Below are 144,179 nucleotides of genomic sequence, written 5' to 3'. Positions count from 1 at the left end.
TGAATTGAAGTCATTGCAAATGGACGAGGCTGTTTCTCGGCCTGAGAACCTTCTAGGGCCACGTAACTCGCCATGCACTATTGACTTAAGCTCAAGAACATGTATATAATGTTTCAGAGCTCTAGGTCTGACGGTTCTTTGATGGTGCGAACGCCGGTATCTATTTCAGGCTCTGTGTGTCTAGGATAATGGTGTTGTGAGCCATGACCAGCCTTTCAAAGCACTTCATGACTATAGGCATGAGTGCTACAGATAGGTCAAATCAAATTTTATTGTTCACATACACATGGTTAGCAGATGTTATTGCGAATGTAGCTTGATTGTGCTTCTAGTTCCGACAGTGCAGTAATATCTAACAAGTAATCTAACAATTTCACAACAACTACCTAATACACACAAATCTAAGTAAAGGAATGGAATAAGAATATATACATATAAATGTTTGGATTAAAGTGGCATTATTAAAGTGACTAGTGATCTATTTATTAAACTGGCCAGTGATTTTTGTCTGTATGTAGGCAGCAGCCTCTCTGTGTTAGTGATGGCTGATTAACCTGTTGAAACTCTAGGGGCGCAATTTCATTTTTGGATGAAAAACGTTCCCGTTTTAAACAAGATATTTTGTCACAAAAAGATGCTCGACTATGCATATAATTGCTACGATTCGAAAGAAAACACTCTGACGTGTCCAGAAATACAAAGATATTTTCTATGCGTGCCCTAGAACGTGAGCTTCAGGCAAAACCAAGATGAGACGGCATCCAGGAAATGAACAGGATTTTTGAGGCTCTGTTTTCCCTTGTCTCCTTATATGGCTGTGAATGCGAGAGGAATGAGAATGCCCTTTCTGTCGTTTCCCCAAGGTGTCTGCAGCATTGTGACGTATTTGTAGGCAGATCATTGGAAGATTGACCATAAGAGACCACATTTACCACGTGTCCGCCCGGTGTCCTGCGCCGAAATTGGTGCGCAAAAGTCACCTGCCACTATTTTTCCAAGGGATACAGAGAGTAAAGCAAGCTTCCACGAACTGCATGTCAATGAAGAGATATGTGAAAAAACACCTTGAGGACTGATTCCAAACAACGTTTGCCATGTTTTGGTCGATATTATGTAGTTAATCCGGGAAAAGTTTTACGTTGTAGGTGACTGAATTTTCGGTTCGTTTCGGTAGCCAGACGCAATGTGGAAAACGGAACGATTTCTCCTACACACAGACGCTTTCAGGAAACACTGCGCATTTGGTATGTAACTGAGAGTCTCCTCATTGAAAACATCAGAAGCTCTTCAAAGGTAAATGATTTTATTTATTTGGTTATCTGGTTTTTGTGAAAATGTTGCGTGCTACATGTTATTCAAAATGCATTGCTAGCTTTGCATACTCTTACACAAATTAGTCAATTTCTATGGTTCAAAAGCATATTTTGAAAATCTGAGATGACAGTGTTGTTAAGAAAAGGCTAAGCTTGACAGTAGGCGCATTATTTTCATTTTATTTGCGATTTTCAGAAATCGTTAACGTTACATTATGCTAATGAGCTTCAGGCTATAACTGTATACAGGTTTTTTTCATAGCCAAACGTGAACAAAACGGAGCGATTTGTCCTACACAAATAATATTTTTTTGAAAAACTGCACATTTGCTATGTAACTGAGAGTCTCCTCATTGAAAACATCCGAAGCTCTTCAAAGTTAAATGATTTTATTTATTTGGTTATCTGGTTTTTGTGAAAATGTTGCGTGCTAAATGCTACTCAAAATGCTAAGCTAGCTTAGCATACTCTTACACAAATTAGTGAATTGCTATGGTTCAAAAGCATATTTTGAAAATCTGAGATGACAGTGTTGTTAAGAAAAGGCTAAGCTTGAGAGTAGGCGCATTATTTTCATTTTATTTGCGATTTTCAGAAATCGTTAACGTTGCGTTATGCTAATGAGCCTGAGGCTTTAGTCACGATCCCGGATCCGGGATGGGGAGTTTCAAGAAGTTAACATTCTGATGGCCTTCAGATGGAAGTTATTTTTCAGTCTCTTGGTTCCAGCTTTGATGCACCTGTACTGACCTCACCTTCTGGATGGTAGCGGGGTGAACAGGCAGTGGCTTGGGTGGTTGTTGTCCTTGATGATCTTTATGGCCTTCCTGTGATAATGGGTGCTGTAGGTGTCCTCGAGAGCAGTTCAGCTCTGCGGTTGTGGGCAGTGCAGTTGCCGTACCAGGCAGTGATAGAGCCCGAGGTAGTCATTTACGCGGGTTACCTTGGTGTTCTTGGGCACAGGGACTATGGTGTTCTACTCGAAACATGTCAATTATACAGACTCGGTCAATCCGGTAATCTCGGTAATCCGTCTGGCCCTGCAGCCTTGTGAATGTTGACCTGTTTAAAGGTTTTACTCACATCGGCAATAGGAGAGCATGATCACTCAGTCGTCCGGAACAGCTGGTGCTCATGCATGCTTCAGTGTTGCTTGCATCGAAGCACAAATGGAAGTCATTTAGCTCATCTGGTAGGCTCGTATCACTGGACAGCTCGCGGCTGGGCTTCTCTTAGTAGTCCGTAATAGTTTGCAATCCCTGCCACGTCAGACGAGCATTGGAGACGGTGTAGTAGGATTCAATCTTAGTCCTGTATTGACGCTTTGCCTGTTTGATTGTTCATCAGAAGGCATAATGGGATTTCTTATTAGCATCCGCATCAGAGTCCCGCTCCTTGAAAGCCACAGCTCTACCATTTAGCTCATTGTGAATGTTTCCTGTAATCCATCACTTCTGGTTGGGGTATGTACATACTGTGACAACCCAGAGGCCAGCAGGGAGCTACAAAGGAAGGACCAGGACCTCGGTCAGCTCCAGAGTGCTAAAGAGGCCAAGGTGAGTCAGCACCAATAATACTCAGTCCAGGTGCTGCAACCAATTGTCACCTGGAATTGATTGCACCTGTTCCTCGTTACCACAAATGGGAATAAGTTGAAGTGCAGTCACTCAGGCGTTGGGGCAGACAGGTGGTATAATCCTAAATGACATAGGAAGAATCCCGGAACATATTCCAGTTTGTGCTAGCATAACAGTCCTGTAGCTTAGCATCTGCATCATCTGATCACTTCCGTATTGAGCGAGTCACTGGTATTTACTGTTTTCATTTTTCCTCGTATGTAGGAATCAGGAGGATAGACTTATGGTCAGATTTGCCAAATGGAGGGTAGCTGTTCTGTCTTGCTGATGCATGCAAAACCAAGCCAACCCAGTATATTATCTATGTCGTCGTTCAGCCAATGACTCTGTGAAAATAAGATATTTTAGATTTTAATGTCCTGTTGGTAGGATATTCTCAAATGGAGCTCATCGTTTTTTTCTCCAATAATTGCACATTGGCCAATAAGACAGATGGTAGTTACCCACTCGCCAACACAAAATAGCTAAATTGGTTAGGAGCCCATAAAATGGCAGCCATCTCCTCAGGTGCCATTCTCCTCCTTCCATGACTTGGTGCGACATTGTTAGCTACAGAAATTGCTTAATATTTTAAAATGACCACAATTGTTTTCTGGTTCATATACAAGTAGACCAGAGACAGCTGCTATTACATTGGTGTCTATGGTAGAACCACCCCTTAAGTCAGGGGATCCCAAACTTTTTGGGTCCACGACCCCATTATATCTGAAAAGATTATCTTTTAGATTTCAATCATTTTCATTTAGATTTTTAGGTTAACCACATTACAATGATTTTGAGATACAAAGACGATATAATAGTTTTTTTGTGTATGTATATTTTTTTCTCAGGGATTTTGGAAATTCTCCCATGACACCGTTTCCCACGACCTCTAATTTGGGGACTACTGCCTTAAGCATCTCCAATCCAAAATGTTATCTAGAATCGGCTTCCTATTTTGAAACAAAGCCTCCTTCACTCATGCTGCCAAACATACCCTAATAAAACTGACTATCCTACCGATCCTTGACTTCGGCGATGTAATTTACAAAATAGCCTCGAATACTCTACTCAGCAAATTGGATGTAGTCTATCACAGTGCCATCTGTTTTGTCACCAAAGCCCCATATACTTCCCACCACTGTGACCTGTATGCTTTAGTTGGCTGGCCCTCGCTACATATTCGTTGCCAAACCCACTGGCTCCAGGTCATCTATAAGTCTTTGCTAGGTAAACCCCGCCTTATCTCAGCACACCACAGTCACCATAGCAACACCCACCCATAGCACGTGTGTCACGCCCTGGTCTTAGTATTTTGTGTTTTCTTTATTTATTTGGTCAGGCCATGGTGTGACATGGGTTTTGGTATGTGGTGTGTTTTGTCTTGGGGTTTTTCATAAGTATTGGGATTGTGGCTTAGTGGGGTTTGCTAGCAAAGTCTATGGCTGTCTGAAGTGGTTCTCAATCAGAGGCAGATGTTTATCGTTGTCTCTAATTGGGAACCATATTTAGGCAGCCATATTCTTTGAGTGTGTGGTGGGTGATTGTCCTTGTTCCTGTCTCTGTGTTACTTTGCACAAGTATAGGCTGTTTCGGTTTTCTTGTTACGTTTCTTGTTTTGTAGTGTTTGTGTTTAGTTGTTTTATTAAACATTAATCTAAATAGCCACGCTGCATTTTGGTCCGACTCTCCTTCACATGAAGAAAACCGTTACAATGTGCTCCAGCAGGTATATTTAACTGGTCATCCCCAAAGTCAACACCTGCTTTGACCACCTTTCCTTTCACTTCTCTGCTGCCAATGACTGAAACAAATTGCAAAAATCACTGACGCTGGAGACTTATATCTCCCTGTCTAACTTTAAGCATCAGCTGTCAGAGCAGCTTACCGATCACTGTACCTGTACACAGCCCATCTTTAAATAGCACACCCAACTACCTCATCCCCATATTGTTATTAATTTTTTTTGCTCTTTTGCACCCCAGTATCTCCACTTACACATCATCATCTGCACATCTATCACTCCAGTGTTAATACTATATTGTAATTATTTCTTCCCTATGGCCTATTTATTGCCTTACCTCCCTTATCTTACTACAATTGCGCACACTGTACCAAGATTTTTCTATTGTGTTATTTATTGACTGTACGTTTGTTTATCCCATGTGTAACTCTGCATTGTTGTTTTTGTCGCACTGCTTTGCTTTATCTTGGCCAGGTCGCAGTTGTAAATAAGAACTTGTTCTCAACTTGCTTACCTGGTTAAATAAAGGTGAAATAAAAATTAAAATGTAAAAAAAAAAAATACTTGCAAGGCTGCCAACCCAGACGACATCCCTAATCGCGTCCTCAGAGCATGTGCAGACCAGGTGGCTGGAGTGTTTACAGACATATTTAATCTCTCCCTATCCCAATCTTACAGTCCACACTTGCGTCACGATGTCCACCATTGTTCCTGTACCCAAGAAAGCAAAGGTAACTGAACTAAATTACTATCACTCCGTAGCACTCACTTCTGTCATCATGAAGTGCTTTGAGAGGCTAGTTAGGGATCATATCTACCTTCCCTGACACCCTAGACCCACTCCAATTTTCTTACCGCGCAATAGATCCCCAGACGATGCAATAGCTATAGCTCGGCATTCAACACCATAGTAAACTCCAATCATTAAGCTCGGGCCCTAGGTTTGAACTCCGCCCTTTGCATCTGTGTCCTGGACTTCCTGACGGGCCTCCCCCAAGTGGTGAAGGTAGGAAACAACACCTCCACTTCACTGATCCTCAACACAGGAGCCCAACAAGGGTGCGTGCTCAGCTCCCCCTCCCCCCAAAACTCCCTGTTCACCCATGACTGCGTGACCACACACACATCCAACTCAATCATCAAAATTGCAGACGACACAACAGTAGTAGGCCTGATTACCCTCAATGACGAGACAGCCTACATGGAGGAGGTAAGTGTCCTGGCGGAGTGGTACCAGGAAAATAACCTCTCACTCAACGTCAACAAAACAAAGGAGCTGATTGTGGATTTCAAGAAACAGCAAAGGGAGCACTGACGATCTTTAATGATCCACCCACACAGACAGTGCGGCGAAGAAGGTGCAACAGCGCCTCTTCAACCTCAGGAGGCTGAAGAATTTGAATTTGGCACCTAAAACCCTCACAAACTTTTACAAATGCACAATTGAGAGCATTTTGTTAGGCTGTATCACCGCCTGGTACAGCATCTGCACAACCCGCAACTGCAGGGCTCTCCAGAGGGTGATGCGGTCTGCCCAACTCATCACCGGGGGCAAACTACCTACCCTCCAGGATACCTACACCACCCGATGTTACGGGAAGACCAAAAAGATAATCAAGAAAATCAACCACCTGAGCCACTGCCTGTTCACCCTGCTATCATCCAGGAGGTGAGGTCAGTACAGGTGTATCAAAGCTGGAACTGAGAGACTAAAAAACGGCTTCTATTTCAAGACTGTTAAATAGCCATCACTAGCTGGCTTCCACCCGGTTACTGAACCCTGCACTTTAGATGCTTCTGCCCTATACACATAGACTTTGAATCACTGGCCTCTTTAATAATGGAACACTAGTCACTTTAATAATATTTATTTACTTCTTTACTCATCTCATGTACAGTGGGGAGACCAAGTATTTGATACACCGCCGGTTTTGCAGGTTTTCCTACTTACAAAGCATGTAGAGGTCTGTGATTTTTTTTATCATAGGTACACTTCAACTGTGAGAGACGGAATCTAAAACAAAAATCCAGAAAATCACATTGTATGGTTTTTAAGTAATTCATTTGCATTTTATTGCATGACATAAGTATTTGATACATCAGAAAAGCAGAACTTAATTTTTGGTACAGAAACCTTTGTTTGCAATAAATACTGTATTCTATTCTACTGTATTTTAGTCAATGCCACTGCGACACTGCTCAATCTAATATTTATATATTTCTAAATCCCATAATTTTCCTTTTAGATTTATGTGTATTGTTGTGAATTGTTTGATACTACTGCACTGTTGGAATTAGGAACACAAGCATTTTGCTACGCATGCAATAACATCTTCTAAATTTGTGTATGTGACAAATAAAATTAGATTTTATTTGATTTAGGGGCACAGAGCCCTAAGACTTTGCACAAAGCGTGCATCGGCAATTCTATAGAATATCTCTATCTCACATATTATTTACGAAATATCCCGTAGCTCCACAATACAGATAACCCTGGGTGTGGACTCTGCGTAAGCACTCAGCCAGTGTCAATCTAGCCCTGCCCAGGTGCCTGGACTCTGAAGGAGGCGATTTGGCAGCCCTCTGTGACTCGGGTGACATCGGGTTCACTTGGACATGTAGACTTTGTGGTCTCCAGGATTCTTCGGAGGCGAGGTGGGAATCGAGGGCAAATGAGGGCGACAAGGCACAGATTCCCTCTCCCTCCTACGTTCTCGAAGCCGCCCATCAATCCGGATGTTCAATGCTATGAGTGAGTTCGGCTGCAAGCTCAACTTTGACCACCTCTGATTATCCATGAAAGAACATGTCAAACAATGCTTCCGGGTTCCAGGCACCAACGTGCGAAAATCCACCTCGTAGTCTGCCACACTATGGGTGTCACGCCCTGGCCATAGAGGCTTTTATTCTCTATTTTGGTTAGGCCAGGGTGTGACTTGGGTAGGCATTCTATGTTCCTTTTTCTATGTTTCTGTATTTTTTTAATTTTTGGCCGGGTATAGTTCTCAATCAGGGACAGCTGTCTATCGTTGTCTCTGATGGAGAACCATACTTAGGTAGCTCTTGCCCACATGGGTTTTGTTGGAATACCTAGGATAGGATAAGTAATCCTTCTCACCCCCCCCCCCTTAATGATTTAGATGTACTATTGTAAAGTGGCTGTTCCACTGGATGTCAGAAGGTGAATTCACCAATTTGTAAGTCGCTCTGGATAAGAGCATCTGCTAAATGACTTAAATGTAAATGTAATGTAAATGTGGGTAGTTGCTTTCTGTTTTGTGTTTTGCACCTGACGGAGCTGTTTCGGATGTTCTTTTTGTTACCTTGTATTTGGTGTTCAGTTCTATTTAATAAATGGCGAACACGTACCTTTGGTCCTCACCTTCTTCCACCAACGGCCATTACAATGGGAGTCTTGGCGTAGCTGGAGCATCTTACGAGCAGCCTCTCTCCCGGACAACGTAGAATCAAACAAACCTTCTGCCACAAACTCCTCCAGACTGATGCAGTCTGTGGACTCACACACCGCGGGAGCCCAGGCGCGTGCCCTCCCGGACATCAGCGTTATGATGTACGCTATCATTGATAGCGGGCTCAGGGTCAGGGCAGGCAAAATGGTCAAAACTGGGAAAACTAGAAAACAAGAGCTTTAGAAAAGACAGGAGCAAGGGGAAAACCTCTGGTAGGCTTAACAAACAAAACAAACTGGCAACAGACAAACAGAGAACACAGGTATAAATACACCGGGGATAATGAGGGGAGATGGGAGACATCTGGTGGGGGGGATGGAGACAAGCACAAAGACAGTTGAAATAGATTAGAGTGTGACAGATGTTTATGAATAGTCAACTTGAGTTTAGGGAAATGGAGATGTAGACCAGTGAAGGTAACAAAGGAAAGTAAATTGTAAATTGTAAATCGTTCTGTTCTATTTTTTACCAGTAGTATTGCTGTTTTTACACATTAGTCACTATGTGAGTCATGTGTCAAAATGGGGGAATTCCCAGGCTTTTGACGTTTTTGTATTGAAGTTTACACACATCTGTGTTGTTGTATGTGTCAAACTGCTTTGCTTTATCTTAGCCAGGTCACAGTTGTAAATGAGAACTTGTTCTCAACTAGCCTACCTGGTGAAATAAAATGAATAAATAAAACCTTGAGTGATATGTAGGGATGTATGAAGGTGTGTATTGTTTTTATGTTTGTTTTGTTTGATAAATCTCACCAGGTTGGGTCTGCTGGATGATCGAGATTACTCCCTGAGGATTAGCGGTCTAATTTCCTGATCCTATGACTCTGCGATGAGGTTGACAGTGTGATAAGGGGAGTGAATATAAGTTAATTTGAAACATTATTTAAACAGAATGTGTTTTTCTTTTTGACATTTGTATTAAGAATAATGGTCCTAAGTAATAATTTGTCATGTAGATTTCCTGAATCAGAGATGCACTGAACTGAATTGTTGTTCTGATCTGTCTCTTGAGGTTATGTTGGAGATTGTATCTAGATGCATGGAAGGGATAATTTGACAAAACGGTGTACATCATCCAGTTGAAGCTATCAACTGCCTTTTCTCTCCTAACTTTTCTCTTAGTCCACGTGGAGTGACCATGGAAAGAAATCTGTTCCAAAACTTCTCAAATTGCTGGTATACTGGTTGGCAAATGGACAAGACATAATAGGAGTTGTGGTAGGGCTTAATTGAGACATTGAAATTGAGACATTGTCATGGGCCATAACCTTTGAACTGTGAAATTATCTGAAGATGAAAAAGGAAGAAACACCAGAAGATTGAGTGCAGGAAAAGCGAGAGGGTTGGTCAACTGGGCCCGTAATTGATTTAGACTTGTCTGAAATTGTTATTTGGGGTATCAGGTTGATTGAGGAGGTCTACACACTGCAAAATGTATAGTAATTTAGACTAATGCATTGCAATACTGATCTGTAATTGTCAGAGTCCTGTGTATAGGTGGCAGGGAAGTCAGGCGCAGGAGAATCAAACTAAGTGTAATGAAGTTATTTAATACCAATAAACAAAACATACTCCAAACAATAAATGTAACAATAAACAAAGTGGGTACGAGGACCCGTTGCGCACCAATACAAAACAACACTGAATAACAAACAATCTATGACAAATACATGAGGGTTAAATACACAACAGGCAATGAATGGGATTGAAACCAGGTGTGTAGGAAGACAAGACAAAACCAATGAAAAATGGATCGATGATGGCTAGAAGACTGGTGACATCGACCGCCGGGCATCGCCCGAACAAGCTGAGCCTTCGACTCGTGACAGTACCCCCCCGACACGCGGCTCCAGCAGCGCATCGACACCGGACTCGGGGACAACCCGGAGGGGGAGGTGCAGGGCGATCCAGATGGAGACGGTGGAATTCTTGCAGCATGGGAGGATCTGATACGGAACCCAGCATCTCTCCTCCGGACATTACCCCTCCCAGTCCACGAGGTACTGAAGGCCCCTCGCCCGACGTCTCGAATCCAAGATGGATCGAACAGAGTACGCCGGGACTGCCTCGATGTCCTGAGGGGGCGAAGGAACATCCTGCACTTCAGCCTCCTGGAGCGGGCCAGCCACCACCGGCCTGAGGAGAGACACATGGAACAAGGGGTTAATACGGTACTTAGTGGGTAACTGCAACCTATAACATACCTCGATCACTCTCCTCGGGACTTTAAACGGCCCCACACACCGCGGACCCAGCTTCCGGCAGGGCAGGCGGAGGGGGAGGTTTCAGGTTGAGAGCCGGGGCCTCACTGGGGTGACAGGGTATCAGGTTGGCGCTGAACCAATTGTCCACCGCAGGAGCCTCGGTCTGACTCTGAGGCCAAGGAGCCAGAACCAGCTGATACCATTATACACATTGAAAGTGAGAAAGGTTAGTGGAGGAGTGGCGTAGCGAGTTCTGGGCCATCTCTACCCAGGGCGCGAACTTAGCCCACTCCTCCGGCTGATCCTGGCAATAAGACCGCAGAAACCTACCCACATCCTGGTTAACTCTCTCCACCTGCCCATTACTCTCGGTGTGAAAACCTGAGATAAGGCTGACCGAGACCCCCAGACATTCCATGAACGCCTTCCAGACCCTTGATGTGAACTGGGGACCACAATCATACACATTCCTCGGGCATCCCATAGTGCCGGAAAACGTGTGTAAAGTTTGTAAGGCCGTAGGGAGACCGGGCAAAGGGAGGAGGCGACAGAAAAACAATCCACAACGACCAGGATCATGGTGTTTCCCTGTGAAGGTGGAAGATCAGTTAAAAAATCCACCGACAGGTGCGACCACGGCTGTTGTGGAACGGGTAAGGGTTGTAACTGAGCTGAGCTTCTTTGAAAAGAAGGCACAGGGGCGTAGCTTCAGTGGTGTACCTGAGCGCTGAGAGTGCACTGCTCCTATCCCAGCTTCGGATGCGTCCACCTCCACTATGAATGCCAAAGAGGGATCCGGATGAGCCAACACTGGAACCGAGGTAAACAGAGCCTTCAGGTGCCTAAAAGCCCTGTCCGCCTCAGCCGACCACTGCAAGCGCACCGGGCCCCCCTTTAGCAGTGATGTAATGGGAGCAGAAACCTGACCAAAACCCCCGATAAACCTCCGGTAGTAGTTGGCAAACCCTAAGAATCGCTGCACCTCCTTTACCGTGGTGGGAGTCGGCCAATTACACACGGCTGCAATGCGGTCGCTCTCCATCTCCACTCCTGACGTGGAAATCCGATGCCCTAGGAAGGAGACGGATTGTTGGAAGAACAAGCATTTCTCAGCCTTGACATATAGATCATGCTCCAACAGGCGACCAAGCACTTTGCGCACCAGCGACACATGCTCGGCGTGTGTAGCAGAGTATATCAGGATATCATCGATATACACCACTACACCCTGCCCGTGCAGGTCTCTGAAAATCTTGTCTACAAATGATTGGAAGACTGATGGAGCATTCATCAACCCATATGGCATGACAAGGTACTCATAATGACCTGAGGTGGTGCTAAATTCCGTCTTCCACTCGTCTCCCTTCCGAATACGCACCAGATTGTACACACTCCTGAGATCCAGTTTAGTGAAGACGCACGCCCCGTGCATTGACTCAATCGCTGTAGTGATAAGAGGTAGCGTAGTGATTTTATTGAGACCTAGATAATCAATGCAAGGGGGCAAACCGCCATCCTTCTTCACAAAAAATGAAACTCAAGGAGACGGGTGAAATGGAGGGCTGAATGTACCCCTGACGCAGGGATTCGGAGACATATGTCTCCATAGCCACTGTCTCCGCTTGCGACAGGGGATACACGTGACTCCTGGGAAATGCAGCATCTACCAGGAGATCTATCGCACAATCCGCCCGTCGATGGGGTGGTAATTGAGTCGCCTTATTTTTACAGAATGCGAGAGCCTTATCGGCATATTTTGGGGGTACGCGCACGGTGGAGACCTAGTCTGGACTTTCCACCTTAGTAGCACCAACGGAAACCCCTAAACACCTTCCTGAGCACTCTCGCGACCAACCGTGAGAGCCCTCTGTGGCCAAGAAACAGTGGGGTTATGACAAGCTAACCAGGGTAGGCCAAGCACCACAGAATACGCAAAAGAATCAATAAGGAAAAGACTCATCTTTTCCCTGTGACCCCCCTGCATTACCATACACAAAGGAGCGGTGGCCTCCCTGATAAACCCTGACCCTAATGGTCGACTATCTAAGGCATGAACGGGGAAAGGCATATCCACAGGAACAATGGGGATCCCTAAACAATGAGCTAAACTTTTATTGATGAAATTCCCAGCAGCGCCTGAATCTACTAGCGCCTTATACTGGGAACACGGGGAATATTTAAAACAATAAAAATAATGTATTTTGTCTCTCTGTTTCATAACTTTCCTTCAATTTGCAAGAGGCTGAATGTACCTCTCAGGAGAAAACATCTGAGCGAAACAGTGCCCCTCTGTCTCTACGTGTAGGCCATCATCTGATGCTTTCTGGTCCAAATGAGTATGACATTGTTGCTGCCCGTAGCATTGAAGGCAAGGGAATCCAGCAAGCATCTGGCCTCCCTTGACAAAAAATGGATAAGAAATGATCCAATCAATGTTGAGCTAAACGGAGAGAGCTCAACTGTGGATGGTCCTAGTGCACCAAAAAAAAGTGTCAAGGGATGCCAGCTTAGATTTTGGCGTCACTCCTATCAAATCCCATTGAGAGTATACATCATTGACATAAAAACTTGAATTGTTGCATCTCGTTGTGTTGTTGTCCTCCGGTGGCTAGCTAGCCAGCTAGCTAAAACTGTCCCTCTCCTAAATTAGCCATGGATGGAGATAGTGATGGACTTGTGGTTTTACTTCATTCTCCGTACTGGCCAATGATTGTAACAGCGATTATGATCCAACCATTAATTAATACATTGTTGTGTCCCTGGCCTGAGAGGATAGAAGTTCAATATGTAGCTAGATGTAGAAGGCTAATGTTAACTAGCTAACGTTGCCCATGAATGGAAGTTAGGCAAGCGAGCAAGCATTTTAACCAGGTAGCCTAGGAAAACAAAAAATAAAAGGTGTACAGTATGACAGAATCATAGACCGTTTCGTCAACATGAAATAGAGGAGGATGGCATTGGTGCTTCTCTACAAGTAGTGTGAGTCAACATGTTATGCTACTTGCACGGACACGCATGCACACACACACGCACACAGAAATCAGAATCATGGACAACCACATCATATTTAGCTGACATTGATTGGACTAAATTTGTTTTTGGTATCTTTTAGTTGTCACTGTATTAGACGAAGCGGAGGTGATTTGATGATGTGGAAGTTTAAATAAATGGTGCTGGAATAGTGTAAGCAACTCCTGTTTTCTTTGCGACTTTTTAATGCACACAACGGTGGACTTAAAACAACCCCACGAAAACACAGAGGGCGCACAACAAAACAAATGTTATCAAACATGGGGACTTAAACTGTCCAGCAAAACCCCACGAAAATGGGAAACACGTTACCCACAGACGTGCTCACAAGTTACAACAAAAACAATCCCGCACAAAGAGCAGGCGGGCCAACCGTTAAATAAAGCCAGACTAATCAGCCTAAAACAGGTGAAACCAATAAACAGAAAGGGGAGAAAAGACCAGTGGCATCTAGTAGGCCTGTGACGACGACCGCAGAGTGCCACCCAAACAGGAAGGGGAGCCACCTTCGGTAGGAGTCGTGACACCATGCTGTAGGTCATGTAACTGTCTGTAACTGTGCATGCAATATGCTTTGTGGACTTTACTGGACAGAGGTTGCTATCTGGTTTTGTAATAAAACAAAGGTGTGGTTGAATCTATTCTGCCACTGTGTCTTATTATTGTCTCTGCCTTTAGGCCTATCACGGTCGCAAGGCATATGAATTAGCAGGTTACAGAACAAACAACGAAAGTATCACAACACAGGTTGTAATATGGCACTTATTGGTAGATGGGTAAAAATGTTAAAAGCAAACATTGAATATCCCTTTGAGCATGCTGAAGTTATTAATTACACTTTGGATGGTGTATCAATACACCCAGTCACTACAAAGATACCGGCGTCCTTGCCGGAGAGGAAGGAAACCCCTCGGGAGTTTCACCATGAGGCCAATGGTGACTTTAAAACAGTTACAGAGTGTAATGGTTGTGACATGATAAAATTGAGCATGGATCATCAACATTATAGTTACTTCACAACACTAACCTAAATGACAGAGTGAAAAGAAGGAAACTTGTACAGACTAAAAATATTCCAAAACATGCATCCTGTTCGCAATAAGGTGCTAAAGTAAAACTGCAAAAAAGGTGGCAAGAATTACATTTATGTACTGAATACAAAGCATTATGTTTGTGGCAAATCCAACAAAACCCATCCCTCTTCATATTTTCAAGCATGGTGGTGGCTGCTTGATGTTATGGCTATGCTTGTCATCTGCATGGACTAGTGAGTTTTTTAGGATACAAATAAACAGAATAGAGCTAAGCACAGGCAAAATCCAAGAGGAAAACCTGGTTCAGTCTGCTTTCCAACAGATACTGGGAGACAAATTCAACTTTCAGCAGGACAAAAAACAAAAACACAAGGCCAAATCTACACTGGAATTGCTTACCAAGATGACATTGAATGTTCCTGAGTGGCCTAATTACAGTTTTGGCTTAAATCGGCTTGAAAATCTATGGCAAGACTTGAACACTGCTGTTTAGCAATGACAGAGCTTGAAGAATTTTAAAAAGAATAATGTGCAAATATTGTACAATCCAGGTGGGCAAAGCTCTTAGAGACTTACCCAGAACGTCTCACAGCTGTAATCACTGTCAAAGGTGAATCTAACAAATCAAATCAAATTTTATTTGTCACATACACATGGTTAGCAGATGTTAATGCGAGTGTATTGAAATGCTTGTGCTTCTAGTTCCGACAATGCAGTAATAACAAACAAGTAATCTAACTAACAATTCCAAAACTACTGTCTTATACACAAGTGTAAGGGGATAAAGAATATGTACCTAAAGATATATGAATGAGTGATGGTACAGAGCAGCATAGGCAAGATACAGTAGATGGTATCGAGTACAGTATATACATATGAGATGAGTATGTAAACAAAGTGGCATAGTTAAAGTGGCTAGTGATACATGTATTACATAAGGATGCAGTAGATGATATAGAGTACAGTATATACGTATACATATGAGATGAATAATGTAGGGTATGTAAACATTATATTAGGTAGCATTGTTTAAAGTGGCTAGTGATATATTTAACATGTATTTAACATGTATTGCCTCGGGTGGGAATACTTATTTAAATTAGATATTTCTGTATTTCATTTTCAATAAATGTGCAAAAACATGTTATCACGTCGTCACTATGGGGTATTGTGTGTGGGTGAGAATCATTATCGATTTTTTTTAATCCATTTTGAATTCAGGCTGGAACACAACACAATGTGGAATAAGTCAAAGGCTATGAATACTTTCTGAAGGCACTGTGTAAATAGTATGGTCTGCAGCTTATCATGAGGTATTCTAACTCAAGCGACCAAAAACTTGAGGCTTCCTTAACATTAGAGATCACGCAGCAGCTGTTAAAAAAGAGACCCTGCTGTTCAGTCTTGACAATGCATAGAAAAACCAGCGAGATGTTTATTCATGTTCTTATTCAGCCACGACTATGAAACATAGGATATTACAGTTTTTCAGGTCCTATTGATAGGATAGTCTTGAATGGAGCTCATCCAGTTTGTTCTCCAGTGGCTGCACATTCACCAACAGAACATTGGGCAATGGTGGTCTCTCTTTCCCACCATTTCCAGGGATTAGGGCCTGGTCCGGAGTAAGCAGAATGTCCAGAGCTGCTGACTCATTGAAGTAGAAATGTTCATCCAAATTGAGGTCAGTGATCACTGTTCTGGTGTCCAGAAGCTGTTTTCGGTCATAGGATATGATGACAGACATAAAAAAAGAATAATCATATCCTGTAGGTATAGCCAAGGTTGCAAGCCTTGCGTCACCACTCAGAATACTATAAGATGCATGTGTCTAGGTATAGCATTAAGCAATTATTAAGAGGCTGTTAGGTTCTAATTCTCAGAGTAAAAAACTCAACGGACATTATAAAAGCTTAACCAAGTTTAATTCTTCCCAGAGGATCAATACAGCTGCATTAGACAATGACATTTCACACAAGCCCTGACATTTAACCCTTCCTCCCGAGTCTCCTCCTGCACATCTGAACAGCCAATGCATCTCTGTTGTTAGACAGAACCTTAGTGATATCTGTTCTTCCTCACTTTATCTGACCTGACCTCTACCCCAAAGTGCTCACTCCTCCCCAACTCACGGCTGTCATGGTGCCTGGGACCAGACTGTGTCTCTTCTCCTCCCAGAGTATCCCTGTGAAAGGGACAATGAACTTGCCAGGCCTGGTGGCTGGACAAGGTAGCCCTTGAAACGTGGATTGTTTTGAATGGGAACATTCTGAACCATCACCCTCTGCCCAAGGGCCTTAATGTGATGGGACTGTTTATTCGAGACCTGAACTGGGGGAACAGTGGTGTTTACCCGTCCCAATGGGGACTTATGAGTCTTGAGGCGGGGGCTCTTGTGTGACCTGACACAGGACTCCTGAGGAGACTGATCTCCAGGGATGCACAACATCCTGAAATATTTAAGCAATAAGGCCTGCCGTGCCTGCATACTAGAGTAAAAATCAATGTTTTGTTATATTCGTGGTACATGGTCTGTTCCCAAGAAAGCTAAGGTAACTGAGCTAAACGACTATTGCCATGTAGCATTCACTTCCATCTTCATGAAGTGCTTTAAGAGACTAGTCAAAGATCATATCACTCCCACCCTACCTGACTGTCATGTCTTGTTATGTCTGTTCCTGTCCTTTCTCTTCACTCTGTCTCTCTCTGCTGGTCTTTTTAGGTTACCTTCTCTGTCTCTCATTCTTCAGCTGTTCTACATCTCCCCTAACTAGCTCATTCACTCTTTCACACCTGTTCTCTCTTCCCCCTCTGATTAGGTCTCTATTTCTCTCTCTGTTCCTGCTACTTTCAGTGTCTGATTCTTGTTTGTGTTTTTGATGCCAGAAGCAAGCTGTCGTCTCGTTTGCTTCCACCTTGTCCTATCCTGTCGGAGTCTGCCTGGCAGGTGCATCCTGCACTATACTACGTTCTTTTTGTTCCATTGTCAACGTTGGAAGAGGATTTATGCCATTCCTGTTTTTCATTAAAGAACTCTGTTTTCTGTTAAAACCGCTTTTGGGTCTTCACTCAAGTACATAACAGAAGAATCAGACCAAGAATGGACCCAGCGGCTCCGGACCCTTTTCACTCCGCCGTCGAGATCCAGGGAGCGATGCTAGGCAGACACGAGGAGGAATTGTCTGCTGCTCGACATGCCGTTGAGACCCTGGCCGTCCAAGTCTCCGACCTCACAAGACAGGTTCACCAACTCCACCTCGATCCACCGCCCACTTCCAGGGTTTCCGAGTCTCCGGAGCCCAGGATCAACAACCCGCCCTGTTACTCTGGGGAGCCCACTGAGTGCCGCTCATTCCTCACTCAGTGTGATGTGGTGTTCTCTCTCCAGCCCAACACTTACTCCAGGAGCGCAGCCCGCATCGCCTACGTCATTTCTCTCCTTACCGGACGGGCGCGTGAGTGGGGCACGGCAATCTGGGCGGCGAGGGCTGAGTGTATTAACCAGTTTCAGGACTTTAAGGAGGAGATGATACGGGTTTTTGACCGTTCTGTTTTTGGGGAGGAGGCTTCCAGGGCCCTGTCTTCCCTATGTCAGGGGAATCGATCCATAACGGATTATTCTATTGAGTTTCGCACTCTCGCTGCCTCTAGTGACTGGAACGAGCCGGCTTTGCTCGCTCGTTTTCTGGAGGGTCTCCTCGTCGAGGTTAAGGATGAGATCCTCTCCCGGGAGGTTCCTTCCAGTCTGGACTCCTTAATAGCCCTCGCTATTCGCATAGAGCGACGGTTTGATCTTCGTCGCCGAGCTCGTGGAAAGGAGCTCGCGTTCTCCGTTGCTCCCCTCTCCACATCACTGCCACCTGCCGCATCACTGCCACCCTCCTCCGCCGGCTCGGATGCTGAGCCTATGCAGCTGGGGGGTATCCGCATCTCGGCCAAGGAGAAGGAACGGAGAATCACCAATCGCCTCTGTCTCTACTGCGGCTCCGCTGGTCATTTTGTCACCTCATGTCCAGTAAAAGCCAGAGCTCATCAGTAAGGGGAGGGCTACTGGTGAGCGCAACTACTCAGGCCTCTCCTTCTGGATCACGCACTACCTTTCCGGTCCATCTCCGCTGGCCCGGTTCATCTGCTTCCTGCAGTGCCTTGATAGACTCTGGGGCGGAGGGCTGTTTTATGGACGAGACCTGGGCTCGGGAACATGACATTCCTCTCAGACAGTTAGGGGAGCCCACGGCCTTGTTCGCTTTAGATGGTAGTTCTCTCCCCAAGATTCAGCGTGAGACGCTGCCTTTAACCCTCACTGTCTCTGGTAATCATAGCGAAACCATTTCTTTTTTAATTTTTCGTTCACCTTTTACACCTGTTGTTTTGGGTCATCCCTGGCTAGTGCGCCATAACCCTTCTATTAATTGGTCTAGTAATACTATCCTATCCTGGAATGTTTCTTGTCATGTGACCTGTTTAATGTCTGCTATCCCTCCTGTTTCCTCTGTCTCTTCTTCACAGGAGGAGCCTGGCGATTTGACAGGGGTGCCGGAGGAGTATCACGATCTGCGCACGGTGTTCAGTCGTTCCAAGGCCACTTCTCTCCCTCCACACCGGTCGTATGACTGTATTATTGATCTCCTTCCGGGAACTACTCCCCGGGGTAGATTATACTCTCTGTCGGCTCCCGAACGTAAGGCTCTCGAGGATTATTTGTCGGTTTCGCTCGACGCCGGTACCATAGTCTCCTCCTCCTCTCCCGCCGGAGCGGGGTTTTTTTTTGTTCAGAAGAAGGACGGGTCCCTGCGCCCATGCGTGGATTATCGAGGGCTGAATGACATAACAGTTAAGAATCGTTATCCGCTTCCTCTTATGTCTTCAGCCTTCGAGATCCTGCAGGGAGCCAGGTTTTTCACCAAATTGGACCTTCGTAACGCCTACCATCTCGTGCGCATCAGGGAGGGGGACGAGTGGAAGACGGCGTTTAACACTCCGTTAGGGCACTTTGAATACCGGGTTCTTCCTTTCGGCCTCGTTAACGCTCCAGCTGTCTTTCAGGCACTAGTTAACGACGTCCTGAGAGACATGCTGAACATTTTTGTTTTCGTTTACATGGACGATATCCTGATTTTTTCACCGTCTCTCTCGATTCATGTTCAGCACGTGCGACGCGTCCTCCAGCGCCTTTTGGAGAACTGTCTTTATGTGAAGGCTGAGAAGTGCACTTTTCATGCCGCCTCTGTCCCTTTTCTCGGTTCCGTTATTTCCGCTGAGGGCATTAAGATGGATCCCGCTAAGGTCCAGGCTGTCATTGATTGGCCCGTTCCTAAGTCACGCGTCGAGCTGCAGCGCTTTCTGGGCTTCGCTAATTTCTATCGTCGTTTCATCCGTAATTTCGGTCAGGTGGCAGCTCCCCTCACAGCCCTTACTTCTGTTAAGACGTGCTTTAAGTGGTCCGTTTCCGCCCAGGGAGCTTTTGACCTTCTTAAGAATCGTTTTACATCCGCACCTATTCTTGTTACACCTGACATCTCTAGTCAGTTTGTTGTTGAGGTTGACGCGTCAGAGGTGGGCGTGGGAGCCATTCTTTCTCAGCGCTCTCTCTCTGATGGCAAGGTCCATCCTTGCGCGTTTTTCTCTCATCGCTTATCGCCGTCAGAACGTAACTATGATGTTGGTAATCGCGAACTGCTCGCCATCTGCTTAGCCCTAGGCGAATGGCGACAGTGGTTGGAGGGGGCGACCGTTCCTTTTGTCGTTTGGACTGACCATAGGAACCTTGAGTACATCCGTTCAGCCAAACGACTTAATGCGCGTCAGGCTCGTTGGGCTCTGTTTTTCGCTCGTTTCGAGTTTGTTATTTCTTATCGTCCGGGCTCAAAAACACCAAGCCTGATGCTTTATCTCGTCTCTTCAGTTCTTCTGAGGTCTCCACCGACCCCGAGGGATTCTCCCTGAAGGGCGTGTTGTCGGGTTGACTGTCTGGGGAATTGAGAGGCAGGTAAAGCAAGCACTCGCTCACACTCCGTCGCCGCGAGCTTGTCCTAGGAACCTTCTGTTCGTTCCCGTTCCTACTCGTCCGGCCGTTCTTCAGTGGGCCCACTCTGCCAAGTTAGCCGGCCACCCCGGCGTTCGGGTACGCTCGCTTCCATTTGCCAGCGTTTCTGGTGGCCCACTCGGGAACGTGACGCGCGTCGATTTGTCGCCGCTTGTTCGGTCTGCGCGCAGACTAAATCTGGGAACTCTCCTCCTGCCGGCCGTCTCAGACCGCTTCCCATTCCCTCTCGACCGTGGTCTCACATCGCTTTAGATTTCATCACCGGACTGCCTTCATCAGCGGGGAAGACAGTTATTCTTACGGTTGTCGATAGATTCTCTAAGGCGGCTCATTTCATTCCTCTCGCTAAGCTCCCTTCTGCTAAGGAGACGGCTCAGATCATTATCGAGAATGTTTTCCGAATTCATGGCCTTCCGTCTGACGTCGTTTCCGACAGAGGCCCGCAGTTCACGTCTCAATTTTGGAGGGAGTTTTGCCGTTTGATTGGGGCTTCCGTCAGTCTCTCGTCCGGCTTTCATCCCCAGTCTAACGGTCAAGCCGAACGGGCCAATCAGACTGTTGGTCGCATTTTACGCAGTCTTTCTTTTCGTAACCCTGCGTCTTGGTCAGAACAGCTCCCCTGGGCAGAGTACGCCCACAACTCGCTTCCCTCGTCTGCTACCGGTCTATCTCCTTTTCAGAGTAGCCTCGGGTACCAGCCTCCGCTGTTCTCATCTCAGCTCGCCGAGTCCTGCGTCCCCTCCGCTCAGGCTTTTGTCCAGCGTTGCGAGCGCACCTGGAAGGGGGTCAGGTCGGCACTTTGCCGTAATAGGGCGCAGACTGTGAGGGCCGCTAATAAGCGTAGGACCAAGAGTCCTAGATATTGTTGCGGTCAGAGAGTATGGCTCTCCACTCAGAACCTTCCCCTTAAGACAGCTTCTCGCAAGTTGGCCCCGCGGTTCATTGGTCCGTTCCGTATTTCCCAGGTCATTAATCCTGTCGCAGTGCGACTTCTTCTCCCGCTATCTTCGTCGCGTTCACCCGGTCTTCCATGTCTCCTGTGTTAAGCCCGTTCTTCGCGCCCCCGCTCGTCCCTCCCCCCATCCTTGTCGAGGGCGCACCCATCTACAGGGTTCGTAAGATTTTGGACATGCGCCCTCGGGGCCGTGGTCATCAGTACCTAGTGGATTGGGAGGGGTACGGTCCTGAGGAGAGGAGTTGGGTTCCCTCTCGGGACGTGCTGGACCGTTCGCTGATCGATGATTTCCTCCGTTGCCGCCAGGTTTCCTCCTCGAGTGCGCCAGGAGGCGCTCGGTGAGTGGGGGGGGGGTACTGTCATGTCTTGTTATGTCTGTTCCTGTCCTTTCTCTTCACTCTGTCTCTCTCTGCTGGTCTTTTTAGGTTACCTTCTCTGTCTCTCATCCTTCAGCTGTTCTACATTTCCCCTAACTAGCTCATTCACTCTTTCACACCTGTTCTCTCTTCCCCCTCTGATTAGGTCTCTATTTCTCTCTCTGTTCCTGCTACTTTCAGTGTCTGATTCTTGTTTGTGTTTTTGATGCCAGAAGCAAGCTGTCGTCTCGTTTGCTTCCACCTTGTCCTATCCTGTCGGAGTCTGCCTGGCAGGTGCATCCTGCACTATACTACGTTCTTTTTGTTCCATTGTCAACGTTGGAAGAGGATTTATGCCATTCCTGTTTTTCATTAAAGAACTCTGTTTTCTGTTAAAACCGCTTTTGGGTCTTCACTCAAGTACATAACACTGACACCCTAGATCCACTTCAATTTGCTTACCGCCCCAATATGTCCACAGACGATGCAATCACAATCACTCTGCACACGGCCCTAATCCATCTGGCCAAGAGGAATACCTATGTAATAATGCTGTTCATCGACTACAGCTCAGCATTTTACACCATAGTACCCTCCAAACTCGTCATTAAGCTCAAGACCGTAGGTCTCGACCCCGTCCTGTGCAACTGGGTCCTGGCATTCCTGACGGGCCACCCCTAGGTGGTGAGGGTAGGAAACCCGTTGATCCTCAACACTCCACCCCACAAGGGTGCTTTCTCAGCCCTCTCCTGTACTCCCTGTTCACCCATGGCTGTGTGGCCATGCACACCTCCAACTCAATCATCAAGTTTACAGACGACTCTACTGTGGTAGGCTTGATTACCAACAACGACGAGACGGCCTACAGGGAGGAGATAAGGGCCCTTGGAGAGTGGTGTCAGGAAAATAACCTCACACTCAATGTCAACAAAACAAAGGAGCTGATCGTGGACTTCAGGAAACAGCAGAGGGAGCAGCCCCCTATCCACATCGACAGGACAGTAGTGAAGAAGGTGGAAAGTTCTAAGTTCCTCGGCGTACACATCACGGACAAACTGAAATGGTCCACCCACACAGACAGCGTGGTGAAGAAGGCGCAGCAGTGCCTTTAGTTACATCACAACACTCCCTCACCACACTCCCTATCTTGCTCTTGGTCCTCATCTTTGTAAGTCACCTTGACTTTGCACCTGAGTGTTTTATCAGTTTCTTTATGAAAATATTTAGCGAACTTCATGACAGTACCAAAAGCAAGGTGCTATAGCAGCACACAAGTAGCCTACAAATGCATGCTGGGCCGGGCATGCCCAGAGCTAATTAAGTGAAATTGGAGCGGGCTAGAAGGCCGATGCTTCAGCCTTTGCGAAACTCTCTCCAGACTCCAGTCAAATTGGGCATGCTCCACTCCTCGCTCCACTCTTGCTCCGCTCACATACTCTGGTAGCTGTAGCTAGTTGGCTAGCTAGCTGTAAGCAAGGGATAAGAACTTTGCCACTGAGCATGGCAACGGAACATAAAGAACTAACAACTGGGTCATGTTTGTAAATATCAAACTAATCTAATGAACGACTGGGTCGCGTCTCTAGCAATCAATAGATGAGTAAGTATTAATTTGCTTATAAAAAGTATGAAAATATCAACAAAAAATAAGATTCGATCTTGTCTCATCGCTGCAACTCCCCAACGGGCCTGGGAGAGGTGAATGTGGATTCATGTGTCCTCCGAAACATGAGCTTAAACGCACTCCTTAACACCCGCCAGCTTAACGGGAAGCCAGCCGCAACAATGTTTTGGAGGAATCGTTCAGAAAGTGCAATGGGACAATGAAATCCGGGTCTGTACTAACCGCTACGCCACTAAAAAGGCCCCCAAAATAAGTTTTAATACCGGTAAATGTGTGCTTCAATATTTTTGGGGGGCAACTGTGGTATAAGCGGGATAAAGGCTTCCGTTCTGTACATTAATGTATATCAGAACGTCTAATGTACAGAACGTCTAATGTACAGAACGTTGGCATTTATCCCTTACATATCTTTGTTAGAAAGAATAGTATATTTCCCTTGATGGAGTGATGCTGATTGTAAAAATGGGATAAACATACCCGTTCTCCCCTACACCCACAAAGCGCTGATTGGCCTGTTAGGCATGATTGAATAAGGCCTCAACCAATGACCCGCAAAAGAGGTGAGATTTCGAACCGAATGGACTGAAAGAGAATTACACTTCGTGAAAGAAAGAAAGTTGTCAGTGATCCTTTATTTATAAGGGATTTGACAATGCAGTGCATAGGGACAGGGTACAGTACATAGCAAAAGTGGTAAAGACCCTATTGGGGCAAAATACACTTCCAAATCTTTGGTCTAAAATGTTTCACTGGCCTCAGTACTATACATCCAGAATAACATTATTTATATATTTAATATGATATATAGTACTGTACATCCATAGTTAAGTTATTTATATATTTAATATAATATATATAAATTAATTATTTACCATGTAATTCCACACTCCAGAATTCAGATGAAACTTTTGATCTATTTCAGCATCCGTTTACTAACCAAACCTGAAGAAGAGAAGAACCAGGACTGTGGAAGCAGAGGCAGAGAAATACTTGGGATTGTAAGGATTTGCTGCAGAACAGCTGCAGGGGGTGTTGAGTGGTAGTGTTCTGACACAGGAGGTTGGTGCCACCTTAATTGGGGAAGACAGGCTCGTGTTAATGACTGGAGCACAATAGGTGGGATGGTATCAAATACTTCAAACACATGCTTTCCATGTGATTGATGCCATTCCATTTGCACCTTTCCAGCTATTATTATGAGCTGCCCTCCCTTCAGCAGCCTCCATTGGTTCTGGAATAGGACTAGATAGGGTTAAATAGTGGAATGGGTTGGTGTTTTTTTTAGAGAGAGAGAGGGCGAATAGTTGGCAGGGCAATTTTCCTTTTTCCCAATTTTGTATTACCTTATTAAGAATTTATAAGGTAAGGGTAGCCTAGTGGTTAGAGCGTTGGACTAGTAACCAAGGTTGCGAGTTCAAACCCCCGAGCTGACAAGGTACAAATCTGTCGTTCTGCCCCTGAACAGGCAGTTAACCCACTGTTCCCAGGCTGTCATTGAAAATAAGAATGTGTTCTTAACTGACTTGCCTGGTTAAATAAAGGTAAAATTAAACAAATAAATTAAAATGTCGATAGGCTGTGAGTGGCCTCACACACCAGCACAGTAGGTGGCAGTGTATGCATCTAAAAGTTGGAGGCGATCTGCCAGCCAATTCGCTAAGAAGAAGAAAAAGGAGGAAAGGAGGAGAAGAACCAGGAAGCTTTAAGAAAATGTGAGGTGCCACGACTATTTAACAGGTATTTACAGTATGACATACTAGTTAACGCTTAGAAATTCTTCAGTGACGTGAGATTTAGTAAGCTACATTAAGTGTAAGAACTGGATCTGGCAGTAATGTGACCAAAATCCAAACAAACATGGTTCGTTTGCGGTAGCTTATAAACCTGTACATTGCACCTGGTATAAAAAAAAGTTTGCGTTTTGGTAGTCGTCAGTTTGTTCCATTATACCTTTGCATCCTGATGCACAGGAAAGTAAGAGGGCTTTCGCACCATTTGGTTTCGAGCGTCTTTTACGATCTCTGGCACATATTCGCCCTTATTTCGGTTCGTTTGGACGGGTGTGAACTCTATCAGCACACGGGAGCGCACTAACAACGCACAGTGGTTCGCTCAAAAAAAGGGTGCTCGGTCCGATTCCAATCATGACGTGGTGCCAGTCTGGACCAAAAATAGGAAAATAAACCGAGGCACGCATTATTATTGGTTGTTTGACTGCGAACATTCGATGATACTCACGCAGTAGCTTACCATAACTTGATATGTCTGAAACATTATGTGAGTAGTTAGCGCATTTTTGAGAGCATGCTGATTAAGGCCTGAGTCTAAACCAGGGATAAAGACTACTGAATATACCCTATTCACGGCGCTGTTAGAGCGAGATGCTATTGCGTTGTTTTCTCCTGCATGTTGTTGGAAGACGAAAGTGATATGAAGTTTGAGAGAAGTTATGCTTCTTGATAATCAATAATGGATTAAACATGAGCATTTTTCTCCAATAAACACATTACTTGCATGAACACATGGCTTTGTTTGGCATTGGGCAATCGGAAACCAACCAGACGCCTCACAAGTCCTCAACTGGCAGCTTTTTATTTATTTAACCAGGGAGGCTAGTTGAGAACAAGTTCTCATTTACAACTGCGACCTGGCCAAGATAAAGCAGAGCAGTGTGAACAGACAACAACACAAGAGTTACACATGGAATAAACAAGTCAATAACACAGTAGAAAAAAATAGTCTATATACATTGTGTGCAAAAGGCATGAGGAGGTAGGTGAATAATTACAATTCAGCAGATTAACACTGGAGTGATAAATGATCAGATGGTCATGTGCAGTTAGAGATACTGGTGTGCAAAAGAGCAGAAAAGTAAATGAATAAAAACAGTATGGGGATGAGGTAGGTAAATTGGGTGGGCTATTTACCGATGGACTATGTACAGCTGCAGCGATCGATCGGTTATCTGCTCAGATAGCAGATGTTTAAATTTGGTGAGGGAGATAAAAGTCTCCAACTTCAGTGAATTTTTTTATTTTTTATTTTATTTATTTTTTTGCAATTCGTTCCAGTCACAGGCAGCAGAGAACTGGAAGGAAAGGCGGTCAAATGAGGTTTTGGCTTTAGGGATGATCAGTGAGATACACCTGCTGGAGCACGTGCTACGGGTGGGTGTTGCCATCGTCACCAGTGAATTGAGATAAGGCGGAGCTTTACCTAGCATGGACTTGTAGATGACCTGGAGCCAGTGGGTCTGGCGCCTAATATGTAGCGAGGGCCAGCCGACGAGAGCATACAGGTCGCAGTGGTGGGTGGTATAAGGTGCTTTAGTAACAGAACGGATGGCACTGTGATAAACTGCATCTAGTTTGCTGAGTAGAGTATTGAAAGCTATTTTGTAGATGACATCGCCAAAGTCGAGGATCGGTTGGATAGTCAGTTTTACTAGGGTAAGTTTGGCGATGTAAGTGAAGGAGGCTTTGTTGCAGAATATAAAGCCGACTCTAGATTTGATTTTAGATTGGAGATGTTTGATTTGAGTCTGGAAGGAGAGTTTACAGTCTAGCCAGACACCTAGGTACTTATAGATGTCCACATATTCTAGGTCGGAACCATCCAGGGTGGTGATGCTAGTCGGGCGTGCGGGTGCAGGCAGCGAACGGTTGAAAAGCATGCATTTGGCTTTACTAGCGTTTAAGAGCAGTTGGAGGCCACTGAAGGAGTGTTGTATGGCGTTGAAGCTCTTTTGGAGGTTAGATAGCACAGTGTCCAAGGAAGGGCCAGAAGTATACAGAATGGTGTCGTCTGCGTAGAGGTGGATCAGGGAATCGCCCGCAGCAAGAGCAACATCATTGATTTATACAGAGAAAAGAGTCGGCCTGAGAATTTAACCCTGTGGTACCCCCATAGAGACTGCCAGAGGACCGGACAACATGCCCTCCGATTTGGCACACTGAACTCTGTCTGCAAAGTAATTGGTGAACCAGGCAAGGCAGTCATTAGAAAAAACCGAGGCTACTGAGTCTGCCGATAAGAATATGGTGATTGACAGAGTCGAAAGCCTTGGCCAGGTCGATGAAGACGGCTGCACAATACTGTCTTTTATCGATGGCGGTTATGATATCGTTCAGTACATTGAGCGTGGCTGAGGTGCACCCGTGACATTAAATAGTACCAGCAAAACACCAGTCTCACGGTCAACAGTGAGGAGGTGACTCCAAGAGGCTGGCCTTAGCAAATATCATCTTCAATTTTGCCGCATTATACATAGGCCTAATCCTTATTTTAATTTCTCTTGTCAAATACAGTAGAATGGACAAGGTGATCAACTGCTTCAGTAAGAGACCTGATGCCGTGGCCAGGCTGATATGCTTCCCATGGGCAGGTGGAGGCTCCATACACTATGCACGCTGGGGGAAAATCCTCACCTCCATTGAAGGTAATGATGATGATGATGATGATGATAATAATACATTGGATTTACATAGCCATTTTCAAAGACCCAAAGGCGCTTTACATAAGGTACTATTATTTTTAGAGCCCGACCGATAAATCGGTTGACCAATATTATCGGCCAATTATCTTATCTTTCTTCTCTTTTATCTTTCTCAGAAATATGTGTCTGACTTTATTCTGCATATAAACCTGCAATATTATATACATAGAATTAACGAATACAGTATGTCTTATTTGCTGTCACTTTTTAGAATTTTTCAATGGTTGCCTAAAGATGGCATTCTACGAGATGCTCATTGAACAACATTCAGCCCTAAGTCAAGAGAGAGTAGGCATGGTGGTTTGACGGTGAGTAGCTTGCCACATCTAGTGATGGCATATTTGAATAAGTAAATAATCAAAGTACACTTCACCAAGCAAACAGCCCTGTCCTCACCCCATTCTCACTTAGTTAACGTTAGCTGGCTAGCTAGACAGCTATGTAGTTAGGCTCTATCTAGCCGGCAAGATAATTTTGGGCATGTAGTGTGTGTGGACACCTGCTTGTCGAACATCTCATTCCAAAATCATGGGCATTAATATGGAGTTGGGCCCACCTTTGCTGTATGACAGACTCCACTCTTCTGGGAAGTCTTTAGACTAGATGTTGGAACATTGCTGCGGAGACTTGCTTCCATTCAGCCACAAGCATTAGTGAGGTCGGGGGCTGATGTTGGGCAATTAGGCCTGGCTCGCAGTCGGCGGTCCAATTAATTCCAAAGGTGTTTGATTGGACTCAGGTCAGTGCTCTGTGCAAGTCAGTCAAGTTCTTCCACACTGATCTCAACAAACCATTTCTGTATGGACTTGCTTTGTGCACTGTCAGCATTGTCATGCTGAAAAAGGAAAGGGCCTTCCCTAAACTGTTGCCACAAAGTTGGAAGCACAAAATCGTCTAGAATGTCATTGTATGCTGTAGTGTTAAGATTTTAGTTCACTGGAACTAAGGGCCCAAGCCCGAACCATAAAAACACATCCCCAGACCATTATTCCTCCTCCACCAAACTTTACAGTTGGCACTATGCATTGGGGCAGATGGCGTCCTCCTAGCATCTACCAAACTCAGATTTTTCCGTCAGACTGCCAGATGGTGAAGTGTGATTTATCGCTCCAGAGAATGCATTTCCACTGCTCCAGAGTCCAATGGCAGCGAACTTTAAACTACCCCAGCCAACGCTTGGCATTGCGCATGGTGATCTTAGGCTTGTGCAGCTGCTCGGCTGTGGAAACCCATTTAATGAAGCTGCCGACAAACAGTTATTGTGCTGGCGTTGCTTCCAGAAGGAGTTTGGAACTTGGTAGTGAGTGTTGTACCTGAGGACAGACTATTTTTACGCGCTTCAGCACTTGACATACTGTTCTGTGAGCTTGGGTGGCCTACCACTTTGCGGCTGAGCCGTTGTTGCTCCTAGACGTTTCCACTTCACAACAGCACAGTTGATTGGGGCAACTCTAGCAGGGCGGAAATTTGACGAATGACTTGTTGTGTTGGAAAGGTTGCATCCTATGATGGTGCCACGTTGAATGTCACTGTGCTCATTCTACTGCCAATGTTTGTTTATGGAGATGGCTGTGTGGGCATGGCATATGTATGTGTGTGTGTATATGTGTGTGTGTGTTAACCTAGCTAGCAATCTCTGTGGTACTTATGTGCGGACACCGGACTGACGCCAAAGTGAACACTCCTTGATACAAAAATAGCACTTACTGTGTGGGCTTATTTAGTTTTCCACAAACTGCAAAAAGCAAGATAGTTGGCGCCAATCTATCATTCGAGTCATGTGCTTGCATTCATGATGAGATAGATGGCTGAATTAGGTGTATGACTAAAACCATTGCGGCAAGGATTTTCTTGCGTTAACGTTTTCAGTTATCAGCGTATGCCATTTGCAGTTGAAATATACACTGAGTGTACAAAACATTGACACCTGCTCTTTCCATGACATGAACAGGTGAAAGCTATGATCCTTTTTTAAATTAACCAGGCAAGTCAGTTAAGAACACATTCTTATTTTCAATGACGGCCTGGGAACAGTGGGTTAACTGCCTGGTCAGGGGCAGAACGACAGATTTGTAACTTGTCAGCTCGGGGGTTTGAACTCACAACCTTCCGGTTACTAGTCCAACGCTCTAACCACTAGGCTACCCTGCCGCCCCAGGGTTTGATGGGGCTTATTGATGTCACTTGTTGAATCCTCTTCAATCAGTGTAGATAAAGGGGGAGAGACCGTTTTTAAAGATGGATTTTTAAACCTTGAGACAATAGCGACATGGATTGTGTGTGTTCCATTCAGAGGGTGAATCGGCTCGACAAAAGATTGAAGTGCCTTTGAACGGGTTATGGTAGTAGGTGCCAGGCGCACCGGTTTGAGTGTGTCATGAACCGCAACGTAGCTGGGTTTTTCACTCAACAGTTTCCTCTGTGTATCAAGAATGGTCCAACACCCAAAGGACTGCTAGCCAACTTGACACAACTGTAGGAAGCATTGGAGTCAACATGGGCCAGCATCCCTGTGGAACGGTTTTGGCACCTTGTAGAGTTCATGCCCTGTCAAATTGAGGCTATTCTGTCAGCGAAAAGGGGTGCTACTCAATATTAGGAAGGTGTTCCTAATGTTTTGTACACTCAGTGTATAGTCAATACATGTTGTATTGAATATCAGTGTAATTTACATTATGGTTTCTGTAAGAAAACATTGGCGTAATGAACAGCTAGCATGTGCACTAAGATCTCAATGCAAGGTTTCCATAAAGTGTTTGTTTACATGACCTTTGACTATTGACAAAAGGAACACCTATGTGAGAATGCTGTTCATTGACTACAGCTCAGATTTCAACACCATAGTGCCCAGGATCACTAAGCTAAGGACTCTGGGCCTAAACACACTCCCTCTGCAACTGGGCTGTTGTGGAGCAGGTCGAGAGTTTCAAGTTCCTTGGTGTCCACATCACAAACTAACTATCATGGTCCAAACATACCAAAACAGTCGTAAAGAGGGCACAACAAAACCTTTCTCCCCTCGGGAGACTGAAAAGATTTGGCATGGGTCACCAGATCCTCAAAAGTTTCTACAGCTGCACCATCGAGAGCATCTTGACCGGTTGCATCACCACCTGGTATGGCAACTGCTCAGCAGCTGACCTTAAGGCACTACAGAGGGCTCAACTAACCTGTTCCCCCGCACACTGACTTGATACCAGTGCCTTCTGTATATAGCCTCGTTAATCTTATAGTGCGAACCGCACTGTACATCACTGGGGCCAAGCTTCCTGCCATCCAGGACCTATACAATAGGCTGTGTCAGAGGAAAGCCCATAAAATTGTCAGACTCCAGTCACCCAAGTCATAGACTGTTTTCTCTGCTACCACACGGCAAGTGGTACTGGAGCGCCAAGTCTAGGACCAAAAGGCTCCTCAACAGCTTCTACCCCCAAGCCATAAGACTGCTGAACAATTGATAAAATCACCACCGGACAATTTACATTGCCCCCTCCCCCTCCCTTTTGTACACTGCTGCTACTCGCTGTTTATTATCGATGCATAGTCACTTCACCCCTACCTACATGTAGAAATGACCTCAACTAACCTGTTCCCCCGCACACTGACTTGATACCAGTGCCCTCTGTATATAGCCTCGTTATTCTTATTGTGTGACTTTTTATTTTAGTCTACTTAGTAAATGTTTTTTTTAACCCTTCTTGAACTGCACTGTTGGTTAAGGGCTTGTAAGTATCTCACCGTAAAGTCTTCACTTGTTGTATTTGGCGCATGTGACAAATAAAGTTTGATTTGAAAGCACGACATTGAATCTACTCAAAACAAATGCTGACACCTAGTGGTGACATGAACTGCGTGGTACAGCATTTCACTGAATAGGTTGTGAATGTGTGAACAGTGAATGTGTGAAGTTTCACATTTATGGAGACAGTGTGATTCATTCATCCCTTGTTTAATAGTTTGCTTGTGGTGCTTCAGCAACAAAACAATTCTGCATTTTTATCCCCTGCTATAGATGGACAAAGTTCAACCTAAGAAGGTAAACGGAAACAAGTGTTTTGTATTTATAGAGGATTTAGTAGCTTTTTGATGTAAACCACATTTTAATATTTAGTTAAGAAATTATCCTTTAGAGTATCTGTTAATCCTTTGGAGCACAGTTTGTAGTTAAAAATAAAATAAAAATCATTCCACCTCTAAAAAAAAAACTAAAAAAACAATATCGATAATCAGTCACTTTTTCCTCCCTAAAATCAATATCGGACCCAAGAAACCCATATCGGTCAGGCTCTAATTTATATTATAAAAATAGGATTGGTCAATTGAATTTGTCATGATTCATGAGAAGTAGGTTTAGTGAAGGGAAAGGAGACCCAATGTTTCTATCTCCCACTTTGTTCTTTGCTAGTGTATGCTGTTAAACTTCCTGGCCGGGAGGCTCGAGCCAAAGAGCCCTTCTTTCAAAGCATGGAGCAGATTGTAGATGAGGTCATCAATGTGCTACTGCCGGTGCTCAAGGAGAAACCGTTTGCCCTCTTTGGCCACAGGTACAAGTAGAAACATGTCATCAGTGCCACTTAGGTATGAATCTCGTCACCCAGAACCAAATCAGGTTGTCACGAGTACAGTTTTTGATGGCACACTTAATTACTGAGGGAACTGTTTGATCTATAGTCATCATGGTCCTTATCTGAAGCTACATTTTATTGATCCAAAGTTGTCAGAATTGTGATGACCTTTTATCGCTATTCTGCACTGTCACAGCTTTGGCGCCATGACCAGCTTTGCTATAGCAGATACTTTGAAAAGAGTCCACAAGCTGGAACCAATTCACATCTTCCTGTCTGGTGCCTCTGCACCCTACGTGAGTACTATAATAGCAATCATGTAAAAACCGAACAGCATTTATACAATATAACTTTACTACGACATTTGTATGACATGTAACCATATGGGCATTTCTCATACCTTTTGAAAGACATCCTTTTAGTTTTTCCTTGCTTTCTAGTCTGAGATGCGTATCCAAGCCCCAAAGAGAAGTGATTTATCAGACGAGGAGTTTCTCCAGTGGATGACCAGGATTGGTGGGACTCCCCCCGAGTTACTGGCCAATCCTGAGGTTGTAAAGCTCTTCCTACCTGCGCTGAAAGCCGACCTCCACGTGGTGGAGAACTACAGGTGGTCGTCTCTAGCTTTGTCACAATTCTCTCTTTCCTCCCATAGTGTGCACTTTCACTAATTTGAAAGGAAATTGCTGGTATAAGAAATATGGTGGAAATTTCCCCACACTTCAGAAGATAGGAGATATTATTGGGACGCACATTCTATTAGCACCTCAGGCCTGTAAATGTTAATTAGCAACACATTTATTACCCCTTATACCATGGCATTGTTGAATACTCAATTCTGATTGTCTAGAAGGGCATTCTAGAGCGTGCATTATTTCCCTATAATGCCCTGTATAATGCAATGGCTATGGAGTTAAAGACTATCTGAACACGCCGATTGGCACGTGTTTTTCTGTTTCTCATTAGAAAAACAAGATTTCAGTCTGAGGTGTGTTTCCTGACCAGTTCCGCGGTTGGTTAATGTTTTTCCCCCAAATTACCCATTGTGGCACACGGATGTTCCAAACTCCATTTTAGATGAGACTGACTTTATAACAAAAATAACTGTTTTTGACTTTAATCGATGCTACACAGCTTGTTTTCAAAGGGATTCTTTGCCCTTTAAAGGCAGTCGCTCTTTAATTCTGACATGGACTATGTTTGAGCTGCTTTTGTATAAATATGTAATCAAGATTGTTCTTGTGTTCCAGGTGTGACAGGCCAGAGAGTCCTCTCCTCTCATGCCCAGTCACATGCTTCGATGGAAAGCAGGACATGCCTCATGACTTACAAGGTCAGCGCTCTGATGTCTCGTGCATGTCTGCTTTCCATGTGATGTCTAGCGATTCTCTCCATAAGTTACACTGCTGTAACACCCTGTGATTAACACCAAAGAAAATGCCATTAATAGTCCTAAGTGATGAGCACAGTTCAGCTGTAGGTTCCTGGCTGTTTGTGTAAGGTCTTCAGAGAACTCTTGAAGTTGCTTTAGAACTTTAGTTGCTGAAACCGAATTGTGATCTGTTTCCATCACAACTGTAAATGTGGTATGTGCCTTTCCCTTTTCTCATTTAACAGCATGGAATGAAATATCATCTGGAGATTTTACAGTGCAAATGCTACCTGGAGCTCACTTTTATTTAAAAGATGCAGCCAATGAGAAGATCATATTGGACTACATCGCAAAGTATCTGGAGATGGCGGAAATGGACTACTTGTAGCTATGACGGGCACAGTGGCAGTACAGGAAATGTATCATGTTATGTTTTCATTGTAGTAACACAACCAGTTTTACTTAGTCCAATAAGCATTTCAACAGTAGTATCTATGCCTTTGAGCAATAATGCAAATGATGGAAGTAGGGTTTGTTGACCATGTGAATCTAGCCAATGCGTCTAGGATTTTACGAGTGATGTAAGATGTATTACAGCCTAAAATGGAATCCAGAGAGATTGCCTGACTAGTCCTCAAATCAAATAAATCAAATTTTATTGGTCACGTACACATGATTAGCAGATGTTATTGCAAGTGTAGCAAAATGCTTGTGCTTCTTGTTCCGACAATGCAGCAATATCTAACAATTACACAACAAATACCTAATACACAAATGTAAGGAATGGAATAACAATATATAAATATATGGATGGGCAATGATAGTGGCATAGCCTAAGATGCAATAGATAGTATAAAATACAGTATATATGTATGAGATGAGTAATGCAAGATATGTAAACATTATTAAAGTGACTAGTGTTCCATTATTCAAGTGGCCAATGATTTCAAGTCTGCATGTAGGCAGCAGCCTCTAATGTAGTAGTGATGGCTGTTTTAACAGTCTAATGTCCTTGAGCTAGAAGTTGTTTTTCAGTCTCTTGGTCCCAGCTTTAATGCACCTGTACTGACCTTGCCTTCTGGATGATAGCAAGGTGAACAGGCAGTGGCTCAGGTGGTTGTTGTCCTTGATGATATTTTTGGCCTTCCTGTGACATCGGGTGTTGTAGGTGTCCTGAAGGGCAGGTAGTTTGCCCCCGGACGCGTTGTGCAGACCACACCACCCTCTGGAGAGCCCTGCGGCTGTGGGCGGTGCAGTTGCTGTACCAGGCGGTGATATAGCCCGACAGGATGCTCTCAATTGTGCATCTGTTAAAGTCTGTGAGGGTTTTGGGTGACAAGCCAAATTTCTTCAGCCTCCTGAGGTTGAAGAAGGGCTGTTGCGCCACCTTCACCACACTGTCTGTGTGAGTTTGTCAGTGATTTGTATGCCGAGGAACATAACTTTCCACCTTCTCCACTGCTGTTCCTTGATGTGGCTGGGGGGTGCTCCATCTGCTGTTTCCTGAAGTCCACAATCATCTCCTTTGTTTTGTTGATGTTGAGTGAGAGGTTATTTTCCTGACAGCACACACCCGTGTGGGCCCCCAGTGTTGAGGATCAGTGAAGTGGAGATATTGTTTCCTACTGTCACCACCTGGGGGCGGCCCGTCAGGAAGTCCAGGACCCAATTGCACAGGGTGGGGTTAAGACCCAGGGCCTCAAGCTTAATGATAAGTGATAAGCTTGGAGGGTACTATGGTGTTGAATGCTGAGCTATAGTCAATATAGTCTTCTGTATACCAATGTTTGCCTCCCAAATTGCACCTTATTCCCTTTTATAGTGTACTGCTTTTGACCAGCGCTATGTAGAGAACAGGGTGCCATTTGGGACAGTCTGTTACCATTACTGTACCAATGACATTCTACTGAGCCTGATGTCCATGAGGATGGAGAATATCTGTGCCAGTTTTGGCACTATCTGTGCATCTTGTCACTTTGTGTTCTGATCAAAAGTGTTAGCATGCTAACTTCCTGTAGACTTCTAGTCTTTGTGCTAAGCTAGTTAGCATTTTCACACACAATGTCCTCTAACTTCCATACTGGATGCAGATACATAAAAATGGCATTAATGAATTCATCAGACTGTGGGAGGCACACACAGTACTAGGCGCACAGTAGAGCCATGACTACATGGAACTCTAGTCCACATCAAGTAACTGATGCAAGCAGTAAAATGTGATTTCAAAAACAGACAACAAAAAAAACACCTTATGGAACGGCAACACAAACATAGGCACAGACACACGATACATACACATGGATTTAGTACTGTAGATATGTGGTATGGGCCTGAGGGCACACGGTGTGTTGTGAATGTATTGTTTTAATGTTTTAAACTGTAAAAACTGCCTTACTTTTGCTGGACACCAGGAAGGCAGCAGCTAATGGGGATCCATAATAAATACAAACCAACTATGGAAGTGTATTGTAGCTCATTCGGAGGTAGCCTCGACTGGGATTATAACCTCGACCGGGGGTCAAACGTCTTGACGAACTTGCAAAAAACGGATGGTTAGGCTAGTGAATGGGAATCTCAACACAATAAATGATGCAGTGGTGGGATTCTAACTTCGACCGGGGGTCAAATGTCTCGACGAACTTGCAAAAAACAGATGGTTAGGCTAGTGAATGGGAATCTCAACACAATAAATGATGCAGTGGTGAACTTACCATTAGACAGAAGAGGAAATTGCCACAGGCCTCACATCAAGTCCTGCCTCTCCCATCTCCTCATTGGTTTATATAAGCAGATACCCACGTGCCATCTCCATTGGTTTTACCCACGTGGGTGATTGAAAGATAAACTGAACTGATGTCGGTCAACCTTTTTGTGTGTGGATTAATGTACACGCACTATGTTGACTGTGCTTTTAAACAGCTTGGAAAATTCCAGGAAATTATGTCATGGCTTTAGAAGCTTCTGCTATTTTATGTCAATTGGAGGTGTACCTGTGGATGTATTTCAAGGCCTACCTTCAAACTCAGTGCCTCTTTGCTTGATATCATGAGTAAATCAAAAGAAATCATCCCAGACCTCAGGAAAGAAAATTGTAGGCCACAAGTCTGGTTCATCCTTGGGAAGGAGGCCTACAAACCTGACTCAGTTACACAAGCTCTGTCAGGAGGAATGGGCCAAAATTCACCCAACTTATTGTGGGGAGCTTGTGGAAGGCCACCTGAAACGTTTGACCCAAGTTAATCAATTTAAAGGCAATGCTACCAAATACTAATTGAGTGTATGTAAACTTCTGACCCACTGGGAATGTGATGAAATAAAAGCTGAAATAAATAATTCTCAACTATTATTCTGACGTTTCACATTCTTAAAATAAAGTGGTGATCCTAACTGACCTAAGACAGCGAATTTTTACTAGGAATAAATGTCAGAAATTGTGAAAAACTTTGAGTTTGAATGTATTTGGCTAAGGTGTATGTAAACTTCCGACTTCAAATACATATACTGTATGTAAAGAGTTTACAATGTTTAGTGAATATTGAGACCTATTAACAGTTGAGTTTACATGTTTTTCATACAAATATACTGAACAAAAATATAAATGCAGCAATTTCAAACATTTTACTGAGTTACATATAAGGAATCAGTCAATTGAAGTAAATTCATTAGGTCCTAATCTGGATTTCATATGACTGGGCAGGGGCGCAGCCATAGGTGGGCCAGGGAGGGTGTAGTCCCACCCACTGGGGAGCCAAGCCCAGCCAATCAGAATACGTTTTTCCTGACGAAAGGGCTTTATTACAGACAGAAATACTCCTCAGTTTCATCAGCTGTCCAGGTGGCTGGTCTCAGACGATCCCGCAGATGAAGAAGCCAGATGTGGAGGTCCTGGGCTGGTGTAGTTACACGTGGTCTGCGGTTGCGAGGCTGGTTGGACGTACCTGCCAAATTCTTTAAAACATTGTTGAAGGCAGCTTATGGTAGAGAAATTAACATTTCAATTCTCTGGCAACAGATCTGGTGGACATTCCTGCTGTCATCATGCCAATTGCACACTCCTTCAAATCTTGAGACTGGAATTGTGTGACAAAAATGCACATTTTAGAGTGGCCTTTTATTGTCCCTGGCACAAGGTGCACCTGTGTAATGATCACGCTGTTTAATCAGATTCTTGATATGCCACACCTGCCAGGTGGATTTAAAAAAAAATATTTTACCTTTATTTAACTAGGCAAGTCAGTTAACAAATTCTGATTTTCAATGACAGCCTAGCAACAGTGGGTTAACTGCCTTGTTCAGGGGCAGAACAATGGATTTTTACCTTGTCAGCTCGGGATTTGATTTTGCAACCTTTCGGCTGCTAGTCCAACGCTCTAACCACTAGGCTACCTGCCGCCCCAGGTGAATTATCTTGGCAAAGGAGAAATGCTCATTAACAAGGGTGTAAACACATTTTTGCACCAAATATGAGAGAAATAAGCTTTTTATGCATATGGAACATTTCTGGGATATTTTATTTCAGCTCATGAAACATGGGACTGACACTTTACATGTTTATTTTGTTTCACTGTACATACGTTCATATTTTTATTATCAAAATAATAAACACATATAAACCTTTTAAATAACTATCCTCTAGTTTCTAAATTTTAATTTGTGTTATGATAATGATTTACAACCGGGTTCCACTTGCTTTTGGGTTGATAGGTATGCTCAGTCCTAAATACAGACATCATCCAGACACGTGATTGTAAAACTCTGTGTTGTAAAGGAAAGAATGTTTGTGTTCCTGGCAATATGAGCTTTCAGGAATGGGGTCACATTTATTTTAAAGGTGCTACACAGGATTTAAAAAACAACAACATTTTTGCAGTGATAGTGGAATGATAGTGTTTCACAGTATTACCCACTGTTAGGTTCTAATTTTGGGAGTAAATAACTCTAGAGAAGCTTAACCAAGTTTAATTCTTCCCAAAGGGTCGATACAGCTGTAATTCAGACAAATGACATTTCACACAAGCACTGATATTTAACCCTTTCTCCTAGATTGAGTCTCTTACCGCCACAAATGAACAACCAATGCATCTCTGTTGCTAGACAGAGCCTTAGTGATATATGTTCTTCCTCACTTCATCTGACCTAACCTCTACCCAATAGTGCTTACTCCTCCCCAACTCAAGGCTGTGCCCCTCTCAAAAAAATGTAGAACTAGGAATAGATATTGTCCTTGGTTCACTCCAGACCTGTCTGACCTTGACCAGCACAAAAACATCCTGTGGCGTTCTGCATTCGCATCGAATAGCCCCCGTGATATGCAACTTTTCAGGGAAGTTAGGAACAAATATACACAGGCAGTTAGAAAAGCTAAGGCAAGCTTTTTCAAACAGAATTTTGCATCCTGTAGTACTAACTCAAAGTTCTGGGACACTGTAAAGTCCATGGAGAATAAGAGCACCTCCTCCCAGCTGCCCATTGCTCTGAGGCTAGGAAACACTGTCACCACCGATAAATTTCAATAAGCATTTCTCTACGGCTGGCCATGCTTTTCACATGGCTACCCCCCTCTATGGGTGTGCCACAGGGTTCAATTCTCGGGCCGACTCTCTTTTCTATATACATCAATGATGTTGCTCTTGTTGCTGGTGATTCTCTGATCCACCTCTACGCAGACGACACCATTCTGTATACTTCTGGCCCCTCCTTGGACACTGTGGTAACTAACCTCCAGACGAGCTTCAATGCCATACAACTCTCCTTCCGTGGCTTCCAACTGCTCTTAAACGCAAGTAAACTTAGAATACTTGGACAACTACAAATACCTGGGTGTCTGGTTAGACTGTAAACTCTCCTTCCAGACTCACATTAAGCATCTCCAATCCAAAATTAAATCTAGAATCGGCTTCCTATATCGCAACAAAGCATCCTTCACTCATGCTGCCAAACATACCCTCGTAAAACTGACCATCCTACCGATCCTCGACTTCGGTGATGTCATCTATAAAATAGCCTCCAACACTCTACTCAACAAACTGGATGCAGTCTATCACAGTGCCATCCGTTTTGTCACCAAAGCCCCATACACTACCCACCATTGCGACCTGTACGCTCTCGTTGGTTGGCCCTCTCTTCATACCTGTCGCCAAACCCGCTGGCTACAGGTTATCTACAAGTCTCTGCTAGGTAAAGCCCGCCTTATCTCAGCTCACTGGTCACCATAGCAGCACCCACTCGTAGCACGTGCTCCAGTAGGTATATCTCACTGGTCACGCCCAAAGCCAATTCCTCCTTTGGTCGTCTTTCCTTCCAGTTCTCTACTGCCCATGACTGGAACAAAATACAAAAATCTCTGAAGCTGGAGACTCACATCTCCCTCACTAGCTTTAAGCACCAGCTGTCAGAGCAGCTTACAGATCACTGTACTTGTACATAGCCCATCTGTAAACAGCCCATCTATCTACCTACCTCATCCCCATACTGGTATTTATTTATTTATTTATTTTGTTTCTTTGCACCCCAGTATCTCTACCTGCACATTCATCTTCTGCCGATCTACCATTCCAGTGTTTAATTGCTATATTGTAATTGGCCTATTTATTTCCTTAACTTACCTCATTTGCACTCACTGTATATAGACTTTTTGTTTTCTTTTGTTCTACTGTATTATTGACTGTATGTTTTGTTTATTCCATGTGTAGCTCTGTCTTGTTGTATGTGTCGAATTGCTACGCTTTATCTTGGCCAGGTCGCAGTTGTAAATGAGAACTTGTTCTCAACTAGCCTACCTGGTTAAATAAAGGTGAAATAAATAAATAAAAGGCTGTCATGGTTATTGATACCAGACTGTGTGTCTTCTCCTCCCAGAGGATCCCTCCCATAAGATCCCTGAGGGTTAACAGTAACATATCCTGACATAATGTAAATGTTATACATTACCCTCTCTCATTCAGTGACATTGTTAGGTTATAAGATCTCCACCCATCTCCCCTACACATTCTAAAGCCTTCTGACTCCTACAGATAACCAGTAACTTCTGATGTAAAAACCGGTCTCGTTCACTGTTAGACACTATCCTTCTGAGTAACCATATTCTATGTTCAACCCAGAATCTAACACCGCCAATCGCAACACTGGTGGGTAAGTAATACACTGATCACGCCGGTATCTGTTTTCAAAATGGGAAAGCTGTTTTGATTTCGTGGCTGTGGAAATTGGGTCAATCGGCCAATGTAGAAAACGCTTTGTAATTTCCTGGTTGCTATAACATTCTACACTCAATTTCAGTTTGTGAGAAAGCACTGAATAGTGTAGGGAATCATTGTACCATCAAATCGCTCTGAAATACATTTTCAATTACAGCTGTTCTGTCAGGATTTGGCCAGGGTTGTTCCGGGTTTTGGTCACTAGATGCCCCCATTGTGCTTTTTGACCTTATGTTTTTTCCCTTGTTCCCCATTATTATTTGCACCTGTGCCTCGTTTCCCCTGATTGTATTTAAACCCTTAGTTTCCCTCAGTTCTGTGCTCTGTGTTTGTATGTTAGCACCCAGCCCTAGTGTTCTGTGTTTTCTTGTCGATTCCGGTGGATGCTCTTGTGGAATTCTGTTTTTGTTTTTGAGTATCTCTTGAGGCTTTTTGTGCTATTCCTACCACCTTTTGGATTTGCCATTTTTTTGTATTGAAGGACTTCTCTTTTTTACTTTATTAAATACACCGTCTTAAGTACTGCTGTGTCTGCCTCATCTTCTGGGTTCTGCTGACTATTCGTGGCTCAGTTGGTTAAGTGACTGTTTCTCACTCCGGAGACCCAGGTTCGTAACCGGGTCCTGACATGTTCTAAGCTCGTGGACCATAACCGAAAGTAAAAGGTTCGAGAGCAAGTCTCCAGCATGTTATGGGGAAATAGGATGCCAGGAGGGGGAGACTATGAATGCAACCTTGTGCTGTTACAATTCACATAACTTCCACATAAGGGAGAAATTCAGAAAAATTCTATGTAGCACCTTTTTAAAATGTCATATCTTTGTTGTAAGCGTTTTGGCACCAAACTGTTGGCAGTTGCAAAACAAAGTCAATAGTTGGATGAGTTGTAGAGTTAATTGCCAATGTCATTGTTGACTCGATTATTTAGACTTTTCTCTTGAACCATATGGTATATCCACTAGAACCTCGTAGATCATATAGACTCGGCTCGAAAGATTAAGAAACAAATGTTTTATTTGAATACAAGTTATTCAAGTAAAATTGACTTTTCTAAAGATCAACTGTAAAAATACTGGTATATGTCGCACGTCACTACTTCACAAGAGCGCCATTTGAATGCAAACTTCTTTTTTTTATCAAAATGTGTTTTTTGGCAGAAATGCCTTCTGGTACATGTGCCTTAAAAAAACGTGTATGCCATCTGTAAATACGAATACAATGGTTAAATTATGAACATAGTTGGTTTAGCTATGGAAAAAGTCAGCAACCTTCCCACTAGCTATGATTGGCTGAGATAATGAGTGGGCTGGACATAACAAGAGATGAGCTCGGATCGGTCTGACATGTAGCACGCTTCTGTCTATAACCATGAAATGGTCAGTATGTGTAGGTAATCATTTTTAATGCAGCTTTTTTGAAAGATATCATGTAGTAGAACTGAATAAGTGTTGCTCTCCACTTTCTGGAGGACCGCGTTTTGAAATCAGTGGAATTAGAGTATGATACTAAGGAGATGGAGAAAAATCTGCCGTTTTGATTGCAAATATGCAGACTGAGTCGAAAAGAACACACAGAAGTCTCCAAATTACATCTTCAAACCATGGCATCCATGACAGAGCGGGAGAAACGTCCAACCTGGCCGCCCCCAGGTGGTGAGGGTAGGTAACATCTCCACCCCGCTGATCCTCAACACTGGGGCCCCACAAGGGTGCGTTCTGAGCCCTCTCCTGTACTCCCTGTTCACCCACGACTGCGTGGCCACGCACGCCTCCAACTCAATCATCAAGTTTGCGGACGACACAACAGTGGTCGACTTGATTACCAACAACGACGAGACGGCCTACAGGGAGGAGGTGAGGGCCCTCGGAGTGTGGTGTCAGGAAAATAACCTCACACTCAACGTCAACAAAACTAAGGAGATGATTGTGGACTTCAGGAAACAGCAGAGGGAACACCCCCCTATCCACATCGATGGAACAGTAGTGAAGAGGGTAGCAAGTTTTAAGTTCCTCGGCGTACACATCACAGACAAACTGAATTGGTCCACCCACACAGACAGCATCGTGAAGAAGGTGCAGCAGCGCCTCTTCAACCTCAGGAGGCTGAAGAAATTCAGCTTGTCACCAAAAGCACTCACAAACATCTACAGATGCACAATCAAGAGCATCCTGTCGGGCTGTATCACCGCCTGGTACGGCAACTGCTCCGCCCACAACCCTAAGGCTCTCCAGAGGGTAGTGAGGTCTGCACAACGCATCACCGGAGGCAAACTACCTGTCCTCCAGGACACCTACACCACCCGATGTCACAGGAAGGCCATAAAGATCATCAAGGACAACAACCACCCGAGTCACTGCCTGTTCACCCCGCTATCATCCAGAAGGTGAGGTCAGTACAGGTGCATCAAAGCTGGGACCGAGAGACTGAAAAACAGCTTCTATCTCAAGGCCATCAGACTGTTAAACAGCCACCACTAACATAGAGTGGCTGCTGCTAACACACTGACTCAACTCCAGCCACTTTAATAATGGGAATTGATGTAAAATATATCACTAGCCACTTTAAACAATGCTACTTAATATAATGTTTACATACCCTACATTATTCATCTCATATGTATACGTATATACGGGTGTGAATGATGCTGAATGGGTGTAGACAGAAAAGTAGGTACCAGGTCCAGTAGGTACCAAAACATTCAAGGGAAATTTTCTCAAAAGTGAGGTTACAATTAATTTGTAACAAAATTCATTAAAAAACCTACAATGTGATTTTCTGGAGAAAAAAAATCTCATTTTCTCTGTTATAGTTGAAGTGTACCTATGATAAATTACAGGCCTCTCATCTTTTTAAATGGGAGAACTTGCACAATTGGTGGCTGACTAAATACTTTTTTGCCCCACTGTATATTGCCCCAACCTGGGCTTGAACCAGGGACCATCTGCAAACAGACAGCATTCACCCACAAAGCATCATTACCCATCGGTCCACAAAAGCCACAGAAAACAATGTTAAGGTCTCAAAGTGAGTGATCAACAATTGAAATGCCTCACAAATTGCCTTGCCAGCAGTTCACACCAAGTAGTAGGCTACTGGGAGGCAGGCAGCACTTAAAGTAGATGGCCCTAGCTAGCAAAAAGACAGTACTAGACAACGTATAGAAAAATTATACTTTTCACTCCTGGAGGAATCAGGCGTCCTCCAGCTATAGAAAGAAGCACCATTGTGGTATGACACCATCGTAAGTGAATGAGTTTTGCAGCCTTCACCATCTGTGAATATGTCTCTCCTGATAAATATTCTGCTTCGATTATGTGATGGTGTGTGAAGGCCTGTATATGCCTGCTTGTTGTCTACATTTGTTGGCCAGAAAAGAGGATGGCCCGGAAGGGTAAGCCTAATTACACACACCGGAATCTAATTATTGTGGGCGGTGGCTGTTTTAATCTGGCTTTGGCCAGATTTTTTTTGTTGGTCGAGAGCAGCAAGAGCTGACATGCAGGGCCCTCCAATCCTGGGATGAACATCGAACCCAACTGGACAGGAACCTACCGGACGGACGTTACTTTTGTTGGATATGCAGGTAAACAGCTTAGCTGTCCGGTTGCAGAGAGGGACCAGAAGCGCTTTGGCGCATTCTGTTTCTTTCCCTGAATAAAAGTCCTGGGTCGTTTCCCAGGAGAAAGGTACATTATTGTCAACGCTTGTGTTACTTCACACTCGTCAGTTAATGCAAAGTTAAACAGGCTGATACAAGTCTCTCAAAAATAGACAAAAAAACAAAGCAATTAAGACTATTGATAAAATTGCAATATCTAAAATATAAACATAGGTTCTTTGAGGGGTGAGGTTGTCACAAAAAGGACAGGGAATACATGCATAAACGTGCTTGTTTGGTGTCATGGTGAGTGTGGTTTAACTTTTACTGTCAGGCAACATGGGATCTAAGCCATGGGAGTCAAAGCTTGGGTTGTTTAGGGGATTGGTTTTGTCAGGTAAACCGAGTCAGTATTGACCATAGATTTGGACTGCGAGGTCACATGTCCAATCATTCTTATTTGGTGTTGGTCTCATGATTATCTCCCTGTGTTATGACGAAGTTGCATACAGTACTGTCCCTATTCCTTTGAAAAACCTAACCTACAACCAAACACAGTAAGAAATTGTGTATATAGCAGGAAGGAATGGGTGATGAGGTGCAGCGATGCCAGGGCGTTGGAGGTTGCTAGTGCTAGGGTTCGTTCCTGTTCCTTGTCAATCATTGGCTCATTGGTGAAATTAGCATTATGACTATCTTTAATTAAATCATTCAAAAACCTTTTAATGCAATTGCAGACAAAAGTTGACAATCAGGAACATAGCACGCATGTTTCTGATTAAGTTCTGCATCAAAGAAAAGGTCCCAAGTTATTTTATCCAGTCCAGCCCTCGTGATGTCACTGCCTACATCATTATCTTTTACTCATGAGACCAAAACCATGCCCACACAGCTATAAAAACAAGGCTTTTAGTGTGTCATCTAAAAGCGTAGCAGTAAATGTTGATTTATAGTGGAATAGTCTTGACTAGTCTTATCTCCTACACTCCCATGCAGAGTTCTGTCTGTCACACCTCTGCATTATAAAGAGGGGTCTCTTTATAAGAGGCAGAGAGAAAGAGAGAGAGAAATAGAAAACAACTGTGGAACAATATTAAAACCTCATGTATATATATTGTTAATCTACTCTAGGACCCTATAAATGTAAAGAGGGAGGGGTCTTATAAACCCTCTCCTTAAGCATAATCAATTATTCTAATACATCAATCATTTGGTACAGCCTCAATCATGACCCCTAGATGAACTTCTAACTCTAGGTGTCCAGGGCAGTCTCAGCTGAGCCCTCTGAGAAGGGACCACGGCGCTGCTGTCCACCTCGATTTCAGCCAATCTGCCATTGGTTTCAGCCAATGGCGGAATCTGCTGCATTGGTGGCATGGGGTCCATCTCTGCATTGAAGGCTGGGTTCAGGATTCCAGCTAGACCAGGAAAGAGATTTCAATGAATTGAAAGATCTCTAAGAGGTGAGCTTATTGTTGTTTAGTGACTGAAGTGTTTGGGTCTGACTGACATGTTTAACTTGGTTTACTTCAGTAACTTTGAGTTGATGTTAAGACTTACCACCTCTACAGGCTCTCATGGGGAATGAACCGTCAGCAGCCTCGCAACAAGAGGTACTGTCTCCCTCAGAAAACTCAAAATCTGAAGGCAGAGAGTAACAGCCAACCAGAAAACACTTAAGTTATGTTTAATTATGCAGAGGTATCTAAACCTGAATGGCAGAAAGCAAATGTAATCAGCCTCGTTCACCCCCCCCCCCCCCCCACTGGTAGGTCTTGGATTGTGGTGGCATTTGCGTCCCTCGCCTTTGCAACCATAGAAGTTTAAAATAATGAATATATAGTTACATCATACACTTTTGTTTATATTGAACTGTTCATCAATAATAAAACACAGTATTTTACAGTATGTTAGAAGTACTTAGGGTAAGCAAATTGGCTGGACCCAGTACAGTTGTAGTGACATGTTTTGGGGATTTAGAGATCTATCTTGAATGCTAAGTAAACAAAATTATTGAATACATTGAATAGGTCAATAAAAACAAAGGCTATTAAAATATATAGATTTTTTTTTTTACAAATATGATACTGTATGTGTCAGTAAGTTTTGTCAGTGTTACCGCCTTGGAAATGACTCCAAATACATAGAAGGACCATGAGCATTCCCTCCAGTTAAACTTAGGAGAGGTTTATATTGAAAAGAAAAGTACTAGCTAATCATACTCATTTAGTATGTTAGAAAATTGAGAATTGCATTGATAATTTGGTGTCTAAATTTAACCGGTGTGAAATGGTTAGCTAGATAACAGTGCACGCTAGAGGCATTTCAATTGTTGACCACTCGCTTTGAAACCTTCAAATAGCTGTTTCCCTTTTTTCTGCAAGGGCCATGGCTTTTGTGGAGCGATAGGTAACGATGCTTTGTGGGGGACTGCTGTCTATGTTTGCAGATGATCCCAGGTTCAAGCCCAGGTTGGGGCAAATAAGAGGGACGGTAGCAATACTATTATATTGGTGCCGTGACCCAGGTGAGTTTAACTGGTGTGTGCTAGTAGCATTTAAATCTGTGACTGTTGTCGATGTGTGCAAAGAGTCCCTGGTTCGAGGCAGGGAGAAGGAAGGAAGCAATACTTCTACATAAATATAAAGTGTCATTGGTGTTACCCAATTGAAAATAAGGAAAATTACATTATGAGCAAAATTATTAATCATTGCGCTTTAGTAAATCATGGCCTCCATTAAAGAAAACCCTCAATGAACAAAAATCTGTCATTGGTGTTACAACTCTCTGGTGGCACAATGTTATCATAATGTTAGTAAATAAAGTCATTAAGCTGCCATATTACAGTGCCTTCAGAAAGTATTCACACACCTTGACTTTTTCCATGTTTTGTTACACACAATAACTCATGTCAAAGTGGAATTATGTTTTTCAATTTTTTTTACAAATTAATTTTAAATGAAAAGCTTGAATGTCTTGAGTCAATAAGTATTCAACCCCGTTGTTATGGCAAGCTTAAATAAGTTCAGGAGTAAAACATTTGCTTAACAAGTCCCATATGTTGCATGTACTCACTCTGTGAGCAATAATAGTGTTTAACCTGATTTTTGAATGACTACCTCATCTCTGTACCCTACACTTACAATTATCTTTAAGTTACATCACTTGAACACTGAATTTCAAATAGGTACAACCACAAAGAGCAGGGAGATATTCCAATGCCTCGCGAAGAAGGACACCTATTGGTAGATGGGTAAAAATAAAGCCTGAATGTCACTTTGAGCATGGTGAAGTTATTAATTACACTTTGGATTGTGCATCAATACACCCAGTCACTACAAAGATACAGGCGTCCTTCCTAACTCAGTTGGCTTAGAGGAAGGAAACCACTCAGGGATTTCACCATGAGGCCAATTGTGACTTTAAAACAGTTAGAGTCTAATGGCTGTGATGGATCAACAAAGGAGGAAGACTGTACGGAATAAAATGAATCCAAAACATGCATAATGTTTGCAACAAGACACTAAAGTAATACTGCAAAAAAATATGGCAAAGCAATGAACTTATTGTCCTGAATACAAAGTGTTTTTATTTCTTTATTATATTAACAAAAAATATTCAATTTTATTTGAAAAGGCAAGCCAGACAAAATTAAAGAGGCCTATTTATATAATGAATATGAATTTGGAGGGGAAGAAATTATTAAATATTAAAGCATGACACTTCTCACCAAAAGCTTCAAGAAATATTTTTCTTACTAAATACACTAAAGTAAAAAAAAAAAAAAAAAAGGTTATATACATGGGGTACGGTACCGAGTCAACGTGCGGAGGTACAGGTTAGTCGAGGTAATCTCTACATGTAGGTAGGGGTAAAGTGACCATGCATAGATAATAAACAGCGAGTAACAGTAGTGTAAAAATAAGATTGGGTGGGGGGGTGTCAATGTAAATAGTCTGAGTGGCCATTTGATTAATTGTTCAGTAGTCTTATGGCTTGGGGGTAGAAGCTGTTAAGGAGCCTTTTGGACCTACAGTAATGGCCAAAAGTTTTGAGAATGTCACAAATATTAATTTTCACAAGGTCTGCTGCCTCAGTTTGTATGATGACAATTTGCATATACTCCAGAATGTTATGAAGAGTGATCAGATGAATTGCAATTAATTGCAAAGTCCCTCTTTGCCATGAAAATGAACTGAATTCCCAAAAACATTCCCACTGCATTTCAGCCCTGTCACAAAAGGACTAGCTGACATGTCAGTGAATCTCTCGGTAACACAGGTGTGAGTGTTGACGAGGACAAGGCTGGAGATGACTCTGGCATGCTGATTGAGTTTGAATAACAGACTGGAAACTTCAAAAGGAGGGTGGTGGTCGGAATCATTGTTCTTCCTCTGTCAACTGTGGCTCGGGGAACAAAACATCAATATTTTGGGTCCATGGCCAAGAAACTCCCCAGACCTTAATCACATTGAGAACTTGTGGTCAATCCACAAGAGGGGGGTGGACAAATAAAACCCCACAAATTCTGACAAACTCCAAGCATTGATTATGGAAGAATGGGCTGCCATCAGTCAGGATGTGGCCCAGAAGTTAATTGACAGCATGCCAGGGCAGACTGCAGAGGTCTTGAAAAAGACGGGTCAACACTACAAATATTGACTCTGCATCAACTTCATGTAACTGTCAATAAAAGCCTTTGACACTTTTGAAATGCTTGTAATTATACTTCAGTATTCCATAGTAACATCTGACAAAAATATCTAAAGATACTGAAGCAACAGACTTTGTGAAAATTAATATTTGTATCATTCTCAAAACTTTTGGCCACGACTATAGACTTACCGCTTGCCGTGTGGTAGTAGAGAGAACAGTCTATGACTTGGGTGACTGGAGTCTTTGACAATTTTTGGGGCGTTCCTCTGACACCGCCAAATACATACAGTTGAAGTCGAAAGTTTACATACACTAGTTTGGATGTCATTTAAAACTAGTTTTTCAACCACTCCACAAATTTCTTGTTAACCAACTATCGTTTTTGCAAGTCGGTTAGGACATCTACTTTGTGCATGACACAAGGAATTTTTCCAACAATTGTTTACAGACAGATTATTTCATTTATACTTTACTGTGTCACAATTCCAGTGGGTCAATATTACATACACTAAGTTGACTGTGCCTTTAAACAGCTTGGAAAATTCCAGAAAATGATGTCATGGCGGTAGAAGCTTCTGATAGGCTAATTGACATCATTTGAGTCAATTAGAGGTGTACCTGTGGATATTTTTCAAGGCCTACCTTCAAACGCCGTGCCTCTTTGCTTGACATCATGGGAAAATCTAAAGAAATCAGCCAAGACCTCAGAAAAGGAATTGGAGACCTTCACAAGACTGATTCATCCTAGGGAGCAATTTCCAAATGCCTGAAGGTACCATGTTCATCTGTACAAACAAAAGTATGCAAGTATAAACACCATGGGACCACATAGCCGTCATTCCACTCAGGATGGAGACACTTTCTGTCTCCTAGAAATGAACGCACTTTGGTGCGACAAGTGCAAATCAATCCCAGAACAACAGCAAAGGACCTTGTGAAGATGCTGGAGGAAACAGGTACAAAAGTATCTATATCCACAGTAAAATATCGACATAACCTGACAGGCCGCTCAGCAAGGAAGAAGCCACTGCTCCAAAACCGCCATAAAAACGGTTTGCAACTGCACAAAAATCGTACTTTTGGATAAATGTCCTCTGGTCTGATGAAACAAAAATAGAACTGTTTGGCCATAATGACCATCGTTATGTTTGGAGTCTGGCAGCACCATGTTGTGGGGGTGCTTTGCTGCACTTCACAAAATAGATGACATCATGAGTTAGGACAATTATGTGGATATATTGAAGCAACATCTCAAGACATCAGTCAGGAAGTTAAAGTCAAGGTATTGGTGTGGCCATCACAAAGCGCTGACCTCCATTCTATAGAAAATTTGTAGGAAGCTTGTGGAAGGCTCCCCGAAACATTTGACCCAAGTTAAACAATTTTAAATGCAATTATACCAAATACTAATTGAGTGTATGTAAACTTCTGACCCACTGGGAATGTGATGAAAGATAACAAATCTGAAATAAATCACTCTCTACTATTATTCTGACATTTCACATTCTTAAAATAAAGTGGTGATCCTAACTGACCTAAGACGGGGAATATTTACTAAGATTAAATGTCAGGAATTGTTTAAAACTGAGTTTAAATGTACTTGACTAAGGTGTATGTAAACATCCGACTTCAACTGTATGTCCTGTATGGCAGGAAGCTTGGCCCCAGTGATGTACTGGGCCTTACGCACTACCCTCTCTAGCGCCTTACGGTCAGATACCAAGCAGTTGCCATACCAGGCGGTGATGCAACCATTCAGGTTTCTGTCGACCGGTGCAGCTACAGTGCCTTGCGAAAGTATTCGGCCCCCTTGAACTTTGCGACCTTTTGCCACATTTCAGGCTTCAAACATAAAGATATAAAACTGTATTTTTTTGTGAAGAATCAACAACAAGTGGGACACAATCATGAAGTGGAACAACATTTATTGGATATTTCAAACTTTTTTAACAATCAAAAACTGAAAAATTGGGCGTGAAAAATTATTCAGCCCCCTTAAGTTAATACTTTGTAGCGCCACCTTTTGCTGCGATTACAGCTGTAAGTTGCTTGGGGTATGTCTCTATCAGTTTTGCACATTGAGAGACTGACATTTTTTCCCATTCCTCCTTGCAAAACAGCTCAAGCTCAGTGAGGTTGGATGGAGAGCATTTGTGAACAGCAGTTTTCAGTTCTTTCCACAGATTCTCGATTGGATTCAGGTCTGGACTTTGACTTGGCCATTCTAACACCTGGATTTGTTTATTTTTGAACCATTCCATTGTAGATTTTGCTTTATGTTTTGGATTATTGTCTTGTTGGAAGACAAATCTCCGTCCCAGTCTCAGGTCTTTTGCAGACTCCGTCAGGTTTTCTTCCAGAATGGTCCTGTATTTGACTCCATCCATCTTCCCATCAATTTTAACCATCTTCCCTGTCCCTGCTGAAGAAAAGCAGGCCCAAACCATGATGCTGCCACCACCATGTTTGTCAGTGGGGATGGTGTGGTCAGGGTGATGAGCTGTGTTGCTTTTACGCCAAACATAACGTTTTGCATTGTTGCCAAAAAGTTCAATTTTGGTTTCATCTGACCAGAGCACCTTCTTCCACATGTTTAGTGTGTCTCCCAGGTGGCTTGTGGCAAACTTTAAACTACACTTTTTATGGATATCTTTAACCTCTTGAAACTCTAGGGGCGCAATTTCATTTTTGGATGAAAAACCTTCCCGTTTTAAACAAGATATTTTGTCACAAAAAGATGCTCGACTATGCATATAATTGATTTCTTTGGAAAGAAAACACTCTGAATTTTCCATAACTGCAAAGATATTCTCTGTGGGTGCCCTAGAACGGGAGCTACAGGCAAAACCAAGATGAAACGGCAACCGGGAAACCAACAAGATTTTTGAGGCTCCGTTTTCCATTGTCTCCTTATATGGCTGTGAATATGCGAGAGGAATGAGCCTGCCCTTTCTGTCGTTTCCCCAAGGTGTCTGCAGCATTGTGACGTATTTGTAGGCATATAATTGGAAGATTGACCATAAGAGACTACATTTTCCAGGTGTCCGCCCGGTGTCCTCCGTCGAAATTGGTGCGTCTTTTTCAGCTGCTGGTATTTTTCCATGCGATTCTGAGGGGAACGCAGGCTTCCACGAACTGCATATCAATGAAGAGATATGTGAAAAAACACCTTGAGGATTGATTCCAAACAACGTTTGCCATGTTTCAGTCGATATTATGGAGTTAATTCGGAAAAGGTTTGACGTTTTGGTGACTGAATTTTCGGTTTGTTTCGGTAGCCAAATGTGATGTACAAAACGGAGTGATTTCTCCTACACAAAGATTCTTTCAGGAAAAACTGAACATTTGCTATGTAACTGAGAGTCTCCTCATTGAAAACATTCGAAGCTCTTCAAAGGTAAATGATTTTATTTATTTGGTTATCTGGTTTTTGTGAAAATGTTGCGTGCTAAATGCTACTCAAAATGCTAAGCTAGCTTAGCATACTCTTACACAAATTAGTGATTTGCTATGGTTCAAAAGCATATTTTGAAAATCTGAGATGACAGTGTTAATAAGAAAAGGCTAAGCTTGAGAGCAGGCGCATTATTTTCATTTTATTTGCGATTTTCAGAAATCGTTAACGTTGCGTTATGCTAATGAGCCTGAGGCTTTATTCACGATCCCGGATCCGGGATGGGGAGTATCAAGAGGTTTTAAGAAATGGCTTTCTTCTTGCCACTCTTCCATAAAGGCCAGATTTGTGCAATATACGACTGATTGTTGTCCTATGGACAGAGTCTCCCACCTCAGCTGTAGATCTCTGCCGCTCATCCAGAGTGATCATGGGCCTCTTGGCTGCATCTCTGATCAGTCTTCTCCTTGTATGAGCTGAAAGTTTAGAGGGACGGCCAGGTCTTGGTAGATTTGCAGTGGTCTGATACTCCTTCCATTTCAATATTATCGCTTGCACAGTGCTCCTTGGGATGTTTAAAGCTTGGGAAATCTTTTTGTATCCAAATCCGGCTTTAAACTTCTTCACAACAGTATCTCGGACCTGCCTGGTGTGTTCCTTGTTCTTCATGATGCTCTCTGCGCTTTTAACGGACCTCTGAGACTATCAAAGTGCAGGTGCATTTATACGGAGACTTGATTACACACAGGTGGATTGTATTTATCATCATTAGTCATTTAGGTCAACATTGGATCATTCAGAGATCCTCACTGAACTTCTGGAGAGAGTTTGCTGCACTGAAAGTAAAGGGGCTGAATAATTTTGCACGCCCAATTTGTCAGTTTTTGATTTGTTAAAAAAGTTTGAAATATCCAATAAATGTCGTTCTACTTCATGATTGTGTCCCACTTGTTGTTGATTCTTCACAAAAAAATACAGTTTTATATCTTTATGTTTGAAGCCTGAAATGTGGCAAAATGTCGCAAAGTTCAAGGGGGCCGAATACTTTCGCAAGGCACTGTATATAAACTTGTTGAGGATCTGAGGACCAATGCCAACTCTTTTCAGTCTCCTGAGGGGGAAAAGGTGTTGTCGTGCCGTCTTCACGACTGTCTTGGTGTGTTTGGACCATGATAGTTTGTTGGTTATTTGGACACCAAGGAACTTGAAGTTCTCAACCTGATCCACTACAGCCCTGTTGATGTGAATGGGAGCGTGTTCAGCCCTCCTTTTCCTCTAGTCCACGATCAGCTTCTTTGTCTTGCTCACGTTGATGGATAAATTGTTGTCCTGGCATTGCCTGGCCACGCAGTTGTGGGTGAACAGGGAGTACAGGAGGGCACCCCTGACGGGCCCCAGTGTTGAGGATCAGTGAGTCAGATGTGTTGTTGTCAGGAAGTCCAGGATCCAGTTACAGAGGAGGGTGATTTGTCCCAGGGTCCTTAGCTTAGTGAGTACTATGGTGTTGAATGCTGAGCTATCGTCAATGAACATAGGTGATCCTTTTGTCCAGGTGGGAAAGGGCAGTGTGGAGTGCGATCGAAATTGCGTCATCTGTGGATCTGTTGGGGCGGTATGTGAATTGGAGCGGGTCTAGTGTTTCCGGGATGGTGGTGTTGTGAGCCATGACCAGCCTTTCAAAGCACTTCATGGCTACCGATGTGAGTGCTATCATTTTGGCCGGTCACCGTCGCTTTCTTGGGCACAGGGACTATAGTGGTCTGCTTGAAATATGTAGATATTACAGACTCGGTCAGGGAGAGGTTGAAAATGTCAGGGAAGACACTTGCCAGTAATAAAACAAAATGTGGAACAAGTTAAGGGCTATGGATACTTTCTGAGGGCACTGTAGTTGATTTTGAATAGGTACCCCAAGAAAATCTAGGAAAACACACCACCATAATTCAAGAACACCCCTTCCCCCAAGCCTCTTATATAATGCAAAAGAGAAGTGAAAAGAAAAAAGCAGAGAAGTACCTTCATCCCCATCAGCATGGCTTTTACTGTTTTCCGTGGATTTTCCATGTGGCATCTAAAAATGAAATGCACAACATACTGTACATATTATCACATTGCCTCCAAGAGGTTAAGAAGACAAGGGGGAAGGAGAATAAGTGTGGTCATCCCTGACCTTTTGTGGCTGGTCTTTCTTTAGATGATTGGTTATCTTCTTGGGTGGAGTGACACCTATTTTGGCTGACTTGAAGGACTCTAGACGGCTCCTCATGGTTCTCTGGAAGATCTCTTGCACCTCATTCTTGTCCTTGTTGACTTCGAGGTGCTTCCGACTGCACCTGTGTCTGTGCTTTTAGGTAAAGGAATGAGAGGAACAGGGTAAAAAACAGATAGGCTTTTTAGCGCCCCTGAGAATTCTTTTGTGGGGAGGTCTAATTGTCTTCGACTAAGCAATACCTGTTTCTTGCCTCTGTACAAGTGCTGCTGCAGTAGATGGTGTGCATTAAAGTCCTCTGACTCCCTCATCTTCAGGTCCTGCTCATGCATGTCCAGGCAGACAGAGGGCATTCTGTCCCATCTAGAAGGGAAGAAACATAAATGTTCACTGTTGGTAATTTGCTGGCCACTGGAGAGCAGTCTCTGAAAACCTATTTGAGCACGGTTTCCCAAAAGCATCTTAAGGCTAAGTTCATCGTTAGAACCCTCGTAGGAGCATCATTAGATCTCTGAGCTGTTTGTGGTTAAGAGTATTGGGCCAGTAACTGAAAGGTCACTGTTTCGAAAACCCAAGCCAACTGGGTGAAAAATCGGTCGATGTGCCCTTGAGCAAGGTACTTAACCCTAATTGCTACGTCGCTCTGGATAAGAGCATCTGCTAAATGACCAAAAAAATGTAAATGCTTGTTATTTACTGACTGCCTCAGACCACTCGTGGAACAATTTAGTGCGCTGTTAAATGTGCTTTTTCCATACCACGCCACTTTATACACAGAAGATCTCCGCTATTGAATCAAGACGTTTATCTGTCTCTCTGTGACGGCAATAACTTCACAACGAAGTTGACTACAAATACAAAGTTGCCAATGTTGTTGCAATTGTTACAAACAAGTGAAGGATGAAAAGACTCTTCAAATGAAACCGAGATGAATGCATTAAAAGATAAATAGCCTACAGTATAGGCTACATAGGCCTATGTAATTCAATTTTGAAATAAATTGTTCATTCAACTGAGTTCTATTTTTTTGTTGCTAAAATAGGTTTATAATTTTAGCCTCAATATATTCCATGCACAATTATGTGCCAAGTCTTAATTTAGTGCATTATATTAGTGTAAGCATTAGAATAAGCCACCTCAATAATTGCAGCCATAGATGATATCTTTCTAGGAGCTGATCCCGTCATCAATATTGTGGAATAATTATAATGTTAAGGTATGATTTGACTGGTTAAAGCTGATCCGAGCGCAGCACTGCCTTTCCTTCGATCCTTTCAGTATTGACACATGCCTCAATGACACAATTTAACAAACGTTTTCTCTGCGTGGTGTTTTGGTTCATGTATGTTATATCATCGGCCGTTGTAGGAAAGACGCTTCTTTAAAACACTTTAAAACACTCATAAGCCTAAGTTCCATTGCTAATGGGAAACCGGGCCCTGACCTACATATTGTCAAAAACTTTGTAGTGTCAGGCCCAATTCCAAATCAACACCTAAACCCTAAGCATTTGTGGAAATCTGTATTGATTTGACAGGTATAAGCACAGGTAGGTAAGCAATATTCAGATAGGTAAGCAATGTTGTAATTCCTCCACCTTGCCCTCTGATAGGCTTGGTGTAAGTTGTAGACAGTGGCAGGCACCTAGTGGCTGGTGTAAGACGAGGTGAGATTTGAGAATAAGTTAGCGAGACAGAACTCTTGACTAGCGAGCTTGTGGTTCTGCCACGACTGACAAGGGAGGGTGCACACTCCTTGTCCATACAGTGATGATAAAAATCTAACCAAATTGGTAAATGTGTCCATTAGAGGTCGAGGTTTGAAAGCAACTTGGCATCGAAGAAAGCACTGGCAACATCTGTGGGATCTCGCATTTTGCAAAATCCGGTTTAAAGAAGCATGTGATCAAACAAAACTGTAGACGTCATTGATCACCTGGTAACGTTACTTTGAAACTATCTGTGACTATACCACCGATGCTGTTAAATGAGCAACTTAGTAAAAAAAATATATGTACATTTACAAAATACGGTGGCTCCATTGCATGACTTAGGATGTTATTAACCTCTTGAAACTCTAGGGGCGCAATTTCATTTTTGGATGAAAAACGTTCCCGTTTTAAACAAGATATTTTGTCACAAAAAGATGATGCTCGACTATGCATATAATTGATAGCTTTGGAAAGAAAACACTCTGAATTTTCCAGAACTGCAAAGATATTCTCTGAGGGTGCCCTAGAACGGGAGCTACAGGCAAAACCAAGATGAAACGGCAACCTGGAAACCAGCAGGATTTTTGAGGCTCCATTTTCCATTGTCTCCTTATATGGCTGTGAATGCGAGAGGAATGAGCCTGCCCTTTCTGTCGTTTCCCCAAGGTGTCTGCAGCATTGTGACGTATTTGTAGGCATATCATTGGAAGATTGACCATAAGAGACTACATTTTCCAGGTGTCCGCCCGGTGTCCTCTGTCGAAATTGGTGCGTCTTTTTCAGCTGCGATTCTGAGGGGAAAGCAGGCTTCCACGAACTGCATATCAATGAAGAGATATGTGAAAAAACACCTTGAGGATTGATTCCAAACAACGTTTGCCATATTTCGGTCGATATTATGGAGTTAATTCGGAAAAGGTTTGACGTTTTGGTGACTGAATTTTCGGTTCGTTTCAGTAGCCAAATGTGATGTACAAAACGGAGCGATTTCTCCTACACAATGATTCTTTCAGGAAAAACTGAACATTTGCTATGTAACTGAGAGTCTCATTGAAAACATCCGAAGCTCTTCAAAGGTAAATGATTTTATTTATTTGGTTATCTGGTTTTTGTGAAAATGTTGCGTGCTAAATGCTACTTAAAATGCTAAGCTAGCTTAGCATACTCTTACACAAATTAGTGATTTGCTATGGTTCAAAAGCATATTTTGAAAATCTGAGATGACAGTGTTGTTAAGAAAAGGCTAAGCTTGAGAGCAGGCGCATTATTTTCATTTTATTTGCGATTTTCAGAAATCGTTAACGTTGCGTTATGCTAATGAGCCTGAGGCTTTATTCACGATCCGGGATGGGGAGTATCTCAATGTAGCCAGTGTTTCAAAGAATATGTATAAAAATATATATAAATACAGGGATTTTATCCTGTGTCTCCACAAGATGAGAAACTCACCACTGCTCTCCAGGCTGACCCACCTGTCAGGTAAGATGTAGGGGAGAATATCTAGACTGTCTATAACAACCCATGTCGTGTCCAGCAGAGGTACATTTTTGGGAAGTCACAGAGGGATGCACTGAGGGATCAAGTAAAGCTTTGTACGTTGAAAATGTCACATGACCTTATCAACTTTGCTTTGGGTTTGAATTAAACTTTTAAGTCACTTTTAAATATAAAAAAAATGTTGGCTCAATCATTTGATAATTACCTATAACAACTACTAAGAGCTGTTTAATTTACAATCAATGTTTGAGAAATAAAAAACTTAAGATTCAATACTATTGTGCTACGATTTCAAGATAGATTCCTCTGCCATGTGGTTCTACACCCTGAGTTCTTTCCACCTACTAAGCAGGTAAAATAATATCTAGATTAAAACAGAGGTTCCAGCAGAGGTCGGTGCGCTCAGTTACTCGTTCAACACCTGTCGGATGGTAATGTGACATCTGAGGTGTCAAACGTCTTCACGTGGTATTGTTACTTTGATACAAGCATTGGCACGTTGTGTCAAATCAGTAGTGATTTGAAAATTGCATTGGAGTGTCAGAGCTCAATCCTCCCATCACTACCCGTGGGCTTTTGTTGTGGCAGTTCATCTTACGTTTGGTAAGCTACATTTTTGTTTCTTGTTCTGTAAATGTTTTACTGCTTGCTAAAGTAAAATACAGCCATGTAAAACAATAGTTTGTGTTGCAGTGTCGTCTTCTATGCTGTTTTTGGGAGAAGTCGTTTGGAAGCCGGGTTGTTAGTGTAGAGGACATTCGAATTAACACATCCACTCCAGACATAAACCAAAATGAGAATACACAAGGACCTCTATTCAGTGGCCAGAGAACAAAGGAAGAGGGGGACCACCCACAGCAATCTCCCAGCAGGAGTCGTCCTCTTTTGCTCATCTCACACCTGTAGTCTACATCAAAGCCTCTCCTATCAGCAACAAGCGTGGCAGGTTTGAACCAAAGTGCCAGAGAGCAAATCAGCTGGGACCCGATTATTAAAAATGACTGTGGATAAGTCCTGGACTTCTGAAATACTTTGTTTTGGAGAGTTCTCTGAAGACCATTAGTTCCAGACAGTATATACACATTCATCTTAAAATAGCTAGGTGGGACACAGGCCTCTGTCCAATAATCCCTGCCTTGATTCATTCTGAAATATCAAGAATAACGGTTTGAATTTAGTCCCTATAATCCCCATTACCTGTTTGTGACTGATTCTGTAGCCTGTATTAGTACATCATTTTGCCCTTACAATCTCCATGATTCATTCCTCCTGTATATCCATTACTTCACCTTGGTTATTACTAAATAAGTCTTCTTTGTTTTTGTATGATATTTACTGTCTCCAAGAATGCATTGCCTTGTCATTTTGAGACCTGAATCACCTTCAAATTATTAAGTTAACTGTAGATTTAATTGTAACTATTTTATAGTTTCTTGCTGTATGATACCATTTAATAATTTCATGGTAACAAGTGTACACACTCCCTTACATTACTGTATGAGCTGAGAGACAGATATACATACAGTGCATTCTGAAAGTATTCAGAACACTTTTTCCACATTTTGTTACGTTACAGCCTTATTCTTAAATCATTTTTCCCCCTCATCAATCTACACAAAATACCTCATAATGATAATGATGCTGCCACCAATGATGCTACCACCACCATGCTTCACTGTAGGGATGGTGCCAGGTTTCTTCCAGATGTGATGCTTGGCATTCAAGCCAAAGAGTTCAATCTTGGCTTCATCAGACCAGAGAATCTTGTTTCTCATTTGAGTCCTTTGGGTTCCTTTTGGCAAACTCCAAATGGGCTGTCATGTGCCTTTTACTGAGGAGTGGCTTCTATTTGGCCACTACCATAAAGGTCTGATTGGTGGAGTGCTTCAGAGATTGTTGTCCTTTCGCAAGGTTCTCCCATCTCCAAAGGGGAACTCTGGAGCTCTGTCGCGTTCTTGGTCACCTCCCTGACCAAAGGCCTTCTCCCCCGATTGTCCAGTTTGGCCGGGTGGTCTGCCCTAGGAAGAGTGTTTGTGGTTCTAAATGTCTTTTGATTTAAGAATGATGCGGCGTCTCCAGACTGTCACATCTGTCACATGTGCTCAGTGTGAACCTGCTTTCATCTGTGAAGAGGGCGCCAGTGGCGAATTTGCCAATCTTGGTGTTCTCTGGCAAATGCCAAACGTCCTGCACGGTGTTGGGCTGTAAGCACAACCCCAACCTGTGGACGTCGGGCACTCATACCACCCTCATGGAGTCTGTTTCTGACCGTTTGAGCAGACACATACACATTTGTGCCCTGCTGGAGGTAATTTTGCAGGGCTCTGGCAGTGCTCCTCCTGCTCCTCCTTGCACAAAGGCGGAGGTAGCGGTCCTGCCCGCTGGGTTGTTGCCCTCCTACGGCCTCCACCATGTCTCCTGATGTACTGGCCTAGGTAGCGCCTCTATGCTCTGGACACTACGCTGACAGACAGTATTTTATCAATGATGACTAATTATGTATACATTTCCCATTCCCAATTGTATATAATATAGTCAGGAGTCTAGTAACAATGACGGTCTGTTCCTTTGTACAAATGAATGAACTGTCTAGAATGCTGATTTACAATGACTGACCTTGGCTTTAGGCGAGGAGGGAAGGCTCGAGAACTATAGAGATAGAACATTTAGAAAACGCTGACGTCATTTTCAGTTTATAACCTGTGGAAAAATGTGTATGTACCAGTACTCTCTTGAATTAAACGCTATTACCTGACTTTTAAGACTGGTCTCGATCTATTTCATGCAAAAATGATAAACTTACATCTTATTATGAAATAGATAGAGTGTGAATTTGGTTTTGGCTACAAAACATATAGGAATTTAGAATTCCTCTAACAATTGGTCCTTCGATCCCGGATCTAAATACCCCTCCCTGTTATCTGGAGGTAGTACTCCGAAAAGCGTGCACGGACGGGTTTTTACCCGTTTACTAAAAAAAAGACCTGGCCTCCGAATTGAGGTTAAATTACCGGCCTGCGTATTACCACAGATTCCAGGAAAGGTGACTAGATTCAAGCGAACAGTGCTTTTCCCCGGCAGCAGGTATAGTAGCCTTTATTCTCGAATTTGGGAGGGATTATTTAGGATATTTATTAAAATGTTATAAAGGAGTTGAATTTGATCAATAATAGGTGCTTGAATATTCTGAACAAATAAAATGGGTTTCTACCTTGGGTTTTAACCAAAATCGATAGAAAGGAAACAGGTCTGAAATTGACCTGTGGTAAGGTGCGCTACCATAAATAAACTAGAGCTTAATAAATCCTGGTTTTGCAAGCCAGAAGGTTATTAAGGAGAGATATAGTACGCATTGGAGAATTAGGATGCTTGTTCGTACAAATAGGATAGCCATTAATTCAAAAAACATACCTAAATAAAGTTTGAACCTGAGTAGTCTATCTGTATATGGGAAGTAGTCTGACTATCAAGAAGTAGCAGATAAGATATATATATATATAACTGGTGAGGATAAATTAGGCTTGGTGAGAAGGCAGGGTAATTCTAGGTGAACAGAATAATTGAACCTGTACAATGCTGAAATAAATTAACATCAAAGGATGAGGTTAACTTAGTCTAGAGTAGTGAGATATGAGACATTAACGTTGAAAGTCCCAAAAATAATATCCTATGGGTGAAATGTGATGCCCGATCAAAAGTCTTCTATGGACGCGGTTCACAGGAAGGAAAATACATACTGATTATTTTTAAAGGGACACACACATAGTCAGACAGAAAAGGACTAAAAGTAACTAAGTAACGGTAAATTGCAAATTCGTAGAACCACACGCACATAGAATTTTAAATTAAATATAGTAAGGCATAGATAAGTGATTAAATACCATAGCTACTAGTAACGGTAAGGATTAAGAATGGGTGGAAATGCCTCAAAAGAAGCCCCGGAACTAACGGGAGACGAGCGTTATATGGAACAGAAAGACAAGAGAAACATTGATTTCGGTCTAAGATGGAGAAATAAATACGATTCTGATGGCCGTCTAAATGTAGAAAAGCTGGAATCCCTTATAAAACAGATACATAAGGAATTTGGAAATAATGTGAAAAAGCAGAATAAACAGGGGTTATACACCGCTGGATTTTGGCTTTCGGAAGCAAAAAAGAGAATTGGACGCGCAGGAAAAAAGGTTAAATCTGACAAGACTCAAGAGGCGCTGCCCTCCGCTCCCGCAAATGAAAAAGTTAACCAATTGGGTGGGCGTGAGGGTAACAAACTATATCTTCCTCGATTATACCAACAATACAGAGATAATCCAGTCGATGAAATAGTGGTTATAAGAATACGGCCGCAGCTACCTGTGAAATTACCACCCAAGTATGTGGATCCCGCTGAGGCCGAGGGAGGTATAATGAAGTTAGAGAAGGGAATAAAGTCGAGAAAAATGGATAAGGTGAGTCAAAAGAAAAATACAAGATGTTTTAATTGTAACGAAATTGGACATTTCGCCCGGGAGTGTAACACTCCCTGCAAACGTCGTCAACAAGGTTGTAATTTAACTGTGGGGAAAGTCAGAGGTGACAATCGGGTAAAAAAAAGGAAGAGTCAGATACAAAGGGAGCGAGATGAATGAGAATCCTAATTGAGGGAAAACTTTGGGCGTTTAAATTGGGGCTATTTTCTGTTGTCTAGATGCCGGAGTAACAAATACAGATAACTGTAAAATGGGTATATTTGCGGAGAGTCTCAGTCAATTCCATAGTGTTGGTAGTATAGTGGTGAGTGCAGCAGTCTTACCAACGGCAATCCACGGTTCGGTTCCCAGCCGAGGCGGTTAACTAATACTGATATTAGAGTGAAATTCACCTATTTGCATGTTTTGCCAGAAAAATACGGTCGCCAGTGTTTGTCTAAATATAACTGAACGTTTATTATGTGTTTTAGATTGAATAAAATAAAATAAAAATTAAAAGAAGGCATTAAAAATAATGGCGAGACAATTGAGGTAATATGCTATTTTGCCCAAAATGATCTGGGGGAATAATGTATTGAGATGGGAGTCGTATTTAAATAAATGTATCATAGAAGAGAAAGTCACCTAAAGTTAAATGTAGGGAATAACGGAGAGATACAATACAATTTCATGCTATCCGGACGTTATAGCTATTTATGAATCGACTGACATATGATAAATTTAGCACAAAACATGGTACGTTCAGATGTTAGGGTATAGTAAGTTGAGAAGCTGGGTTGGTTTTACTTTGATGATGAGAATTTAAAACTGAACGCAATCTGCATAGGGAATATATATTTAACAGAGGCAGGCAGATTGGGGTGTCGTTTCACGTTGAACAACATCGTTCCTCAAATTTAAACAGAGAAAAGGGGTTGTGGCATTTAGAGGGAAAATGCGTGCATTATAGCTTAGAGTTACTTTTCAAAAGCGGCCAGAAGTTCCAAATACATTTCTTTTAAAAAGGAGAAGTATCGTAAAGATAGTCTGAAAAGATGCGACAGCTTGCAACGGAAGTGCTAGGCACTCAATGGGCTATATGGTGCAACACTTTGGGCTATAAAATAGGTAAGAATAGTTTAATCGTGAAAAGTTTTGATTGTTTTCCTAAGTATTGATTTTTGGTTAGGCAACGCCAGTGAATTTGAACAAAAAGTAACGTATTCTAAACATGATCTGTTTTCCGTTTTCATTGCGGGGAAAAAATAAAATGTCTTATCTTAAAGGGACCGTGCACGTCAATCACAGTGGTTTGAGTGTATGGCAGTGTATAAAATATTTTGGGACAACAATTTGAAGATAGACTGAATGAGTTACATGAAACATCGAGAGATTTAAAACAAGTAAATAACGTATTGGGAATAGAGTCGTAATTAAAATACTAAGTCAAAGACGAGACGGTTACTTAGATCAAAATGAATTCTAAATAAAAACGAAGAGACAATTATGATTTATGCCCATCAATGTTTTTATAAAATTAGCGAATTTAGAGATATTGGTTGGGGTGGTAAATTATAATTCAGGATTTGAACAGATGTGATAAATTAGGTTTGGTTTATCGAACAACGATTATTTACAATTCATTGAAAGTCGTTACGGATTGAGCCAAGGTTGAGCGCTTGTTGATGACATCACTCGCGAGGCACTTTTGTTGCCACGGACTGGGGGTAACGGAGAAAATTGTTTGTGTCTTTTAGAAGGAAAATGCGTGCATTATTACTTTGAGTAACTTTTCAGAAGTTGATAAAAATTACAAAATACATTTTTAACAGTAATTTGAAAGTCGCCAGGATAGTCAGGAAAGATGCTAAAAACTATCAGCTGATACGCTCGGTAGGCATCATAAGATTTGTGGTGTTTGTTTGGATTGAACTAGGCTATGGGAGAGAGAGAGACTGGATGTATGAATCGTAAAACATCGTGGTAATGGATTCCGATGGTTGTGATTCCAGGTTTGATTGTTTATGTAACACCAGTGAATTTGAGCACTTTCCATTGTGTGGAACCATGTTAGGGTATTTCAAGTTTGAAAAGCAACCTCTATAGAAAAACATAACTGCATATGTTTCGGGAAGTAAGCTAGGTTGAATTTGGTTATTCGAGCTTTTCCCCTGATACGTAGACATGCGTAACAGCGGCAAGTTGGGGTTTGTTTTTGCTTTTCTTGAGGAACACGCAGATGATGTTTTGTTTTATCGAGATGTAAACGTGAGTCTCTGAGTAATTTTGTCATCTGAAGCATTATAGTAGTTAGTTTTTGTATAGTTTGTTTTTTGCTGATAAAAGTGGTTTGTTTAATTGGTTACTGATGATTGTTTATTCTAGGAGTTGATTTAACTTAATTAAGCATTTGTTCTCGTGTGTTTAAGTAGGATTCTTTATACCGGGACGGATGGAAGTTATCTAAAATATGTGAGTTGAAGGAGCCAAGGGAAAACGCGTTTACATTTTTATTATATATCTGGGATTAGGATTTCTTACACTGAGAAATGTACAACATTTGCGGCAGAGGGGAAAAAGTAATACAATAATGTTATCGGGTTAATTGTATCTAAGGGTAGCATGTTCATTTAAGTAAACATATACATTGATGTTGTTTAAAATTTATGATTAAGGATTTGAGTTAAAGTGGAATTATCATTAAATTTAGTTTATAGTTCACTTTTGAGTTTCTGAATCGAACCAGCATAGTGAATGCTAGTTAGGCGTGTTGTGTTCGTCTGGGAAAATTGATGTTTAGGTGTCTCAATTTTAGATGTTTCCTGGGATTATAATCTTGGGGAGAATGAGGCCATAAACGACCAAATTGGAAAAGGCCTGCAAGTTTTGATTAATCATTAAGGTTTGCAAATAAATACACATAAAACATTTTTTAGGACTATTTGTTTTAGTGCAAAGGTATTTTAAAGAGGCACGCTCACATATGGAACTTTATGAGTTTTTAGTTTATGAGTTTTAATTATACAAGTGAATTTTTTGATTTTATGACCTATTGATCTTATCGTGACTATCTTTTTAGGTCTGATCAGCCTCAGGAGAGAGTCATTTGTATAATGAATATGGTCATATTGAATTACTAGTTTTAAGGTAAATTCATTATAATGGAGTTTTCGTTGGGGGGTTAGAATTATTGTTTGAACCGCAAATGAGAAAGTGGTTCAGGATTCTGTTTTACAACATTAGCTGTGAAGTTTTTGAATGGGCTATTAATGATTTGGTATTGTAACAGAGAAAAAAAAACATATTTATCATTGAGAATAAATCGGGGAAGATAGATTAAGCCAATAGGGCAGGGAATTACATAAAATAAAATAAAATAAGTTACAGTTCTTAGGGGTGATAAATTACTGTAGATAAGGTATTCCACACTTTGCAACACATTAAATTCATGTTATTGTCAGATAGAATACTGTGGGTCCCTGAAGGAAAGGGCTTGTTAGTGTAGGAAGGATTTTGATATGGTTAGCATTTATTAGACTTTGTTTGATTATTAGAAGTTTTTAAATAGTATTAAATTTAACAGGAATATAGGACATCTGTGATGATTTAGAATTCCTCACAATCAAATGCAGACCGCATTATCTACCAAGAGAATTCTCTTCGATTATAATCACAGCCGTATATATTCCCCCCCAAGCAGACACATCGATGGCTCTGAACTAACTTTATTTGACTCTTTGCAAACTGGAATCCATGCATCCTGAGGCTGCATTCATTGTAGCTGGGGATTTTAACAAGGCTAATCTGAAAACAAGACTCCCTAAAATGTATCAGCATATCGATTGCGCCACCAGGGCTGGCAAAACCTTGGATCACTGTTATTCTAATTTCCGCGACGCATATAAGGCCCTGCCCCGCCCCCCTTTCGGAAAAGCTGACCACGACTCCATTTTGCTGATCCCTGCCTACAGACAGAAACTGAAACAAGAAGCTCCCATGCTGAGGTCTGTCCAACGCTGGTCCGACCAAGCTGATTCCACACTCCAGACTGCTTCCATCACGTGGACTGGGACATGTTTCGTATTGCGTCAGGCAACAACATTGACGAATACGCTGATTCGGTGTGCGAGTTCATTAGAACGTGCGTTGAAGATGTTGTTCCCATAGCAACGATTAAAACATTCCCTAACCAGAAACCGTGGATTGATGGCAGCATTTGCGTGAAACTGAAAGCGCGAACCACTGCTTTTAATCAGGGCAAGGTGTCTGGTAATATGACTGAATACAAACAGTGCAGCTATTCCCTCCGTAAGGCTATCAAACAAGCTAAGCGTCAGTATAGAGACAAAGTAGAATCTCAATTCAACGGCTCAGACACAAGAGGTATGTGGCAGGGTCTACAGTCAATCACGGACTATAAGAATAAATCCAGCTCAGTCACGGACCAGGATGTCTTGCTCCCAGGCAGACTAAATAACTTTTTTGCCCGCTTTGAGGACAATACAGTGCCACTGACACGGCCTGCAACGGAAACATGCGGTCTCTCCTTCACTGCAGCCGAGGTGAGTAAAACATTTAAACGTGTTAACCCTCACAAGGCTGCAGGCCCAGACGGCATCCCCAGCCGCGCCCTCAGAGCATGCGCAGACCAGCTGGCTGGTGTGTTTACGGACATATTCAATCAATCCCTCTACCAGTCTGCTGTTCCCACATGCTTCAAGAGGGCCACCATTGTTCCTGTTCCCAAGAAAGCTAAGGTAACTGAGCTAAACGACTACCACCCCATAGCACTCACTTCCGTCATCATGAAGTGCTTTGAGAGACTAGTCAAGGACCATGTCACCTCCACCCTACCTGACACCCTAGACCCACTCCAATTTGCTTACCGCCCAAATAGGTCCACAGACGACGCAATCTCAACCACACTGCACACTGCCCTAACCCATCTGGACAAGAGGAATACCTATGTGAGAATGCTGTTCATCGACTACAACTTGGCATTTAACACCATAGTACCCTCCAAGCTCGTCATCAAGCTCGAGACCCTGGGTCTCGACCCCGCCCTGTGCAACTGGGTACTGGACTTACTGACGGGCCGCCCCCAGGTGGTGAGGGTAGGCAACAACATCTCCACCCCGCTGATCCTCAACACTGGGGCCCCACAAGGGTGCGTTCTGAGCCCTCTCCTGTACTCCCTGTTCACCCACGACTGCGCAGCAACGCACGCCTCCAACTCAATCATCAAGTTTGCGGACAACACAACAGTGGTAGGCTTGATTACCAACAACGACGAGACGGCCTACAGGGAGGAGGTGAGGGCCCTCGGAGTGTGGTGTCAGGACAATAACCTCACACTCAACGTCAACAAAACTAAGGAGATGATTGTGGACTTCAGGAAACAGCAGAGGGAACACCCCCCTATCCACATCGATGGAACAGTAGTGGAGAGGGTGGTAAGTTTTAAGTTCCTCGGCATACACATCACAGACAAACTGAATTGGTCCACTCACACAGACAGCATCGTGAAGAAGGCGCAGCAGCGCCTCTTCAACCTCAGGAGGCTGAAAAATTTGGCTTGTCACCAAAAGCACTTACAAACTTCTACAGATGCACAATCGAGAGCATCCTGGTGGGCTGTATCACCGCCTGGTACGGCAACTGCTCCGCCCACAACCGTAAGGCTCTCCAGAGGGTAGTGAGGTCTGCACAACGTATCACCGGGGGCAAACTACCTGCCCTCCAGGACACCTACACCACCCGATGTTACAGGAAGGCCACAAAGATCATCAAGGAAAACACCCACCCGAGCCACTGCCTGTTCACCCCGCTATCATCCAGAAGGCGAGGTCAGTACAGGTGCATCAAAGCTGGGACCGAGAGACTGAAAAACAGCTTCTATCTCAAGGCCATCAGACTGTTAAACAGCAACCACTAACTTTGAGTGGCTGCTGCCAACACACTGACTCAACTCCAGCCACTTCAATAATGGGAATTGATGGGAAAGGATGTAAAATATATCACTAGCCACTTTAAACAATGCTACCTTATATAATGTTTACATACCCTACATTATTCATCTCATATGTATACGTATATACTGTACTCTATCATCTACTGCATCCTTATGTAATACATGTATCACTAGCCACTTTAACTATGCCACTTTGTTTACATACTCATCTCATATGTATATACTGTACTCGATACCATCTACTGTATCTTGCCTATGCTGCTCTGCACCATCACTCATTCATATCTTTATGTACATATTCTTTATCCCCTTACACTGTGTATAAGAAATTAGTTTTGGAATTGTTAGTTAGATTACTTGTTGGTTATTACTGCATTGTCGGAACTGGAAGCACAAGCATTTCGCTACACTCGCATTAACATCTGCTAACCATGTGTATGTGACAAATAAAATTTGATTTGATTTGATTTAGGATCATTGTTAGGATTAAGATAGAGTGATTAAGGAAATGTAAGGACTTTAGAGAAAAGCCACTCATAGACATGTTTTTTCTAAAACCAATGATTTTAGATAACGTCAAACAGTTAGAAGCTTAGTGGTATTTGAGAGAAATGGGTTACGGTTTAAATTGGTAAATATATATATTTATGAAAATATATAAGTAGCACAGATAGTTCTTAAAGTAGATAAGAAACGTGACAGAGTATTGTTACAGGATTGACATGAATGGACGCCCAAGGGAGAATTGGACATGTGGAAAATTAAAAGGGGCTCCTACATGATGTTGTCAGACATTAGTATAATTTACTAATCTTACCTAAGTCATTGTTTAAGAGTAGGCAAGGTTGTTACCTGGGCAGAGCCAGGTAACAAAGTGGGGATGGGTAAATTGTGTTCTAGGATAGGATGTGACCTACGGGATAATTAACTAATAAAAATAAAAATAAATATTATCTAATAGTCAGAACAAATGAGAAACTGTTTGTTAACCAAACCTGTATGTCCAAGATTTTATGCACTACAGGTGAACTACAGGTGAAGTCACTCAATCCAGTCCCAGAGGCTTGTTGGGGGGACCATACCAAGGACTCCTGGTGACAGCTAGCTGAAAGAGCTACCCGGATTCATATCGCACGGCGGGAGGGTAAGACACAATGACACTTTCGAACAATAAACAGTGTTCGAGAGGAGAATTGGAATTAACAGAATTCCGGGGGCCATCTCTCGAATTGAAAAACCCTCCCTGTCTTTTCATCCCTGTTGTTGTTCATAGATGTGAAGATGTGTCTGGCTCTTGCTAAGTGATGTGTTCTCGGGGAGAGGGTGGGGCTTCACATGGAAGCTGTTCGTCTGAGCTGTTTTATCGTGGGTGACATATTCCTGATACAGCACGTCCTACTTGAGTATGCGGAGAGTGGTAATTTGACCCGTGGTTTAGACAATGAGGATTTTGTTCCAAAATAAGCATAAGAAATGCCTAGATCTGGGTAGACAGGAAGTTAGAGTAGAGGTTGGGAAGGATCTCTCAATGGAGTTTTATGTAGACCAAAATGGAGTCTCTAACTACATGACAGTCTAGGACTCTGAGCCATTATGGCATATATCGGTGCAGGTTCCCATATTGATCGTGGACACAGGTCATAGCTCATTTGGAGAGAGAGGGCTATATGAATCCACTCACCCAGTATGGAAGAAGGTAGAGTAGAGTGAAGATGAGAGTTTTTGATTGTAATCAGGAGAGAGGGATGTATTGCATAAAGATACGCTTAACCCTTTAAATAGAAATGAAGGAGGATCTAGGGTTGTGGTATGGATATGACCAGGTCTTGGTCGACACCCTAGTACGGTTCTGGGTAGAGGAGTTTAGGCCGGTATGGTAAAGCTGTTCACGAAAGCAGTAGTGCCAGATAATGACAGTTGTATTGATTTGCACTATTTAAATCCCCAGGTTCCTGGGGAAATTATGTCAGGGCGAGGTTTTACCAACAGATTGGACAGGATTATGCTCCATTGTAATGCCTTTCACACTCATTCAACACCAAGACATGAAGTATAGCCAAATGGGAGAAAAGAGCTATTCCATCCGGGGCTCTTATTGACTAAGTATACATTGATAACATTGGGGTTCCAAGGGGGGGTGCCAGATGAGTCAAAGCAAGAAATCAGATCCTAGCAGGATTAGAGTTAAGCATTTCCGGGGGTCTACTCTCAATAAGAACGTGGACTGGATTAATTGTATTTATGATAATCAACAGCGCTTTAACAAGTATACCAGAGATGCTATTAAAGGTTTTGCAGAACAGACTGAAGCAACCAGCTGGATGGCTTGGCAGAATAGAATTGCATTAGATATGTTAATGGCTGAAAAGGGAGAAGTATGCGTGATTATCAGGACCATGTTTGTGCTTACATCCCAAATAACACAGCTCCGGATGAATCAGTGCCCGAAGCCTCAGCTGGTTTGACCACCCTGGCTCACGGGTTGGCAGAAAACTCTGGGGTGGATACTTCTCTGACTGATTGGGTTTGATAGTACGTTTGGAAAATGGAAAAATGTTATGATCACTGTGTTATGGGCTACATTCACCTGTGTGACTGTTTTAGTTTTAGGGGGCTATTGTCTAATTCCCTGTGTATGAGGCCTTATTTCCAGGACTCTGGAGAAATCTATGACAATAGATGGTGCGGTGTGGGCCGATTCCAGGTTCTGACCCGTGGAGGACTGAATGCATAACTACAGAACAAGTGGACGATTCTGGATCTTTTATTTGTGGGGAATTTATATTTGATGAGACCATTTTTGATGTTTAGGGAGGCTAGGTTGTATCCCATCTCAATATTAGACTGTTTTTTAATGAAGATTGTAACAAAAATCCTGATAAGAAGAGTTATGATTCGGATGTAGGCATGAGAAACAGTTATGGCGAAAGCAAGTGTTGGGTTATGTTTAGGTGATGTTTTGATGACAAGAAATATCTCTAATAAAAATAGAAATGGGCTTTTCAATATTACAATATAACTACAATGTGTGTTTGAATGTATAATATTTAATCAAAGGGTGGATATGTTAAGGGAATTTTTATCAATGATGACTAATTATGTATACATTTCCCATTCCCAATTGTATATAATATAGTCAGGAGTCTAGTAACAATGACGGTCTGTTCCTTTGTACAAATGAATGAACTATCTCCAGACTGTCTAGAATGCTGATTTACAATGACTGACCTTGGCTTTAGGCGAGGAGAGAAGGCTCGAGAACTATAGGGCCTCTCTACCCGTGTCATGAAGAGATAGAACATTTAGAAAACGCTGACGTCATTTTCAGTTTATAACCTGTGGAAAAATGTGTATGTACCAGTACTCTCTTGAATTAAACGCTGTTACCTGACTTTTAAGACTGGTCTCGATCTATTTCATGCAAAAATGATAAACTTACAACTTATTATGAAATTGAGTGTGAATTTGGTTTTGGCTACAAAACATATAGGAATTTAGAATTCCTCTAACACAGACACAGCAAACCTTCTTGCCACAGCTCGCATTGATGTGCAATCTTGGATGAGCTGCACTACCCGAGCTTCTTTTGTGGGCTGTAGACTCCGTCTCATGCTACCGCTAGAGTGAAAGCATCACCAGCATTCAAAAGTGACCAAAACATCAGCCAGGAAGCATAGGAACTGAGAAGTGGTCTGTGGTTATCACCTGCAGAACCACTCCTTTATTGGGGGTGTCTTGCTAATTGCCTATAAATTCCACCTGTTGTCTATTCCATTTGCTGTTGCTGTTGTGTTACTTCCTAAGTGGACAGTTTGATTTCACAGAAGTGTGATTGACTTGGAGTTACTTTAAGTGTTCCCTTTATTTTTTTGAGCAGTGTATATATATATTTTTGTTGTTGTTGTTGTTTAAGTGTTCCCTTTATTTTTTTGAGCACTGTATATATATTTTTTTATTTTTTATTGGATGAGCAATGTTGGAGTTGCATTGACTAAAATACAGTATATACACATATGAAATGAGTAAAGCCGTATGTAAACATTATTAATGTGACCAGTGATTCCATGTCTATGTACAGTGCCTTGCGAAAGTATTCGGCCCCCTTGAACTTTGCGACCTTTTGCCACATTTCAGGCTTCAAACATAAAGATATAAAACTGTATTTTTTTGTGAAGATTCAACATTAAGTGGGACGCAATCATGAAGTGGAACGACATTTATTGGATATTTCAAACATTTTTAACAAATCAAAAACTGAAAAATTGGGCGTGCAAAATTATTCAGCCCCATTAAGTTAATACTTTGTAGCGCCACCTTTTGCTGCGATTACAGCTGTAAGTCGCTTGGGGTATGTCTCTATCAGTTTTGCACATCGAGAGACTGAATATTTTTCCCATTCCTCCTTGCAAAATAGCTCGACCTCAGTGAGGTTGGATGGAGAGCATTTGTGAACAGCAGTTTTCAGTTCTTTCCACAGATTCTCGATTGGATTCAGATCTGGACTTTGACTTGGCCATTCTAACACCTGGATATGTTTATTTTTGAACCATTCCATTGTAGATTTTGCTTTATGTTTTGGATCATTGTCTTGTTGGAAGACAAATCTCCGTCCCAGTCTCAGGTCTTTTGCAGACTCCATCATGTTTTCTTCCAGAATGGTCCTGTATTTGGCCCCATCCATCTTCCCATCAATTTTAACCATCTTCCCTGTCTCTGCTGAAGAAAAGCAGGCCCAAACCATGATGCTGCCACCACCATGTTTGACAGTGGGGATGGTGTGTTCATTGTGATGAGCTGTGTTGCTTTTACGCCAAACATAACGTTTTGCATTGTTGCCAAAAAGTTCAATTTTGGTTTCATCTGACCAGAGCACCTTCTTCCACATGTTTGGTGTGTCTCCCAGGTGGCCTGTGGCAAAATTTAAACAACACTTTTTATGTATATCTTTAAGAAATTGCTTTCTTCTTGCCACTTCCATAAAGGCCAGATTTGTGCAATATACGACTGATTGTTGTCCTATGGACAGAGTCTCCCACCTCAGCTGTAGATCTCTGCAGTTCATCCAGAGTGATCATGGGCCTCTTGGCTGCATCTCTGATCAGTCTTCTCCTTGTATGAGCTGAAAGTTTAGAGGGACGGCCAGGTCTTGGTAGATTTGCAGTGGTCTGATACTCCTTCCATTTCAATATTATCGCTTGCACAGTGCTCCTTGGGATGTTTAAAGCTTGGGAAATCTTTTTGTATCCAAATCCAGCTTTAAACTTCTTCACAACAGTATCTCGGACCTGCCTGGTGTGTTCCTTGTTCTTCATGATGCTCTCTGCGCTTTTAACGGACCTCTGAGACTATCACAGTGCAGGTGGATTTATACGGAGACTTGATTACACACAAGTGGATTGTATTTATCATCATTAGTCATTTAGGTCAACATTGGATCATTCAGAGATCCTCACTGAACTTCTGGAGAGAGTTTGCTGCACTGAAAGTAAAGGGGCTGAATAATTTTGCACGCCCAATTTTTCAGTTTTTGATTTGTTAAAAAAGTTTGAAATATCCAATAAATGTCGTTCCACTTCATAATTGTGTCCCACTTGTTGTTGATTCTTCACAAAAAAATACAGTTTTATATCTTTATGTTTGAAGCCTGAAATGTGGCAAAATGTCTCAAAGTTCAAGGGGGCCGAATACTTTCGCAAGGCACTGTATAGGTCAGCAGCTTCTAAGGTGAAAGGTTGAGTAACCGGGTGGTAGATGGCTTGGGATGTCTATTTAACACTCTGATGGCCTTGAGATAGAAGCTGTTTTTCAGTCTCTCTGTCCCAGCTTTGATTGCACCTGTAGTGACCTTGCCTTCTGGATGATAGCAGGGTGAACAGGCTGTGGCTCGGGTGGTTGATGTCCTTAATTATCTTTTTGGCCTTCCTGTGTCATCGGGTGCTGGAGGGACCTAATCACTCTCTGGAGAGCCCTGCGGTTGCGGGCTGGGCAGTTGCTGTATCAGGCGGGGACACAGCCTGAAAGGATAATCTCAATTGCAATTGTGCATCTGTAAAGGTTTGTGATGGTCTTAGGGGCCAAATTTTCGCTATTTAAGCTTTCTTCACCACACTGTCTGTGTGGGTGGACCATTTCAGATAATCAGTGATGCGTACACCAAGGAACTTGAAGCTTTCGACCTTCATTGCGGTCCCGTCAATGTGGATAGGGGCGTGCTCCCTCTGCTTTTTCCTGAAGTCCACTGTCAGCTCCTTTGTTTTGTTGACGTTGAGGGTGATGTAATTTTTGTGGCACCACTCCGCCAGGGCCCTCACCTCCTCCCTGTAGGCTGTCCCGCCATTGTTGGTAATCCAGCCTACTATGGTTGTGTCGTCTGCAAACTTGATGATTGAGTTGGAGACGTGTGTGGCCACGCAGTCATGGGTGAACAGGGAGTACAGGAGGGGGATGAGCACGCACCCTTGTGGGGCCCCTGTGTTGAGGATCAGTGAAGTGGAGGTGGTTCGCGCTTTTAGTTTAGCGGGAATTCTGCCATCTATCCACGGTTTCTGGTTTCGGTAGATTTTAATAGTCACATTGGGAACAACATCGCCTATACACTTCCTGATGAGCTCAGTCACCGTGTCCGTGTATACATCAATGTCAATCTCCGAGGCTACCCGGAACATATCCTAGTTTGCGTGATCAAAACAATCTTGAAGCATGGATTCCGATTGGTTTCTAAAAACCTGTTTTTGCTTTGTCATAATTGGGTATTGTGTGTAGATTGATGAGGGGGGGGGGGGATTATTTGATCAATTTTAGTGTAAGGCTGTAATGCAACAAAATGTGGAAAAAGTTGAGGGGTCTTAATACTTTCCTCATGCACTGTAAATTCTACAGTAATGTTTGCAAAAATACTATAATCTGCAAAACAATGCAGTAATTACTATAGTATATTCTACAGTATTTATTTGCATTTACCTTGCCCATATCCCTCTCCATATCCCAATTTGTGCCACTCCTAAGTGAGAAACCAACATGCCAAGTATAGACCATATATTGTGTCCCTACAGGTTATGAAAAGAGCAGTTCAATCCAGTAGTTTTCCTCAAGGAGAAAGCCCCCACTGCTATGTAAAATGTAATAATAAAAAAAAACACTATAGTAAATACTGCAGTAATGTCCGCAAAAACACAACAGTGAATTATGTAGTATAATACAGTCTGCAAAAACATTACTCATTGCTATAGTAATTTTTTTTTTTTTTTACTCAGGTATTTATACTATAGTAAACTTTAAATACTACAGTCATGTACGCAACACTACAGGAAAAACTACAGTAAAGTCAGCAAAAACACTACAGTGAATACCATAGTATACTGTAGTCTTTTTTCATGTGGGTGTGGAGCACATCCTAAAAGATTCAATCAAGGATCCACTAGGCTCATATAGAATCTCCTCGGGTTGGTAACTAGTTTTCCATAAAACTGTCCTACAAAATCATTTCCATCCTAATATAGGGATTTTACTACACTGACGACTCGCAACTGCAAGGGTGTGTTTGCTCTCTTCACCAAGCAGACTGGCTCCCAGACTGTTAGACACATCAGGCACTTTTCACCTGTTCGGCTAGCTATAACTATAGACACCATTGGGCGCCTTGCGTAGGGTGTTTGTTTCCCACCCCAGCTATCCGGCTTGGCCTCCCTGTCCCGCCGTTCGCTACATTGGTGCCAAATATGGGATGTTGAAAATGGGACCATTGGAACACACCATGCGTGTGTTTTCCTAAGGTGATGCCGCTGTGACAGATCATACGCTCAGTTCTGTATTGCACTCTTGCTAGACTAATACAGACGTCTACTTTCCGTATTGAAACAATACGACAAGGGAAACCACGCTCCAGCAGGTTGCTCTGAGGAGGGATTGACGTAAACGTGCAAAATGGGTAAGTAAGCTGCACGCAATGTCAGTTTCACCATTCGTGCCTATACTTTGCCCCAGGGCTGTCCAAGGTTACTTCAACCTAAACCTGTTTTTGTTGGCCATGTCAGATGTCCTTCCGTTCAATGAGGTTTCTAAGTGAGAACTGCCAGCACAATCTGAGATACCGAAAACATTTCCCCCTTCCCATGTTAGTGATGCATGCAGAAGTCTGTGTCCCAAATGGCACCCTATTCCCTATAGTGCATTAGTTTTGATCTGAGCCCTATGGAATAGTTTGCCATTGAGATGCGGACTGTCAGGCAATGTTGCTTACAAGATGGAGGAGACTGGAACATGATCCGATCCCATATTTTCTGTCATGAGGTAAGGCATCATCTCTGAGAAGTTGGCACCAAACTTCTTATAGAAATCCACATCAATCTTGGTTTCTTTCCGAATGAACGCCAATGAGCCTCTGCGTTCACCCTATGATGATGGGATAAAAATACTTCATCAAATCAAAGTTTATTGGTCACGTACACAGATTAGCAGATGGTAGCTGTGAAATGGCTTGTGTTACTAGCTCTTAACAGTTTTAGTAACTCAAACATTTTTCTGCACCTGCTGTAACATCTGCCATAAAAAATAAACAAAAGGAGTATATTTTTTGTAATGTTAATGTAAATCAGTGATCCCGCTGGTTAATCTATTGTGTAACGGCGTAATTACAGTAGTATTAAGTTGTCAGGGCTTTCTCCAACCTTGTAAGTCACTCTTACCTCTTTCACATAGCTCATGGCATCCTTGAGGTTGAGTCTGTGGAAGATGTTGAATATGTGGTCACAAGACTTCCTGGCAGAGGGCGTCATCAAGAGCCAGTACAACCACCTCTCCTCAAAGTTATTCCACCTTAGAAGGATACGAGAAGAGAGTAAAAACAAAACAATTTAGTGTTAAATTTAATCTTTGAAGGTATGGTATGTAATAAATACATTTAAATAATAGTCATAATATGATAATAACGTATTGAAATTGATAATATGATGTTACTGTCCACATACTTGTCCCTCATGTAGTTATGTCCTATTTGTCCAGAAATATCCTCTATGGCGACAAGAATGTGGTCAAAGGTCTGAAAAAATAAAAAGGAATGGTGATCCATGGATTTATTTTGTCAAGGTTATATTTAGGTTGACCATTTTCCACACTGTTAGATGAGCTGGTTGATGTTTTACAAAAGAGGGGTTTAGCAACACTCAGCCCTTGATAAACACCCAATCTTCCATACCCCCACCGTACTTAAGTAGTTTTTGTTGGGTATCTATACTTTACTTTACTATTTATATTTTTTGACAACTTTTACTTTTACTCCGCTACATTCCTAAAGAAAATAATGTACTTTTTACTCTTTACATTTTCCCTGACACACAAAAGTACTCGTTGCATTTAGAATGCTCAAGCAGGACAGAATTATGGCACCTATCAATATAACACGTTGTCATCCCTACTGCCTCTGATCTGGTGGACTCACAAAACACAACTACTGTGTTGGTAAATTATCTATCTAAATGATCAGGTGTTACCCATTTGTGACAGACCCATATTATCCACTTCTGAAGCAGTGTGTGCAAAAAGTGACGTTTTCTGTCAGCACTTCTTCATATGAAACAACATTTTCAACAATGAACATTGTGAATCAAAAACAAAGAAACAGACTGACCAATGCACACCTAGATTGCCTCACAAGGATAGCAGCAGACTATACATTTTGAATGAATTTAGTCAAAAAGGAACATTTTCGCTCGAGTTAAGCCTTAATATGGGTCTTATACATGTGATGAAGCCTATTTGATGTGTGTATGTATAAACAATGGTTCTTCCTTTAAAAGTTGTGCCATACTTGCGTGCTGCCGCAAAATTCTTATTTACAGTTTAAGTCGGATGTTTACATTTAAACTCAGTTTTTCACAATTCTTGACAAGTAACCTGTCTTAGGTCAGTTAGGATCACCACTTTATTTTAAGAATGTGAAATGTCAGAATAATAGTTGAGAGTGATTTATTTCAGCTTTTATTCCTTTCATCACATTCCCAGTGGGTCAGACGTTTACACACACTCAATTAGTATTTGGTAGCATTGCCTTTAAATCATTTAACTTGGGTCAAATGTTTCGGGTAGCCTTCCACAAGATTCCCACAATAAGTTTGGTGAATTTTGTCCCATTCCTCCTGACAGAGCTGGTGTAACTGAGTCAGGATTATAGGCCTCCTTGCTCGCACATGCTTTTTCAGTTCTGCCCACATTTTCTGTGGGATTGAGGTCAGAACTTTGTGATGGCCACTCCAATACCTTGACTTTGTTGTCCTTAAGCCATTTTGTCACAACTTTGGAAGAATGCTTGGGGTCATTATCCATTTGGAAGACCCATTTGTGACCAAGCTTTAACTTCCTGACTGATGTCTTGAGATGTTGCTTCAATATATCCACATTATATATTATAATATTCCCACATAATATTCCAACTATTTTGTGAAGTGCACCAGTCCCTCCTACAGCACAGCACCCCCACAACATGATGCTGCCACCCCCGTGCTTCACATTTGGGATGGTGTTCTTCGGCTTGTAAGCCTCCAAACATTTCCTCCAAACATAATTATGGCCAAACAGTTCTGTTTTTGTTTCATCAGACCAGAGGACATTTCTCCAAAAAGGATCTTTGTCCCCATGTGCAGTTGCAAACTGTAGTCTGGCTTTTTTATGGTGGTTTTGGAGCAGTGGCTTCTTCCTTGCTGAGCGGCCTTTCAGGTTATGTCAATATAGGACTCGTTTTACTGTGGATATAGATACTTTTGCACCTGTTTCCTCCAGCATCTTCACAAGGTCCTTTACTGTTGTTCTGGGGTTTATTTGCACTTTTCGGCAAACGTATGTTCATCTCTAGGAGACAGAACTCATCTCCTTCCTGAGCGGTATGACAGCTGCGTGGTTCCATGGTGTTTATACTTGCGTACTATTGTTTGTACAGATGAATGTGGTACCTTCAGGCATTTGGAAATTGCTCCCAAGGATGAACCAGACTTGTGGAGGTCTAAACAAAATTTCTGAGGTCTTGGCTGATTTCTTTAGATTTTCCCATGATGTCAAGCAAGGAGGCACTGAGTTTGAAGGTAGGCCTTAAAATACATCCACAGGTACACCTCCAATTGACTCAAATGTTGCCAATTAGGCAATCAGAAGCTTCTAAAGCCATGACATAATTTTCTGGAATTTTCCAAGCTGTTTAAAGGCACAGTCAACATAAGTGTATGTAAACTTCTGACCCACTGGAACTGTGATACAGTGAAATAATCTGTCTGTTAACAATTGTTGAAAAATGACTTGTGTCATGCACAAAGTAGATGTCCTAACCGACTTGCCAAAACTATAGTTTGTTTACAATAATTTGTGGAGTGGTTGAAAAACTAGTTTTAATGACTTCAGGTGTAAGTGTCAGCTATTGTTGCCATTAATAGTAGTTAGTTTGCCCACAAGAGGGCATCTTTGAGAAGCTAATTATTGAAGTGACATGGAGCTGTAGGCCTAAGAGTCAAAGGGAGCTTTGCCTCCCGAGTGGCGCAGTGGTCTAAGGCACTGCATAGCAGTTGCTAGCTGTGCCACTAGAGATTCTGGTTCGAGTCCAGGCTCTGTCGCAGCCGGCCACAACCGGGAGACCCACGTCGTCCGGGTTAGGGGAAGGCTTGGCCGGCAGGGATGTCCTTGTCCCATCGTGCTCTAGCGACTCCTGTGGCGGGCCGGGAGCATGCGGGCCGTTAACACGGTCACCGGTTGTTTCTTCTCCAATGTGTTTCTTCCTACACATTGGTGTGGCTGGCTTCCGGGTTAAGCGGGCATTGTGTCAAGAAGCGGTGCGGCTTGGTTGGGTCTTGTTTCGGAGGACACATTGCTCTCGACCTTCACCTCTCCCGAGTCCATACAGGAGTTGGAGCGATGAGATAAGACTAACTACCAATTGGGGAGAAAAATGGGGTAAAAAGTAAAAAATATATATAAATAAAAAGGAGCCTTGAATAGAACAGACTATACGGGATAGATTTTTAGAAATTAAGCTTAATTCATTTGATTAATATTATGGTTTTTCTATTCCAAGAATAGGCCTAAGGGTTTCCTTCAGGAAAACATATTTCTATTCCATGAAAAAAAATGCATTTCTTACTGTAACCGATGTACTGTAGGCCTAAAGGTTTCTGTTAGGAACATATGGCACTGTACAACATGTTTCTATTCCAAGAGAATTACAATGTGATTTGTTAGTGTAGCTGTTTTAGCGTAACTTACTTATTGGCATAAAGGCCTACTTAAATATCCAGTACATCAATCAATCGCTCATGAATTTGTGCATGTCATCACACAGTATACACGTCTTCCATGTCATTAAATACAGTCAAGCATTTTAGTTATAAAACTAAATAATAAAGTGAGCCTTGATTCATTTTACCATCACGGCTAAAGCAATTTAATTAAGGGTTTCAGTTTGGAAAATATGATGCTGTACAACGTGACCGGTCAGGAGTAGGCCTAAGCTACTAAGTGACTGCAAGTGAAGAGCAAAATAATCCTAACAGTTCCAAATAAAAATCTGATTGATTTATCAAGACCAGTCCCCATGCTCTGTCATTCAGTGATATTTATTCCCTATTGTCCTGCTGATAATTGAAATAAACATCTACATTTTGAAAGAGTATTTTTATCATTATTTTATTAACAAAAGTATAAATACTGTATAGTATATATGCTTGATCCGACATTTTGCTGTTGCATGAGGTTTGGGGTTAGGAATGTTAAACAGAGTACTTAATACATTGTAAATTGGGGAGATTTTTTTTCTCACGCCTACAGTAGAGGAGCTATTAGAATATCCTTTTATAAAGGTTGAAGAGTCTATTGTTCTGCTAATAGCCCATCCTGGAAACGTTGTTTGCAGAATTCACAGCCTGCTACGCTTGTGAAAAACAAAATGTCTCCAGGTGTCAATCACTACTGTAAATAAAATAAAAACAGAATATCTAAGGGGCTTTATATAATTAGGGTTAATAATAATAATTGTTGGATAACAGATAACTCTCGGAACTCATTAAGAGGCGGCTTCTATCTTCAATATAATCATTAATTCAGAAGGTTAAACCCATAGGTTTTAGGCCTGCAGTAGGTTATAAGAAACGGAACATTGCATGTCAATTCATTAACCATGTGCCATGGAATCACTACATTGAACATTTCTTTAACTATTTTGCAATCTATATGGCACAGTTGTCAATATTTTGGTCCTTAAATAAACTGATATAATATATTTATCACATTTTTTAAAAACAATTTTGGTCTTTAATGCAGGGTCGACAGTAAAATTCCTTACTTTTTCCCCCTTTCACTTGATAAAGGTTCCGATTGATACTTTTTTTTGATCAATTAGTATATTTGAGTTTATCCACAATATTTGTTGTATTATTTGTTCTGTCTTTTCTGGTGGTTTAAACTGAAATTGCAATCAATCAATATTTTGGAGATGATTTTGTTTTCAAATAACCGAAAGTGAGCTGTTGTAATCTGAATAAAGGGGAAAAGGCCATTCTTGAACATGGGGTGAGACATTCTTACTTATTTGTAAATAAAGCCAGTTTGATATTTAGAATTATTTATTTCTGTTTTTAGTGGGAGAGAAACCAAAAGCTCACCATGCCTATTTTATCGAAAATTGTCAGTCCACATGTTAAGTATAAATCCCCCATTGTATTTTCCCAAGATCTCTCTTAACTCCAGGACCAACGACAGTTTGTTGTTGTTACATGATGCAGGACTCTAGTGCCAGAGAAGAGAGACTCTCAGACTGAAAACACGTCCATTAATTTACAAAAAGATAGTCAATTTGTGCCACAGTTTAGACTATCGATAGATCAGACTTTAACTCCCCCTTGTGATAGTGTTGTGCAATAACAGAATGCCACCATCTACCACTAACAGTCGTGACATAAGCTCGTGATTTTTAAAGGAAGAACCACTGTATTTGTGATGTGCTGTGTTGTGCTGTATTTGTCAATTGCATGTGCTCTATTGCTCTGAATTTGCTATCAATTGATAATTGATAATATTGGTTGAAAAAGTACAACAAATGAAAGATCTGTGCTGCCCTCTGAATGATTGTCTCAACCCAAAGTGGCCCCCTTACAAAAAATAGTGAGTAACACTGCTCTAGCGCCATCATAAAATACCAAATGCCAAAAATACCAAAGGTGATTAAGGGGTCTCATGGGGAAAGTATGGGGGAGAAGTTCCCCTAGTTCAGATAGCTGATAGGCCACTAGTTTTGGGGGTTGAGGGTGTCTGAGAAGCTGAATGGGACACAATAACATCTCCTTTGAGTTATTTGACAGCCAGATGCATTTGTTTTGGGCAACCCTTCTAACCCTCTTTTGGTCTGTATTTTGAGGACATTAAATATCTGGTTCACTGGTTCAACTTCAGCTACAGTCTCCTTGTTCTTCTAGTTTGTCAGCTAGCTAAGGAGTGGGTCCGCTATCGCCACTATATAGACAATTTTGACTTTGTGACTGTTTTATCTAGGGAAAAACATACCCGTGGGCTGTGGGTTGTGCCAGCTGAGACGGTAGAGAAAGTGAGACAACCCACTCCCATTTCACATTCCCTCATTTTTCCTAATTTGGAGAAGTGGCTTGGAAGACGGTAGTGAGTGTATGAGCTGGGAGACAGGTATAGCTCATTCATTTGAAAGGTATTCACTTTTAACATTAATGTGAATCAAGTCTATTTAATAATGCTGTTTATTTAACCTTTTACTGCAGGGGGCTAAATCAGGGTCACAAAGTGTTTCTAAAACAAATTACTTTGAAACCAAAGTATACACTTCATACACATGGTTATGGGCTTAAAAAAAGTTGAAATGTTTTCAATTTTGAGTTTACATCCCAATATTAAACTTGATAATATACATCACAAAAGACTGCAATATTACAAAAATGTTTATTCATGAAATTATGAAAAATATTAAATCACATTCCACCCATGAGGCGACTAGGTCATTTGACTGCAGGAAAGGGCTACTAAAATATAAAATGTTTGATACTGCTATTGAGTAAATGAGCCAGGGTTATAATTATGTTTTTATTTTTGGAACGGGCGCTATTCATACTGTTGAGTTAGTTTGTGTCCCGGTAGATTTGAGATTTCTCTGTGTAGTCTGCCATGACAAATGATCTGGTATCCATGCAAATGATTTGGGGTTGCCTTAGTGGGCAGATTAGTATAATTTTCTTTGTCATATAAATGTTTGTTTGTATGTTGTGTCACCACTTCCCTAGAGACCTTCTAGGCTGGCTGTTCTTAAGAGGGAGCTATTTAATTCAAAAGCAGTTTGCATTCACATGCCAATTACCAGCAGTGTGTTATTATACTAGAAGAATATTATACCATGTGTCCTCTCTCACAAAGAGTTTTTTCATCACGACTGTACTAGCTCACAAAGAGTATTTCATCACGAATGTGCTTTAAAGTCTGCATGAATCTTGCTCTGCAACTAATTTATTTGTCTGTTCTCTTCTTAATATACCTTGTCGTTCATTTGACAGACCTGTGATTGACTTGTCCCGAGGACCTCCCCTTGTGTATAAAAAGGTGGTGTAGTACAGTTTACAAAAAGTAAACACTTTACTTTGGGTATTTATTAGAGAGATGTAAGGTTTGTTGTCTGATTCTTTTGGGTTGATGAACAACAATGACTTCTGACTAAATAGTTACCCTATTCTGTATTTTTTCAGCTAGTGTGCGTTCTGTCACTGCTGCTCTCTTCACTTTTAGCCAGTTGACCAGTGGTTTCATGGTTATTCCCTGCAACAAATAAGAAAATATAGTAAACCGGCGACAAATTGGAATATACCAGTCTGTTCAAGTGAAGACATATTACACTGAAAGAAAACAACAAATAGTGAAATATTTATGGACTGAAGTTTGACATTTAAATGAGCTATTTTACCTGCAGCATGACAGTGAAGTACACCACTAGGAGGGTGGTGCTGATCATCATGTTCTTCTCCTTGTACTTTTTCTCATCCAGCGAGACCACAAGGCCATAGGCTACTGCCCCTCGTAGGCCACCATAGCCCATCACTACCTGATCAATAAACTCCAAGGGAACCAGTCGGTATTGGTTGAGAATCCAGGTGAGAAAAAAGACCCCTGTGATATAAACACACAGAGAAAGGCAGTGTTTCTGTTACATGTGTGATAGGTGAGGATTGTCTGTTAATTGAATGATTAGAATATTCCGCCCTGAAACATATAATTGTATGGAATTGATTAGAATGTATAAAATCATAATCAATAAATGTGTAGTCCTAGTCCGAATTAGGGTAAAACAATATGCCTTTATGGTATTTTAAACACAGACTGTCTAAGCTTGATGCCGACCTGACTAGAGATTTGGGAGAGAACGGGGAGTACGTCTCAAGGACAAAGTCACTATCTCTGTCGGCTGGGAAGAGACACAGAGTGTGTGCGTAGCAGGACATGTGTGTGCGTATGTTTGTGTATGTGTGTGCGTATGTTTATGTATGTGTGGGTGTGAGAAGTCAGTATGAAATGAATTGATTTGTATTCTTGACTTCAGAACGTTCCGTGAATAAACCTTTTTGACCATTTAGCTGGGCCTCCATCTGTTTCATTCGACCAGGATCTTACAAATTCTGGTTTGCAGACTGAGAGTAATATAATTAAATTGTGTGATGTACCTGGAGAACATAATTCTCCTATCAATGTGCCTTGTCGTCTTCACATTTTGCTGCATTAAAAAGGATACAATTAGATTTTCTTTTCCTACAGATACACAACCTACTTCACATTTTCAAAGTGAAATAAAATTATAGATGTTCTTAATTGAATAAATAAAAAATGTCTTGATGGTGCATGTCTTCACACCTCAGAGTTATGCCGTGTTCACATGCTATCGGAGTTAGTGGAAACTCCTAGTTCTCAGTGGGAAATGACTGACCATCCAAGTTGGAATTCCAAGTGGGAAACTCAGAGAAAATGTTACCCGAGTTGTGACGTTTCTCCACTGACCATTTACCTTTTCAACCAAAAGGTGACAACAAATCCATTTTTGACAATGACAACCATATCAATATGGATAATGTAGCTACTCTGACCATATTGCCAATGTTAAAGAGATTATCTGGCAGTTTTGTATATTTTTTTTAGCCAGAAATTCTGAAAGTAATGCATACGAGCAAAAGTGGTCCCCAGAAATTGTGTACTACGTCACACATGTGTATATGTGACCGACCGCCTTGATTCGGTCAAAATGTAGATACATTTGAAATTGTGTTTTTTACATTGGATAAAAGCAGACACACAGAGCTACAAAATGGTATATCATACACTGCATTTGAGTAATTCTGCTTTGAAAGTTGATAAACTTGTTACTTCACTTTTGAGAAAATGATCTTTGAATGATTTGGTTACCTACTGGAGACCTCTTTGTCTACACCCATTCAGTATCGTTCACACCCTCTTAAGCTTTAGCACCACCCATCTCTTTAAGGGTTGATCCGAGTACTGTCCTAACAACAACAGTCAAGCACTCAAGCTAACTGGCTAACATGAGAGAACCGTTCACTGACCATTTTACTCACACTAGCAGAGCTGGTTAGGCTGTTTTTATGTTATCCAGAGTGTTGGTGACTGCAACTGTGCTGCTGGCAACAATTTGCGCTTTTTTGCCAACGTTTATTAACAACGGCCATATTCAACAGGTGTTGAGTGTTCGTAAATTCGTCAGTTATCTGGCACACTGATGAGAGTGCTCTAAATCGGAGTAGATAGCTAGAGCGAATTTACCAACTACGCCTATCAAGAGTTGTCACAGTGACAATCTATTGAAATAATTACTTGCATAGTGGAGTCTTTTTGTTAAGACATAGCTAGCTAGCTAAACAAGGAACCATAATCCCAACTCATGATGTTATTACCCTGCATGAATCTGCAACCAGGTTCAATGTTAGCTAGCTAAAATTAGGCTATAACTAGCAAAGCAAATGGCTCAGATACAAATAATAAGATCATACACGTAACGTGAGCGAGCCAGTTAGCTAACGTTAGCTAGCTAGCCAACACTACACTTTGAAATGAAAACGACTGTCAAAATTAGAAATGTGTAATATCTGAAAATGTAGCTAGCTAGACTATTTTACCTTAGCTATGATAGACAAGATTACCTACACATACTGACCAGCTCATATAGACAGAAGTGTGGTATATTATGCAGACCAATCTGAACTCATTGTCGTCTCTCAGCATGTCAAGCCCACTCATTATCTCAGCCAATCATGGCTAGCGGGAAGGTTGCTATCTTTCTGTAGCTAAACCAACTAGGCTCGAAATTTAACACATTTACTTTGTAATTACAGATGTTATTTGTATTTACAGATGGCATACACTATTAAGGCACATGTAGGTTCACATGTTCCAGCTCGGCATTTCTTTACAAAATATGAAAAAAAACGCATTTTAATTTTTAAAAATGTTTACGTTCAAATGGGCGCTCTCTTGTGAAGTGGTGACCCGCGAAATATGCCTAGTTTCCTGAAACGAGTCAAATATGTGCACCACGTCATTCATTGCTCTTTCTCGCTTTGCTGTGGGTGCCTGATGTGCCTCTTTCTAGCATTCACTCATATGGTGAGGGACTGAATCTCATTGGTTCAACTCAAATTGCTTGGCCTGGCCCACATAGGCAAAAATGTAGGGAAAATGGCGCAGCACAGCTTCCATAAAAACTACCTTTCAAACTAGGGATTTCATGGCTAATTGATGTTAAACATTAATTCTGCTCATAGATTATGCATATATGAACTACACATTGACACATCCAGCCCAAAGCGCGAGGTTTAAAAAATACCTAGTAGTCGCCAATGTTCCAGAGCATAAAGCAAGCTAGCTAACTTTATTATTAGCAATGTTAGCGAGCTTATCAAGCTAACTAAAATATTATTGGTTGAAGAATTGTTCCAACTTCAAAAGCACTTGAACACAATCATATCGGACAACCCAGTTTCCCATTTCCCATTTGAAGCAAGCACCATTGGCAGCCATTACAACTATGAAGCATTTTTAATAAGATTCTACCAACTTTGCACAACTTTTAGGGCAACATATATCCATTGTTTTTGTCCAAAATGCTCAAGTTCAGTAAATTTGTTTAAGAATCATTGACGGACAGCAATATTAAAATCTCTGATTTCAAAGCAAATTTAAGTCAGGACTGAGACTAGACCACTCAGAATCACTCAATACGTCTTGGAAACCCATTCTGGTGTGTCTTCGTTATTAAAATGTGTGTAATCGTCCAGCAAAAAAATAACTACATCCCAGTGTTAAGGTTTCATTAAACTGAAGCCGGCTTTCCTCTAACTTTTTACCCAGGCTTTGCTTCTTTCATATTTCTTTAGATCCTGACAAACTCCCCAGTCCCTGCCTGTGACAAGCATACTCATAACATGATGCTGCCACCACAATACTTGAATTTACAGAGCTTTCTCTTTCAAATTACATTTTGTATTTCACAATGGGATTTAATTCCCGGAATTCCCATAACTTGAAGTAACCAAATCATAAAACATATTTTGCAAAACAGACCGTAAAAACAGTGAATTGGGTACGCCCTCATCCTGCCTGAAAAAGCCACTCTCCTGCACACTGACAATTTTAGTTTCTTTTTCTCATTGAAGACAATTCTTGCTCTATCCTACTGTGACTGGTTCTCTGTTTTTCCACTTAAAAGTTCACAGGCCACCCGCAAGGCTTATCGCTGCCAAACGTGAAACTTTGTCGTGAGGCAGAGTAGTAACCGTATTACTTGTAGAAATGTACTTTTCTACCTTTGCTAGCTGGCTTCACCACTAGCTATTGGGACTCAGTTAGCCCACACTGCGCGGTTAATGCTAACTTGGCTAGCATGCTGCAAGGCAAGATAACCAGGTTATTCTACCTGCAACACGGTAGTACTGCACGTGTAGAAATCTCTTTACCTCGGTCCCCCCTCCTGCTAGGTAGCTACATTGCGAGCTAGTGTGACTCGGTTAGCCCAGGCTAACTCAGCTAGATAGCTGCAAGGTAAGCGAACCACACAATTCTCCCTGCAACGCTGTAGCATTGCTAGCTTTCCCGTCGCCTAGTTTTAACCTGTGTTAATTCACCGGTACTAACTAGACCGTCGACCCAGCCACACAGATCTTCAAGTCGTGGGAGTAGGCTAACCTGAAGGCTTATGCTATCCTAGCTCAACCCCTTCAGCTAGCACTGAGCTAGCTACAGTACACCTCCAGGTAGCTGCTAGCTAGCTAGCACGTTTCAGCCTCATTGCTATAGCATTCTCACTGCTAGCCCTCAGCCGCAAGGCTTTTATCTTCACACTGGCTACCGCTACCCCTACCCAAAACTAGCTTAGCTCAGGACATGAATTACCACGTTATTGTGCTTTCGGTTCTACAATTGCTAGGAAGGATTATCACCTTCTGTGCATCATGTGCTTGGGAAGGAAACATGCCAAGATGGCACTCAAGGACTGAGTCCTACAAATGCTGCATGTCGCTAACTGAGGTAAAATGGGCCTCTCTCTCAGTAGCCTGGTTCGCCTCTGAGCCACTAGTGGGAGCTGTAGCTCTGCCTCCCCCCCCCACCCCCATGACCAGCTGGGACGAGATCATGGATAGCCTCAATTCCTCCCTCTGTCAGTCCGACGATCCCCTCGGGGACGGCAAACTAGGGGTCAATAAGGATGATGGCGAGATTAACCTTGCCAGTCTCCTTGAGGCGGCACCTGACATGGAGGTCGACCAGGTCCCACCCTCTCAGTCCTTTAGAGTGGACAGCCTTGAAGACAGAGAAGACGCCATTCCTCCACTGGAGTTTGGGCTCTTTGATGTCTGTAGGCGAGCCGCGACCAGATCGAGTGGCCGGATCCCCTGGGGAACAGAAACCGAGAATGGAATCTTTACGATGGGAGGAGACTTTCCACTAGTGCAGACCCAGTAAAGCAATTGCTATCTGCAGTTGCAGCTTGCTTATGGTAAGCTAAGTGCTTGTGGGATAAGCCCCTTACTGAAAATGTGCTGGCTAAGCGCATAAGCTTAGACATGCACAACATGGAGGAATCCAGGCCATCTTAAAAGCCGACTGGCGCAATGTGACGCAGTTGCTGAGCCTCCTGATGCCAAATCAAGCTCTGTATGTCGATGCCATGTGCATCCCACATTTTCTCACAATGCGGAGGGCACCGTATAGCTCTGCATTGACATGATCGGTAGATGCTGGAGGTACGTCCTGTATAAACACAAACTCACTTCCTTGACAACAAACATGGAGAACTTTGACAAAAGGCTATCAGAGCAAGTTTGTAAATATAAACATCTCATTGAAAGAGATCAGGGAGGTAATGGGAATGGAAGGGGAATCTTGCCACAAGAAGTGGAGGCAGTCGCGAGCAAGCCCGTAAAGCAAAATATATATATATACTACCGACGCCTCACTCCTTGATAAGATGGATCGCTTTACTGCCTCCATTTTCCAGAAACCATACAAAGCCTCAGCCCAGTCTGTCAGAAGAGCTCTCAACGAGACCTTTTTTTATGGCTTACCTGACTGAACTATGGGAGGAGGTGGGGAGATGGCTGCATTCAGATTGGGAAGAGATATGTAACATCACAGACCTCACCCTCCGTGTCTCCCGCACTGCTATCCAAAGCTGTGGTCATACCATGACCTTAGCAGTAGTAGGCGAAAGGGCCCTTTGGTTAAGCCTATTCAGCTGAACAGACAAAAAAAAGTTAGACCTCTTTGAGCCCACTGTCACGACATAAGGCAGAAGTGTGAAATGCTTAAACCAGAAGGCGAAGACTTTATCTTCTGCCTGCCCCACAAACCCGGGCCTCATGGCAGCCTGTTGATCAATGCATGTCGTCCCTGCCACCTGGCTGGCCTTAGGGGATCTAGGGTGCAGTCCTTATGGCAGTGGAAGATAATGCGCAAAGCAGACCTGCCCTATCCTCTCGCTTCAGGTTTTAACGTCCCTCCCCACTACACGTTTTGCAACACTGGGGAGGCACGGGGACATTAGGTTATGACTATTCTCTGTGCTGCATCCCACTTCACGTCCTTGCTGACTCGAGAAAAGGAGGAGACACATTTTTCCCCAGAGTGTCTCAACTCCCTCAGGCTCTCAGTGCCTTTTTGGGTTCCCAGCCAGGGGCAGCTGTCATCATGTCTGCACACCCTCCGGTCTCTATGACTTGGTTTAGGAAGTTGAACTGCCATTAGCCATCTTCTTGTGAACCCTTTTTCTCCTCTTGCCATAGGGACGTTTTTTGCCTCTGTTCGCACAGAAACAATCTCAGTCATGCAGAATGATAATCCAGAACCGCGCCGCCCCGGCTTCACTGCTAGGGGCACCATCTCTCCATATGTCCTGGCACAGGAACCTTAAACCCTGACCCCCTCTAATCGGGAATAGGGTTCAAATCAAATCTACAACAGGTGTAGACCTTACCGCGAAATGCTTACTTTACAAGCCCTTTCCCAACAATGCAGAGTTAAAAAGTAAGAACAAAACAAATTGCTCAATAGAAAGAAAGTTACAATAATGAGGCTATATACTGGTACCAAGGCAATGTGCAAGGGTACAAGGTAGTTGAGGTAATATGTGCATGTAAGTAGTGGTAAATGTTACTAGGCAATCAGGATACATAGTAGCAGCAGCACATGTAAAGAGTGTCAGTGTGTTTAGAGTTTACATAGAACTAGTGCAAGAGAGTCGGTGCAAAAAAAACAATTTTGACAATTTTGAGGGCCTTCCTCTGACACCGCCTGGTATCAAGGTCCTGGATGACAGGGAGCTTGGCCCCAGGGATGTACTAGGACGTACACACTACCATCTGTAGCGCCTTGCGGTCGGATGCCAAGCAGTTGCTATACCAAGCGGTGATGCAGCTAGTCAAGATGCTCTTAATGGTGCAACTGTAAAACTTTGAGGATTTGAAGCCCCATGCCAAATCTTTTCAGCCTCCTAAAGTGGGAAGAGGCGATATAATGCCCTCTTCATGACTGTGTTGGTGTGTTTGAACCATGATAGGTCCTTAGTGATGTGGACACTGAGGAACTTCTCAGAAGTTCTCGACCTGCTCCACTACAGCCACATCGATGTGAATGTGGGCGTGCTCAGCCCTCCGTTTCCTGTAGTCCACGATTAGCTCCTTTGTCTTGCTCACGTTGAGGGAGAGGTTGTTGTTCTGGCACCACACTGCTAGGTATCTCACCTCCACCCCATAGGCTGTTTCATCGTAGTCGTTGATCAAGCCTACCACTGTTGTGTCATAGGCAAACATAATGGTGTTGGAGTCGTGCTTGGCCACGCAGTGATGGGTTAACAGGGAGTACAGGAGGGGACTAAGCACACACACCTGAGGGGTCCCCGTGTTGACAGTCAGCGTGGCAGACGTGTTGTTGCCTACTCTTGATTTTCCCATGATGTCAAGCAAAGAGGCACTGAGTTTGAAGGCAGGCCTTGAAATACATCCACATGTACACCTCCAACTGACTCAAATTATGTCAATTAGCCTATCAGAATCTTCTAAAGCCATGACATCATTTTCTGGAATTTTCCAAGCTGTTTAAAGGCACAATCAACTTAGTGTACTGTAAACAATTGTTGGAAAGATTACTTGTGTCATGCACTAAGTAGATGTCCTAACCGACTTGCCAAAACTATAGTTTGTTAACAAGAAATGTGTGGAGTGGATGAAAAACGAGTTTTAGTGACTCCAACCTAAATGTATGTAAACTTCCGACTTCAACTGTATATATAAAGCAAATCGAGGTGTGGTGATGGAAATGCTTTTGGCGATTGCTCTACTTCTGCTCTACTTCCATCGAAGGATGGGTCCCAGTCTCTCAGGGGCCCTGGGATCCGGGGGGGACGGGGTGGTCTGCCGGTCACTGGGATGACAACCCAGTTGTGATGGGGAGGGGTTATAGCAGGTGGAATAGTGGGGAACAATTAGAGGTTTCACTTAGTAGCAATGCAAAAATCATGGTACAACTATATGGATACTAAATCACTATGGTAATTTTTAATGGTGAGTTTACAAACATATGCAGTATTATGATAAATGCATTTGCGTATCTCATTATGGTAAATGGTGAAATAAGTGTATAGCCAGTTTTAATTGTAATGGCTTAGCAAATAATAAGAAAGGACTATCAGCATTTACCTGGCTAAAAGGGCTAAAAGGGAAGGAATATAATATCTATTGTTATTTAGGAAACAGATTAAGTTTGGTGGAAAAAGGACTGGGGGGACGAAATATATTTATCCCATGGGCAATACAAGACTATTATTATGGTGGGAGATTATTATACGGTTTGAAATACCTCTATGGACCATAAAGGAAACCACACTACAAACTATTACCCTCATGCACTTAAGGAAATCACAAATGTCGTGGAACTAGATGATATACGGAGGCTTGACTAACTACACCAGTTTACGATATATATTTATGTTTTTTACCTTTATTTAACAATGCAAGTCAGTTAAGAACAAATTCTTATTTTCAATGACAGCCTAGGAACAGTGGGTTAACTGCCAGTTCAGGGGCAGAATGACAGATCTGTACTTTGTCAGCTGGGGTGTTTGAACTTGCAGCCTTCTGGTTACTAGTCCAACGCTCTAACCACTAGGCTACCCTGCTACCCTGCCACCAGTATACTAGTAAACTCTAGTATACTGTAGAATACTACTGTAGTTTCCTTTGCGCAAGTGTAGTATTTACCATGAATTTTATAGTATTCTGATGAATACTATACTACACGCTGTAGTATCCCTCTATCATGTATAGTACTTATAGATTTGTGTGATACTGTAAAATACTATAGTAAATACTACTAATGTCTCCAAAAACTCATTTTTTTTTACTGTAGTATTACTACAGTTTTTCATGTACATATACCCCACACATTCCAATCCCACATATCTCAATTTGTGCTACCCATGAGTGTAAAACCTACATGCCAAGTATAGACTATATATTGTGTTCCCTACAGGTTATAGAAAAGAGCAGAAGCTCTGAACTATCCATTCAGACTCCAGTGCTACCTACATACAGGTTATGGAAAATTTGCTCTTTTAGTATTTGTTCAGTAGGTTTCCTCAAAGAGAAACCACCCACGTCTATGTCAAAGGTGATCAAACAAAAACACCATAGTAAATACTAGTAAATACTGCAATTGTCAGTAATTACTACAGAATGCTACAATCATGTTCTCAAAAGCCTACTACAGTCTGGTCCACAAAAACACTACAATAAATAAATACAGTATTCACTGTGGTGTTTTTGCATAAAAACACTACATGAATACTCCAGTAATGTCAGCAAAAACACGACACTGAATACTATAGTATATACATATAGTAATAGTACAGTATTTTTACCATAGTATATTTTCATGTGCGGTGTGTAGACTTTCACTAGCGACTATAGTTTAAAAAATGTATTCAAAAAATGTTGAATTACTTTGTAACAAGATACTTCAAGATCTTTAATTAGTATTTTCAAAACACAAAATTTCACAATTTTGTGGCCCCCTTTACCCTGCATTGGTATCAGAAGTCTTATGAACTGGTGTGATGAGAGTTTCAGCTAAATGACGAAAATGAACATGTAAATGTTAAAATAAACACTTGCAAAGCATACTGGGTATGCTTTTAATGAGCTCCACCCCCAAAACAAGGTCAATAATAATAGCCAATGTGCTTTTTGACATTTACATTTTAGCCATTTAGCAGACAATCTTATCCAGAGCAACTTTTATTTTATCTAACAGTTAACTAGGCAATTAAGAACATATTATTGTTTACAATGACAGCCTATCAAAAGGCAAAAGGCCTCCTGCGGGGATGGGGTCTAGGATTAAAAATGTTACAATAAATATATAGGACAAAAACACATCACGACAAGAGAGACAACACTACATAAAGAAAGACCTAAGATAACAACATAGCAAGGCAGCTACACATGACAACAACATGGCAGCAGCACATGACAACAACATGGTAGCAACATAACATGGTTGCAGCACAATACATGGAACAAACATTATTAGGCACAGACAACAGCACAAAGGGAATATTTTCAGTCTTAATCAACTAAGGTTGTTTAAAAAACAGAGTCATAGTAAGTACAAATATTTTTGTTACAGTTACTGATAATGTTGTAGTTTTAATTAAATTCTATTTTCAATGACGGCCTAGGAACAGTGGGTTAACTGCCTTGTTCAGTTAAGGTGCTTAGAATTTAAAAAATGTACAAATTATGCTCTTTCCATGATGTAGACTGACCAGGTGAATCCAGAATCCAGCTGCAGTGGTCATTAAAATTTGTTAGCCGGTTATTATCATGCAAAAATCTGCCAGTCTCATGATAATTGTTAATAATTGTTAATTAACAAAAGTTTAGCATCTCCAGGGCTCCACACATACAAGCCACTGATGCCAATGCGCGCGCCTTTGGAACTACATTTGAAAAAGTATATTAAATCAATTGAATATACAGTTGAAGTCTAAAGTTTATATGCACTGAGGTAAGAGTCATTAAAGCTCGTTTTTCAACCACTCCACAAATTTGTTGTTAACAAACTATAGTTTTGGCAAGTCAGTTAGGACATCTACTTTGTGCATGACACAAGTCATTTTTCCAACAATTGTTTACATACATATTATTTCACTTATAATTTCCTATATCACAATTCCAGTAGGTCAAAAGTTTACATACACTAAGTTGACTGAAGCTTCTGATAGGCTAATTGACATCATTTGAGTCAATTGGAGGTGTACCTATGGATGTACTTTAAGGCTTACCTTCAAACTCAGTGCCTCTTTGCTTGCTACCATGGGAAAATCTAAAGAAATCAGCCAAGACCTCAGAAAAAACATTGTAGACCTCCACAAGTCTGGTTCATCCTTGGGAGCAATTACCAAATGCCTGAAGGTACCACGTTCATTTGTACAAACAATAAAAATAAAACATATTTATTTTTTATTTAACTAGGCAAGTCAGTTAAGAACAAATTCTTATTTTCAATGACGGCCTAGGAACAGTGGTTTAACTGCCTGTTCAGTGGCAGAATGACAGATTTGCACCTTGTCAGCATGGGGGTTTGAACTTGAAACCTTCCAGTTACTAGTCCTACGCTCTAACCACTAGGCTACCCTGCCACAAGTTTAAACACCATGGGACTAAGCAGCTGTCATACTGCTCAGGAAGGAGACGTATTCTGTCTCCTTGAGATGTGCGAAAAGTGCAAATCAATCCCAGAACAACAGCAAAGGACCTTGTGAAGATGCTGGAGGCCTACAAACCTGACTCAGTTACACCAGCTCTGTCAGGAGGAATGGGCCAAAATTCACCCAACATATTGTAGGAAGCTTGTGGAAGGCTACCCGAAAAGTTTGACCCAAGTTAAGCAATTGAAAGGCAATGCTACCAAATACTAATTGAGTGTATGTAAACTTCTGACCCACTGGGAATGTGATGAAAGAAATAAAAGCTGAAATAAATCATTCTCTCTACATTTATTCTGACATTTCACATTCTTAAAATACAGTAGTGATACTAACTGACCTAAGACAGGGACTTTTTACTAGGATTAAATGTCAGGAATTGTGGAAAACTGAGTTTAAATGTATTTGGCTAAGGTGTATGTAAGCGTCCGACTTCAACTGTACACCATCACAATGAAGCCATTATTTATTTTAGGCAGGACTAAATTAACATTATGATATTGAGAAAATGTATTTCAGAATAACAGAATGTGAGTTGGCCTACTGTATGTTATCTGGCTATGCACCATGCCATAGGCTGTAGGCTTGTTCATTTAGCAGACAAGATATGCTTATAAATTCCATGACATAATGCTATAGTAAGAATAATATAATTGAACTTAGCTGAATAGCTGAATTTTTCCCATTCTGGAGCGAGAGTGAGCACATATGAAGTGGCTACGTTGAGTGTAAAAGTGATAATTTGAAACAAGCTATATGCTGGATTTAGAGTTATTTGGTGTTAGTTGTGAATGATACAAATCATAGATGCCTTAGAAATCAAAAGATATGGGCTGGTTGATGCGACTATAGGCTATTGATCATTTGAGAAAGTCGCAAAAAAAGCTTGCATTCTGTTCCTTCCCTCAGGCTGCAAGCTGTTCTTTCATCAAGTGATCATATTTTCGCCCATCAGGCTTGACTCAATTTTAAATACAATTAGTTTAGATTTAGAATGGCCCATTATCAAATGGGAATGAACAGGGGAAAGAGAAAAACAGACGTCATCTGTATGCACTGGAATAGCAAATAGGGGCATTCGGGAGCAAAAGGCAATGTTGCAGCCTATTAATTATTAATATAATGCACTATTATTAGGCTACTCAAAATCAAATACAAATTCAAAATAATTGTAGGCTAAATTTGTTTAATTTAGGATAAACCAATTATTTACCAAACATATCTTAAATCAGTATTTTTTTAATGTTTTTATGCCATGTGCAATATTCAGTTGGTTAGAGGGACAATAGAGCCATGAGTATCAGGCCATTAGCGACCTGATGATCATTAGCGAGTTGGGTACTACCAATGCAATTCCAGAGTACATAAGAGGAGATTACTGTGACTCAACGGTCACATAGAATATTACTGAGGTCATGACTCATGACTGCCGGTGTGGCGGTAATATGGTCACCGCAACTGCCCTAACCAGGCACATCGGTTTGTGTATGTCAAGAACTGCAACACTGCTGGGCTTTTCATGCTCAACAGTTTCCCTGTGAATCAAGAATGGTCCACCACCCAAAGGACATCCAGCCAACTTGACTGAGGGAAGCATTTGAGTCAACATTGCCAGCATCCCTATGGAACGCTTTCGACACCTTCTAGAGTCCGTGCCTCCACGAATTTAAGCTGTTCTGAGGGAAAATAATCTCCATTGATTCCTCCGCTCACAAAATAATACTAAAGATTATGACCCAAACTCACCTATGAATCTGAACACAAAGATGAAGAGGAGTGTGAGGAAGATAAAGGCTGTGTTCCACACCCATATAGACGGATCTATGGCCGTGATGCCGAGGAAGACGAAGATGATGGTCTCTGAGCCATTTGCGAACACCTTCATTGCATATCGAACCGTGCTGACTGACCTCTCGTCCATGTTGGCATTGATATACTTCTGACAGCAGACGCCATAGAACGTACACCTATGTCACAGCAAGAAAGGGGTCACGTCACTTACAATAGACTAAAACGCAGTAGGTACTGTATATAATGGTATGTAGAGAGCTCTGCCATAGTCGACCAGAGTCAACCTCAAGGGCCATACATGGCTCAAACATACATTCTGAGAAAAAAGGTTTATTCGGCTGTCTCCATAGTAGAACCCTTCTCGGTTCCAGGAAGAACCCTTCTTGCTTCCACATAGAATATTTTTGGGTTCTATGTAGAACCTTCTGTGAAAGGGTTCTACCTGGAACCCAAAAAGGGTTATACTATGGGGACAGCTGAAGAACTCTTAGGTTCTAGGTAGTACACACTTAGAAAAAAAAGAGCTATGTAACTGAAATACATATTGTATCTAAAAACCAAGCCACGGTAAGTGGAAATATCATGTTAGGTTTTCAATGGAAACCCCCTTAATGGAAAGGTTGTAAAAGGCTAATAAATCAACATAACACTCAGAAGGACTTACGACAGGATAGGAGATAGCGAGAGCATCTCGGCTGTGAGGTAAGAGAGGTAGCCCAGGATGAAGATGAAGCCTGGCTCGATGATCTGGATGTTCTTGGTGCATCTGGTTAGGAGCGAGATCAGCAGAGCAAAGACGACACCAACCAGGGAGCCTCCAACTGCCACCACGAAGAACGAGACTACACAGGGCAGAGGAGGAAGAGAGAGGAGGGTGATGAGAGACAGAGAAAAGGGAAACAGGGTGAAAGAAGAGGAAGACGTGAGACAGAATGACATATGGAGAGGCAAACAGGGAACAAAGATACTTGTTTCGTGAATAAATACAATACATACAACCTGTTCCTGGAGAGCCGCAGGTGCTGCAGGATTTTGTCCCAACTAGCCACCCTACCTGACCAACTGAGCTAATTGATCAGTTCAGTGACTGCCTAAATTCAACATACCTGGTCTTTCAGGTCGGTTAAATCAAAAACAGCTCTCCAGGACCAGGGTTGCCTACCCCTGGGTTAGATAGATTACATAATCGATTACTTGTTGCATTATCCTAGCAGTTTGCTTCAAGTTGGCACAAGAAGTTGTCGCTGTTGACTACGTGACAGGGCTCTATTTGTTGGCCTGAAAATCTAACACTGCGTCCCAAATGGCACCCTATTCCCCACATAGGGCTCTCATAAAAAGTACTGCACATTGGGCCATGGTCAAAAGAAGTGAACTACATAAGGAATAGGGTGCCATTTGGCACGTAACCAAGGTGTGACGCTCTTACGTACTTATGCCTTTGATGATCTCTACAGCGTCGATTTTTTCCCCTCCAAGCGACACAAATGCATTAAACACATTGAACAGCACCTGAGGGAACATGGAAATAAAGATGACCGGTCTGTGGTGGAGAGGTTAAGCAACCAAATTCATTAAACATTACAATTAATTTAATAAATTGTGTAACGTCTATTTGTACGTGATTGATGTTGTTATGGCGACCTACAGACAGACAGCATTCCCAGAAGTAAGTCATGTGACTGACTGGTGCAGTTCAGTAAAGGTGCCGTGTCTTGTGTATTGCCTTTGCACTTCATTTTTTGAGGTTTAGGTTTCCCATGATGAATAGCATTACATTTGGAACCCATCAAAATTCTTATTTAACACATTACAAAAAGTGATGTAAATGTTTTTTCCAAAAAACTGTAGTGTAAACATTAAGCCTGTGTCCCAAATGGCACCCCTATTCCATATGAAAGGCATCTTCAGACTTACCCTATGCACATGCGTAGAATGGTGTGTGTGGCTTTAATTAAATCCCAGAAAATACACCCACTGGGTGGCCTACCAATCTGATAAGTGAGTATTTAAAGCAATCCCTTTAAATACGGAATGTGATCTGAACAACATTAGAATGTAGCCTATGAAGAAGGCGTTCAGAATGGACATCAATGAAAGATAGCCATCAAAACATATGTATCTTTAGTTTCAGAATCCATGCATAGAAAAGTGATCCATGCATAAAAGCAGTTATATATAACTATATGCTTAGGGAAGTTTTCATGAACCCTGAGCTGCACATGGAAAAATATGGTTTTGCACAAAAAAATGTTTTTTTAAATTAAATAAATGGCCACATGCAGGTCTTCAACCCATGGTAATGTTGGAAAATTAGCATAGAATTATAATATGGAGAATAGTGCACAATAGTATACCCTAGCCTATTGGTTGCCCTGACCATGGAACTGTGTGATCCCACTAGGCACAAACTAGTTGAATCAACATTGTTTCAATATAATTTGTCACAAGTATTGTGTTGTGGAATCTACGTGTAAAACTAATCTAGGTGTAAAACATGTGGATTTGCAGAAAGTCAACCAGTACTGTTTCATCACTCAACATAGACAAACATAGATCTTTGATGTTATATCCACTATCAGAAAAAATACACTGGGCAGCACCTCCTACTGGAAAGTTGATCTACAGCTATCCCTATGTTCTACCACCCAGGGTTTTAAACTAGCCCTGCCCTGCTTAGCTTTGACATTTGTCACTGACTACTCCCAATGTGCTATTGTGAGAATGATTGAGAGACCTCCACTAAATATATTCACTGTTGCTATCAAAGTCATTCTAAAAGGTTGGTTTAACAGAGCAAATAATAATAATACATTTAACTTATATAGCGCTTTTCATAATAGAAATCTCAAAACGCTTCATATCAAAGAACAAACATATATGACTTTCGCGAAGCGGATCCTGTGTTCTGCCTTTCAACCAGGACAACGGAATGGATCCCAGCTGGCGACCCAAAAAAACGACTTTGTAAAAGAGGGAAACGAGGCGGTCTTCTGGTCAGACTACGTAGACGGGCACATCGTGCCCCACTTCCTAGCATTCTTCTCGCCAATGTCCAGTCTCTTGACAACAAGGTTGATGAAATCCGAGCAAGGGTAGCATTCCAGAGGGACATCAGAGACTGTAACGTTCTTTGCTTCACGGAAACATGGCTCACTGGAGAGACGCTCTCGGTGGCGGTGCAGCCAGCGGGTTTCTCCACGCATCGCGCCGACAGAAACAAACACCTTTCTGGTAAGAAGAGGGGCAGGGGCGTATGCCTTATGGCTAACGAGACGTGGTGTGATCACAGAAACATACAGGAACTCAAATCCTTCTGTTCACCTGATTTAGAATTCCTCACAATCAAATGTAGACCGCATTATCTACCAAGAGAATTCTCTTCGATTATAATCACAGCCGTATATATTCCCCCCCAAGCAGACACATCGATGGCTTTATTTGACTCTTTGCAAACTGGAATCCATACATCCTGTGGCTGCATTCATTGTGGCTGGGCATTTTAACAAGGCTAATCTGAAAACAAGACTCCCTAAAATGTATCAGCATATCGATTGCGCCACCAGGGCTGGCAAAACCTTGGATCACTGTTATTCTAACTTCCGCGGCGCATATAAGGCCCTGCCCCGCCCCCCTTTCAGAAAAGCTGACCACGACTCCATTTTGCTGATCCCTGCCTACAGACAGAAACTGAAACAAGAAGCTCCCACGCTGAGGTCTGTCCAACGCTGGTCCGATGAGGCTGATTCCACACTCCAAGACTGCTTCCATCACATGGACTGGGACATGTTTCGTATTGCGTCAGGCAACAACATTGACGAATACGCTGATTCGGTGTGCAAGTTCATTAGAACGTGCGTTGAAGATGTTGTTCCCATAGCAACGATTAAAACATTCCCTAACCAGAAACCGTGGATTGATGGCAGCATTCGAGTGAAACTGAAAGCGCGAACCACTGCTTTTAATCAGGGCAAGGTGACTGGTAATATGACCGAATACAAACAGCGCAGCTATTCCCTCCGTAAGGCTATCAAACAAGCTAAGCGTCAGTATAGAGACAAAGTAGAATCTCAATTCAACGGCTCAGGCACAAGAGGTATGTGGCAGGGTCTACAGTCAATCACGGACTATAAGAAGAAATCCAGCTCAGTCACGGACCAGGATGTCTTGCTCCCAGGCAGACTAAATTACTTTTTTGCCCGCTTTGAGGACAATACAGTGCCAATGACACGGCCTGCAACGGAAACATGCGGTCACTCCTTCACTGCAGCCGAGGTGAGTAAAACATTTAAACGTGTTAACCCTCGCAAGGCTGCAGGCCCAGACGGCATCCCCAGCCGCGCCCTCAGAGCATGCGCAGACCAGCTGGCTGGTGTGTTTACGGACATATTCAATCAATCCCTATACCAGTCTGCTGTTCCCACATGCTTCAAGAGGGCCACCATTGTTCCTGTTCCCAAGAAAAGCTAAGGTAACTGAGCTAAACGACTACCGCCCCGTAGCACTCACTTCCGTCATCATGAAGTGCTTTGAGAGACTAGTCAAGGACCATATCACCTCCACCCTACCTGACACCCTAGACCCACTCCAATTTGCTTACCGCCCAAATAGGTCCACAGACGACGCGATCTCAACCACACTGCACACTGCCCTAACCCATCTGGACAAGAGGAATACCTATGTGAGAATGCTGTTCATCGACTACAGTTCGGCATTTAACACCATAGTACCCTCCAAGCTCGTCATCAAGTTCGAGACCCTGGGTCTCGACCCCGCCCTGTGCAACTGGGTACTGGACTTCCTGACGGGCCGCCCCCAGGTGGTGAGGGTAGGCAACAACATCTCCACCCCTCTGATCCTCAACACTGGGGCCCCACAAGTGTGCGTTCTGAGCCCTCTCCTGTACCCCCTGTTCACCCACGACTGCGCGGCAATGCACGCCTCCAACTCAATCATCAAGTTTGCGGACGACACAACAGTGGTAGGCTTGATTACCAACAACGACGAGACGGCCTACAAGGAGGAGGTGAGGGCCCTCGGAGAGTGGTGTCGGGACAATAACCTCACACTCAACGTCAACAAAACTAAGGAGATGATTGTGGACTTCAGGAAACAGCAGAGGGAACACACCCCCTATCCACATCGATGGAACAGTAATGGAGAGGGTAGTAAGTTTTAAGTTCCTCGGCATACACATCACAGACAAACTGAATTGGTCCACTCACACAGACAGCATCGTGAAGAAGGCGCAGCAGCGCCTCTTCAACCTCAGGAGGCTGAAGAAATTCGGCTTGTCACCAAAAGCAGTCACAAACTTCTACAGATGCACAATCGAGAGCATCCTGGCGGTCTGTATCACCGCCTGGTACGGCAACTGCTCCGCCCACAACCGTAAGGCTCTCCAGAGGGTAGTGAGGTCTGCACAACGTATCACCGGGGGCAAACTACCTGCCCTCCAGGACACCTACACCACCCGATGTTACAGGAAGGCCATAAAGATCATCAAGGACAACACCCACCCGAGCCACTGCCTGTTCACCCCGCTATCATCCAGAAGGCGAGGTCAGTACAGGTGCATCAAAGCTGGGACCGAGAGACTGAAAAACAGCTTCTATCTCAAGGCCATCAGACTGTTAAACAGCAACCACTAACATTGAGTGGCTGCTGCCAACACACTGACTCAACTCCAGCCACTTTAATAATGGGAATTGATGGGAAAGGACGTAAAATATATCACTAGCCACTTTAAACAATGCTACCTAATATAATGGTTACATACCCTACATTATTCATCTCATATGTATACGTATATACTGTACTCTATCATCTACTGCATCCTTATGTAATACATGTATCACTAGCCACTTTAACTATGCCACTTTGTTTACATACTCATCTCATATGTATATACTGTACTCGATACCATCTACTGTATCTTGCCTATGCTGCTCTGCACCATCACTCATTCATATCTTTATGTACATATTCTTTATCCCCTTACACTGTGTATAAGAAATTAGTTTTGGAATTGTTAGTTAGATTACTTGTTGGTTATTACTGCATTGTCGGAACTGGAAGCACAAGCATTTCGCTACACTCGCATTAACATCTGCTAACCATGTGTATGTGACAAATACGTTTTGATTTGATAATTTGATTTGATTTGACAATATATCATGACAGGTCAGGTCAACCAACTGAGGCCAAGTCTTTGAATGCTGCATCCTCTGTTGATGGAGAGGGTCAGTTCATGGGTTGAGCGGAGGGAAATGGACAGAGGATGGTAGATGATGGTGAGGGAGTCTGCTGGTGGTCTTGCAGAGGGCAAGTCAGGGAACCAAGCCTGAGTCATATAGCCACTGGACTTCGCCTCTTCCACTCTGTGTAGCACCCACTTGGGCGATGCCTCGGCAGCTCTGGGCACCAGAAACCACACACAGTTCAGAGTAGTAGCCAGTCATCCTCTCTCTAAACCCTTTGCCTCAGCACTGTATTCGTCCATCTCCCATTCCTCTCACGATGTTCTCAAAATATCAGAAACTGGCAGACAGGTGAAATATATAAGCTGGTACTGTGTCCAGATGCATAAACAAAAACATTAGCCAGCTAGCTAGCTAGCCAAAACAAAAAGGGTTGACCTGTCAGTCAATCTGTAATATACAGTGTGTGCAATAAAAACTCATCAAAAATGTAAATGTTGGTTCCAAAAACAATGGATAAAAACATTTGAAAATAACAAAAATGTACACATTTACAAGAGCTCTGTCTCGGCTACTACCAAAGCGGCATGGCAACTCCTTTAAATTAAATGTAACCATACTTTATACACTGAGTGTACAAAACATTAGAAACACCAGTTCTTTCCATGACACAGACAAACCAGGTGAAAAATATGATCCCATATTGATGTCACCTGTTAAATCCACTTCAATCAGTGTAGATGAAGGGGAGGAGACAGGTTAAAGAAGGATGTTTAAGCCTTGAGACATGGATTGTGAAAATGTGCCATTCAGAGGGTAAATGGATAAGACACCATTATTTAAGTTAAAGAATAGGACTAGCTTAATTTAAAGTTTTATTTGATTTAGTGCAATTCTTTAACTTCAATTTTTGGTTGAGATGGAGACATGAATCCTATATATAATTTATTCATTTGTAGACAAACTGGATTATTGAATTGTTTTTGATTATCAACGCAACCAAATATCAACATTTGAAGGAGATTGGTTAATCCTATTCTTTAACTTTTGTTTTTGGTTTAGTTGGAGACGTAAATCCGACATATTATTAATTAACTTGTCGACAACTTAGGCTGTTTACTGTATTTCAAAAGTGAAATTGAATTTTGTTTGTTGTCAACACAACCAAACACCAACATTTGAAGGAGATGCATATTCTGTGCCACTGACTTAGCCTGCCTTTACTCCAATTTTTCTACAAATTAATAATTGATATGCTGGATTCACATCTTCATCTCAAATTATCCAAGTATTAGAGACATCCCCTTTAGATTGTATTACTTGTTAGTGTTGACAACAAAACACATTTCAATATTACTTTTGTAATACAGTAAATAGCGTAACGTTACGGCTAACTAATGTAACAGCATTTATTCAACCTTAAAGTTGTTAACATCCATGGCAACATTGAGGTTACTGTAACTAAACGTCCTTATGTTACCATAGAAAGCATTCGTGTTCAAGATAGCATGAAAAGGTCGCAGGTCTGTATTGATCTTCACAATTGCTATAATAATCTGAGTAGAATCTCGAACAGCATTGATGACTTGCACTATGTACTTTTAATGTAGAGTGCATTTGGAAAGTACTCAGACCCCTTGACTTTTTCTAAATTTTGTTTTGCCTTATTCTAAAATGGATTAGAAAAATTATAATTCTAAATCTACACACAATGCCCCATAATGACAAAGCAAAAACAGGTTTATATAGACAGGCGTGTGCCTTTCCAAATCATATCCAATGAATTGAATTTACCACAGGTGGACTCCAAGTTGTCGAAACATCAAGGATTTTTAATGGAAACCAGATGCACCTGAGCTCAATTTTGAGTCTCATAGCAAAGGGTCTGAATACTTATGTAAATATGATAACATTTTCTTTATTGGTAATACATTTGCAAACATTTCTAAAAATCTGTTTTCGCTTTGTCATTATGGGTGTAGTGTGTAGATTGCTGAGGATTTAAATGTTTTATTTAATCCATTTTAGACTAAGGCTGTAACGTAACAAAATGTGGAAAAGGGCTCTGAATACTTTCTGAATGCACTACTCTCAACTGCAATCCAGGTCATTTGATTGTTTCTAGACGAAGCACACTGATAACGCATTAAGCTGTTGTATAAATACAAACTATTCAGACATTGTATTCCCATTTGAACATTGTTGTGCTTTTACAACAGTGATGACACATTTAGATGATACCTAACCCCAAAATCGGACAGTTTTTCCATTGGAATTAAGTTGTACACATTAGGATTTCTTATTTTGGAGTTGGGTGAATAAAGGTTTAAATCTCATTGATGAACGTCTCAACCAAATGTCCACCTTGAAATTAAGTGATGTTCCCAGTGGCCAAGTATTGCGCCATGCCTCAGGTTCAAACTGTTACTGCTTGGTCTGCGCTCCATAATGATTTAATTAGCCGACATGTCTTTTTCTTTTTTTTTACATGAAATATGATGAACTACGAGTGATCCTCAGCAACAACAACACGGATGTGACAGCGTTTACAGATGTAGCAAATGGAATGATACAAACTGTAGGCTACCAACTGAAGGGAACCTGATCAAAAGTAGTGCACTATCTACAGTAGGACAGGGATATTCAAATAGTATTTGAGAAAGTCCAATCACACAAATTTCCTAGGACGGTAAAGGTCCGAATGGATATTGTCATTATCAGCGTAGTAACAGACCCCCACTTCTCATTTCGCCATGTCTTATGTGAGTTCATGTGATATCTGTTTTGTATGTTTTAAAGCAAATTGCTTCCAATTCTATACATTTTTCCATGGGGTGGAGAGAACATTTTTCAGTTAAACAGCTCATTTTCTGCAATTGTACATATTTTGCCATGTCTTATGTGTGTTCATGTGATATCAGAGTGACTCAAACATTATAACAAAACCAATGGGGTGAAAAATGTTAGCTAACATGGGCTAGTTGATCAACTGTCATAAATAGCTCTTTCAGGTCAGCAATGACTGACATAAGAGTAAAACTGTTGAAGCACTGCCAAATTACAAAATTGCAGCTTGTGTATTCCACTATTACACCTTTTAAGAAGAGTAAGTTGAAAGCGCTACTGAGTTCCAAAAAAAAAAAAAATGTAGGCCTCATTCCGTATTGACACCGTTCTTGGTCAGCATGACTGACATAGGGAAAAGGGTACAATTTGTGACGCACCCTAATAATGATACATGAGGATGAAGATTGTGAGACTGACCACTGTGACGCCGTCGTTGAGAAGGGACTCCCCAAACACCAGGATGTACAGGACCTCGTTGACATGGACCTCCTCAAACACGGCAATCACAGCCACGGGGTCCACAGCAGCAATCAGACTCCCAAACAACAGCAACTGCAGAAGACCAGTGTTGATATCACCTACAGATGATATTAAGGTGAAAGGTGTTATGATCTCAGACCTTTCGTCTACCTTACACATTAACTCTGATTGAGGACCGCACAAATGCCCGTTTCAATCATCGGAAAACTATAGAAGAACCCATATTTTATGTTGATCTGCTCTATGGGCCCCCTGGTCAAAAGTAGTGCACTATAATAGGAATTTGGGACACACATTGGCTGCCTTACCTATGGCCCCGCCCAACCAGCAACCCCAAAGGGAAAGTCCCAAAGTGGCAGCGTTCCAGCAGGTGCCAATAACTGCGTAAACCAGGATGGAGCCCAAGTTGCTGAAAAACAGCTTGTTGGGCATAGAGTAGCCCGAGTCCAGGACGATCTGGGGCAGCAGGTAGAAGAAGAAGATGAAGGGCTGCAGCCTGAAGGACTGCACCTTGTCTGCCCCGTAGATGATGCCGCCCAGGACCCAACCGATGCAAATGAGGAGGCCGCTCTCCGGGATCACACTGGTCAGGCTGGGGATCAGCTGGAACACTGTTGGTGAAGAGAGTGAGAGAGAGAGAAACAAGGACAAGAGAGACACATTCAGAGATACGTAGAGTGAATGAAAGATAAAGAGGGTCAGAAAGTTGAATGATAACAGAGCACTTTCACACTCAAATGTGTTTCTCGTATAATTAAACTATATTTGTAAGGTTGTGCGTGCATGCTATATTTAGTCATCCACTGTAGGCAACCTACTTTTGTGCTATAACTGCTGGTACATTGGTTATTGCATGGAAAAAGCTATTGTTACTGTGTTACCCACTGTTTAGACAAATATGGTGATGCATTTGCTCTGGATAGAAAGTGACTTTGACAATCGGAAAAAGAAAACAAAGGAAATATATTAGCTACAAAACAACGCAGCATGTCAGAAGGCTCCGTAACATCAGGTAGAGAACGGTCTGGGATTGACCAATGGGAACACTTAATGGCATAGACAACACCGTTCAATCAAGAGCGTCTAACCTATAGCAGACCACTTTGGACACACCCACTCCTTTCGATACAACCACTACTCTGAGACCTGAGTCAGGTTTGTAGGCCTCCAGCATCTTCACAAGGTCCTTTACTGTTGTTCTGGGATTGATTTGCACTTTTCGCACATCTCAAGGAGACAGAATACGTCTCCTTCCTGAGCAGTATGACAGCTGCTTAGTCCCATGGTGTTTATACTTGCGGCAGGGTAGCCTAGTGGTTAGAGCGTTGAACTAGTAACCGGAAGGTTGCAAATCCCCGAGCTGACAAGGTACAAATCTGTTGTTCTGCCCCTGGACAGGCCGTTAACCCACTGTTCCTAGGCAGTCATTGAAAATAAGAATTTGTTCTTAACTGACTTGCCTAGTTAAATAAAGGTAAAAAATAAAATAGTCAGTCCGGGACGCAGCTACTAATACTTGTTGATAACACTGATGAGGGCTATAGTTGCCAGACAGTAGTAGAATTATGTTGAGCCTATTTATGGCCCAAATTCTAGACAAAACACAGCTTTCATTCTCACTGGATGATATTGCCTGCTCCCTTCGATCTGTCTGATGTTTACAATTGACTTCAAATCCTATTATTCCACTCTTTGTCATGCACTCAGTTAAGCCTACATGTTCTGTTATGTACTTGAGTGAAGACCCAAAAGCGGTTTTAACAGAAAACAGAGTTCTTTAATGAAAAAAACAGGAATGGCATAAATCCTCTTCCAACGTTGTCAATGGAACAAAAAGAACGTTAGTATAATGCAGGATGCACCTGCCAGGCAGACTCCGACAGGATAGGACAAGGTGGAAGCAAACGAGACGACAGCTTGCTTCTGGCATGAAAAACACAAACAAGAATCAGACACTGAAAGTAGCAGGAACAGAGAGAGAAATAGAGACCTAATCAGAGGGGGAAGAGAGAACAGGTGGGAAAGAGTGAATGAGCTAGTTAGGGGAGATGTAGAACAGCTGAAGAATGAGAGACAGAGAAGGTAACCTAAAAAGACCAGCAGAGAGAGACAGAGTGAAGAGAAAGGACAGGAACAGACATAACAAGACATGACAGTACCCCCCCACTCACCGAGCGCCTCCTGGCGCACTCGAGGAGGAAACCTGGCGGCAACGGAGGAAATCATCGATCAGCGAACGGTCCAGCACGTCCCGAGAGGGAACCCAACTCCTCTCCTCAGGACCGTACCCCTCCCAATCCACTAGGTACTGATGACCACGGCCCCGAGGGCGCATGTCCAAAATCTTACGAACCCTGTAGATGGGTGCGCCCTCGACAAGGATGGGGGGGGGGAAGGGACGAGCGGGGGCGCGAAGAACGGGCTTAACACAGGAGACATGGAAGACCGGGTGAACGCGACGAAGATAGCGCGGGAGAAGAAGTCGCACTGCGACAGGATTAATGACCTGAGAAATACGGAACGGACCAATGAACCGCGGGGCCAACTTGCGAGAAGCTGTCTTAAGGGGAAGGTTCTGAGTGGAGAGCCATACTCTCTGACCGCAACAATATCTAGGACTCTTGGTCCTACGCTTATTAGCGGCCCTCACAGTCTGCGCCCTATTACGGCAAAGTGCCGACCTGACCCCCTTCCAGGTGCGCTCGCAACGCTGGACAAAAGCCTGAGCGGAGGGGACGCAGGACTCGGCGAGCTGAGATGAGAACAGCGGAGGCTGGTACCCGAGGCTACTCTGAAAAGGAGATAGACCGGTAGCAGACGAAGGAAGCGAGTTGTGGGCGTACTCTGCCCAGGGGAGCTGTTCTGACCAAGACGCAGGGTTACGAAAAGAAAGACTGCGTAAAATGCGACCAACAGTCTGATTGGCCCGTTCGGCTTGACCGTTAGACTGGGGATGAAAGCCGGACGAGAGACTGACGGAAGCCCCAATCAAACGGCAAAACTCCCTCCAAAATTGAGACGTGAACTGCGGGCCTCTGTCGGAAACGACGTCAGACGGAAGGCCATGAATTCGGAAAACATTCTCGATAATGATCTGAGCCGTCTCCTTAGCAGAAGGGAGCTTAGCGAGAGGAATGAAATGAGCCGCCTTAGAGAATCTATCGACAACCGTAAGAATAACTGTCTTCCCCGCTGATGAAGGCAGTCCGGTGATAAAATCTAAAGCGATGTGAGACCACGGTCGAGAGGGAATGGGAAGCGGTCTGAGACGGCCGGCAGGAGGAGAGTTCCCAGATTTAGTCTGCGCGCAGACCGAACAAGCGGCGACAAATCGACGCGCGTCACGTTCCCGAGTGGGCCACCAGAAACGCTGGCGAATGGAAGCGAGCGTACCCCGAACGCCGGGGTGGCCGGCTAACTTGGCAGAGTGGGCCCACTGAAGAACGGCCGGACGAGTAGGAACGGGAACGAACAGAAGGTTCCTAGGACAAGCTCGCGGCGACGGAGTGTGAGCGAGTGCTTGCTTTACCTGCCTCTCAATTCCCCAGACAGTCAACCCGACAACACGCCCCCAGGGAGAATCCCCTCGGGGTCGGTGGAGACCTCAGAAGAACTGAAGAGACGAGATAAAGCATCAGGCTTGGTGTTTTTGAGCCCGGACGATAAGAAATAACAAACTCGAAACGAGCGAAAAACAGAGCCCAACGAGCCTGACGCGCATTAAGTCGTTTGGCTGAACGGATGTACTCAAGGTTCCTATGGTCAGTCCAAACGACAAAAGGAACGGTCGCCCCCTCCAACCACTGTCGCCATTCGCCTAGGGCTAAGCGGATGGCGAGCAGTTCGCGATTACCAACATCATAGTTACGTTCTGACGGCGATAAGCGATGAGAGAAAAACGCGCAAGGATGGACCTTGCCGTCAGAGAGAGAGCGCTGAGAAAGAATGGCTCCCACGCCCACCTCTGACGCGTCAACCTCAACAACAAACTGACTAGAGATGTCAGGTGTAACAAGAATAGGTGCGGATGTAAAACGATTCTTAAGAAGATCAAAAGCTCCCTGGGCGGAAACGGACCACTTAAAGCACGTCTTAACAGAAGTAAGGGCTGTGAGGGGAGCTGCCACCTGACCGAAATTACGGATGAAACGACGATAGAAATTAGCGAAGCCCAGAAAGCGCTGCAGCTCGACGCGTGACTTAGGAACGGGCCAATCAATGACAGCCTGGACCTTAGCGGGATCCATCTTAATGCCCTCAGCGGAAATAACGGAACCGAGAAAAGGGACAGAGGCGGCATGAAAAGTGCACTTCTCAGCCTTCACATAAAGACAGTTCTCCAAAAGGCGCTGGAGGACGCGTCGCACGTGCTGAACATGAATCGAGAGAGACGGTGAAAAAATCAGGATATCGTCCATGTAAACGAAAACAAAAATGTTCAGCATGTCTCTCAGGACGTCGTTAACTAGTGCCTGAAAGACAGCTGGAGCGTTAACGAGGCCGAAAGGAAGAACCCGGTATTCAAAGTGCCCTAACGGAGTGTTAAACGCCGTCTTCCACTCGTCCCCCTCCCTGATGCGCACGAGATGGTAGGCGTTACGAAGGTCCAATTTGGTGAAAAACCTGGCTCCCTGCAGGATCTCGAAGGCTGAAGACATAAGAGGAAGCGGATAACGATTCTTAACTGTTATGTCATTCAGCCCTCGATAATCCACGCATGGGCGCAGGGACCCGTCCTTCTTCTGAACAAAAAAAAAAAAAACCCCGCTCCGGCGGGAGAGGAGGAGGAGACTATGGTACCAGCGTCGAGCGAAACAGACAAATAATCCTCGAGAGCCTTACGTTCGGGAGCCGACAGAGAGTATAATCTACCCCGGGGGAGTAGTTCCCGGAAGGAGATCAATACTACAGTCATACGACCGGTGTGGAGGGAGAGAAGTGGCCTTGGAACGACTGAACACCGTGCGCAGATCGTGATACTCCTCCGGCACCCCTGTCAAATCGCCAGGCTCCTCCTGTGAAGAAGGGACAGAGGAAACAGGAGGGATAGCAGACATTAAACAGGTCACATGACAAGAAACATTCCAGGATAGGATAGTATTACTAGACCAATTAATAGAAGGGTTATGGCGCACTAGCCAGGGATGACCCAAAACAACAGGTGTAAAAGGTGAACGAAAAATTAAAAAAGAAATGGTTTCGCTATGATTACCAGAGACAGTGAGGGTTAAAGGCAGCGTCTCACGCTGAATCTTGGGGAGAGAACTACCATCTAAAGCGAACAAGGCCGTGGGCTCCCCTAACTGTCTGAGAGGAATGTCATGTTCCCGAGCCCAGGTCTCGTCCATAAAACAGCCCTCCGCCCCAGAGTCTATCAAGGCACTGCAGGAAGCAGATGAACCGGGCCAGCGGAGATGGACCGGAAAGGTAGTGCGTGATCCAGAAGGAGAGGCCTGAGTAGTTGCGCTCACCAGTAGCCCCCCTCTTACTGATGAGCTCTGGCTTTTACTGGACATGAGGTGACAAAATGACCAGCGGAGCCGCAGTAGAGACAGAGGCGATTGGTGATTCTCCGTTCCTTCTCCTTGGCCGAGATGCGGATACCCCCAGCTGCATAGGCTCAGCATCCGAGCCGGCGGAGGAGGGTGGCAGTGATGCGGCAGGTGGCAGTGATGTGGAGAGGGGAGCAACGGAGAACGCGAACTCCTTTCCACGTGCTCGGCGACGAAGATCAAACCGTCGCTCTATGCGAATAGCGAGAGCTATTAAGGAGTCCAGACTGGAAGGAACCTCCCGGGAGAGGATCTCATCCTTAACCTCGACGAGGAGACCCTCCAGAAAGCGAGCGAGCAAAGCCGGCTCGTTCCAGTCACTAGAGGCAGCGAGAGTGCGAAACTCAATAGAATAATCCGTTATGGATCGATTCCCCTGACATAGGGAAGACAGGGCCCTGGAAGCCTCCTCCCCAAAAACAGAACGGTCAAAAACCCGTATCATCTCCTCCTTAAAGTCCTGATACTGGTTAATACACTCAGCCCTCGCCTCCCAGATTGCCGTGCCCCACTCACGCGCCCGTCCGGGAAGGAGAGAAATGACGTAGGCGATGCGGGCTGCGCTCCTGGAGTAAGTGTTGGGCTGGAGAGAGAACACCACGTCACACTGAGTGAGGAATGAGCGGCACTCAGTGGGCTCCCCAGAGTAACACGGCGGGTTGTTGATCCTGGGCTCCGGAGACTCGGAAACCCTGGAAGTGGGCGGTGGATCGAGGTGGAGTTGGTGAACCCGTCTTGTGAGGTCGGAGACTTGGACGGCCAGGGTCTCAACGGCATGTCGAGCAGCAGACAATTCCTCCTCGTGTCTGCCTAGCATCGCTCCCTGGATCTCGACGGCGGAGTGAAAAGGGTCCGGAGCCGCTGGGTCCATTCTTGGTCTGATTCTTCTGTTATGTACTTGAGTGAAGACCCAAAAGCGGTTTTAACAGAAAACAGAGTTCTTTAATGAAAAAAACAGGAATGGCATAAATCCTCTTCCAACGTTGTCAATGGAACAAAAAGAACGTTAGTATAATGCAGGATGCACCTGCCAGGCAGACTCCGACAGGATAGGACAAGGTGGAAGCAAACGAGACGACAGCTTGCTTCTGGCATGAAAAACACAAACAAGAATCAGACACTGAAAGTAGCAGGAACAGAGAGAGAAATAGAGACCTAATCAGAGGGGGAAGAGAGAACAGGTGGGAAAGAGTGAATGAGCTAGTTGGGGGAGATGTAGAACAGCTGAAGAATGAGAGACAGAGAAGGTAACCTAAAAAGACCAGCAGAGAGAGACAGAGTGAAGAGAAAGGACAGGAACAGACATAACAAGACATGACATGTTCCCTCCCATGAACATTGTATTGAATTATGAAAGTTAACTTTCTCGTTTGAAACGAGACCAGAAGTATACATAAAATAAGAATTTGTTCTTAACTGACTTGCCTGGATAAATAAAAGGTTAAAAAAAAAAATGTAAACCAAAAAATACATGAAGATCAGAATCTAAGAACAAATTCTTGATTATGTTTTAGGATCATGAAAGAGTCATCTTTGAGTCCAGGCCACAAAGAAAGTCATTACAACTTTCATAGCCTTATCTGTCTGCCAGCATCATTGTGAATACTACCAACTCTGCGATATATTCACTGACATAGTTTGTGTCTGTAACAGTACTTTAAACTGTGGCAGAAGTGAACCCTGGATTTAGTCTGAGTAGTATTGTTTCCTCTTTAAAAGCTTTAATTTGATCACAACTGCTCTCCCCAAAAGTTCAAAACACTCAATTCAAACAATGTATCAATCATCATTGTCTAACAGTGAATGTGCAGCTGTGTCATCTGATCCTCAAGACTCCTAAAGCTGACCGCATCCCACTGTATACATACCCATTTTGGGTACCCCAGCCACCAGTATTCGAAGGAGAATGAGGTAGGGGGCTTCCACATGGTACCACATAAGTCACAATTTGTATCCATTCCAGCCTGGCTGTGGTTCGATACCACCACCCCTGACTCTGGATGCGACCCATGGGGTGCTCCCACCTCCATACCCTCAACCACTAGGCCCATGGTGCAAGTCAGCAACGCTGCCCCCAGCAGCAAGTTCTGCTTGGCATTTCACTAAATTAATAATGCTGCAAAAAATCTTTACTGTACTCAACCAAGGACAGAGACTCTCTCTGTGTTTCTCAGTCTCTACTGTACTCTTATCAAGGGCAGATACTCTCTCTGTGTTTCTCAGTCTCTACTGTACTCAACCAAGGGCAGAGACGCTCTGTGTTTCTCAGTCTCTACTGTACTCAACCAAGGGCAGAGACACTATGTGTTTCTCAGTCTCTACTGTACTCAACCAAGGGCAGAGACGCTCTGTGTTTCTCAGTCTCTACTGTACTCAACCAAGGGCAGAGATGCTCTGTGTTTCTCAGTCTCTACTGTACTCAACCAAGGGCAGAGACTCTCTCTCTCTCTGTGTTTCTCAGTCTCTACTGTACTCAACCAAGGGCAGAGACTCTCTCTCTCTCTGTGTTTCTCAGTCTCTACTGTACTCAACCAAGGGCAGAGACGCTCTGTGTTTCTCAGTGTCTACTGTACTCAACCAAGGGCAGAGACGCTCTGTGTTTCTCAGTCTCTACTATACTCAAACAAGGGCAGAGACGCTCTGTGTTTCTCAGTCTCTACTGTACTCAACCAAGGGCAGAGACGCTCTGTGTTTCTCAGTCTACTGTACTCAACCAAGGGCAGAGATTACTATGCCACTCTCAAGGAGGAAACTTCATACTAATCTGTGCTTTCAAGCCAAATGAAAAGTTTTTACATTTGGTGTGTAATTTCAGTTCATTTGTTTGCCTGGCCTCAGAGAGGTGTTTCATGCCCACATTCTCACGCAGGTGTGTGTACATGGGACAAGAGATCTGTGGATACGTATTTGTATGTTAACGTAATTGATATAGTGCACAACAGAAACGTGTCAAGTAGTATACAATGGCATGTATTTGTGATGAGAACACTGTTCTGGTGAACTCCATAGTGACGATGTTGTTTGGCTCCGGAGGCATCATGACATATTATTTAGGATATGCGTTTTACTTCCTTAAAACGACACTGTCACTGGACATGTACTGTACTCAAGCAGCATAACAAATAATATTCCTTACACAGGTAACTGAAACTTGATTTATTTTAACTTGGAACTCTTTGCTATCATAGCTTGCAATATGTGTACAAGTGAATAAGTCATAAGTCAGTACGTCCGTATGTGTCAGTATATGTGTACATATAGTGACATGTTCAACAGTCAATGTAACACAGTGCTCACATAAGCCTGTTGGACTTAACAAGGCCTAACAGCTGGAAGTGTTGTGAAACTGAAGCCATTCACTTGAGGATGCATCTGCATAACAGACCCGGTGAGTAATCTAACTTGCACACATTATAAATAAGTCAAATGTTATTTTAACATACATTAGAGGCGGGTTTATTATTGCCTACTTGATTTACAGGCAAATGTTTAACTCCATGGCTAAATAGGGTGGGAAAATATGGCATGCATCAATTCACACTATTAGCCATGTAAATGAACTAATGTCCCAATGTATCATTTTAACCAGCGCACAGCCTGCTGTTTAGCCTATAAAATGTTAAACATGATTATGGCCTTGAGTCCCATGTTCCTCCAAGCATGTAAAAGTATGCAATTTTTAACACCTGATTAGAAAGGTTCAGTCTTGGAAAGATGGAAAGGTTAAACAAATGGCATTTTTGTGCCTGAAGTTGTAGACACACGACATATTCTTGTGGAATTGTATCTTTGCAGTGTATATTTAACATTTGCGAAGTTCATACCAGTTGCAATCGAGTTACTATGAGCTATAGCATTCAGGTGTTCTTTTAACCCTTCTGCGTTTCTGCTACTAATGCCCTAAAGGCGACCAACAGGTTGCTGAAGGCGACCTACAGCAAACTCAGAATACTCATGTGCTTTGTAATGTACTTTACATTTTCATCATTGTGTAAAATGACGTTACGCCTGCAATAAAATACTTCTATAGCACATTTCCATAAGTAACCACTGCCAAATATGTTTTTGATGTTCTACCCATGGGAAAACCCTCTTTCTAAGGTCTCTTTACAGATTACTAATCAGGACTGCCAACCTTCCAGTTTGGACTGGAGTTACCTCCTGTCAAATAGTGAAGACAGCCCAGGAGATTTTTGTGACGATTGAATTAGATGAATACAAGAAATCAGTCCATTACAAGTTGTCAACCCTAGGTTATGTCACGCCCTGATCTGCCATTGTGCTTGTCTCCACCCCCCGCCAGGTGTTGCCCATCTTCACCATTATCCCCTGTGTACTTATACCTGTGTTTTCTGTCTGTCTGTTGTCAGTTTGTCAAGCTTACCAGCGTTTGTCCTGTCTTTTCCCAGCCTCTCTTTAGCTTGTCCTCCTGGTTTTTGACCCTTGCCTGTCCTGACCATGTACCTGACCACTCTGCCTGAGCCTGCCTGCCTGCCATCATGTACCTTTGCTCCTACTCTGGATTATCGACCCCTGCCTGCCTTGACCTGTCGTTTGCCTGCCCCTGTTGTTACAATAAACATTGTTACTTCACACAGACTGCACTTGGGTCTTACTGTCACGTTCGTCATAACGAGGAGAACAAGGCGCAGCGTGAGATGAATACATTCTTCTTTATTTAACCTCTTGAAACTCAATTTCGCAATTTCATTTTTGGATGAAAAACGTTCCCATTTTAAACAAGATATTTTGTCACAAAAAGATGCTCGACTATGCATATAATTGATAGCTTTAGAAAGAAAACACTCTGAATTTTCCAGAACTGCAAAGATATTGTCTGTGGGTGCCCTAGAACGGGAGCTACAGGCAAAACCAAGATGAAACGGCAACCAGGAAACCAGCAGGATTTTTGAGGCTCCGTTTTCCATTGTCTCCTTATATGGCTGTGAATGCGAGAGGAATGAGCCTGCCCTTTCTGTCGTTTCCCTAAGGTGTCTGCAGCATTGTGACGTATTTGTAGGCATATCATTGGAAGATCATAAGAGACTACATTTTCCAGGTGTCCGCCCGGTGTCCTCCGTCGAAATTGGTGCGTCTTTTTCAGCTGCTGGTATTTTTCCATGCGATTCTGAGGGGAAAGCAGGCTTCCACGAACTGCATATCAATGAAGAGATATGTGAAAAAACACCTTGAGGATTGATTCTAAACAACGTTTGCCATGTTTCGGTCGATATTATGGAGTTAATTCGGAAAAAGTTTGACGTTTTGGTGACTGAATTTTCAGTTTGTTTCGGTAGCCAAATGTGATGTAGAAAACGGAGCGATTTCTCCTACACAAAGATTCTTTCAGGAAAAACTGAACATTTGCTATGTAACTGAGAGTCTCCTCATTCAAAACATCCGAAGCTCTTCAAAGGTAAATTATTTTATTTATTTGGTTATCTGGTTTTTGTGAAAATGTTGCGTGCTAAATGCTACTCAAAATGCTAAGCTAGCTTAGCATACTCTTACACAAATTAGTGATTTGCTATGGTTCAAAAGCATATTTTGAAAATCTGAGATGACAGTGTTGTTAAGAAAAGGCTAAGCTTGAGAGCAGGCGCATTATTTTCATTTTATTTGCGATTTTCAGAAATCGTTAACGTTGCGTTAAGCTAATGAGCCTGAGGCTTTATTCACGATCCCGGATCCGGGATGGGGAGTATCAAGAGGTTCACTAAAGTATCACGAAGAACACTAAACAAACACCGCGAGCGTGAAGCTATAACCACAAGTGCTGACATGCAACTACACATAGACAATAACCCACAAAACCAAAATGGTAACCTCAGAGACAACGATAAACAGCTGCCTCTGATTGGGAACCAATTCAGGCCACCATAGACCTACATATACCTAGACATACTAAAACCCCATAGACATACAAAAACCCTAGACAGGACAAAACCACACATACCACCCTCGTCACACCCTGACCAAAATAATACATAAAACATAGATAACTAAGGTCAGGGCATGACACTTACCTTCCTTATAGGTTAGGCTAATCCGTCATTACTCTTCTATCCATTCCTACCAAAACGAGGTCAATAGGCTGGGAAGCCCTGTTTATACCTGCCACTAGCCAGCATCCTTCATCCTGATCTTGACCTAATCTTATCTGTTTACACTTATAAGATCTGATCACAATGTGTCTTTTAATCGTATACACCAATCCTGTCTAGAAATGTAGGCACAGTCAGAGTGTGATCAATAGAAAGGTTGCACATTAGAACCAGGAATAAACGTGGCTATAGCCTGGTTGTGTTTTGATTAGACTGGTGACAGAGGATGAGGACACAATACAGTCAACAGTTTATTAGTTGATCATGTTCTTGCATGTAGATCTTAAGGGAAGCGATCACTAGTACCTCTCCAACCAAGGTGCATGAATTGTAAAGAGGAGATTCAGCAACTTTTGCATGACAATGAAAGTAAATAAAATATTTATTGTTAAAGGTAAAATCATGTTTTTTTTACGCACTTCCATTGTCCTCCAAGAGTTGCTGAATCTCAGTACCGTGTGGCAGCAAACACTCACACGGAAACAGAAAATAAACACCCACAACCAAAATGGGGAAAACAGGCTACCTAAGTATGATTCGCAAACAGAGACAACGAACGACACCTGCCTCTGATTGAGAACCATACTAGGCCCAAGACATAGAAATATAACAACCTAGAAAAACAAACAGACTGCCCACCCCAACTCACGCCCTGACCACTTTATTTACATACTCATCTCATATGTATATACTGTACTCGATACCATCTACTGTATCTTGCCTATGCTGCTCTGTACCATCACTCATTCATATATCAAAATGTACATATTCTTTATCCCCTTACACTTGTGTGTATAAGACAGTAGTTTTGGAATTGTTAGTTAGATTACTTGTTGGTTATTACTGCATTGTCGGAACAAGAAGCACAAGCATTTCGCTACACTCGCATTAACATCTGCTAACCATGTGTATGTGACAAATAAAAAATTGATTTGATTTACTAAAACAAAGACAAAACAAAGGAACTAAGGTCAGAACGTGACAGCATATTTATAATGACTGGAGGAGGTATGACTCCATCCTGGCCCTCCTGTACTAAGCACACCAACCAGACATGGTCCATTGTCCCCAATTATCATCAAGCAGAATACATTGACTGAGAGAGCTGGTGGAGGATGGAAGAAAGCAAGCTTCATACATCTGTGGAGGAAGAAAAATGCCAGTACTTTTCCCATAATGCTCCATTACCTTTAACCATTCACCTTCAAAAGCTGAAACTCCATAACTCACATCTCTACCTACATACACATTAGCACAAATTACATTATCACCTGCCAGACTCTACCAAACTTTTCCTCAGCTTTCCTGTCGAAACACAAATAAATCCTGTAAAATTTTACACTAACACACAGTTAATTGGCTGTGTCATGACAGTGTAAAGTCAGCGGTCTTAAACTGACATCGGCTTGGTTTATAACATCTGTTATAACTCTGAGAGTGAATAGGGGATGCAATCTATGGTACGATGAAGTGCTATAAAGATAAGTAGCCTGGGGACGGGGATGTACATGCATGGTACTCACCGAGTTTGCAGAGCCAGCTGACCAGGATCCAGACTACTATCAGGTACGGGAATTGAATTTCATGCCAGTTCCAGGTGACGATGGGCAGGGTGGTGATATGGTTCGTCGTTCCATTTTCTGTGCCCTTGTCAGTCCTGTGCTCTGTGCCCTTCTGAAGGTCATCATTACCTACCCGAGATGCCAGGCTGGGCCTACTGATGGCAAGCAGCACAATCACCAGGAAGAACGTGGAGTGCCATGGAGCTGGCATCTTGGAGCTGGATGCTTTTCAAATCTTTTGCTCTTCGATCGATCTTGGTGTCTGTCTCTCATTCCCTCCTTCTCTGTCCTCTCTCACCGTCTCTGGATTTTCAGTGCTGGCCCTAAGTATGTTTGCTCCTCTCTGTCCTCGCTCAGGCTAGAGTACACCTTTTCACTACAGGTGAAAGCTCCTCCCACTCTTTAGCCGGACCAGCTAGTTGGGCCACTTCTTCAATGGCAGGGACGGAAGTTTTGCCTCACCTTGCCACCCTCTTGGTAATCACTAGCTCAGGACACCAGAGGCTTTTCCAAAGTCTGCCACCCTTGCCAGCAGGCACGCCAGCTAAGCTAAGCTAGTTAGACAAGCTAGCTACTCTAACTTGACTGTTAGCCTGAAATGGCTTCTTGGACGCTAGTTATGAGGTTTGGAACCTAACTGGGCTAGCTAAAGCCAACTTCCTAAAATTGCTAGTCAGCTAGAAGGTGTTAGAGATTCAACAAAAATCTGAGGGGGCCCAATATTTATTTTGGGGTTGGCACAGGGACATGTGGCTCCTCAGATTTTTGTTTCTCTAACACTTCTTGCCACCTACCAATTTTATGAAGTTGGCTTTAGCTAGCCCAGGTAAGTTCCCAATCTCCCAACCTCATAACTAGCTACCAAGAAGCCATTTCAGGCTATCAATCAAGTTAGAGTAGTTAAGTAGCTTGTCTAACTATCTTAGCCGGCATGCCTGCTGGCAAGATTGGTCAGCCACCAATTGTGCAAGTTCTCCCACTTAAAAAGATGAGAGAGGCCTGTAATTTTCATCATAGGTACACTTCAACTATGACAGACAAAATGAGGGGGAAAAACATCAGAAAATCACATTGTAGGATTATTAATGAATTTATTTGCAAATTATGGTGGAAAATAAGTATTTGGTCAATATCAAAAGTTTCTCAATACTTTGTTATATACCCTTTGTTGGCAATGACAGAGGTCAAACGTTTTCTGTAAGTCTTCACGAGGTTTTCACACACTGTTGCTGGTATTTTGGCCCATTCCTCCATGCAGATCTCCTCTAGAGCAGTGATGTTTCCACTAGGATGGAAGCAAATGTAAGTGACTTTAAAAAATCATGCAAAAAATGAACAGTTGACAGGAATATGTTAGTTAATGTAGAGACAAACGATTAAGCATATTTTTTTCATAAAGTTAAATTATGAAAATCGCAATTTGAAGCTAGCTGTCTAGCTAACATTAGCCAGCTAGCTGGCTAGCTTTATGGTGTTGTGACATGAGTAGGAAATTGTAATTCTGGTTGTTTAATGTTTTAGGGACTACTGAACAACCAGCAAACCAGGCTGCCGTCTTGTGAAACGGTGGATGTAAAGAATCTAGCTCGCTAAAGCATTTACTGCAAATTGAATGTACAATTTTGTAAGCTTGTCTTGCTGATATTTGCAATGCAATACAGATAGATGAAATAACGTAGCTAGCTATGTTCTTGCTTACTGTGCAATGGAGGATAAAAATACCTGTATGCCTATGGATGTGTAGCTAGCTATCTCGCCGTTCTGTGTATGGACCAAAATGTTTTGTATACACATTAGTTCAGAACCTAGCTATGAACCTCAGCTATCATAGCCAGTTGTATCAAATTCAAAACAGTCTGAATGACATTAATGAAGCCTATGGGTTGAGTAGAATATAATATAACTTTGAGCAAAGGATGCAAGTCGTATATGCATGTAGTTATTACCATGCATGAGATCCCCACATTGTAGCCTGTACATTTAATATATTCACTGATTATGTACTCTACCTTTGCAAATAAAGATGCAGTTCAGGTATGAATGTCTGAGATTATTTTTCAGTCATATCCATTACCAGGAGTATCAAATTCCAGTCTTTGAATGATGCTGTGTCTGGATGTAACCTCAGCAAAAAAAGAAACATCCTCTCACTGTCAACTGCGTTTATTTTCAGCAAACTTAACATGCGTAAATATTTGTATGAACATAAAATTCAACAACTGAGACATAAACAGAACAAGTTCCACAGACATGTGACTAACATAAATTGAATAATGTGTCCCTGAACAAAGGGAGGGTCAAAATGAAAAGTAAGTCAGTATCTGGTGTGGCCACCAGCTGCATTAAGTACTGCAGTGCATCTCCTCCTCATGGACTGCACCAGATTTGTTAGTTCTTGCAGTGAGATGTTACCACACTCTTCCACCAAAGCACCTGCAAGTTCCCTCACATTTCTGTGGGGAATGGCCCTAGCCCTCACCCTCCAATCCAACAGGTCCCAGACGTGCTCAATGGGATTGAGATCCGGGCTCTTCGATGGCCATGGCAGAACACTGACATTCCTGTCTTGTAGGAAATCACTTACAGAACGAGCAGTATGGCTGATGGCATTGTCGTGCTGGAAGGTCATGTCAGGATGAGCCTGCAGTAAGGGTACCACATGAGGGAGGAGGATGTCTTCCCTGTAACGCACAGCGTTGAGATTGCCTGCACTGACAACAAGCTCAGTCCGATGATGCTGTGACACCGCCCCAGACCATCACAGACCCTCAACCTCCAAATCGATCCCGCTCCAGAGTACAAGCCTCGGTGTACCGCTCATTCCTTCAACGATAAACGTGAATCTGACCATCACCTCTGGTGAGACAAAACCGCGACTCGTCAGTGAAGAGCACTTTTTGCCAGTCCTGTCTGGTCCAGCAATGGTGGGTTTGTTCCCATAGGCGACGTTGTTGCCGGTGATGTCTGGTGAGAACCTGCCTTACAACAGGCCTACAAGCCCTCAGTCCAGCCTCTCTCAGGGACAGTGTTCAACAGGAATCTGTGTGTGTGGCCTCACCTGTTGTCCACACCACACTAAGTGGCTGCAGAGTACTTTATGCTGAAAAACATGAACGGACACAAAGACAAATAGTATAGCGTAGTTATAGAAATAATGAAGTGTCTTACTATTCTCCGTGGTTGGCCCTCTTGCCTATTCTTTGAAGGGGAAATGAGCCAGTTATACACCTGAGCCTGCTTACTGCACAACACAATCCATCAATCAGATTGATACGTGTGTAGGTGTGGGTTATAGGTTGTCTAATTGTTTAACATTTTTTCAATATGGTGTTACGCACATCTCTAGGAAGAGTGAATGCAACACCCTGCTACAACTCAACTCCCTGTGGAGTGAAAGAGGTATGGGACTGTAGGTGCGAGTAAGGAAGACAAAAGGCAGGGAATTTACCGTTTACTAGGAATTTATTCCGTCACACGGTAATATGGGGAAAAGGGGCTGGATGGAACCAAAGCAAAGAAAGTAAATGTCAAAGCCCCCTCTCCTACCCACTACTTCTCTAACTTAGCACCACCTGGTGCGCTAACCAAAATACAGGGGGTGGTCCGCCCAGGTCTTACATAGTGTGCATAGACAGAGTATATACTACAGGTCTATGTATGCCTGCGGGCGTCTTGCCTAAGCACTCCCTAGGTGCCTTCCCCTTCACCCCTGGGAACAAATGAAACAGAATATTACAAACAATTTCTAAAAAAAACTGAGAAACACAGGACATCAAATAAGCTCTGACTGAGCAACCACTAACATATGCAGTTTTGGTATGTACTGTCTCACTCTCAGCAACAACCAACATATGATATAACCCTCAGCCATCAGCCTCTCTCAGCAATCATCTCCCTTCTGAGCAACAGAACACTGGTTTATATAGCTTCAGAAGGAGTTGGTAATTGAAGACAGCTGCTTGGGGAGAATTTCAGGAAGCCATTTCCTGAAATACATACATGCAAATACACAAACCACAACACAGAAACTGGGGAACGTAACATATGGGTCATTTAAAATAGCGTGTTTTGTTTTTGTACAGACATCACACCCTTACCTAAACAGCACCCTCACCTGAGAAGTAGAAATCAAAAGGGAGAGAAACTGGGAATTGAATAACTGCAGTTGACATAGCTAAGTAAATGGAAGAATACTCGTATTGTGCATAGTATAGTCTATGGTGTTGCCAGGGAACAGCACCCTCTTCGAAGAAGTAGGAGGTGAAGATCTCCTGCACACGGATTGACTGTCTTGCTGCGTTGTTGGACCCCATCCTTGACCCCATCCTTGTTGGACCTCATCCATTGTTACTTCTAGGTTAGACTACTGCAATGCTCTACTTTCCGGCTACCTGGATAAAGCACGAAATAAACTTCAGCTAGTGCTAGAATTTTGACTAGAAACAAAACATGTGATCATATTACTTGAGTGCTAGCCTCTCTACACTGGCTTCCTGTTAAGGCAAGGGCTGTTTTCAAGGATTTACTGCTAACCTACAAAGCATTTCATGGGCTTGTTCCTCCCTATCTTTCAGATTTGGTTCTGCCGTACATACCTACACGTACGCTACGGTCACAAGATACAGGCCTCCTTACTGTCCATAGAATTTCTAAACAAACAGCTGGAGACAGGGCTTTCCCCTACAGAGCTCAATTTTTATGGAATGGTCTGCCTACCCATGTGAGAGATGCAGACACGGTCTCAACCTTTAAGTCTTTATTGAAGACTCATCTCTTCAGTAGGTCATATGATTGAGTATAGTCTGGCCCAGGAGTGTGAAGGTGAACGGAAAGGCTCTGGAGCAACGAACCACCCTTGCTGTCTCTGCCTGGCCTGTTCCCCTCTCTCCACTGGGACTCTCTGCCTCAAACAGGGGCTGAGTCACTAGCTTACTGGTACTCTTCCATGCTGTCCCTAGGAGGGGTGCGTCACTTGAGTGGGTTGTGTCACTGACGTGATCTTCCTGGTAGGGGTTGGCACCCCCCTTTGGGTTGAGCCGTGGCGGAGATCTTCGTGGGCTATCCTTGTCTCAGGATGGTAATTGGTGGTTGAAGATATCCCTCTAGTGCTGTGGGGGCTGTGCTTCTGTTATAATCGCCACTCGGCACAGCCAGAAGAGGACTGGCCACCCCTCATAGCCTGGTTCCTCTCTAGGTTTCTTCCTAGGTTCTGGCCTTTCTAGGGAGTTTTTCCTAGCCACCATGCTTCTACACCTGCATTGCTTGCGGTTTGGGGTTTTAGGCTGAGCTTCTGTACAGCACTTTGTGACATCAGGTGATGTAAGAAGGACTGCATAAATAAATTTGATTGAAATTTGATTGATTGAAACATCCTGCAGAACAGCAGACTTCTCCTCTGGCACATGGCTGCAGATCCCCTCCTGGTCCTTGTGTCCATCCTCATGAAGTTATGCAGGACACTGGTAGTCTTCCCACACCTGAATTCCTCCAGGAGGCAGTCCCAGATGACCCTGGTCACCCAACCTTGCAGTGCCCTACACATTAACTGTAGGCAATTGTTTTGAAGGAATCTCCAGTCACAAGGTATTGGTAGGAATATGGAAGATAATGTAATCATTAGACTTTTACATCACCAGGTCATTGTGGATTACTAAAGTATAATATCCTTGAAAACAAATCATGTTAACATTGGATTGATAGATGCATGGGCACACACATGTGCATGTGTAGCATATGACAATAACAGGATCATATCAAAGATAGCATCAGAAATGAATACATAAATACCACTTGAAGCTTGATGAGGAGTTGATCATTTGAATCAGTTGTGCAGTGCTGAGGCAAAAACAAAAATATGCACCTCTGAGTCTCCTGGACCAGGACTGAGAACCACTGCTCTTCATTGGGACCTCTTCATCTGTAGACAGGCTTTCACAGCTCTGTATCTGAGGACAGAAAACCTCACAAGAAACAGACTTCATTATAGTCATATTACACCGCACTGAATATTATGTTACTAATATCTCCATCCTCACTTCTAGGGACAGGAACAACACAAAAGTACCTGCCCTATCCAGAATAGCCTACTCTCTCACTGAAAGTTGGGGCGGCTATCCTTTCACCCTCCTCCATGGCCGTTAGCTAGCTACCTACAAATGCATATAGCTAGCTGATATGAAGTTAGGTAGATGGTGACATTTAATTCACTTAGCTAGGTATCTATACAGTATGTGAAGTTGGTTAGGTAGATAGCTAGCCAACTTGCTAGCACATTTAGCAGCTCATTTGAGTTAGCCTGCACTGTAGCTAGTTAGCTAATAATACATTGTTTTCTTTACATTTTCAAAATATATTTACTTACTTGAATAGGTTCTCCCAGCCATGTGGATGATCGGAAACAGGGCAGCAAAGTTTTTTTTGTCACCAGAGCGTTAGAGGATATTACTATTGAACTATGTACCCATTTAATAGTCCAGCCTTCAAACAAAAACTGCTATGCTGAATTATTGACGCACAATCTAACATGCTGCTATATGCTGCCATATGCGGGAGGCCTAAGCGGCACGTGGCAATTTACCGCTATCTAGTGTACATGCACCGTAAGAGTGTGCAAAGTTGTCATCAAGGCAAAGGGTGGCTACTTTGAAGAATCTCAAATATATTTTGATTTGTTCATAGTTTTGGTGTCTTCACTATTATTCTACAATGTAGAAAATAGTAAAAATAAAGAAAACCCCTTGAATGAGTAGGTGTCCAAATTTTTGACTGGTACTGTATATAAAAAAAGAGGAACAAATAATTGTAGGCCTTACTGCCATTAGTCCATACAAACGAACTGAATAACAGATTCACTAAATGGAACAGATAGTCCCCACCAATGTAAAAAGGAAGTTTTAGAGTATATGTGAGCGATAAGAAAGGTCAGGATAATTATTTTTCTTCTTACATGTTTTTAACCCCATATATTTGGCATTAAACAGTCTCCATATACTGTATCTCCATACATTTTTTCAACTAAAACCGACAAACATAGCTCTAGCTCTGTCACCTTTCACCGCAGATGCGGAAGCGCGACATAGGCATATGCCGTGGATTGAGACCTATCCAATTCAAAACATATCTCTAGCTTAAACTGACAGATTTTTATTATGCTAATTCGATTTCCAGATGGGCGCAGACATCAACCTTAGGGAGTTAAAAGGGGTCGAACTGCAGGACTATTCAATGTCCATGATCCAGGCTTACTAGCTCATCAATAATGACTTACTATGTCATAACTGTGAATTACTATCTTAGGGATAATCAACGAGGGGCTATGCGTTCTATGGAAAATAATGAATGACGTGGAAGGTGTGTTCCACGACGTGCTAGAGGAGTGGAACTAACCTTACACAGGGTTGTATTACTTTCCAGAGAAGGCATAGAGCCCTCAGTTGATACATTTTTAAAATGTATTTTTTATATAACATTTCAAATTACAATACAATACAAACAAAAGACATCACTATATGTATATTTTTTTCTGAATAAACATAAAATAGTATTAAATGTGTCACACCCTGACCTTAGTATTCTTTGTTTTCCTTGTTATTTTGGTTAGGTCAGGGTGTGACATGGGTGATGTATGTGTTTTTTCTTGTCTAGGGGTTTTGTATGTTTATGGAGCTGTTTGCTTTCTAGGTAAATTGTATGTCTATGGTTGCCTAGATTGGTTCTCAATTAGAGGCAGCTGTCTATCGTTGTCTCTAATTGGGAACCATATTCAGGCAGCCATATTCTGTGGGTATTTTGTGGGTGATTGTCTATGTTAGTTGCTTGTGTCAGCACAGTTCTTGTTATAGCTTCACGGTCATTATTTGTTTATTGATTTGTATTCAGTGTTCAGTGCTTTCTTTAATTAAAACATCATGAACACATACCACGTTGCATTTTGGTCCGCTTCTTACAACGATCGTAACAAAATATTGTCAGGACCCGGTTACGAACCTGGGTCTCCGGAGTGAGAAACAGTCACTTAACCAACTGAGCCACGAATAGTCAGCAGAACCCAGAAGATGAGGCAGACACAGCAGTACTTAAGACGGTGTATTTAATAAAGTAAAAAAGGAGAAGTCCTTCAATACAAAATGGCAAATCCAAAAGGTGGTAGGTATAGCACAAAAAAGCCTCAAGAGATACTCAAAAACAGAATTCCACAAGAGCATCCACCGGAAACGACAAGAATACACAGAACACTAGGGCTGGGTGCTAACATACAAACACAGAGCACAGAACTGAGGGAAACTAAGGGTTTAAATACAATCAGGGAAAACGAGGCACAGGTGCAAATAATAATGGGGAACAAGGGAAAAAACATGAGGTCAAAAAGCACAATGGGGGCATCTAGTGACCAAAACCCGGAACAACCCTGGCCAAATCCTGACAAATGTTTAAAAAAAACTTTCAAAAGTTACAGTTCCTAAAAGAAAAAAAAGAAAGAAGGATAAAAAGCCAGGGGTTACAGTTGTATAACCTTATGATAGAGTTATAAGTAGTGTTTTTTTTGTTCGTTATTGACTAATTCTAACGATTTTATTAGATATTGGTAAAAATATAACGTAAACTCACCCTATTCCGTACAAATGTGCGCAACAGCGACATTCAAACGAGGCTGCAAAGAAAACTAATGGGACTGTAGCGACTGTGTTGACTTCAAAATTTGGGGTGTGAACTACGTTTCTATTCAAGCGTTGTTCGACATGGTAATGGCTCTATAGTATTGGAGAAAAGTTGAAAAAACGGACCCTCCGTTACATCATGACGTGTCATGCCGTAACGTACAGCACGCATAAAGCAACTATTTATGTTTTACAATCTCTCTCCACCAGGTGTAGCACTTCTCTCATTGTTTAAAAACAAGAAATGGACAGTGACGGGGTAAGGGGTTGATACCTAGTCATTTTTTGCATCATCACTGCATCATCAGCCGTTTTCCCACACGACAACTGTCCTTCTCACTGTCATGCATGAATTTAGCTTCCCCATCCGCCATTTTTAAAAAGACCTGACAGAGCTCATTGCCTTGTAGAATTATGCAGAAACGGGCAGCGTGGAGCTCATGTCATTTATTTTGTTGGAAAGGGGAGAAATTGTCTTTTACAATGGTATTGACATAACAGTTGATCTGGAAGTATTACGTTTTTGGGGCGCTAAAATAAGGGCAATTGTACGGACCAAGGCGATGGACCAAAGTGAGTGAATTTACGTTATTGCATTTAGGGACAGATTTCAAATATTTGTTTTTGTGTATATAAAATTTACCAGAGAGAATGAAGAAATTAACAACTAATTCAGTGGTTTTGTTTTCATTTTAATAACATATTACATCTTTAATTATAAATACATTGGTCTTATTGATGAAATTAAAAATGTAAATACTTAACTCGCTCCAACAAAAACTTCCCCAAGTTGATTATTCCATTTCCAACTTAACACATTTCCCATCATAAATGTGTTTATTTGCAGGTAGAAATGTGTTCAACATCCACTGAAGTAGCTAGCAAGTTTACCAGATAGCTACAGTAGTTGCCTTGATAACCAAACAAACAGACTTGCTAGTTTAGCTAACCAAACCATCAGTCCGAGCTCACTATTATGAAAATTGAATTTAACAATGCCCATAATGTTTTGAATTCAACTTTAATTAAAGCAGCTCAAACATAGAATGCAAGAATGAATTAACTATAGCCATTGAATTCTATCTTGCTAATATACCGTCTTTATAGGGAAATAATGCATGCTTCAGAAAGCCCTTCAAGCCAATCAGGGGGGAAAAAGTATTTAACAATGCCATGGTAATGACTTACTTTCCCATAACTCGTAGACAGATGTTATTATTTTGGTGGCGGGAACGAGCTTCCATAGAATTGGGATTTTTTTTTTACTGAAAAATTTGATTCTGATCTTCTGGATAGGGATTTGGATTTCATAATCCAATCTGACCGTTAATGAATAAAATCTGGATTTTCTTGATCCCACTGGAAAGGTGGATTTAGAAAGGAGAAAGGCAGTACAACTAAGACATATCAATGTAACTAAGGTGACAATGTAAAAAAAATACTTTCTTACATTACAGGTCCTGTGTGGCTCAGTCGGTAGAGCATGGCGCTTGCAACGCCAAGCGTCGTGGGTTCGATTCCCGCTGGGGCCACCCATATGTAAAAGTAGTGGACAAAAGCGTCTGCTAAATGGGATATATATATATATATATATTTGAAAACCACCTATGGCTGCAAATACTGTAGGCTATTGAGACGGCTTATCATGTTTACCCAATAGTGTACTAAATCCCAAACTGGTCACATCATTGCAACAATCACACATGAACCACATTGAGGCAGAAATTACAGAAAGTAGCCTAGTGGTAAAATATAACTCAATTGATCTAAGATGACACTGCAGTGAATAATGCCTATAACTGAAAACAGCTTCTGGAGATCAGAACAGCGATCACTAACCTGAATTTGGATGGCAATTTCTACTTCAACAAGTCGGCAGCTCTGGACGTTCTGCTTAATTCGGACCAGGCACTAATCCCCGGGGCTCGAAAGAGGAAGCAATAGTGCCAGAGGCAGACGAGCCAGCATCCTGACTAGACTATGTTGGCGTGCAAATAAACCACCTCGATCCTCAGATGCGTTGGCGAACATAGTCACTACAGAACAAAATGGACGAGCTCCGTTCGAGACTATCCTATCAACAGGACCTGAAGAACTGTAATATTATGTGTTTCACAGAGTCATGACTGAACAAAGATATGGATCATATACATCTCGCTGGCTTTTCCAATGCATCGTCAAGACCGGACGGGAAGCCTCGGGTAAGATGACAGGGGAGGGTGTGTCTCTTTTAACACCAGCTGGAGCACAATCTCTAATGTTAAGGAAGTCTCAAGTTTTTGCTCGCCAGAGTTGAGAGTTGCCATCTATATTTTTTGTAGCTGTCTATTTCCCACCACAAACTGATGCTGGTACTAAGACGTACAGCTCATTGTATCACGTTTCAGGTAAGACCCAAGTGCAGACTGTGTTGAAGTAACAATGTTGATTACAACAACAGGGGCAGGCAAATGACAGGTCAAGGCAGGCAAGGGTCGATAATCCAGAGTAGAGGGGCAAAGGTAAAGGACGGCAGGCAGGCTCAGGGTCAGGGGCAGGCAGAGTTGTCAGGCAGGTGGGCTCAAAGTTAGGACAGGCAAGGGTCAAAACCAGGAGGGTGAAAAAAGAGAGACCGGGAAAAGCAGGAGTTGAGAAAAGGCTGGATGACTGGCAACAGACAAACAGAGAACACAGGTATAAGTACCCAGGGGATATTTGGGAAGATGGGCAACACCTGGAGGGGAGTCTAGACAAGCACAAGGACAGGTGAAACAGATCAGGGTGTGACACAATGAGTGCAAAGGCCATAAGCAAAGAAGAAAATGCACACCCAGAGGTGGCGCTTCTCGTGGCCCGTGATTTTAATGCAGGGAAACCGAAATCTGTTTGACCTCATTTTTACCAGCATGTCAGATGTGCAACTAGAGGCGACACAATTCTAGATCCCCTTTACTCCACACACAGAAACGCATACAAGATTCTCCCTCGCACTCCCTTCGGCAAATCTGACCATAACTTTATCCTCCTGATTCCTGCTTACAAGTAAAAACTCAAACAGGAAGTACCAGTGATGTACTCAATAGGGAAGTGGTCCAAGAGGGAAGCTACAGCCCTGTTTTGCTAGCACAGACTGGAATATGTTGTGGGATTCATCCGACAGTACATATATCAAGATTAAACATCCCGCTACGTACATAGAAAATCTCGTTACGATCTCTGACGAGTCATCAAACAGGTAAAACATCAATACAGGATTAAGATCAAATCCTACGATGCTGGCTCTGACACTCGGCAGATGTGGCAGGGCTTGCAAACTATCACAGATTACAAAGGGAAACCCAGCAGGGAACTGCCCAGTGATGCGATACTACCAGACACTGAACCATGCATGAGAAAACCAGCTGTTCTGGATAACTGTGTGAACTTGCTCTCCGTAGCCGATGTGAGTAAGAACTTTAAACAGGTCAACATTCACAAAGCCGTGGGTCCAGATGGATTACCAGCACACGTACTAAGAGCATGCGCTGACCAACTGGCAAGTGTCTTTACTGACATTTTCAACCTCTCCCTGAGCCAGTCTGTAATACCTACATGTTTCAAGCAGAACACTATAGTCCCTGTGTCCAAGAACATCAAGTTAACCTGTCTAAATGACTCACCCCGTAGCACTCACATCTGTAGCCATGACTCTCTTGACCCATTCCAATTCACATACCACCCCAACAGACCACAGATGACGCAATCTCTATTGCTGTCCACACTTTTCCACCTGGACAAGAGGAACACCTATGTAACAATGCTGTTCATAGACTACAGCTCAGTGTTCAACACCATCCAAGTTCATTAATAAGCACAGGACCCTGGGACTGAACACCTCTCTCTGCAACTGGATCCTGGACTTCCTGATGGGCCGCCCCCAGGTGGTGAGAGTTGACAAGAACACATCCACCTCACTGACCCTCAACCCTGAGGCCCCTCAGGGGTGCGTGCTTAGTCCCTTCCTGTACTCCCTGTTCACCCACAACCGTGTGGACGCACATGACTCCAACACCATCATTATGTTTGCTGACGACACGCCGGTGGTAGACCTGATCACATACGACAATGAGACAGCCTATAGGGTGACCGGATAACAACCTCTCCCTCAACATCAGCAAGACAAAAAGGAGCTTATCACGGACTACAGGAAATGGAGGACCAAGCACGCCTCCATCCACATCAATGGGGCTGTAGTGGAGCAGGTTGAGAGCTTCAAGTTCTACTAAGGAATTAACATAGTCCACACACAACAACACAGTCATGTAGAAGGCACGGCAACCTCTCTTCCCCCTCAGTAGGCTGAAAGGCATTGGTCTTCAGATCCTCAAAAAGTTATACATCTGCATCATTGAGAGCATCTTGACTGGCTGCATCACCGCTTGGTATGGCAATTGCTTGGCATCCAACTGCACTACAGAAGGTAATGCATACGGACAGCTGAGCTCCCTGCCTTCCAGGACCTCTATACCATGCGGTGTCAGAGGAAGGCCCTTAAAATGGTTAAAGACACGGCGCATTAGCGACTCCTGTGGCGGGCCGGGCGCAATGCACACTGACACGGTCGCCAGGTCTATGGTGTTTCCTTCGACACATTGGTGTGGCTGGCTTCCGGGTTAAGCGGGCATTGTGTCAAGGAGCAGTGCGGCTAGGCTGTCTCCAGTCTCAACATCAACAGTGAATAGGCAACTCCGGGATGCTGGCCTTCTAGGCAGAGTTGAAAAAGAAAAAAAAAGACATATCTCAGACTGGCCAATAAAAATAAAATCTTAAAATGGGCAAAAGAACAGACACTGGACAGAGGAACTCTGCCTAGAAGGCCAGCATCCTGGAGCCGTCTCTTCACTGTTGACATTGAGACGGGTATTTTGCGGGTACTATTTAAAAGCTGCCAGTTGAGGACTTGTTGCTTTTTCTCAGTTGTGCACTGTGGCCTCCCACTCCTCTTTCTATTCTGGTTTGAGCCAGTTTGCACTGTTCTGTGAAGGGAGCAGTACATCGTGTTGTACGAGATCTTCCGTTTCTTGGCAATTTCTCACATGGAATAGTCTTCATTTCTCAGAACAAGAATAGATGGACGAGTTTCAGAAGAAAGGTATTTGTTTCTGGCCATTTTGAGCCTGTAATCTGATGCTCCAGATACTCAAATAATATAAATAAGGCCAGTTTTATTGCTTCTTTAAATCAAGACAACAGTTTTTAGCTGTGCTAACATAATTGCAAAAGGGTTTTCTAATGATCTATTAGCCTTTTAAAATGACAAAAGGATAACCTATGGAGGCTAACAAGAGTCTGTACATTTTGATTAGACTGTTGTGATGTCATTATTCGTAACCAACTAACGACAGGTCAGTTGCAATGATGGTCCTGAAGCAACATTAATTATGATGTTGTAGGAACAAAACCAACTTGGCGATATCAGCTGACTGTAATAAAACTGTTTGCACTTTAATCAAACAAACACTAATAATGCTATTTATCACAAGTACAGCTTTACAGTACATCTATACATTATACTTTACAGTACTACTATACAGTACTACTATACAGTACACTATACAGTACAGCTATACAGTACAGCTATACAGTATACAGTACAGCTATACAGTAAACTATACTACACAGTACATCTATACAGTATACTATACAGTACAGCTATACTGTATAGTACAGTATACTATAGAGTACATCTATACAGTGCATATATACAGTACAGCTGTACAGTACATCTATACAGTATACTATACAATACATCTATACAGTATACAATACAGTACATCTATACAGTATACTGTACAGTACATCTATACAGTACTCTATACCGTATACTATGCAGTACATCTATACAGTATAATATACAGTGCATATATACAGTGCAGCTACTCAGTATATTATACAGTATGCTATACAGTACATCTATATAGTATACTATACAGTACATCTATATAGTATACTATACAGTACATCTATATAGTATACTATACAGTACAAATATACAGTACAAATATACAGTACAACTATATAGTACAACTATACAGTAAATATATACCGTACATCTATACAGTACATCTATACAATACAGTACATCTATACAGTATACTATACAGTGTACTATACAGTGTACTATACGAATATGCAATAAATGAAAGCTACTACTGTCTACATAAATTACACATGCAGTGCAACATAAATGGTTGACACTTTACTCAGACTTCACGTGGGCTTTCTGACCAGTATAACGTAATCGAGACATTATCGTTAGTCGTTAGTGAGCACCATTGTTGGTCGCTGGGTGAATGTGTGGCTAATTAACTTTCCAGGCCCATTTTCACCAAAAAACGTTTGTTTCCACTCCATGTAATTACTGACACTTTTCAACAAAATATGATTTATTTCCACAATTACAGTTCCAACGCAAAATGAGGAATTGACGTTAAAACTATCACTATCGACATTGATATAGCCTACATAACACTCATATTACATTCTAGTTTTCCACTTTTTAATACATTTGAAAGTATTGAAATAGAGAGCAGTCGAGCAATGGCTTCTGCTGGGGTACGGCAACACCACTTGGACAAACCACACGCAGAACTACAGTACATGTAATAGAACCAGTAGTAATAATAATTGCAATTTGTTAAGTTTAGTTATGCTTACATTTGCTAATGATCATTTCGGACGGCGGTGCATGGTTGCCTGTCATAGTGTAACCGATGTGAAATGGCTAGCCAGTTAGCGGTGGTGCGCGCTAATAGCGATTCAATCAACTACCTTGAAGTAGTTGTTCCTTTTGCTCTGCAAGGGCTGTGGCTTTTGTGGAGCGATGGGTAACGATGCTTCGAAGGTGGCTGTTGTTGACGTGTGCAGAGGGTCCCGGTTTCGAACCCAGGTAGGGGCGAGGAGAGGGACGGAAGCTATATATACTGTTACAGTAGCATAGTAAATATCTTATTTATTTATTTATATATAGTTGCTAGCAGCATACCACCTTTCATACCACTGCTGGCTTGCTTCTGAAGCTAAGCAGGGTTGGTCCTGGTAAGTTCCTGGATGGGAGACCAGATGCTGCTGGAAGTGGTGTTGGAGGGCCAGTAGGAGGCACTCTTTCCTCTGATCTAAAAAACATATCCCAATGCCACAGGGCAGTGATTGGGGACATAGGGTGCCGTCTTTCGGATGGGACGTTAAACAGGTGTCCTGACTCTGAGGTCATTAAAGATCCCATAGCACTTATCGTAAGAGTAGTGGTGTTAACCCCGGTGTCCTGGTTAAATTACCAATCTGGCCCTCAAACCATCACAGTCACCTAATAATCACCAGTTTACAATTGGCTCATTCATCCCCTGTAACTATTCCCCAGGTCGTTGCTGTAAATGAGAACGTGTTCTCAGTCAATTTACCTGGTAAAATAACAGATAAATAAATACAAATAATTTTTTATATCAATGTATTGGGGGGGGGGACATTTTGAACATATTTAAATATTGGGGGGGGGGGGAGTGTCCACACTTGCACGACGATCAGAACACACTTTTGCACAGGTGATGATGGCTATTCAATAGGGAATTAAAAAATTAAAAGGGGAAGTAGCAGGAGAAGCACTGAGACGTTCAGACAAATTCAGGGCAGTCACAACTGTCAAGTCATTATTAACAAAGAGCAACAAGCCATGATGAAAATGTGACTCTCCCCTAGGAGAGCTGTGTTCGAAAAATCATTCTAACCACACTAACCATACTATTTTTGACGTGAATTGAGTATATAGTATGCTTATTGGCAGTGGCGACCCGTCATTCAGGGCAAGTGAGCCCCACGTTTTTTGCCCAAAAAATAAATTACAATTAAAAAATAAATATATATTTTTTTGGGGGGGGCTTGCCTGTTTTGTATGTTATTTTGGCATTAATAAGTGTCACATATCAGTTTGCAAACAATGTAAAAAAAAATATCATTCAGTTAATAAAGCTGCATACACACATGGTCTCTTTTGTTTTCTTGGGTAAGGCAGTTACAAAATGCAGGTGTTTCAGCCGAGCTCAGTGCTTTCTGTGGTGGGGGGGGCGAGCCAGCAGAAAATAGGAGCATTGTGCCGTGATTGGCTCAGTGTTCTGTCACTCATGGGGACACTACGTCACAGGCCAAGTCTAAGTCCTTAGTAAGGGTAGACAAACATTTCAGCCCTTTGGGTCCTGCCATAGAGTTATATTACAAGTGCCCTTCCAAGAAGGCTCAAGGACATGGGCCACAGATAAAATGACATCAAATCACGTTATATGTACTGTAGCTTTGATTGGACTGATCAAGTCAACATCTTACTTTCAAAGTCTTAGCTAGCAGTCATCATCATGAATTAAGCCGAAAATCTACTGGCAAATCCTTTTAAATCCTTGTCATATGAAGAGAAATAATAGATAAAACGTATTGGTGCTCAGTGGCTGTTTTTTTTTCTCTCCGAGTTGCCACCATAAATCCAGAGAATGCTAGACTTTGATGATAAAGTTTGATGACAAAATTTGCCCACAAAGGACCGCCGCGCCAAAAATGTCTTGTATGCTGCTGCATAAATTATGTTATATGCCAGGGAGATGTGTATCCGGTAGGAAAGAAAGTAATACTAAGTGTATGTTGTGTAGTAAGCTGTTAGTAGCCCATGTGACTCACCCTAATAATTTTGTCTATTTTCACCAACGTGGGATTGTAAACACATTGTTCGTGGCCCATTGTGTGCTTGTTTGCCAACTTGTTTTGTACAGCTTTGATAGTGCCACTGATAGAAGTGATGGCGCTTGGCTTGCATATTCAAATTCAGCACACGTAACATTCTATAATAGAATTGTATTATTTGACGTGTCAAATTTAAAGCTTATTTACCGCGTCAAAGAATGTTATATGACGTGTATCTTTTTTTGACACGCGAAGACCCAAACAGCGTTCAATGTGCCTCAGCCTCATTATTTGTTCTATTTTCACCTCTTACTTTCGGCTACTGTTCTAACTTGTGGTGCACATGTAGCCTATAACCTGTTTTAGAGAAATTTAATCATTGAATATTATAAGAGCTTTCATTGTCTGTTTATATGCCCCATTTATTTATCCTATGGTTCTGACTTGTTGTACAGGGAGAACACTAAGAACGGCCCATGTTCTGAATTCTGTCGCTGCACATTTCAAAAGTGCTGAACATAGTTATATTGACTACGTCAGTCGTCGCGCAAACATTCTTCTCCGCTTGTCATCCCCTTATGACATAGTTTTGTACATCTCAATTGTCAGTAGAAACCACATTTGTTTAAGCAAGTCAGCCTTATCAGCTGTTTTTTTTAAATGCAATAAATATATTTAACCTTTATTTAACTAGGCAAGTCAGTTAAGAACGCATTTTTATTTACAATGACTGCCTAGGAACAGTAGGTTAACTGCCTTGTTCAGCGGCAGTGTCACGGCTTTCTTCCTGGGAAGGAGAGGTGGACAGAAACGCAGCGTGGTTATAGTTCATGGTACTTTAATAAGAAAACTCAAACATGAACAAACTACAAAACAATAAACGTGAAAACCGTAACAGTCCTAACTGGTGCATAAAACACAAAGACAGGAAACAAATCACCCACAAAATACCCAAAGAATATGGCTGCCTAAATATTGTTCCAAATCAGAGACAATGATAAACACCTGCCTCTGATTGAGAACCACTCTAGGCAACCATAGACTTACCTAGACAACTAAACTGAACACAACCCCATTAATCTAATAAACCCCTAGACAAGACGAACACAATAAACACCCATGTCACACCCTGGCCTAACCAAAATAAAGAAAACAAAGATAACTAAGGCCAGGGCGTGACAAGCAGAACAACATAGTTTTACCTTGTCAGCTCAGGGATTCAATCTAGCAACCTTACGGTTACTGGCCTAACACTAACCACTAGGCTACCTGCCGCCCCAAATATCCCTTACACAGCCTGTTGCCAGCAGAACAGTTACAGTCACCAACGCTCTAGATAACATGAAAACAGCCTAACCAGCTCTGCTGGGGTAAGTAAAATGGTCAGAGTGAGGTGTTCTCTCAGTCTCATTTATGTCTGGAAGTAGCTAGCCAACATTAGCCCGTTAGCTTGGGTGCATGACTGCGGAACCCTACTCCTCGGCCAGAGCATCCAGTGTGCGCTCTGAACACTCCGAATTTATGAACAGACAATCTAACAACGCTCTGGATTTCTGGATTTACGAATGCCCAGAGCACACTCTGGCACTCCAGATTGAATTTACAAACACAACCAAAATCGTAAAATGTTTAGCTAGCAAGAGGTTGCATAGCAACAGCATCAACTTCCGGTAGACAGGCAAAGCTCTAGTACGCTCAACTGAAACGATACCGTTTGTTTACAGTATACTAAAATGAACTAATAGTATATAGTATATAGTATATAATCATTAAGTATGTAGTATACAGTATGTTAGTATGGGTAATTGAACACAGCTAAAGTTTGTCCTCAAAGACTTAAACATCTCTCAGACAAAATAAATCTATTGGGATCTTCCTCATTCCTATGTCCCTGTAGGCAAGGAGGCTTTTTAGAGGTGTGTCAATATAAGCCCCAAATATGGCAAATATAACTGTTTAGCTTGCCGACATGTCCTATACAGAATTGATGAAACTCTAAACTTAGCTTTCATAAGTAATGTTTTGATTTCTGTACACCATCATTGTAACATATAGTCTGAAATTATATCCTTCCTGTTTGGCCCTGTCCGGGGGTGTCCTCGGGTGGGGCCACAGTGTCTCCTGACCCCTCCTGTCTCAGCCTCCAGTATTTATGCTGCAGTAGTTTATGTGTCGGGGGGCTGGGGTCAGTTTGTTATATCTGGAGTACTTCTCCTGTCCAATTCGGTGTCCTGTGTGAATCTAAGTGTGCGTTCTCTAATTCTCTCCTTCTCTCTCTCGGAGGACCTGAGCCCTAAGTATTCAACAATAAGTATTCAACACCTTTGTTATGGCAACCCTTGTCACGATCGTCGTCAAGGAAATAACCAGACCAAGGTGCAGCGTGGTAAGCGTACATTCTTTTATTTTAAATGTCGCCAACAAAACAATAAACAAAACGAACGTGAAGCTCTGTAAGGCTATACATGCCAGTAACAAAGACAACAACCCACAAATGAGAAAAGGAAAAAAGGCTGCTTGATGATGATTCCCAAACAGAGACAATGATAGACAGCTGTCCCTGATTGAGAATCATACCCGACCAAAAACAAAGAACCAGAAAGCATAGACTTTCCCACCCGAGTCACACGCTGACCAAACAAACAGAATAAAAGGATCTCTACGGTCAGGGCGTGACAACCCTAAATAAGTTCACGAGTAAACATTTGCTAAACAAGTCACATAATAAGTTGCATGGACTCACTCTGTGTGCAATAATAGTGTTTAACATGATTTTTGAATGACTATCTCATCCCTGTACCACATAAATACAGTTATCTGTAGGGTCCCTCAGTTGAGGAGTGAATTTAAAACACAGATTCAAACACAAAGACCAGGGAGGTTTTCCAATGCCTCGCAAAGGAGGACACGTACAGTATTAGCAGATGGGTAAAAAAAAAGCAGATATTGAATATCCCTTTGAGCATGGTGAAGTTATTAATTACACGTTGGATGTTGTATGAATACACCCAGTCACTACAAAGATACAGGCAAATATTGTACAATCTAGGTGTGCAAAGCTCTTAGACTTACCCAGAAAGACTCACAGCTGTAATTACTGCCAAAGGTGATTCTAAAATGAATTGACTCAGGGGTGTTAATACATATGTAAATTAGATTTGTATTTCTTCAATAAGTCTGCAAAAAAAAATCTAAAAACATGTTTTAACTTTGTTATTATGGGGTATTGTGTGTAGATGGACCGAATTCGGCGGAAGTCGTGACACCTCTCCTTGTTCGGGCGGTGGTCGGGGTTGGGTGGTTGGGGTTTTAGGCTGGTTTCTGTACAGCACTTTGAGATATCAGCTGGTGTACGAAGGGCTATATAAATACATTTGATTTGATCTTCAGAGTCATATGAGGAAAAGGCTTTAACAGAAAGTATAGGATTCTTTAGTATCAAGTGTTGATAATGCTCATGTAGTATAGTCATCATGGGAATTTTCCACATTAGCCTTCAGCCACCACACCCACAATGACTCATTACACACAAATGTAAAGTCCCTAAATCATTCCACGTAGGAATGAAGTTTTGTGTTTGGACAGCTTGTAAGAATCTATTCTGGTGTGTTTATCCACTTTAAAGCTCTCTCCTCAACAGAGAAACCTTGATCCCTCTTTTGTGATGCCAAAATTGGGTGAATGCAATCTGAAGACCATGTAACACCTCTTCAGGTGGCTATTGGTCAGTCTCATGCAGTAAAACTGGAACAAATACCAAGGTCACTGCATAAAACATATTCTCTTTACGTACAAATATTTAACAATTTTGGCTATCTATGGCTAATGCTTTTGTCTTTTATCATCTCTCATCCCAACTTGACACTGCTTTCTCTCCCTTAGCTACCCGGATAAAGCACTAACTAAACTTCAGTTAGTGTTAAATACGGCTGCTAGAATCCTGACTAGAACCAAAAAATTTGATCATATTACTCCAGTGCTAGCATCTCTACACTGGCATCCTGTCAAGGCAAGGTCTGATTTCAAGGTTTTACTGCTAACCTACAAAGCATTACATGGGCTTGCTCCTACCTATCTCTCTGATTTGGTCCTACCGTACATACGTACACGTATGCTACGGTCACAAGACGCATGCCTCCTAATTGTCCCTAGAATTTCTAAGCAAACAGCTGGAGGCAGGGCTTTCTCTTATAGAGCTCCATTTTTATGGAATGGTCTGCCTACCCATGTGAGAGATGCAAACTCAGCCTCAACCCTTAAGTCTTTACCGAAGACTCATCTCTTCAGTGGGTCATATGATTGAGTGTAGTCTGGCCCAGGAGTGTGAGGGTGAACGGAAAGGCTCTGGAGCAACGAACCGCCGTTGCTGTCTCTGCCTGGCCGGTTCCCCTCTCTCCACTGGGATTCTCTGCCTATTACAGGGGCTGTGTCACTGGCTTACTGGTGCTCTTTCATGCCGTCCCTAGGAGGGGTGCGTCACTTGAGTGGGTCACTGATGTGATCTTCCTGGGTTAGCGCCCCCTCTTGGGTAGTGCTGTTGCGGAGATCTTTGTGGGCTATACTCGGCCTTGTCTCAGGATGGTAAGTTGTTGGTTGAAGATATCCCTCTAGTGGTGTGTAGGCTGTTCTTTTGCAAAGTGGGTGGGGTTATATCCTTCCTGTTTGGCCCTGTCCGGGGGTATCATCGGAGGGGGCCACAGTGTTTCCTGAACCCTCCTGTCTCAGCCTCCAGTATTTATGCTGCAGTAGTTTATGTGTCGGGGGGCTGGGTCAGTTTGTAATATCTGGAGTACATCTCCTGTCTTATCCAGTGTCCTGTGTGAATTAAAGTATGCCCTCTCTAATTCTCTCTTTCTTTCTCTCTCTCGGAGGACCTGAGCCCTAGGACCATGCCTCTGGACTACCTGGCATGATGACTCCTTGCTGTCCCCAGTCCACCTGGCCGTGCTGCTGCACCAGTTTCAACTGTTCTGCCTGCGGCTATGGAATCCTGACACGTTCACCGGACGTGCTACCTGTCCCAGATCTGCTGTTTTCAACTCTCTAGAGACAGCAGGAGTGGTAGAGATACTCTTAATGATCGGCTATGAAAAGCCAATTGACATTTACTCCTGAGGTGCTACTGAACTACTGTGATTATTATTATTTGACCATGCTGGTCATTTATGAACATTTGAACATCTTGGCCATGGTCTGTTATAATCTCCACCCGGCACAGCCAGAAGTGGACTGGCCACCTCTCATAGCCTGGTTCATCTCTAGGTTTCTTCCTATGTTTTGGCCTTTCTAGGGAGTTTTTCCTAGCCACCGTGCTTCTACACCTGCATTGCTTGCTGTTTGGGGTTTTAGGCTCGGTTTCTGTACAGCACTTTGAGATATCAGCTGATGTACGATGGGCTATATAAATAAATTTGATTTGATTTACTTAGGTCTAACAAAGGGATTGTGGAGAGGCTTGCATCAGCGAAAGCATGGGGTTGTCAAAAGATTTGTTTGGCAAGGCCCTGGAGTTGTTTTAGATAATGGAAAGCCAGCTATTGAACGTGAAGGGATCTGCATCATAGAAATGTAATCCTTTCTGAAAGTGCACAGGATGTTACATTCTAAAATCCCAAGCTGGATGACATAAGGGAGCTATTAAACCAAAATTAGTAACCAGGCAGTAGCGGTGCATAGGTAACATCACTGGGGAAGCCAAGCCAGGAAAAAAATGGCCATATTACAACCTATGTGTTGGGATAATTGGGTTGTTTGCTCTATAGCCTGTTAGTTCATATGCCTTGCCACCATGATATGTACAGTTGAAGTCGGAAGTTTACATACACTTCGGTTGGAGTCATTAAATCTCATTTTTCAACCAATCCACAAACTTCTTGTTAACAAACTATAGTTTTGACAAGTCGGTTAGGACATCTACTTTGTGCATGACACAAGGAATTTTTCCAACAATTGTTTTCAGATAATTTCACTGTATCACAATTCCAGTGGGTCAGAAGTTTACATACACTAAGTTGACTGTGCCTTTAAACAGCTTGGAACATTCCATAAAATGATGTCATGGCTTTAGAAGCTTCTGATAGGCTAATTGACATCATTTGAGTCAATTGGATGTGTACCTGTGGATGTATTTCAAGGCCTACCTTCAAACTCAGTGCCTCTTTGCTTGACATCATGGGAAAAACAAAAGAAATCAGCCAAGACCTCGGAAAAAATAATTGGAGACCTCCACAAGTTTGGTTCATCCTTGGGAGCAATTTTCAAATGCCTGAAGGTACCACGTTCATCTGTACAAACAATAGTATGCAAGTGTAAACACCATGGGACCACGCAGCCATCATACCGCTCAGGAAGGAGATGCGTTCTGTCTCCTAGAGATGAACGTACTTTTGTGCGAAAAGTGCAAATCAATCCCAGAACTGCAAAGGACCTTGTGAAGATGCTGGAGGAAACAGGTCCAAAAGTATCTATTTCCACAGTAGAACGAGTCCTATATCGAC

General features: G+C 42.5%; 2 protein-coding genes and 1 non-coding gene across 3 annotated transcripts; 2 read left to right on the top strand and 1 right to left on the bottom strand.

The window, feature by feature from the left end:
* Positions 1-25,054: 25,054 nt before the first annotated feature.
* olah (oleoyl-ACP hydrolase) lies at positions 25,055-37,172 on the top strand. Its single transcript, XM_064983918.1, has 7 exons — positions 25,055-25,131; positions 27,702-27,832; positions 32,295-32,433; positions 32,651-32,750; positions 32,895-33,064; positions 33,705-33,787; positions 34,072-37,172. Exons 2-7 carry the CDS (start codon positions 27,706-27,708, stop codon positions 34,212-34,214), a joined length of 762 nt encoding a protein of 253 aa, XP_064839990.1. The 5' UTR covers positions 25,055-25,131; positions 27,702-27,705; the 3' UTR covers positions 34,215-37,172.
* An 8,669-nt stretch (positions 37,173-45,841) lies between these two features.
* On the bottom strand, positions 45,842-120,554 carry LOC135553337 (sodium/hydrogen exchanger 3-like). Its single transcript, XM_064985491.1, has 17 exons — positions 120,477-120,554; positions 120,305-120,428; positions 107,434-107,736; positions 107,063-107,223; positions 99,032-99,110; positions 98,263-98,440; positions 97,554-97,774; positions 84,453-84,655; positions 84,218-84,307; positions 77,473-77,543; positions 77,191-77,320; positions 76,746-76,897; positions 55,122-55,242; positions 54,841-55,014; positions 54,687-54,741; positions 46,181-46,261; positions 45,842-46,038 (listed from the first exon to the last, which is right to left on the bottom strand). Exons 1-17 carry the CDS (start codon positions 120,552-120,554, stop codon positions 45,842-45,844), a joined length of 2,418 nt encoding a protein of 805 aa, XP_064841563.1.
* On the top strand, positions 93,640-93,693 carry LOC135553498 (U7 small nuclear RNA). The gene has a single exon (XR_010457580.1). It is a non-coding gene; the product is annotated as a U7 small nuclear RNA (small nuclear RNA).
* Positions 120,555-144,179: the final 23,625 nt, after the last annotated feature.

The sequence above is a fragment of the Oncorhynchus masou genome, chromosome 13 (assembly GCF_036934945.1).
Source record: "Oncorhynchus masou masou isolate Uvic2021 chromosome 13, UVic_Omas_1.1, whole genome shotgun sequence".
Taxonomy (NCBI): Eukaryota; Metazoa; Chordata; class Actinopteri; order Salmoniformes; family Salmonidae; genus Oncorhynchus; species Oncorhynchus masou.
This window is presented reverse-complemented; position numbering and strand designations above follow the sequence as displayed.

What these genes read in the sequence shown, in the direction of transcription:
- LOC135553337 (XM_064985491.1), bottom strand. Translation starts at nt 120,554, where the DNA reads ATGCCAGCTCCATGGCACTCCACGTTCTTCCTGGTGATTGTGCTGCTT. An exon ending in TCGCTATCTCCTATCCTGTC is followed by an intron (nt 97,775 to 98,262) that starts GTAAGTCCTTCT and finishes GCTGTGACATAG; the next exon opens with GTGTACGTTCTATGGCGTCT. An exon ending in AGAAAGACCAGCCACAAAAG is followed by an intron (nt 54,742 to 54,840) that starts GTCAGGGATGAC and finishes TTTCATTTTTAG; the next exon opens with ATGCCACATGGAAAATCCAC.
- olah (XM_064983918.1), top strand. Translation starts at nt 27,706, where the DNA reads ATGGACAAGGTGATCAACTGCTTCAGTAAGAGACCTGATGCCGTGGCC. An exon ending in AATCCTCACCTCCATTGAAG is followed by an intron (nt 27,833 to 32,294) that starts GTAATGATGATG and finishes GTTCTTTGCTAG; the next exon opens with TGTATGCTGTTAAACTTCCT. An exon ending in CACGTGGTGGAGAACTACAG is followed by an intron (nt 33,065 to 33,704) that starts GTGGTCGTCTCT and finishes CTTGTGTTCCAG; the next exon opens with GTGTGACAGGCCAGAGAGTC.